General features: G+C 47.1%; 1 protein-coding gene across 6 annotated transcripts; it reads left to right on the top strand.

Moving 5' to 3' along the window:
- The first annotated feature begins 35,781 nt into the window (after positions 1-35,781).
- On the top strand, positions 35,782-120,069 carry LOC307218479 (maestro heat-like repeat-containing protein family member 2B). 6 transcript variants are annotated; one of them, XR_013839987.1, is made up of 44 exons: positions 35,782-36,008; positions 39,880-40,007; positions 41,979-42,144; positions 43,924-44,022; positions 46,166-46,317; positions 47,378-47,518; positions 50,311-50,403; positions 51,189-51,299; positions 55,908-55,977; positions 58,070-58,186; positions 59,066-59,139; positions 60,266-60,388; positions 61,506-61,643; positions 64,184-64,322; positions 64,497-64,537; positions 65,647-65,800; positions 67,216-67,262; positions 69,563-69,670; positions 72,061-72,180; positions 73,613-73,738; positions 76,743-76,895; positions 77,325-77,351; positions 77,962-78,084; positions 79,334-79,413; positions 79,753-79,879; positions 82,384-82,479; positions 84,457-84,558; positions 86,771-86,894; positions 90,461-90,570; positions 91,440-91,592; positions 93,769-93,923; positions 94,072-94,234; positions 96,188-96,378; positions 96,876-97,013; positions 99,389-99,500; positions 100,557-100,703; positions 103,042-103,215; positions 105,604-105,759; positions 107,453-107,584; positions 110,062-110,164; positions 113,213-113,278; positions 116,810-117,022; positions 119,157-119,215; positions 119,925-120,069. XR_013839987.1 is itself a non-coding variant. In XM_079980751.1 (43 exons), exons 1-42 carry the CDS (start codon positions 35,975-35,977, stop codon positions 117,019-117,021), a joined length of 4,995 nt encoding a protein of 1,664 aa, XP_079836877.1. In that variant the 5' UTR covers positions 35,782-35,974; the 3' UTR covers position 117,022; positions 119,925-120,069. The 6 variants fall into 6 exon arrangements, 4 of the variants coding, with proteins under 4 accessions (XP_079836877.1, XP_079836875.1, XP_079836876.1 ...); XR_013839988.1 differs by having other exon boundaries at positions 116,810-117,031; XM_079980751.1 differs by lacking the exon at positions 119,157-119,215 and having other exon boundaries at positions 61,536-61,643.
- Positions 120,070-143,798: the final 23,729 nt, after the last annotated feature.

Genomic DNA, 143,798 nt, shown 5'->3' with positions numbered 1-143,798 from the left:
GCTCAGGCCCCTGACTCGGCCCAGCTGGTGTTTGTTGCAGGGGAACCTGTGCAAACTGGGGCTCTTCAGGATCAGGCCCCAGACTTGGTTCAGGTGATGCCTGAGGCAAAGGATCCGGTGCAGACTGTGTCTCCTCTGGTTCCGAGTCTGAGCCCAAGTCCCAGGCCATCACAACAGGACAGGGGCCACTTTTGTCCAAAAACATTGGTGTCGTGAGAGTGCATGTGACCCCCCACTCCCCACCCCCCTGACCTATCCTGCATTTTGCCCTGACCAAAGGTGGCAACCCTAGAGGGAACACCTCCGCTGTTCAAAACAGGCCTCATCCATGTGTCACGTCCTACACGAACAACATCCACACACCTCACCCAAATGGCCCGCTGGAGACTTAGAGTCACTTCCTGGTGTCACATCTGAAAAAAGATAATCTTGGGATCTGCCCCCCCCCCTTTAAGGTACGTAGAGCGTTTAAATCTTCCAGCACCTCACAGTCCTCTAATCCTTTCTGCCAGGCACATCAATAAATATCCCCGAGATGCATGGCAAAACATTTCTTCTTTTAATAACTCCAGCAGCATGGCAGGGCTTTTCCTCCCCACTCCATTACATCATCATTATCAAAGTCGAAAGGAAATTAATTTTGTTTTCCGAAGGCTTGGCAACGAGTCGGCTTCGCCCGACATCTGCTGTTTTCCTACCTAGGTCATTCTCCGAAGCGCAGTTTCCCCCCCTTCTTATTTCTCATAACAGTTTATCATGCGCTGCTCTTTGCCAGGGAAATAAAACGTGCGGCGAGATTTCTCACCGGCCCCGTAAAAACGTGTAAAGCTAACCCTAAAGCCGATAGTCATCGTCTATATTTCACTTTCAAAATAGGTTGGGGGGGGGGGTTGCTGGTTTCGAAAGAGAGAGGCGGAAAGAAAAGAGAGCGGTTTGGCCGGGGGCAGGGAGAGCTGGGGACGGACATTGGAGGAACTTCTCACCAAAGACTGTCAAGCAAAAAAATAACCTCTCTTGGTCTCTGCCTGAAATTTATTACTCTCCGTGCTGCATTTTGTTTTAACAGATGGGCCTTTATCAGCAGGGCAGCCTACCAGTTGCTTTCAGGAATGGGGGACTGTCTCTATTGACTTGGGCTCTTATCTCGGCACTTAGAGCTATATTCGGACCAAAACATTCTAGCGGTTTTATTTTCATTTATTGATGCAGAAGATAAAGCACAGAGAATCTTATGTTCTCCCGAGTGCAGCCAGGCTACCTCTCATAAGCCTTCCCTGGCCCCGTGTGTTGTCGACAGATATCGAGGGTGGCTGTCATGTACATAGCCTCCAAGTGTCCCGATTTCCCAGGGACAGTCCCAGAATTACAAAAGCCACCCTGGCTTCAGATTTGATCCCAGAATGAATGAATGAATGAATCTTTATTTGCATCAGCCACCGGCCCTAACAATAAAACAACAATACGATATACAAAGAACAAAGGTTGTTTTTTTTTTTTTAAAAAAAGTCAATTATATAAAATGCATCTTAAGGTTTTGAATCAATAGTTTTAGTATGTGTGAAATAGTGGATCAAGATCAAATAGTGGGTCTTATTCTGATTGCCCCAGCTAAAAACCTTGCCACCTTTGCAGTCGCCTGCTCATCTTGATCTGCCAAGAGAAGGGACGCTGTGGCAGTGGTTGGGTGACCAGGAATGGACAATGAAAGAGGGGTGATAACCTCATTCCTCAAGTCTTTATAAAGAGTGCAAGCCAGAAGGGCGTACGCCACCAATTCGGTACTGCCATCTCCACAGGGACATAAGCGCTTTTCGTGTGGAATTTGTTGGAATGGTCCCAGAATGTCCCTATTTCACCTGCCACTACTGAACTCAGGCAAGAGGATGAACTGGTGTCTGTCCTGACTGACTGCGGTTGCGAATGCCTGCGGCTGTGAAGGAGAAGCCTGTTTCCTCTCTGTGGCCTCTTGGTTGTTGTTTTTTAAATGCTTTCTTACATGCTCTGTTACTTCCGGGTCGCTGAGGAGCGCAACCAGAAAATATTTAAGCTGAAGCGTATTCATCCTGAGGTATGACTGTAAATATTATTTTTTTAAAAAGAGAGAGAGATGCATTATAAGTAAAAGCACACATTCTACTCATGCAAAAACACCAGGCAGGCCCCACAAATAACCCAGAGATGAATTTTAAATAAAGGGACACATTCTACTCATGTCAAAACATGCTGATTTCCAGACCGTCCATGGGCCGGATTGAGAAGGCGATTGGGCCGGATCTGGCCCCCGGGCCTTAGGTTGCCTACCCTTGCTCTAGACGGTCCAGAAGGATGTTATGGTTGGCAGATGAAGGTGATGGATTATATGGAACTGGCGGAAATGACTGGCAGAATCCGAGACCAGGGAGAAGAGTCGGTAGAAGAAGACTGGAAGAAATTTAAAGTCTATCTACAGAAACATTGTAAAATTAAGGAATGTTAGAAGGATGCTGGAATGAAGCTATGTGGTTTTAGCAGTAATGTTATAAAGGATTAAGTAAAAATGGATTGTTAACAGGTCAGAATGTAAAGTTACAATATATTAAGATAAATTAGTAAGATAAAAACAAAGAAGGAAAGGATTTGCTGAAACAACTAATGAAGTAGAATACAAAAAAGGGAGGTGTGAGGAGGTCAAGGAAACAAGCAAATGATAGATAAGATATGGAAAGATGGATTTGTTTTTATTTTTCCCCCTGTATTTTGTATTTTCTGTTTTTCTTTTTCTTTCTTTTTTATTCTTGTAACTTTTTGAAACACCAATAAATATTTTATATATATATAAAAACAAAACAGAAGGATGTTATGGTCGATGGTATCAAAGGCCGCTGAGAGATCCAGCAGAACTTATACTGTAAATCTATATTGTCTTCCTCTTCTCTAGAAGGTTGGGGGCGGGGATGGTCTCCACCATACCTCCTCAGCCCAGTCCCTGACACCTTGTTTTCAGGAACAACTGATTTTAATGAAAGGGCTGGTACCATGCTGTTTTTATCATAATGGTGGCTTTAATAGATTTTATATCTGTATATCGTTTCGATCCTATCAATGCCCAATTGTTTTCTAATTATTGCTTTATTGTGATTTTAGCTGCTCTTGTTTTTATCGGTAAGCCGTCAAGGGACAATGTGGGGTATAAATTAATCTACAACAACAACAACTTTTTGCCATTTCCACAAACTCACAGAGTTTACTTTGCAAAAGTGACGGCAACTATTAGAGGCCATTCATATCAGAGAATAATTAAAGAGTGGGAGGGAGTGAAGGAATATATGAAAAAATATGGTTCCGGAACTCGAATATTAATAGATAACGTGTAAAACATTCAGGGGTAAGCAAGGAAATAATAAAAGAATCAGCTGAACAATGATTAAATTATAACAACACAACAAGGTGGAAGAAGTAAAAATAAAATAAAATAAATCACGCATGGGTGAAGGGGAACGGGGGGTATAGGGGAATTTGAAATGTTATTTATAATATAAAAGCTTTAATATAAAATTTCTAACTGTGTTGTATTTGTAAACAGCAAAGAGAAGTTTAGAGTAATTAGGTATATTTTAATTTAGTTAATTATGTAATAGGTTTAAGTTAGAAAATGAATATGGATGTTGAATATGATGTTTGTAATTTTTCTTTTTTCGGTTTTGGAAATAAAAAAATAATAAATAATAAAACAACAACAACACAATTCTAAGCAAACCAAAGTTTTCCCCAAGACTAGCTGCCCCCCTGTGGTATTTATCAGGGCACCGACTTCCTTCTTCAGCCTCGAACCCCAGATGCTCACAGCAGGGCTGGCAGAGTTAACCTGCCTCTGCTGTTTCCTGCTGCCCTTTTTAGCTCATGAGCTTTATTCAGCAACAGTCCTTGCTTTTGCAGCTCTGGCCCTGAGACATGGGGGAGTTGCTATCTCTTATCCCCAGTCCAGGGGTCTGTTTCAAACGCAGCTACATTGATAAACGGTGCTCTAATTTTGCTCCATAGGAGGTGCGAGATTAAGCAACAGGCTGAGAGCTGCTGCTGCCTGGCTGCCTTGGAGCTGGAGTTATAGTCCTGAGGACTTTTCTAAAAGAATTCTGAATGGGTGCAATAGCATCCCTGCACAGGTGGGACAAAGGGAGGGGGGGTCGTGAGAGAGAACTGTGCAGCAACCAGCTCCCAGGGACTAAAATGGCAATAAGGATACAAGAATAGAAGAAGGATGTCCAACTAGGTAAAGGTAAAGGGACCACTGACCATTAGGTCCAGTCGTGGCCGACTCTGGGGTTGCGGCGCTCATCTCGCTTTATTGGCTGAGCGAGCCGGCATACAGCTTTCGGGTCATGTGGCCAGCAGGACTAAGCCGCTTCTGGCAAACCAGAGCAGCGCACGGAAACGCTGTTTACCTTCCCGCCGGAGCGGTACCTATTTATCTATTTGCACTTTGATGTGCTTTTGAACTGCTAGGTTGGCAGGAGCAGGGACTGAGCAATGGGAGCTCACCCTGTCGAACCACCAACCTTCTGATTGGCAAGTCCTAGGCTCTGTGGTTTAACCCACAGCTCATGTCCAACTAGCCATTTGCAAAAAACAACAACACCGTTGTCCAAAAAGGTCCACAACTCTTGTGTCTGGATTATTCCTTTTTAAAAGCCATCTGCTCTGCATGAAGCAGGTGTCTTTCTTGGGAGAAAAGCAATGACAAACCTAGACAGCATCTTAAAAAGCAGAGACATCACCTTGCCAACAAAAGTCCGTATAGTTAAAGCTATGGTTTTCCCGGTCATGATGTATGGAAGTGAGAGCTGGACCATAAAGAAGGCTGATCGCTGAATAATTGACGTTTTTGAATTCTGGTGCTGGAGGAGACTCTTGAGAGGCCCATGGACTGCAAGAAGATCAAACCTCTCCATTCTGAAGGAAATCAGCCCTGAGTGCTCACTGGAAGGACAGATCCTGAAGCTGAGGCTCCAATACTTTGGCCACCTCATGAGAAGAGAATCATAGAATCATAGAATCATAGAATCATAGAATCATAGAGTTGGAAGAGACCACAAGGGCCATCGAGTCCAACCCCCTGCCAAGCAGGAAACACCATCAGAGCACTCCTGACATATGGTTGTCAAGCCTCTGCTTAAAGACCTCCAAAGAAGGAGACTCCACCACACTCCTTGGCAGCAAATTCCACTGTCAAACAGCTCTTACTGTCAGGAAGTTCTTCCTAATGTTTAGGTGGAATCTTCTTTCTTGTAGTTTGGATCCATTGCTCCGTGTCTGCTTCTCTGGAGCAGCAGAAAACAACCTTTCTCCCTCCTCTAGAAGACTCCCTGGAAAAGACCCTGATGTTGGGAAAGATGGAGGGCACAAGGAGAAGGGGACGGCAGAGGACGAGATGGTTGTACAGTGTTCTCAAGGCTACCAGCATGAGTTTGACCAAACTGCAGGAGGCAGTAGAAGACAGGAGTGCCTGGCGTGGTCTGGTCCAGGGGGTCACGAAGAGTCGGACACGACTAAATGACTAAACAACAAAGCTCTGCATGAAGATGTACAAATGTTCCTCGCTGCCTAACCTGCCTGTAAACAAAACACAGCAAATACTGAATAAACATCCATCCTCGTCAAATCTCCTTGCAGTATTTGTGCAGACAAGTCAACATGAATGTATCAAGAAAGCAAACAATTTGGAAAGCACCTGCATTTTAAAACTGAATGTGTGTGTGGGGTTAGCTAAACCCCTCCCCATTTTTCCTGCCTGTGCCCTGATGCTTGGAGCACTTTCTTCCCAGCCCAGTTCTGATACCAGAAGGGAAGGTGGCTCAGAGGAGAAAAGTTATTCATGCTGCAAGTTGCAGGAAATGGAGAGCTCAGTTCCTCTCCCCAATAGGCACCATTGCTCCACTGGGTTAGACTGGAGAAACATGGTTTCCCCCAGTCTTTGCGGTCAAGGTACAACTAAGGGTAGGGGTGGAATTCAATTCAGCTCACATTCAAAGGGCAATACATGAATCGAAACACAGCCATTCTTCCCAATTTGCACGTCCCTGAATTTTGCAGTGCCCTTCTCCAGACCTCTGATAGGTACAAAAATGGAATTGCTAGGGTAAATTGTGCATAGAAATGTGAATATTAATAATAATAATTTATTGTTTATACCATGCCCATCTGGCTGGGCTTCCCCAGCCACTCTGGGCAGCTTCCAACAAAATATTAAAATACAGTAATGCATCAAACATTAAAAGCTTCCCTAAACAGGGCTGCCTTCAGATGTCTTCTAAAAGTCTGGTAGTTGTTGTCTTTGACATCTGGTGGGAGGGCGTTCCACAGGGCAGGTGCCACTACCGAGAAGGCCCTCTGCCTGGTTCCCTGTAGCTTTGCTTCTCACAATGAGGGAACCGCCAGAAGGCCCTCGGCGCTGGACCTCAGTGTACGGGTAGAACGGTGGTTAGTGAAAATAACCAAAATAATTAGTGAAAATAACACGCAGAAATGCATTCTATAAGGAGAAGTAGCTTTGCAAAAATGTGCATATCAAGTGGAATTGCGTATATTAGCAGACATTCACACTAAAATGCTAATGAATTCTCATTCGGGTTTTTTTTTAAATAAAGGTAATTGCAAATCACTGCAGAAACATAAGGAACCAACGTTACAAGTGGGAAAATGAGACAATGAAACCAAAACTGACAGATTTGCCCCTCTTTAAATACAGCCAAATGGTAGTCTAAGGCCAGGCCTGTCACTTCCCCACATCAGAGCCACCAGAGAACAAGGCAGACACATGAATAAATGAATATTTAGGTCCTACGTTGAAAACACATGGCTTCATACAATGAATCCTGGAAACTGTGGTTTGCTCAGCACACTGGGAATTGTAGCCCTATGTGAATAAACTGCATTTCCCAGCAGGGGCCTTCTTAAGCATATCCGGTGCTGTGGTGCAAAGATCCCTCCGGCAGCCCCCCCCCCCTTTCCCAGAGTTATCAACCTTTTTTAGGGCTGGAGGAGGCGGGCAGTGGCTGGAGGGCAGCTCCTACGGCAGGGAAGAGGCGGAGGCTGGATGCAGTGCCTCCCAGCTCAGCTGGACGCTTCGTGCTAAAGTGGCCATGGCAGGCAGCACACCGAGTGAGCGAACCTGCGCCAAGTGAGCGAGGGTGTGTGCACTGCTCCCGCTGAGCACCGGCTCGTTTTTTTCCCTTTTAGTCTTCTGGCGCTCCGCAGAATTCGGTGCCTGCAGACTAAAAGGGGGAAAACTGAGCTGATGCTCAGCGGGAGCAGCACACGCACCCTCGCTCACTCAGCGCGCCCGTTCGGTGTTCCCTGGCGCCCTGCGCCACTAGCCTCTATGTGTAAGACGGGCCTGTATCTGTGCCTTAAATGCATGGTCTGAATGCGACCCCAGTTGCATCTGCTTTGGTCCTCAGCCTTACTAGCGAAGGAGAGAGAAAAGGAAATCTGGGTGCATGAGCAACAACTGTTTCTAGGCTGGGTTTTGAATCATAATGAAAGCATATCGGGCTTCTTGTGAGTGTCACCCAGCTGCAAGAAATTCCTCCCCTCCAGCCCCCTTTGATGGGTCCCCTGCCTTCTTTGTGTTACACTCGGCTAAGGACCACATGCCCTTCTGAAGTGCGGCCATGCTTGAATTACTTCATCTGCGTATAAATTTCATAGTTATTTGAAACACATGCAAAACGCAGATACCAATGTACTCTAAAATTGATTAAATATCTGCCTCATTAAAGTATCAAACCTGCAGCGTAAGAGGCCCCTCTGGAGTCTTCATTTTGCATTAAGGCTGCTAACCTTTGCCAGCAAAATACTATTCTCATTTTGGCCGGGGTTTAAGGGTGCCACATCCGCACTGTAACAGCTGCCTCTTTCCATGAGAAACGGGCGCACAAAAAGCTCGCAGAGAGAGGCCACGACAATACTTTGGCTCGCCTTTGAGTACAGGAGGGGGTGAGGGAGGTTTCTTCAATCCTAGGGCCATGTTACCTTCTGGGCAGCATCCCGAGAACCATGTGCCTAGGAGAGGCAGGATTAGAGGCAAAAGTGGGCAGAGGGTATTTTAGGGACGTGAGTGGTGCTGCGGTCTAAACCACTGAGCCTCTTGGGCTTGCCGATTGGAAGGTCGGCAGTTCGAATCCCTGCGACGGGGTGAGCTCCCATTGCTCTGTCCCAGCTCCTGCCAACCTAGCAGTTCAAAAGCACACCAGCACAAGTAGATAAATAGGTACCACTGCGGTGGGAAGGTAAATGGCGTTTCTGTGCGCTGCTCTCATTTCGGTGTTCCGTTGCGCCAGAAGCGGTTAGGTCCTGCTGGCCACATGACCCGGAAAACTGTCTGCAAACAAACGCCGACTCCCTCGGCCTGAAAATGAAATGAGCACCACAACCCCATAGTTGCCCTGGAGTGGACTTAACCGTCCAGGGGTCCTTTACCTTTACCTTTTTACCTATTTTATGAACGAAGACATTACCTTTGGCAAGTCCCTTCCAACTTTACAATTCTAGGATTCTGTGATTAGATATTCATAAGTTCTAATGCCTCAAGGTCCATAAATAGCAACACCCTAGTGGTCCGGGCCCTAAGGAAGTTAGATTGGCTTCAACCAGAGCCAGGGCCTTTTCAACACTGGCTCCAGCCTGGTGGAATGCTCTGCCTCATGAGACCAGGGCCCTGCAGGATCTGATTTCTTTCCGCAGGGCCTGTAAGACAGAGTTGTTCCGCCTGGCCTTTGGCTTGGAGCCAATTTGATTCCCTCCCCCTCTTTCTTTTTTCTTTTTCCTTTCTCCTCCTGTGATGTGGCTGCATTTTAATATTTTAATGTTTCAATATTTTAATGTTGTATTTTAATCTTGTTTGTAAGTTGTATTCATTCAACTTGTTTTTATTATTGCTGAGCCCGGCCTTGGCTGGGGAGGGCGGGGTATAAATAAAAATTGTTGTTGTTGTTGTTGTTGTTGTTGTTGTTGTTGTTGTTGTTGTTAATGTTACAGGAGAGGGAGAAGAAACTTTTCTCTATCCACTTTTTTCGAGCCGTGCGTAATTGTATAAATTATCATGCTACCTCTTACTAATCTTTTCTCTAAATTAAAAAACCCTGAATGCACCAACCGCTCTTGCCTGTTGCTGCACAACTTTGCTAAACGCTACCTCAGCTGGAACCCACTTTCCTGGTTGCTTGGAGCCCAAACAAGGCAGAGCAGGATGAATACTGGGATCCTGGCCGTCTACTCTCTTCCGTATTTTTTTACCTGTTGCCCTTGCAGCTGTGGCTGAACCTAGAGCACGAACTCTGGTTCCAGAGCAAGCAGCTCTCTCTTTCAGAAACAGGACTCAAGGATCCTCAATTAGGGTTCGGTACACCAATCCATAGCTTCTTCCTGGCCCTGACGTAAACAATGCCACGGTTTTATTTTGCTTTCATGATTCTTATTAATCTAATCTTGTTATTGGCATACCATGATGGTCCGTGAGAAATTTAGAGATGTGGTCAGTGGCCCCCCCAAATCTTTGGGGTGGTGTGAAAACGGAACTGACATGAAAATATCTGGCAAACCCCCAATCTGAGTGTACCTAAACTCTTCTCTGGAAACTGAAATGAGTTCTAAATTAACTTCCCCCGGTCAAATGCCAATTTTCCTGGAGCCTGATTCCCCCAATAAAGCAAAGCAAAGCAGTCAGGAAGTAAAGATGGAGAGCAAAAGGAAAGCTGCAAAATTAAACGGCTATTCCTTTGCATGTGGAATTTGGTGCAAAATACTTCCCTATAAATAGTTGTCCATAAACACAACTGCAGCAAACGTATTTGGTAAATGCCGGGGTCAAAGGTCTTCGATGTTTATAGCCTTGTAAACTCAAAGGCAAGTAAATTTATTGCTGGAATGAGTTTCTGAGTATTGGCCACCATAAAAACCCTCCACTCCAGGTACGAGAGGCCTCATCAGTTCTCTCTGCAGCTATTGCAGGCTTGGGGAGCCACCATTTGCTCAGAAATTCAAGCAGATATCTCATAGAATCATAGAATCATAGAGTTGGAAGAGACCACAAGGGCCATCGAGTCCAACCCCCTGCCAAGCAGGAAACACCATCAGAGCACTCCTGACATATGGTTGTCAAGCCTCTGCTTAAAGACCTCCAAAGAAGGAGACTCCACCAGACTCCTTGGCAGCAAATTCCACTGTCAAACAGCTCTTACTGTCAGGAAGTTCTTCCTAATGTTTAGGTGGAATCTTCTTTCTTGTAGTTTGGAGCCATTGCTCCGTGTCCGCTTCTCTGGAGCAGCAGAAAACAACCTTTCTCCCTCCTCTATGTGACATCCTTTTATATATTTGAACATGGCTATCATATCACCCCTTAACCTCCTCTTCTCCAGGCTAAACATGCCCAGCTCCCTTAGCCGTTCCTCATAAGGCATCGTTTCCAGGCCTTTGACCATTTTGGTTGCCCTCCTCTGGACACGTTCCAGTTTGTCAGTGTCCTTCTTGAACTGTGGTGGCCAGAACTGGATACAGTACTCCAGGTGAGGTCTGACCAGAGCAGAATACAGTGGCACTATTACTTCCCTTGATCTAGATGCTATACTCCTATTGAGTATAGCCAGGTTTGCCATTTTGAATCCATCCTGGGCTGCCTGCTCAGTCATTGGCCATTTCCTGGGTAGAGATGCATCACTAGGTGAGCAGCTATAGGGTTTCCCTTGGATCTGGTCCTATAGTTACAAACCCACAAAGAACCTTCCGTCAGCCATGGCTGATACAATCACAGCTGTGACTCCTCCAAGAGAGAGATAGATTGACCTCAGTTCTTCATGCCCTGACAACATCTGGTTTGGACTACTGTAATGTGACGGACATGGGGCTGTCCTTGGAGACCACTCAAAAGTTCAACAAGTACAAAACACAATGTCCAGATGCCCAGGGTCAGCAGAAGACCTTTTGCTGCTAGAAGTTAAGGAGAAGGAGATGTCTTCTCCCCATTTCACACACAGAAGCCAACAGCAGTGGCAGCTGAATCTTGTTCCAAACCACAGGAACCAACTCCTAGGAGCTGAGGTCCCTGCAGCCCCCCTCCAATAAATTATTTGAGGGGCTCAGGGGCCCACAAAGTTGGTGAGCATTGCCATTCAAATGGTTTGCATGAGCCACATCTTGCAATTGATTATACAGGCTGGGGCTTATCCTCCAATATTTTACTCAAGTGGGTACCCCTGTTCTAAGCAAGCAATTGAGTAGCATCTTTCCCTGCACCTGAGAGAGCAGACCAGGTTAGGGGGCCCAAGATAGTCTATGTAGTATACAAGGTAAGGGATGTTGGTGGCACTGTGGTCTAAACCACTGAGCCTTGCCGATCAGAAGTTCGGCGGTTTGAATCCCTCAACGGAGTGAGCTCCCATTGTTCTGTCCCAGCTTCTGCCAACCTAGCAGTTTGAAAGCATGCCAGTGCAAGTAGATAAATAGGTACCACTGTGGCAGGAAGGTAAATGACGTTTCCATGCACTCTGGTTTCTGTCAAAGTGTCCCATTGTGCCAGAAGCGGTTTAGTCCTGCTGGTCACATGACCCGGAAAGCTGTCTGTGGACAAACACCGGCTCCCTTGGCCTGAAAGTGAGGTGAGCACCACAACCCCACAGTCGCATATGACTGGATTTAACCATCCAGGGGTCCTTTACCTTTTTTCTTTTTTCTTTACCTAGTATACACAGCTCTGTCCTCCAACAAGGGGGAACAGCTGAGGTAGAGCTCAGGAGAAACCACGGGCATCATCCGTCAAAGAAGGGCAGGACATACTGGTAAATGTGGATGTCAAAGTTATGATGGGCATGCTTTTAATTCAACGGGCGGAGAGAAGAGAAAGGACCAACTTTCCCATTCCATTCAGTCATTTGCTTTCTATGATCAACTGAAGTTTCTGCATCCATTTTTACAGAATCTTCTCACTGGGTTCTGAGGCTACCTTCAAGCAATTTATTTGGTTATTTCTTGAGAATGTCTCAAGATTCTACTTCTGAGGAGGACCATATTGCTCAAAATGCATAAGGTATTCCTTTTTTGCTTTTACCAGCACCTCAGACACCCTCTGTGTGTGTTGTTCCATAAATTTTTGGACATTTTTTCATTGTTGTAACCCATCTTGGGACCTTGGGGTGAAGGGAAGGGAAGAACATGTGATGATGAAACCTTTTCCTGATGTTTAGTCAGAATCTCCTTTCTTGTTCAAAACATTTGGAAAGCATCAGGCTGGGGAACGCTGTTCTAGAACACTGGTACATGCGCAGCACTCCACTTGCCATCAAACACTGGAACTATTGGGATTTACTTTCCAGTAAAACCATCACTGAGCATAACCCAGCTACTGGGAATCATAGCAGGGCCTGCTCAGTGATGGCACCTTGTGCTCCCACAATAAGGTAGGTTGTAAACTGCCCTGTGATCGCTGGATGAAGGGTGGTACATAGATTTAATTAATAAATATTAATAATAAGCTCAACTGGGTAGCAGGGGTCAACAAACTTTTTCAGCAGGGGGCCAGTCCACTGTCCCTCAGAACTTGTGGGGGACTGGACTATATTTTTTGGGGGGGAATGAACCAATTCCTATGCCCCACAAATAACCCAGAGATGCGTTTTAAATAAAAGGACACATTCTACTTGTGTAAAAACACGCTGATTTCCGGACCGTCTGCGGGCTGGATTTAGAAGGTGATTGAGCCGCATCCGGCCCCCGGGCCCTAGTTTGCCTACCCTTGGGCTAGAACATGGTGCTGATAGCGCCAAAGTTGCAGGTTCGATCCCCATAATGGACAGCTGTATATTCCTGGACTGCAAGGGATTGGACTAGATGATCCTTAGGGTCTTTTCCAATTCTATGATTCTCTGGATAAGGCAAGCTCTGATTTAGGCTGGTTATCCATTCCGGCTAAAAACATTCCTCTTCTGCCAGGCTTTTTGAGTCAGGATTATTGCCACATCCACGGAAGCGGGGCAGATACATGCTTTTCCTTTGTGAAATTGTGCATGTTGTGATTCTGTACGGTTTTTGCGATTGTTTCTAATTGTTTTTTACCCATTCTGTGTGCCGCGGCCCATGCTGGAATTGTTTTTACAGCATAGGAAGGGATATAAATCTGGGAAATAAATATAGGCTGTTTTGACACGGATCAGGAATGTGGTTCACAGGGAGTTTTTCGGCTATTTTATGGGCAGACTCCCACCTCGCCTGCCCTTCTGCATGTGCTGGGCTGCATGCTTGATTGAACTGAAATCAGGTATTCCACAGGCGACGGCAGCCAACATCTCAAAACATTTTAGGACTTTTTTTCCTTTTTTTTTTTTTAAGGGCATGAAAAATCAACCTTATAAATCAAATTCACAACAGTGCAGATTTCAGGCGGCTTTGTGACACCTCCTGGATAATATCGGAACTGCAAACGGACATCTACGATCTCACCTCCCCACAAAGAAACGTTTGAGACCTACTGGAGCAAAATCTAATCTTTCCTCCGGTATTTTAATAGGAGGGCAAAGAATGCGTTTCCTGCTTTAATCCAGACAGAATTTTGAATAAGTCTCTGTGTGGAGAAATTAATCCCTGTCACTTTTGGTTGTCTTTGCATTTTAAATCGCCGCTGATAATGCACCGAGTTCCAAAGCGCACCAGATAATAGAACTTTAAGGTGGATTCCAAACTCCCCCTTCCCCCCCTCCGAATCACCCCCCCCAATTGCGTCAACACGGCATGTTGCGAAGGATTATCAGTGGGGTGGGGTGCACTCACAGTTTGCAAAAGATGCCAGCAGGCTTAGTGCCCTGCGCAAAATAATGGTTTATTCCAATACGGGGATGGCGAACCCATGGCTTTGGCAAATCCCATCATCCCTGACCATTATCCATGATGGCCAAGGTTGATAGGAAATGGAGTCCACCTTCTGAAGGGCCAGAGCTCCCCCGTGCCAGCTCTAATGGACAGCAGACTGGGTGCAGCCTCGCCCCAGCCTATTGGGAAGAGGAACTCAGTGAGGAAGAGAAGACATTGCCGCTACTTACTTAAACTAGGGCCGGTCTTGTAGGAGACCGTAGTGCCCACAGTCTTGGAGGGTTTCAAAAGAAGATTAGGCAGTTCATGGAGGAGAAGGCTATCAATTGCCATGATGGCTCTGCCTCCACAGTCAGAGGCAGCAATAGTAATAATAATAATAATAATAATAATAATAATAATAATAATAATAATAATAATTTATTATTTATACACAGCCCATCTGGCTGGGCTTCCCCATCCACTCTGAGCGGCTTCCAACAAAATATTAAAATACAGTACAGTGGTACCTCAGGTTACAGGTGCTTCAGGTTACAGACGCTTCAGGTTACAGACTCCGCTAACCCAGAAATAGTACCTCAGGTTAAGAACTTTGCTTCAGGATGAGAACAGAAATTGCATGTGGCAGCGGGAGGCCCCATTAGCTAAAGTGGTACCTCAGGTTAAGAATGGTTTCAAGTTAAGATCAGACCTCTGGAACGAATTACTGGTAAGTTCTTAACCTGAGGTACCACTGTAATGCATCAAACATTAAAAGCTTCCCTAAACAGGGCTGCCTTCAGATGTCTTCTAAAAGTCTGGGAGTTGTTGTTCTCTTTGACATCTGGTGGGAAGGAGTTCCACAGGGCAGGTGCCACTACTGAGAAGGCCCTCTGCCTGGTTCTCCGTAATCTCACTTCTCACAGTGAGAGAACCACCAGAAGGCCCTCGGCTTCAGGGTCCGGGAAGAACGATGGGGGTGGAGAAGCTCCTTCAGATATAATGGACCGAGGTTTCTGAATCCTAGTTGCTGGAAACCTCATGAGGGGAGAGATGCCCTTGTGCTTGGATCCTGCTTGCTGGCTTCCCAAAGGCATCTGGTCGGCTACTGCGAGAACAGGATGCTGGACCAGATTGGCCCCTGACCTGATCCAGAAGGCCATCCCCCTGTCCCACCAGGATCTAAAGCGCAACTGGCAGGAACTTCTCTGTGGTGGCTCCTCGTCTTGTCTCTAATGACCCTTCTCTGTCAGAAGGATGCTTTCTTTTATTTAGCCAGGGCTATGGTCCACAAGTAGTAGTTTCCCAGTAGTGATGTATGGAAGTGAAAGCTGGACCATAAAGAAGGCTGATCGCCGAAGAATGGATGCTTTTGAATTCTGGTGCTGGAGGAGACTCTTGAGAGTCCCATGGACTGCAAGAAGATCCAACCTCTCCATTCTGCAGGAAATCAGCCCTGAGTGCTCACTGGAAGGACAGATCCTGAAGCTGAGGCTCCAAGACTTTGGCCACCTCATGAGAAGAGAAGACTCCCTGGAAAAGACCCTGATGTTGGGAAAGATGGAGGGCACAAGAAGAAGGGGATGACAGAGGACGAGATGGTGGGACAGTGTTCTCAAAGCTACCAGCATGAGTTTGACCAAACAGTGGGAGGCAGTGGGAGACAGGAGTGCCTGGCGTGCTCTGGTCCAGGGGGACACGAAGAGTTGGACACGACTAAACGACTAAACAACAACAACATGGTCCACAAATTGACTTGTAAATATGTAGACGTGGTTTTAGCTGGCTATCATACAGTAGCAACTCACCACTGGGGCAGAGCTTCCTGGCAGGTGATTCGCTGTTGCTTACAGAGCAAGGCAAGTGGGCAGGTTGGCGTGGTTCAAACGCATCAGCGGAACCAATCTGGCTCTTCTGCTGTTGTGTTTGCACCACACTAACCTCTTCCCACCTCCCAAGCAGTTACTGTTGCAGCTCCACCTCACCTGGTGAGCCATTTCTGAGTTTATAGTGAAATATACTCAGAGTCGAGAGTGGATTTCATGCTCTTCATTCCGCTCATAGTGGTGAGGAGGAATGAAAGTTTCCCCAAAATATCTGCTTTATATACATTATTTACACAATGTGCTGCACGTGATTGGCTAATTCCGGGATTCTCCTGTAGGCCAATCAGGTTGTGGATTCACTTCCACCTGGAGCTGGATTGGGTGGCTCCTGCGGACCAATCAGACAGCTGCATTGTTCTAGGGCCAATCAGACTGCTGCATTCTGAATCCTATTGTTCTAGGACCAATTGGACTGCTGCATTTTGGATCTTATTCAACTCAGTACATAACAATAGGATGTTTTAGCTGCATTATAATTAATTATAATTATAATTGTTATGCAGCAAAAAAAATGCTAGCACATTTGCAAAGCTAAGCAGGGTCTGGTATGGTTTACAACTGGATGGGGGACCACGTGTTGAGATTCCTGCATTGCAGGGGGCTGGAAGAGATGACCTTCAGACTCTACGATTCTATTATTATTACCTGTCCTTCACCAGTAGGCCCCAGGGCAGGTCCCAACATATTAAAATCAGTTTAAACTTGATTACAGTCTCATCTCAGGTGTCAAAGACCAGGGCGAAAAGGTGCGTCTTCTGCAAAAGTTACTTAGGAGCTGCTACCAAGGAGACCCTGTCCTGGGCCACCACCCCTGGACTTCTCTCTGCAGACCTGGGAGGGGCTGTAACTAACCTGAGCACTTTTAATTGGGCCTGGAAATGGACTGGCAACTGATATGTGCTTTCTTGCTATACCATTTGGTGGGGAAGTGGGGTACAAATTTAAGTACGCAAATCTATGACCCCACCAGGCCAAATTCTTTGCGACTGCCATAAAACTTTGAGAACAAGCCGTGCTACCTTAATGACTGTGACGCGGGTGGCGCTGTGGGTTAAACCACAGAGCCTAGGGCTTGCCGATCAGAAGGTCGGCGGGTCGAATCCCTGTGACGGGGTGAGCTTCCGTTGCTCGGTCCCTGCTCCTGCCAACCTAGCAGTTCGAAAGCACGTCAAAATGCAAGTAGATAAATAAGTACAACTCTGGCGGGAAGGTAAACGGCGTTTCCGTGTGCTGCTCTGGTTCACCAGAAGCGTCTGAGTCATGCTGGCCACATCACCCAGAAGCTGTATGCCGGCTCGCTCAACCAATAAAGCGAGATGAGCACCGCAACCCCAGAGTCGGCCACGACTGGACCTAATGGTCAGCGGTCCCTTTACCTTTACCATCATGACTAAAGCTTTAAATTACAATTTTAGGTTATATTTTATTGATTAAGATTTAACTGATATGTTTTAAACTGCTGTTATATCTGTATCATCCCTGTTATGCCCTATTGCAAATTTAAATGTATTCCTATTGTGTGTTATGACTTCCCTGATATCGTATGTGAGCTGGAACTTGTCTGTGACCAAAGTAATAAATCGGCGGCGACGACCCCACCAGCGCCCCCTCTCATGCGCTGTTTGAACCGGGACGGTTCCAAACGGTGCCACCAATTGCGGCCGCCATCGTCTCTGCTAGCCATTAAAGCTGGTGCAGCCTCAACAAAACGAAACATGCAATATTGCCTTGTTAGTAGATCTTCTATTATTCCTCTGGTCAGTGCATCTCTCTCCGCAGGTCTGAGCATTCCCTCTGGATGCAAGCAAAGAGGTAATAAACATATTTGTTTCATTACAACGTCTTTTAAAATTATATATATATATATATATATATATATATATGCCAGAAAAACACCACTCAACCAACTGTAAGCTGACCTCCAGCCAAAGTACACATTAATTATCCAGCTTAAGTCAGGCGGATGCTCAAGGGAAGGGGAGATAAAGTTACCCCCAGCTGAATACTTTGTAGTTAGCACAAATGTAATATAAAGCGAACCAGAGTTTGTCAAGTGTCTGTCTGGATTTTCAGTTTTCATTAGTGCCCTAATTAAAACCACATTTCTCGACTATATTACCTATAACAAGAAAGGAATGAGAAATGAGGTTGTCAAGGTCAGCCTCTCCCTGCTCTTAACGCTGAGGATCTGCAGGCCACGGGGCTGGATTTTGGTGTAAACCAGAGCAAGAGGGGTGGAATGTCACGTCGCAGCCGAAACCTTTTTGCGGGCGAAGAGGCAAGCCCATGAGATCACTTCCTCCTAACCGCCAACAGAACGCGCTTATCGGGACGGCGCTTCTGAGACAGGGAGGTGGGCAAGGGTGGTGGCAGGCAGAAATGACAGGCATCCTGGGCCTGTGTCTCGTGACCCCCATAAGCTCAAAAACGGGGAGCAGGCGAGGTGTAATTTGGGCTGTGCCTCACTATGGGTTAGTCCTAGGACCAGGGTCGGATTTAGGTTTGATGAGGCCCTAAGCTACTGAATGGGATGTGGGTGGCGCTGTGGGTTAAACCACAGAGCCTAGGACTTGCCGATCAGAAGGTCAGCGGTTTGAATCCCCGCGACGGGGTGAGCTCCTGTTGCTCAGTCCCTGCTCCTGCCCACCTAGCAGTTCGAAAGCACACCAGTGCGAGTAGATAAATAGGTACCACTCCAGCGGGAAGGAAAACAGCATTTCCGTGCACTGCTCTGGTTCGCCAGAAGCAGCTTAGTCATGCTGGCCACATGACCCGGAAGCTGTACGCCGGCTCCCTCGGCCAATAAAGCGAGATGAGCGCCACAACCCCAGAGTCGGTCACGACTGGACCTAATGGTCAGGGGTCCCTTTACCTTTAAGCTACTGAATGTAATGGGGCCCTTGATATGTCCAGCTGTCAACAACAATTTTTTGTGGGTTTAATATATGCTATACGGTAATTTTTTGGGACGCAGGTGGCGCTGTGGGTTAAAGCCTCAGTGCCTAGGACTTGCCGATCGAAAGGTCGGCGGTTCGAATCCCTGCGGCGGGGTGCGCTCCCGCTGCTCGGTCCCAGCGCCTGCCAACCTAGCAGTTCGAAAGCACCTCCGGGTGCAAGTAGATAAATAGGGACCGCTTACCAGCGGGAAGGTAAACGGCGTTTCCGTGTGCGGCTCTGGCTCGCCAGAGCAGCGATGTCACGCTGGCCACGTGACCCGGAAGTGTCTCCGGACAGCGCTGGCCCCTGGCCTCTTGAGTGAGATGGGCGCACAACCCCAGAGTCTGTCAAGACTGGCCCGTACGGGCAGGGGTACCTTTACCTTTTTATACGGTAATTTATGGACCTAATAGGTATCTATAGCCATTTGCACATAACAGTCCGTGCAGAATGTAGGCACCCTGTATATAGAAAGGAGCAAACCAGTGATATTTTAGGGAGCAGGCTAGCGGGCGGGGCCCATGACTTACATCATAGGAGCCTACACAACATAAAACACCGTTGCTATGTGTAGGTTTTATTTTATTTGTTGTTTATCTTATATTTTGGAAATGTACATCCAGGGTTTTTCCCCCTTTAATTTTCTTGGGGGCCCCCAAGAGAGTGGGGCCCTAAGCTATAGCTTGTTTAGCTTATACGCAAATCCGGCACAGGTATTATGGCAGGGTGCCAGACAGATACAATGAGAGAGAGAGACAGAGAGAGAGAGAGAGAGAGAGAGAGAGAGAGAGAGAGAGCTGCCATTTGGGTGCTAACCTCAGGCGTCAGAAGTGCTCAGCAAAGACTCTCTGGTGAAGATCTTCATTGTTTTCACTCAGGTCCACATATGCAAATAAGGGATTGAAAGTGACGTTCAGTGATTGGATAGTTACAGAAAGTGGTTACAGTTGCGTTGTACTGGAGCTCTATATAAGCAGACTGGCTGAACCCTTCAGTTCAGTTCTGTTCTGGCCTGTGAATAAATAAGAGCTGTTTGAAGAATCGCTGTGTCGTCTGATATGTTCACCCACAACTTAACAAGATGCAAGGACCCTGCTTTGCACATAGAACCACAGGTATACAGAATTGGAAGGGACACAAAGCACCATTTGGTCCAACCCCTTGGAATGCAAGAATCATATGACTGGGGAAGGGTAAGCCATCCCATCTACTTAGGTATGGTCCCAGTAGACCTGAAGGAGCATCTCCACCCCCCATCGTCCAGCCCAGACACTGAGGTCCAGCTCTGAGGGCCTTCTGGCAGTTCCCTCCTTGCGAGAAGCCAAGTTACAGGGAACCAGGCAGAGGGCCTTCTCGGTGGTGGCGCCTGCCCTGTAGAACGCCATCCCATCCAATGTCAAGGAGATAAAGAACTGCAAAACTTTTAGAAGACATATGAAGGTAGCCCTGTTTAGGGAAATTTTTAATGCTTAATGTTTTTTTTATTTTTATTTTTTGTTTTTTTTATTTTTATTTTTATTTTTATTTATTTTTATTTTTATTTTTATTTTTATTTTTATTTATTTTTATTTTTATTTTTATTTTTATTTTTATTTTTATTTTTATTTTTATCATCATTCTATTGGAAGCTGCCCAGAGTGGCTGGGAAACCTAGCCAGATGGGTGGGGTATAAATAATATATTATTATTATTATTATTATTATTATTATTATTATTATTATTATTATTAAAACAGACTCTAGAATGAGGGTGTGGTGTTGTGTGTGATTCATCTCTTTTACATTTTCATTCTTAGCAGGTACAGCAAATTATCCCAACCCGCAGACATCTGTATGTGTTGCAAAGCACTAGAATTTGATGCTTTTTTTTTTTTTTAAAAAAAAGGACAATGTTTTGTTTGCAAAAAAAAAAAAAAAAGCCATGAAATGGGAACCATCAAAAAAAAAAAAAAAGGATTCCTTTTTTAAAAAGAAAAGAAACCCAGGCAAATGTTTCTTTTTAGAAATGGTGGCTTGCTTTTAGAAAGGGTCAAGGGCCAGGTAGGAAGAGAACGTCCCTGTCTGCTTGAACCTCCTGGACGCTGGTTGTTGCCAGCTCTCGGGCGAAGGGGATGCTGGGCTGGGGAAGCGGCATTCTCTCCCAAATGTCCTTTTGGCAGGCAAGAGGCCCTCCGTCCCAGCCGGCTCCAAGACCACCTCAAGAGACAGCCGTGTGGCCTCAGGTGCCAGCAGGAAGCTCTCGGGGGCCCAGATGTTCTTCCTGGGGGGGAGGGAGAAAGAGCAGGAGGCTGTGGCATCTGGAAGCGCCAGCTGCCAAGTGGGGGCTCATCATCTGCCGCTCGCAGGTGCTGCCGTTGCTGCTGGCACGCGAGGAGAGCGGAGCGAACCTGACACCGCGGGAGGATGTGTTTTCGGCTTAGCACAGCACAGGCCGCTCAGAGGCAGGGGCTGCTTCGAAGCATCCCAGATGTTCCTGCAGGCCCTTCGGTCCAGGGTCTGCTGAATGCATTAGGGCTGTGGAAATGCCCCAGTCTCTCTCTCTGTGTGTGTGTGTCTGTTTCTCTGTCTCTCTCTCTGGCACAGGGGCTCCTGAGATCCCTTTGCCTCACAGATCTTAGGGTTTGATGAGGCCCTAAGCTCCTGAAGGTCATGGAGCCCTTGATATGTCCAGCTGTCCTTTGCCAACAACAAATTCTCACAGTTTTTTGTGTTGAATATATGCAATATGGTAAAACCTAAAGGGACCCCTGACCATTAGGTCCAGTCGTGGCCGACTCTGGGGTTGCGGCGCTCATCTCACTTTATTGGCCGAGGGAGCCGGCGTACAGCTTCCGGGTCATGTGGCCAGCATGACTAAGCCGCTTCTGGCGAACCAGAGCAGTGCACAGAAACGCCGTTTACCTTCCCTCCGGAGCGGTACCTATTTACCTGCTTGCACTTTTGACGTGCTTTCGAACTGCTAGATTGGCAGGAGCAGGGACCAAGCAACGGGAGCTCACCCCGTAGCAGGGATTCGAACCACCAACCTTCTGATCGGCAAGTCCTAGGCTCTGTGGTTTAACCCACAGCGCCACCTGTGTCCCTTTAGATACCTATTAGGTATCTAAAGCCAATTGCACATGTTGCCATGCAACCAGTCCATGCAGAATGTAGGCACCCTATATATAGAAGGCTTTATAGGTCAAAACCAGCACTTTGAATTGGACCTGGAAGCTAACTGGTAGCCAGTGCAATCGGACCAGGATCAGTGTAATATGCTCAAACCGTCCTGCTCCGACGAGCAATCTGGCCACTGATTTCTGCTCTATCTATCATCTATCTGTCTGTCTATCTGACCAAAGTGGCTGAGGCAACCCAGCCAGATGGGTGGGGTATAAATATTATTATTATTATTATTATTATTATTATTATTATTATTATTATTATTGAATGAATTTATTAATATGGTCACAGACCAGCATCACACACACAATATCACAGATCATAAAAATATCAGAAATACAAGGGACAATATGAATATAACAAGGCTCTAAATATAAAAATTAAAATTAATTGTTAGCGTGTCCCCAGTAATTAACATTTAGGGGTTTGAACATTATGGGATACCACTTGCTTCCTGCGGTTGACTGCAGACGCACAGAATTTAGCTACATTTAATGTAGTCTTGGGATTCTTGTCCTGTAACAGTAGTTTTAAACTATGGTATTCCAATTCTTTCCTGGACTTTTGCAAAACAGGTGTAATAAAAGTCAAACGTAAATCCTCATAAAGACGACAACGTAATAGTACATGTGAGGCAGTTTCAACTTCCAACGAACCACAAGGACAGACCCGTACTGTGTAAGGTTTACCCTCAAATTATTATTATAATTATTACTTCCCCACCAGTCATCTGGCTGGGTTATCCCAGCCACGCAACAGGGACTCATGGCAACTTGCAGCCAAATTTTAATTTCATTCCGTTTATCTGTGGAAGGTGCTGTACACTTCACTTGCACGTTTTTCCTTTACAGCCATTCTGTGAGGCAGGATCAGTGGAAAGGTTGCCATTGGCTCAAGGTGACAGGTGTCAACGTGTATATAATCTTGATGTGCTTCGAGATCCAACGAGGGAGAAACTTCGTGATGTAGAACGGGATGAACCTTTTTAATCAGAGAAATATTGGAGGGTTTGGAATGCTGTCTGCACAGGCCTCGATGCCCGCTAGGGCAAAGGGGCTGCAACCTATAGCTCTGGGTTGGGCAGCCCTCTGGATCTGACAGGCTTGGTGCAAATAGTAAGCGAATTGCCTTCTTCGGCTCAGCTAATTCTGGCCCAGACTCCCATGGGTGCCCTGATGAACGTTCAGAGGGTGCAGCCTTTGGGTCTAGATTACAGTACTGCCACCCACAGCCCTGGCACAGCCTGGTCACATCATACATGCATGGAGGAGACACATACAGTGTTTTCTGTGACGTGGACCCAAAATTCTGCCTTCTTCTGCCATCCGGAAAGCAAATTTGGGATGAGTATTGAAAGCCAACAGCTCCCCCTGCTGGCTATTTTCAATATTATTGAATATTACTGTATTTGTGATAGGTAAAGGTAAAGGGACCCCTGACCATTAGGTCCAGTCGTGACCGACTCTGGGGTTGCGGCGCTCATCTCGCTTTATTAGCCGAGAGAGCTGGCATACAGCTTCCGGGTCGTGTGGCCAGCATGACTAAGCCGCTTCTGGCGAACAAGAGCAGCGCACGGAAATGCCGTTTACCTTCCCACTGGAGCGGTACCTATTTATCTACTTGCACCTTGACCTGCTTTGAACTGCTAGGTTGGCAGGAGCAGGGACTGAGCAATGGGAGCTCACCCCATCGCGGGGATTCGAACCGCCAACCTTCTGATTGGCAAGTCCTAGGCTCTGTGGTTTAACCCACAGCGCCACCCGCGTTCCCTATTTGTGATAAGTTGTCTATTTTCAAGTTATGTTTTTGTGATGACATGTTTGTGTTGGATCAGATTGTTATAAGGTCTACGGTCTTCATTGTTTCTGCAGCTTGTAAACTGCCCTGTTTATGGTAATATAGAAAGGCAACGTACAAATTAAAAGTGAAATGAAATGAGGATGAATCACAATTAATCTATGATTCTATGAGAGTTTAGTATTCCTCCCCTACACAGCTTTTTAATGGTCTGCCTTGCACTCACCCAGCTAATTTAGACCAGTGATCCCAGTTTCTTAACAGCAAATTTGCATTCCAAAGGGCCTGAGCAGATCACCCAGCAAAGAGCATTTCGTTACGGAACTGCAATATTTGTGGATGAAGCCGCTTCCTCCAACATCCTTCGTCCTCTAGCTTACAGGAAGAGGAAAGCGCACGATGCGGATGATGCGAGGTGCGTCGACCGAGGAAATCCCCATGTCTAAACATGGATCGTTAAACTGTAACATCTGGAAGGCAGGCAAGCTGTCCGCTGCAGAAGATCTCATCAAAGGACCTCGGATAACGTGCAAATGCGTCCCTGAGGGCCCTCTGGCCTTCCAGCTCCTGCGCCGTGAGACGCGTGATTTAGAGAGATGATAGCGCAGCCTCCCTCCATCTGCGGGGCTGACAAGGAGGCCTTGGGAGAGCATTAACGCAGAATTAACACACAGAGGCAAATGCAAAGTGAAGGGTTTGTCCCGGCCAGCGCGTGTGAGGCCGGTGATGTATCAGTTTGGGAAGTTACAATCCAAGTGGGGCCATGCATCAAATCCTGGGAACAATTTAACATAGTGTTTCTCAAACTCAGGTCTCCAGCTGTTTTGGGACTACAACTCCCATCATCCCTAGCTAGCAGGTCCTGTGGTCAGCGGTGATAGGAACTGTAGTCCCAAAACAGCTGGAGACCCAAGTTTGGGAAAACCTATGCAGTTTCGATGCAATGCATCCATTCTTCCTCCTCTCTAAAGTAGACCCATTCAAATTGATGGCCAACTTGTTGTTGTTGTTTAGTCATTTAGTCGTGTCCGACTCTTCGTGACCCCCTGGACCAGAGCACGCCAGGCACTCCTGTCTTCCACTGCCTCCCACAGCTTGGTCAAACTCATGCTGGTAGCTTCGAGAACACTGTCCCACCATCTCTTCCTCTGTCGTCCCCTTCTCCTTGTGGCCTCCATCTTTCCCAACATCAGAGTCTTTTCCAGGGAGTCTTCTCATCTCATGAGGTGGCCAAAGTCTTGGAGCCTCAGCTTCAGGATCTGTCCTTCCAGTGAGCACTCAGGGCTGATTTCCTTCAGAATGGAGAGGTTGAATCTTCTTGCAGTCCATGGGACTCTCAAGAGTCTCCTCCAGCACCATGATTCAAAAATATCAATTCTTTGGCGATCAGCCTTCTTTATGGTCCAGCTCTCACTTCCATACATCACTACTGGGAAAACCATAGCTTTTACTATACAGACCTTGTTGGCAAGGTGATGTCTCTGCTTTTTAAGATGCTGTCTAGGTTTGTCCCTCTGCAAAGTAGACCCATTCAAATTGATGGACAACTTAGTTCCATTAATTTCAGTGGGTCTACTTTAAGGACAAATGTAGTACTCTGAATAAAAAGGTAAACGTAAAGGTACCCTGCCCGTACGGGCCAGTCTTGACAGACTCTGGGGTTGTGCGCCCATCTCACTTAAGAGGCCAGGGGCCAGCGCTGTCCGGAGACACTTCCGGGTCACGTGGCCAGCGTGACATCGCTGCTCTGGCCAGAGCCAGAGCCAGAGCCAGAGCCGCACACGGAAACGCCGTTTACCTTCCCGCTGGTAAGCGGTCCCTATTTATCTACTTGCACCCGGGGGTGCTTTCGAACTGCTAGGTTGGCAGGCGCTGGGACCGAGCAGCGGGAGCGCACCCCGCTGCAGCGATTCGAACCGCTGACCTTTCGATCAGCAAGTCCTAGGCGCTGAGGCTTTAACCCACAGCGCCACCTGCGTCCCTGTAGTACTCTGAATACAACCCACTAAATATGCATTGACAAATAGCAATGACTAATGTCTGACATTGGCATTTTCCGTGGAGGGCACTGACTGTTACAGAATGTGTGGCTACAGAGAAAAATGGTTGTCTGGTTCCTCCTCAACAATAAACATTTGAATTTGGGCTGCAGAAAGGGGGCCTTCCAATAAGTTCAAATCTCCCGCTTCTTTTTGAAATCCACATATTGGCATAAACTCTAAGAAATTGTCTTCTGTTTCTGGTGCCTTTGCAAAAGACAATGGAATTCCTCCACCCCCCTTTTTTTTTGTTATAAATCTGTTAAATAAAGAAAATAAAAGCACACAGGGGTGGGTTCCGTTCAATCAGGAATCACATGGTGACTGGTATGATGTCCCAATGCCACAACTGACATGCTGATGTCACAGGAGGTCAGAGAACAGAAGCGTGAGAGTCAACACAAGTGACCAGATCCTGGACTCAGCTACGCTAGTGAAGAAAAAGCGTTTTATATGTGTTATAACAATGAGTCACCAGAGGGCGCTGTGGAGTTCCATCTTTTGCCAACGTGATTTCCCACTGAGGTTTATAACACGTTTTCCTGAAACGCTTTTTGGATGTGTCTAGATCCATCCTTGACTGAGGATGCTGTCATCGAAGGCAACCGAGGGCATGTGGAAAGAATAACAATCTTTTTTTCTTGAGTGCACAAAAATGAACCTACTAAGAGTTTTCCTGGATCAGGCCAATGGCCCATCTAGTCCACCATTCTGTTCTCACAGTGGCCAACCAGATGCCTGGGGAATACCCATAAGCGGGATTCGAACACAAGAGCATCTCTCCCTTCTGTGGTTTCCAGCATCTGGTATTCAGAAGCATTGTTGCCTCCAACCGTGGAAGCAGAGGGTAGCAATCGTGGCTGGTAGCCATCAATAGCCCTCTCCTCCATGACTTTTTCTAATCCTTTAAAGACATCCAAGCTGGTGGCTGTCACTGCCATGTCCTCCAACATTTCTCAGTAAAAAATTGGGACATGTGTCAGCCTCCCCTGCTGCAGCCCCTAGCTGGCAGCTGCGCACTCTCTTCCAGTGCCGGATTTATGTATAAGCTAAACAAGCTATAATAATAATAATAATATATTATTTATACCCCGCCCATCTGGCTGGGTTTCCCTAGCCACTCTGGGCGGCTTCCAACAGAATATTAAAATACAATAATGTATTAAACATTAAAAGCTTCCCTAAACAGGGCTGCCTTCAGATGTCCTCTAAAAGTCTGGTAGTTGTTTTTCTCTTTGACATCTGTAGCTTAGGTCCCCACTCTCTTGGGCCCCCCCAAAAAAAATTAATGGGGAAAAACCCTGGATGTACATTTCCAAAATATAAGATTAAAAACAAATAAAATGAAACCTACATACAGCAAGAGTGTTTTGTGTTGTGTAGGCTCCTGTGATGTAAGTCGTGGGCCCCGCCTGCTAGCCTGCTCCCTAAAATATCACTGGTTTGCTCCTTTCTATATATAGGGTGCCTACATTCTGCATGGACTGGTCGCATGGCCACATGTGCAAATGGCTTGAGATACCTATGAGGTCCATAAATTACCACACTGCATATATTCAACACAAAAAACAGCGACAATTTGTGACAGCTGGACATATAAAGGGCCCCATGATTTTCAGGAGCCTTAGGGCCTCATCAAACCTAAATCCGGCCCTGGCTCTCTCCCCTCCTTGCGCCCTTCTTGGCCTACAACACACCTCATGCCGCCATGACGGAGGTGGCAGCTTTGGTAGCATAGCTCTCAACTTTCAGATTTGAAAATAAGGGATCAGCAGCCTCGAAAATAAGGGATCAGCAGCCTCACCTGTCCCAGGGACAGTCTATGGGATATCTAACAATCCGGGATAGCAGTGGGAAGCAGCGGGAAATGGCGCAGGAATAAGGGAATTTCCCGCAAAAAAGGGGAAGGTTGACAGCTATGTTTGGTGGCAGTTGAGGGGGCGGCAAGAGCGTTACTCATGTCCGCTGCCCCTGCTCCGGCGGGGAAATGTCTTCCCTGCGCACAAGAGTTCCACTTTGCGCAAGTGCTGGCTCATCCTCCTCTCATGTCTGGTGGCGGCGGCGCTGGATGTGGGAATGTTCAGGGGTGCAGGAGAGGATATATTGACTAATTATATCCTTATCCAACTTGTGCTAACAAGTTCCCAAAATATCAGCAGAGTTTATGACATTCCCTTTTAAGTTCGCAACGGTAACGCTTGCACAGGTTCGCTAGAACCTCTATAATAATTACTCTGGTAATTTCCCCTTTTGTTCCCTCTTAAAATACAAGACACGACAGTCTTTATAAAAGTATAAAAGAGTTTACTCACGTTCTGTTCACAATATGATCCCAGAAGGCAGACAGCTTAAAAAAGGTTACATACACTTAGAATCTATCTTATTGGAAGATAGTACTGTCCTCTCTTGGCTGAGAGCCAAGAGGGCATATTGCTCCTTCAGAAGATGAAGATGAGAGAGAGATATGGCTGCCTGCCCTGTGCTTTTATCATTTACCTGCACAGGTGAGGCCACACCCACCTCTGGTCACATGCGGAGGAAGTCTGTCCCCAGGAAGTTTACCTGCTTGCTAGACAGACATCCCTCCCCATGTTCTAACATGTACACTCGAGGAATGTTGTCATTGACTGCTCCTGTGTTTACATCCCACACTGGAGGGGGAGAACGGGACATTCCCGCGTGAAATCAGAAGACGGGGGAAGCTTGTCTCGCAGTTTGTATGTCAATTTCTCCAATTCTGCAGAGTCCATCAATTTCTCTTGCCACTGTTCTTTTGTCGGGGGTTTCCTCATTCTTCCATCCTTGTGCCATTAAGAATCTTGCCACCGTTGTCACATACATAAACAGATTCTTTATTTTCCTTGGCAGGTCTTTTCCTACGATCCCTAACAAAAATGCTTCTGGTTATTTTTACAAATGTTAATTTAAACATTTTCTTCAACTCATTATATATCATTTCCCCCCAAAATTAAATTTCTCTACATTCCCACCATATATGGTAAAAAGTCCCTTCTTTTTCTTTACACTTCCAGCATTTGACCCGGTTTTGTACATTCTTGCAATCTGTACTGGTGTTATATATGTTATATACCATCTATACATCATTTTCATATAATTTCCTTTCGAAAGAGAACAGTCTGTAAATTTTAAATCTATTCTCCACAATTTCCCCCAGTCTTCAAATTGTATATTATGTCCTGAATTGGACTCCTTGGCAGGTTTTGAATAGACATACACAAATTTATTGTTTGTTAACATAATAGGCAGATAATTTAAGGATCCTTACAATTTTACAATATGCAGAGAATAACATGTGTTGGAAAACCAGAGAGAGGAGCTGAAGGAAGTCTTGGGGGAGGGAGGGAGGGAGGAGGGTTCTTCTTGGAGAGGGGGGAGGGGAAAATGGGGTGTGTGTGAAGATGATAGTTTTTGATAATTTGTTATGTTGAAATTCTTAATTTTGTTGTTGTTGTTTAGTCATTTAGTCATGTCCAACTCTTCATGACCCCCTGGACCAGAGCACGCCAGGCACTCCTGTCTTCCACTGCCTCCCACAGTTTGCTCAAACTCATGCTGGTAGCTTCGATGACACTGTCCCACCATCTCGTCCTCTGTCGTCTCCTTCTCCTTGGGCCCTCCATCTTTCCCAACATCAGGGTCTTTTCCAGGGAGTCTTCTCTTCTCATGAGGTGGCCAAAGTCTTGGAGCCTCAGCTTCAGGATATGTCCTTCCAGTGAGCACTCAGGGCTGATTTCCTTCAGAATGGAGAGGTTGGATCTTCTTGCTGTCCATGGGACTCTCATTCTTAATAAAATAATTCTTAATAAAAACTATTTTTAAAAAAAAAAAAGAAGCCAGGGAAAGCTTCTGTAATTCCACGAATGTCCCGGGAAAACAGGGACACTTGACGGCTATGCACTGCCTCCTGGAAGAGCAAGGTGTTTTTAGGCCCTGTCAGAAAAGCTCACAGCAATCATCCTTTTAATTCCGCCTCCCTCCTGGCACTCAGGAGAACTCCCTACCCTGAAGATGCAGCCTCTGCGTCTTATTTGCATTTCTCCATCTGCTTTCTCTCTCTTTGTGTGTGAGTGCACGTTCAGCGGCCCCCCAACTGCGCTCTTGAACCTTGGCGACCGGCCAACGCAGGCCCCCCTCCACTTTTTCACGTCTCGCTTCCAATTTCCATCTTATTAAAGACATGTCCTAACTTCAATGTGTGTAACATAAACAGTATCGCAAAGAGGAAGAATTAAAGCAGGCTGTCCCTGAGTGTAGCTGCGAGGGCTGGCGGAGGACGGGGGAGAGAGAGGAATTTCACCGCATGCTTATTTCATCTTGAGGGGGCGAGGGAAGGGGGGCTGCTTGATGCTCAGGCACAAGATGAACCCCATGTTGCTTTTTCCACAACACATTTTGGACCCCTTAGCTCGAGCCCCTCAGGAGTTTCCGCCCGTGTTGTTCTTCTCGGCGAGTTGGTGATACTGTACCCCACTCCCGCCTATCTCCCGTAATCCTCTCTGTCAAGCCCGCCGCGTCCATCACGAGAGAAATTTGGAGCGCTGCTGTGGTGGACATCTGGAGAAGGTTCATTTGCTTGAAACCGTGAGCCTCTCTCTCCTTAATGCACCCCTGAGAAAGGGCCTGACGGGCCGCATACTTCTGCAAACCGTTCCCAGAAAGACCTAATTTCCTGGCGTCCCATGTGGTGTCAATAACAGAGCCCTGAGATGGAGCAGGCACTTATGAAATATTAAATCTCCGTTTGGGCTTTGCCCAAATTCAGACCACCTGTGAGCAAGTGGTTCGCTGCAAGGAGGACTCCAAACGTCGGAAACTTGGGGCATATGTGACCGATAAGGCATAATCAATATCTTTTGGAGAGTTTGGCACAAGAAAGGTCTTGACAGTAGTGTGTCGGGAATCTGGGGTAGGGGAGTGGCTGTGGAGCATACAATTTGGTAGGGGGAGGTTTCAGACACATTGCTCCATTATTATAAATCTTTTAAGGATTCAAACAGTATCGGGTCACGGAGATTATTAAATTTACTGTCCTTGGCTGAGAAGAGGTCTTTATTATTCATCCATCCGTCGAGGAGGAGACCAGGCATGGCTGACGTTTCGTGACATTTGAATTAGATCATGTTGGCCCACGCCAATGAAAACAGCCTCTCAGTGTTTTAATGTCATGATTTAATTCCTTCATTGATACTGGGAGGCAAAGGCGACGAACCCAGTGGAAAGGCTTCAGTCAGGGCTGGGGGGGTACCTTAAATCACTCAGCTCCACACCCACCCGCACCCCGTCGGAGGGCAATATTACAGGACCGTCACGTCTCAAGTAGGGGGTGTGTGTTTTACATGCAGAAATGCTTTTACGTTGCCAGATCTCCCGTTTTTCTTTCTTTCTTTTAATGAAGTACAATAAATTTGGGAGCCTGCCTAAGCAAACAGAGAAACATCTGGGATCTTTTCTGCCGGCAAATGCTGGTGGACGTTTGACCTCAGAGTGGATTCCAAGATCCGAGTGTTAATTAGCAGCGCTGTTTTACGGCTTGCCAATGTTTGGACATTTGGGGAAGGGCACTTCCTGGAAGATGGAGGAGTTGATGCCGCAGTTGGGGAAAAGCTTAAGTACCTGAGAAATGCTAGGGTGGAACTCTGGTTAGCTGCAAAGCTCACAAACGATTAAGAGACGTTGTTTCCCAGCCAGCTTTGCAACGAAAGAGATCAGACCAAGCTCATATCAGCATTCTGCAAGCATTCTGGGCTGCCTTTCTTTTAATATGCCGTATTTTTCGCTGCATAAGACACACTTTTTTCCTCCTATAAAGTAAGGGGAAATGTCTGTGTGTCTTATGGAGCGAATGCGTGGGTCCCTGGAGCCAAATTGCCCGGGGGCAAAAAGCAAATAATGCTTTTTTTATATTTAGAAAGAGGGAAGGGGGTGTTGAAATGAAGCTGCTGAGCAGCTGATTGGCAAGCGATCAGGAGGGAGATAAGGGACGCTAGCAATAAAGGAGGCTGCCTGGGAGGGGGGAGGTAAAGACAGCGAGGAGAGGAGAGGAGACAGGAATACTAAAACAAGCAATGAGGAGAGAAATTAGAAGGAGCAAAAAACTGCTCCAGCGAAGGAAAAGACGCTATTTTTTCAAACATGTTCCCTAACCTAATGCATTTTTCATGTTGTGTTCATGCTGTTGTTGTTTAGTCATTTAGTAGTGTCTGACCCTTCGTGACCCCCTGGACCAGAGCACACCAGGCACTCCTGTCTTCCACTGTTTCCCGCAGTTTGGTCAAACTCATGCTGGTAGCTTCGAGAACACTGTCCCACCATCTCGTCCTTTGTCGTCCCCTTCTCCTTGTGCCCTCCATCTTTCCCAACATCAGGGTCTTTTCCAGGGAGTCTTCTCTTCTCCTGAGATGGCCAAAATATTGGAGCCTCAGTTTCAGGATCTGTCCTTCCAGTGAGCACTCAGGGCTGATTTCCTTCAGAAAGGAGAGGTTGGATCTTGCAGTCCATGGGACTCTCTGTTGAATGGTTTCTTTAAATGTAAAGGTTCATCATTGTTCCACCCGATGTGTGTCTCTTTAAGGGACCAGAGCAAGGGCCAGAGCAAACAATGAGACCCAGCTTTTACAGCTGTGAAACATAGCAGGTGCTGCTGAGTTGTATTGATTAAGCTGTGTCAGCAATTGGGTGTAGTATATAAGGAGCAGCACCTAGCTCTCCCATTACCCTGGGGGATGGGTTGGTGGTTGGGTCTGGTTTGTTGTTGATGTATTTAGTGTAAATGGAGTTTTTGTTTTTATTATTAAAAACCTTGTTTAAGTTATTTTTGAGTCCCTTTTTAATGCATGGTCTCCCCAGCAAGCTCTATGCAGCACAAAGGTAAAGGTAAAGGTAAAGGTACCCCTGCCCATACGGGCCAGTCTTGCCAGAGTCTAGGGTTGTGTGCTCATCTCACTCTAGAGGCCGGGAGCCAGCGCTGTCCGCAGACACTTCCGGGTCACGTGGCCAGCGTGACAAGCTGCATCTGGCAAGCCAGCGCAGCACACAGTACGCCGTTTACCTTCCCGCTGGTAAGCGGTCCCTATTTATCTACTTGCACCCGGAGGTGCTTTCGAACTGCTAGGTTGGCAGGCGCTGGGACCGAACGACGAGAGCGCACCCCACCGCAGGGATTTGAACCGCTGACCATGCAATCGGCAAGTCCTAGGCGCTGAGGTTTTAGCCACAGAGCCACCCGCGTCCCAGCATCTGCAGCGCTACCATACTGCAAATAGCCAACACTCTCAAGAGTCTCCTCCAGCACCATAAATCAAAAGCATCAATTCTTCGGCGATCAGTGTCGTAGCATGCGTGTGGGTACAGGGCGGTTGTTCCGGGCACAATTTTCTTAGAGGCGCAAAATTTCAACACCAGGGTGCCTCTGTCACTGGGCTTCACTGAAAACGGCTTCTCCGTGTGAACCAGGAAGTGACCTCTCTGGAAAACGGAATGGCTCTTCTTTATCTTATCTCTGCTGCTGAGATCTCCTGGCTGTTGTGGATGCCATTAGGCAGTTGAATGCGCATGTGTACTCTGTTTCTGTCCCTACCCCCTACCCTCTGAGCAACCCTGGGTGCTGGCAACCCATACTATGCCACTGGTTCATGCTGCAAAAATTACTTTATACTTGTTTTTGCACATTTTTTGGTTGGAGGATGTATCCTGAAATCTGGGAACGATGTTCCCGCTGTCAACGTGGGGCAAATTTGTGTCAAGCCCACCCTGAACCCCTCCACCAACCCCACTTGAACTGGGAAGACACTCAAGGGGCAAGGGAACCCTGTTTGTCATAATCCCAAATATTCCTGGTTTTGTTTTTGCACAGCTTTGTTGCACTGTGTTCGGGAAGAACAGCATCCCCAACATCACCATGCAGCAGAACAACATGTGTGGACTCTCCAGTAGAAATCCATCGCCTGTTCAGTATTACAGTGGTACCTCGGGTTACATATGCTTCAGGTTAGACTCCGCTAACCTAGAAATAGTACCTTGGGTTAATAACTTTGCTTCACGATGAGAACAGAAATCGTGCTCCGGTGGCACGGCAGCAGCAGGAGGCCCCATTAGCTAAAGTGGTGCTTCAGGTTAAGAACAGTTTCAGGTTAAGTACGGACCTCCAGAACGAATTAAGTACCGTATTTTTCGTCCCATAGGACGCTCCATCCCGTAGGACGCACCTAGTTTTTTGGGGGGGAAATAAAGGAATTTTTTCCCCCTTTATTTCCCCCCCAAAAGCAGGTCGGGGAAACCGAACCAGGTCGGGGAACAGCGGGATGGCGGCGCTGCGCCTCCCTGCTGTCCCCCGAGCTTGTGGGGCTGGCTGATGTCTGCCTGGCGCGTGGGGCGCTCTGCTTCAGGGCGCTCTGCCCGCCGGGCGGCAGGCTGCTATCCGCAGCATGGGGAGCCCTGCGGGGAATTCCTGCAGGGGTCCCCACGCTGCGGATATCTGTCCGGCGCGCGGGGCGCTCTGCTTCAGGGCGCCCCGCCCACCGGGCGGCAGGCTGCTATCCACAGCGTGGGGAGCCCTGTGGGGAACTCCCGCAGGGCTCCCCACGCTGCGGATGTGTTCCTGAAGCACCGGGCACTCTGCTTTCAGGGCGCCCGACGCTCCGGGAAGCAGGCTGCGGATGTCTTCTTGAAGCCTGGAGAGCGAGAGGGCTCTCCAAGCTTCAGCGAAAGCCTGTATTCGCCCCATAGGACGCACCCAGATTTCCCCTTCATTTCTGGAGGGGAAAAAGTGCGTCCTATTATTATTATTATTATTATTATTATTATTATTATTAATTATTTGTACCCCGCCCATCTGGCTGGGTTTCCCCAGCCACTCTGGGCGGCTTCCAACAAAGATGAAAAGTACACTAAAATGTCACATATTAAAAACTTCCCTGAACAGGGCTGCCTTCAGATTTCTTCTGAATGTCAGGTAGTTGTTTATCGCTTTGATATCTGATGGGAGGGCGTTCCACAGGGCGGGCGCCACCACCGAGAAGGCCCTCTGCCTGGTTCCCTGTAACTTGGCCTCTCACAGTGAGGGAACCGCCAGAAGGCCCTCGGAGCTGGACCTCAATGTCCGGGCTGAACGATGGGGGAGGAGACACTCCTTCAGATATACTGGACCGAGGCCGTTTAGGGCTTTAAAGTTCAGCACCAACACTTTAAAGGTCAGCGCCAACACTTTTTCGTCCTATAGGGCAAAAAATATGGTACTTCACCCGAGGTATCACTGTATTACAGGGACGCGGGTGGCACTGTGATCTAAACCACAGAGCCTAGGACTTGCTGATCAGAAGGTCGGTGGTTCGACGACGGGGTTTATTCATACCCCGCCCATCTGGCTGGGCTTCCCCAGCCACTCTGGGCGGCTTCTAAAAAAATAGTAAAATACTGTAATACATCAAACATTAAAAGCTTCCCTAAACAGGGCTGCCTTCAGATGTCTTCTAAAAGTCTGCTAGTTGTTCTCTTTGACATCTGGTGGGAGAGCGTTCCTCAGGGAGGGCGCCACTACCAAGAAGGCCCTCTGCCTGGTTCCCTGTAACTTGGCTTCTCGCAGTGAGGGAACCGCCAGAAGGCCCTTGATGCTGGGCATCAGTGTCCGGGTAAAATGATGGGGGTGGAGACGCTGCTTCAGATATACTGGACCAAGGCCGTTTAGGGCTTTAAAGGTCAGCACCAACACTTTACCAGAGCTTGTAAACAGCTGCCCTGGACATGGATTTGACCTGCGCCTCCATGGACAGCTGTGGGTCCAAAATGACTCCCAGGCTGCGCACCTAGTCCTTCAGTGGTACAGTTACCCCATTCAGGACCAGGGAATCCTCCACACCTGCCCACCTCCTGTCCCCCAAAAACAGTACTTCTGTCTTGTCAGGATTCAACCTCAATCTGTTAGCCGCCATCCATAACTTCGCCATAACTTTCCTGCTAGAGGCACTGGTGTGTATATCCAAGGACACAGGGCTGATGTGCAGGTCTGAGGCAATAATCTCCAGGTCTTAATGGTGTCAACAATCCCCCATCGATTCCAGGGCCGTCATTGGTCAGGTTGCTTTAGTAAAGTATGACACCATCACCACCCAGATCACAATGGAATCGCCGGCTGTGTTTGCTTTCCACTCGGGCTGCAGTCCAGTGCACGTTTACTTGGGAGCAAGCCCCCTTCCACTCAGTGGGACTTACTTCCGAGTAAACATGCATGGGCTTGCCCTGTTACTTGGCTCCGAGTTCCTGGAAAAGCTGCGAGGCAGCCCTTTGGCCTGTGAACTGGTGTGATAGTTGACTGACGGCGTCTGTCATGGATGTATCTGGTGACTTAAAGACAATGAGAGGTAGGTGAGGCAGTCATTCTGAATTGATGTTGTTGTTGTTGTTTAGTCATTTAGTCGTGTCCGACTCTTCGTGACCCCCTGGACCAGAGCACGCCAGGCACTCCTGTCTTCCACTGCCTCCCGCAATTTGGTCAACTTCATGTTTGTAGCTTCGAGAACGCTGTCCCACCATCTCGTCCTCTGTCGTCCCCTTCTCCTTGTGCCCTCCATCTTTCCCAACACCAGGGTCTTTTCCAGGGAGTCTTCTCTTCTCATGAAGTGGCCAAAGTCTTGGAGCCTCAGCTTCATGATCTGTCCTTCCAGTGAGCACTCAGGGCTGATTTCCTTCAGAATGGAGAGGTTGGATCTTCTTGCAGTCCATGGGACTCTCAAGAGTCTCCTCCAGCACCAGAATTCAAAAGCATCAATTCTTCTGCAATCAGCCTTCTTTATGGTCCAGCTCTCACTTCCATACATCACTACTGGGAAAACCATAGCTTTTACTATACGGACCTTTGTTGGCAAGGTGATGTCTCTACTTTTGAATTAAGGTAAAGGTAGAGGTAAAGGTACCCCTGCCCGTACGGGCCAGTCTTGACAGACTCTGGGGTTGTGCGCCCATCTCACTTAAGAGGCCAGGGGCCAGCGCTGTCCGGAGACACTTCCGGGTCACGTGGCCAGCGTGACATCGCTGCTCTGGCGAGCCAGAGCCGCACACGGAAACGCCGTTTACCTTCCCGCTGGTAAGCGGTCCCTATTTATCTACTTGCACCCGGAGGTGCTTTCGAACTGCTAGGTTGGCAGGCGCTGGGACCGAGCAGCGGGAGCGCACCCCGCCGCAGGGATTCGAACCGCCGACCTTTCGATCGGCAAGTCCTAGGCGCTGAGGCTTTAACCCACAGCGCCACCTGCGTCCCTACTTTTGAATTAGCCTCCCCCAATTGGCCTACAATTCCCATCATCCCTACTTAGCACATCTTGATCCTTGAGGAATAGCTATGTCCATTTTGACAATCAGAATTATTTTCTCTTTTTTTAAAAAAAACACCACACTTTACTTAATTCTTGCAAGAACAAAACAAGCAAGAACTTGTTATCACTGTAGAGCTTTCACCTGGAGAATGGCCCAGATTGTTACCTACTCTCCATTTTACAAACCTTCCCCGACAAGAACTTTTAAAGCTATAAGTATCTGAGAAGGAAGGAGACATGTGGGGAGAGAGGAGGAATGAGCGAAACTGTCCATTTCAATTTCACTCAGTTCCTCATTTCCCCTGTCTTCAGTTCTCTGCATTGCAGTCTCAGTTTGCAATTTATAAAGACCTTGTCAAACTGAATAGCTCAGCTGGTTAGAGTGAGGTGCTGATAATGACAAGGTTGCAAGTTTGACAGCTGCATATCCCTGCATTGCTGGTGGTTGAATGATATGATCCTGAGTATCCCTCCTAATCCTACAATTCTATGATTCTATGAAAGCTCATCGTTCGTTTGTTGTTGTTGCAAATTTCTCCTAACATGCGCATTTTGCGTGCAGTTTTGCAAAGCAATTTCCCCTAATATAATGCAATTTTTGATGTGGAGACACTTTACCGTAGAATAATATTACCATACACGTTTCTTGTTTGGAGAACTCCACTGCGGATTTCGGAGAAGTGCAAATTCTGCAGAACAGTTGTGCATTGGTTCACATATAGTTTTGAACAAGTGAAAATTTGGTAGGTTCGTCTTTAAATGCAAAATAAATAGAACATTTCCCCCACTCCCAGGAGAGGACTGAAGACTGGGTGCGCAGGATGACGTCAAACTAAATGTAACACTTGCAAACAGCTACATCTTGTTACAGCTTGGAGGGGGCATATTATTGTTTGGCGAGAGAGAAGTTTTTCATTCTCATAACGCTGACAGGCTTACTGGGAAATGATATAGAATGAAATGAAAAGGGTGTTTAAAATAACGTTCGTAAAAAAAAAAAAAAAAAAAAAACCAGAAGCTTTTCTCTTGAGAATTATAGGGACAGAACGACCTAAACTGTATAGAAACTTATTCATGAATGTGACTACAGCAGCAAGAATGCTACTTGCCCAAAAATAGAAAGAAGCAGAAGTCCCAGCAAAGGAAGAATGGATACAAAAACTTATGGAATATGCAGAAATGGCAAAACTTACCAGAAGAATAAGAAATCAAGATAACAAACTTTTTATGCAAGAATGGAAATGGTTTATTGAATATTTACAGATAAATTGTAAACAGATAAGAACATTGGCAGGATTATTGTAATCACCTGCAGTTTCACAAGAGCATATATTTAAAGAAGATGAATAAATGAGCAAATTAAGTTAATTAGGACAAAAAGGAGCAGTGGCGTAGCAAGGTCAGGTGGAACCCCATGCGGAAAATTTATTGTCCCCCCCCCCCCATTGAATATTTTTATTTTTGCCTGCAAAAATGGTTTGACTTTATTTCATATTTTTGGGGAGGGGAGCCAGAGTTGGTGAGCTTTATTGAGCTTATTTTGCAGAGATTGCATGCCTTGCGACAAGGAGTCTGCCTGCTGCCCTACAGCTGAGGTTGAGCCAGCAGGTGGACTGTTTTGGAAGCCTGCGCTGTTAGTTTCTGTTCTTATCACTAAGCAGCTGCGTGGAGTCACAGGAGTCTGTTTACATTCCTGGGATTCCATACCATTGGAGTCTCATGGGAAAGGAGACGGGATGTGACGTTAGTGGTTTCCTGTTTCCTTTGTTCCTTTGTTCAGTTGCTCTCTGCTTTCATAGAGAGAGGATGTATTTTCTGTTCTGCATAGTTTAGAAATAAAACTCTTTACAATGTGTGCTGGGAACCCTGCTGGATAGAATGTGCTTGAGGCCTTATCAAAGGCTCAGGCCATTAAACATGGCGGAGGCAATTTCATTTTTTTTATATATAATATTTATTAAGGTTTTGCATAATAAAACAAATATCACAATCAGAAAAAACAAAAAAGAAAGACAATCAAAAACAGCACAGTCCAAAAATATAAAAAAGTAGAGATAATCAGAAAAAAACAAAAAACAGAGAAAAAATTATTTCTTGCTTACTATCTTTATAACCCTCTTTCCTGACTTCCTCACATCTCCCTTTTCTGTGTTCCCCTTTACACAATCACGTTCAGCAATTCCCTACCCTCTTTCCAGTCTTATTCAATATTATACATTTCAGCCTATTATGCATTTGGTTTCCTTTCCTTTTAAAACCATTTATCACATGTTCTTTATAACTTAATCCTTTATATCATTTGTTTAGTCTCGACATAATAATACTCTGGTCTTACCCCTTTTTTCTTCAAAACATTTTTACATATTTCTTTTTACCATGTCACTGATGCCCTATTCTCTTTATATCCAACATCATTTTAACATTCAAACATTTTACAGTGTTTTTGGAGATATTCTTTGAACTTCTTCCAGTCCTCTTCCACCGACTCTTCTCCCAGGTCTTGGATTCTGCCAGTCATTTCTGCCAGTTCCATATAGTCAATCACTTGCATCTGCCATTCTTCCAGGGTGGGCAAGTCTTGTGTCTTCCAATACTTTGCGATGAGTATTCTTGCTCCAGTAAACATGGCGGAGGCGATTTCAAAGGCTCAGCTCAGAGGAAGGTGAGGCCTTATCGGCTTGGCAGAGCAGAGATTCCAAAGCATCTCTCACAGGCGTTGAGTGCCACACAGCATTTTGTCACCCCCCTCAGAGGTGACACCTGGGGCGAACCACACCCACCTTGCTTTGCCCTCAAAGCGGGAGGCCTGTGGCAGCTTGAGGAAGAGGCGCTTGTTGCATTCGTGGTTCTTCATAACCAGCAGATCAGATACGCACACCCATCAGTGACAACCAGTACAATGACCTGTGTTGCCTTTCAGAAATTTACAACTACATCTGCTGCAGTGCTGAGCAAAATGCTGACCTGGCTGCCCAAAGTCTCATCCAATGGGCCGGACCACCGAACATTGATGCCGCCATCCATGTGTTGGTGGAGATGCTGAAGGAGGTAGGAAGAGAATTGACATCATGTTTGGGTTGTATCAAAGCCCTACTCAGAGCAGATGAGCCAAAGGGAGCAGGGCGTGTCGAATTTTTAAACTTTCAAATTCCAAAAATGAGTGGTACTTATAACACGACATGGGAATTCAAAATATATTTTTAGTTACATTAATATAATTTAGTTTTGCTTGGTAAGTAAAACGTGTAAAATTGCATAGCATCATTTAAATGATTGCCAAGTACTTGCAGTTATTATTGATATTATTATTTAGCATAACCTGACATTATTATTTAGCATATTATTATTTAGCATAACCTTCCAGTAGGCAAAATTAAAATTCTTTGGTTATCCGAAAGCAGTTTTTTGCTTCTTCATCAAACGTAGACTCACCAAGCTAAATATTGTCCAGTCACAAAAATAATAGGTAAAGGTAAAGGTACCCCTGCCCGTACGGGCCAGTCTTGACAGACTCTGGGGTTGTGCGCCCATCTCACTCAAGAGGCCGGGGGCCAGCGCTGTCCGGAGACACTTCCGGGTCACGTGGCCAGCGTGACAAAGCTGCATCTGGCGAGCCAGCGCAGCACACGGAAACGCCGTTTACCTTCCCACCAGTAAGCGGTCCCTATTTATCTACTTGCACCCAGAGGTGCTTTCGAACTGCTAGGTTGGCAGGCGCTGGGACCGAGCAGCGGGAGCGCACCCCGCCGCAGGGATTCGAACCGCCGACCTTTCGATCGGCAAGCCCTAGGCGCTGAGGCTTTAACCCACAGCGCCACCTGCGTCCCCACACACGCACACAAAATTATTTTTAAGACCCCTCACATATGAAATTTGCAAAAATTATGTTTCGCCGCCTTAAATGACATGCTCTACTAAGGCAGTCAATTCCAATAATGTCAATGAGAACATTTGAAGTAAGATGAATGTTGACTGTAACTCTTTAATCTGAATATCCCCACAAGAATTTTCAGGGACCTTTCTGGTTAGTTAAGAGTGACTGTTGTACAAAATCCTGTTTCTTAGAGTAGGATTGCACATCTCAAAGAAGAGAGAGTTGCCTTTGAAAATGGCAGCCTTGTGTCTGATTCTCTATCCCATCTAGTTAGGGCTACATTTGAGACCTTTTAGTTTCTTCTTCTTCTTCTTCTTTGGCGATCCCTCGTAGCCGAGTAAGATTGTCTTCCATGAACACGGTCTTAGCAGTGAGTCCGTAAGTGACTGTAGAGGCCAATTCTGGATCCACACGTCCTTCCACAGTGGGGACATTGGTTTCCAGGCGGGAGTTGATCACGGTGTGGATTTGCCAAGCATGCCTTCCTCTTGGCACGTTTCTCCCTTGCGTCCTGAGTTCAAGTGTCTTCAAAGCCCATGACACCTTTAGTCAAGGCTGTTCTCCAACTGGAGCTCTCGCAGGCCAGTGTTTCCCAATTGTCGGCGTTTATACTACATTTTTTTTAGATTTGCCATGAGAGAGCCTTTGAACCTCTTTGGTTGACCACCAGCACTACACTTTCCATTCTGAAGTTTGGAACAGAGTAGTTGCTTTGGAAGACGATCATCAGGCATCCACAAAACATGACCAGTCCAACGAAGTTGATACTGGAGAATCCTTGCTTCAACACTGGTGATCTTTGCTTCTTCCAGTACACTGGTATTAGTTCGCCTGTCTTCCCAAGTGATGTGTAAAAATTTTCAGGGACACCGTTGATGGAATCTTTCGAGAAAAGGTGACTAAGGCAATGGAAGAAAGGCCAGCCATGACTTAGTTGTAGTTCTTCAAACCTAGATTGTTCTTTGGGGGTGTTGAAGAAAAAAATTACGTGGCCAGCTCAGGTCATTGTCTTACACAGAAGCTTGTCTGAGAAGTTCAACAAGCTCCCCCATTAGATCCCAACCCTCACTGGGACAGAAGGCCAAGAACTGGGCAGCATAATCTAGACTGACCACCACAACCCACAAGACCTTCTGCTTTCTTAGAAAGATGCGTCTGGGAGAATCGTCCAGCAAGCCAATGATGTCCTCCTATCTCTGGCAAGCTCTCTCTTCAATGATGTAATGTACAGACTTCAAAAGAATGTCAAGGCTGGGATCCTCCCTCACCACATGGTCTTCAGGACCCTGGGGAACCTGGCCTCTCGCTACGGTAAGGCTCCCTCCAGTTCTTCACTGTTGCATGTTCTCCCATTGAAGGAAAAAAGGGCTTGATTCCCATCTCAGATAGGATGCAAATTACATATGGGGTGTGGGGGGAAACACTGAGGACTAGTGATTTATTTATTTTTTTGTAATAATATTACAGGGACGCAGGTGGCGCTGTGGGTTAAAGCCTCAGCGCCTAGGACTTGCCGATCGAAAGGTCGGCGGTTCAAATCCCTGCGGCGGGGTGCGCTCCCGCTGCTCGGTCCCAGCGCCTGCCAACCTAGCAGTTCGAAAGCACCTCCAGGTGCAAGTAGATAAATAGGGACCGCTTACCAGCGGGAAGGTAAACGGCGTTTCCGTGTGCGGCTCTGGCTCGCCAGAGCAGCGATGTCACGCTGGCCACGTGACCCGGAAGTGTCTCCGGACAGCGCTGGCCCCTGGCCTCTTAAGTGAGATGGGCGCACAACCCCAGAGTCTGTCAAGACTGGCCCGTACGGGCAGGGGTACCTTTACCTTTACCTTAATAATATTACAATACAATATAATATTGTAATAATCTTCTTTCCGTATAGTAAATTGCATTTGTTACTCAACAATTATATTCCAATTCAACAAAACTAGTGACTTCCCACTTGCCCGTCATCGCTGTTTATAACTCAAAATACATACAATTGCATTTTAGGGTTCCGTCTTAATTTTTTTCTTCTGTTTTCTTACACTTTAAACCCTGCTGTAGTCTTCGCATATGGGAAATAACTTTTTATACAGACAAGAAAAGAGTTTCCAGTCTTCTTTTAAAAGATTCTAAATTTGATAATACAAAAACCGAAAAATATAATCCAGAAACAATGGAAATGTTTAAATGATTATTTATGTAGACAAAGATTAAATGTGAGGTATTGGTTGTGTTTAGAATAAATTTATGAAAGATTTAGAAAACTTATTGATTAGAATATTTGTGTGAGATAGTATGGGAAAAATACGGAATAACAGATACAATCTTGTATATAGGAAGTGCAGTGTAAGCGATGGAAGTCAATCAATAAATTTTATTATTATTTTCATATTGAGATATTTGTAGAATAAATTTGGAAGAAATTCTTCCAACTTTACTTCTTCTTTTCTCTTTTTTTTTTCTTCTTCTTTTTTCTTTTGTTCTTTTGTTCTTTTTTATATATGTGTGTGCTTATCCGAAATATGTATGTATTTGCAATATTTTGAGTATATTTTGTAATAATTATGTTAAATAAATTAAATTAAAAAATAATAAATAAATTTGTATCTTCTATCAGCGCCGTCTATTTCACCCTCTCTGCATCTTCCAAGATTTCCATCAACCATTCTTCCTTTGGAAAGAGGGTTTTTCTCTCCCCCTTCCATAGGTGCTGGTTTCCTGGGCCCCCAGGTTCCCGAGCACCCACAAAATTCCCCATTAAGGAGCCAGGCACCTTCAAATTTCAGCGTAAAGACCGTTAAGGAAAAGTCACTTTAAATATTTTTTAAATTTTCTAAATTGTCAAAAGGATTTTTTTTTTTTTACTGAGGACTAGTGACTTGACAAAGCTGGTTCTGTTTAATTTCACCCAGGCCACGCTAGGGGATCTAACCTCAGGAAGGGCCACACTGCAACAGAAGATTGTGTGTTTTTAATACCAAAACCAGCTGAAGTTCAGTCCCATATAGAAGCATCTCGAACAGAAGGGCTGCCCAGAGTTTGTGATCCTAAATTGTAATAAATCATTACCATCCTCTAATGAAAGGTTGCTTGTGTCTCTTCACTCAGCACTCAGGTGTATTCCGTTTTTGTCACTGACCTGTGTGTATTTAAGGGTGATGATTAAGTGGCCCATGACTAGCCACATGAAAGAAGCAATATGTTACGGTGAGTGATTCTTTTTCTTTTTTAGGCGGGGGGGGGGAATGGAATATCATCATCTTCCTTCCATTCCAGTATAGCCCCTACAACTGCTAACTGTTCCTTAAAGACCATCATCTGTGCCATTCTCTGTGCGCCCCTTCCAAGAGAAGTTTGGAAGGCAATGAGACAACAGGGCCTATTTGGTGGTGGCCCCGATTGTAGAATGCTCTTTACAGGGCGGTTCGCCTGGCACCATTGTTGTGCTCCTTCCAGTGCCAGACTGTGGGGAAAATTCCCCTTCGTTCAAGACAGAAGCACTGTTTTGGGGGGAAAGGAGGCAAGTGGGTGTGGAGGACTCCCTGGTCCTGAATGGGGTAACTGTGCCCCTGAAGGACCAGGTGCGTAGCCAGGGAGTCATTTTGGACTCACAGCTGTCCATGGAGGCACAGGTCCATTCTGTGTCCAGGGCAGCTGTTTACCAGCTCCATCTGGTACGCAGGATGAGACCCTCCTTGCCCGTGGACTGTCTTGCCAGAGTGCTGCATGCTCTGGTTATCTCCCGCTTGGACTACTGCAAAGCGCTCTATGTAGGGCTACCTTTATAGGTGACCTGGAAACTGCAATTAATCCAGAATGTGGCAGCTAGACTGGTGACTGGGAGCGGCCGCCGGGACCACATAACACCAGTCCTGAGAGATCTGCACTGGCTCCCAGTACGTTTCCGAGCACAATTCAAGGTGTTGGTGCTGAACTTTAAAGCCCTAAATGGCCTCAGCTCAGTATTCCTGAAGGAGCGTCTCCACCCCCATCGTTCAGCCCAGACACTGAGGTCCAGCTCCAAGGGCCTTCTGGCGGTTCCCTCACTGCAAGAAGCCAAGTTACCAGGCAGAGGGCCTTCTCAGTGGTGGCACCCGCCCTGTGGAACACCCTCCCACCACATGTCAAAGAGAACAACAACTACCAGTCTCTTAGAAGACATCTGAAGGCAGCCCTGTTTAGGGAAGCTTTAAATGTTTGATGCATTACTGTATTTTAATATTTGTTGGAAGCCGCCCAGAGTGGGCGGGGTATAGATAATAAATTGTTGTTGTTGTTGTTTGCCCTAGAATCATAGAATCCTAGAGTTGGAAGAGACCACAAGGGCCATCGAGTCCAACCCCCTGCCAAGCAGGAAACACCATCAGAGCACTCCTGACATATGGTTGTCAAGCCTCTGCTTAAAGACCTCCAAAGAAGGAGACTCCACCACACTCCTTGGCAGCAAATTCCACTGTCAAACAGCTCTTACTGTCAGGAAGTTCTTCCTAATGTTTAGGTGGAATCTTCTTTCTTGTAATGTGGAACCATTGCTCCGTGTCCGCTTCTCTGGAGCAGCAGAAAACAACCTTTCTCCCTCCTCTATGTGACATCCTTTTATATATTTGAGCATGGCTATCATATCACCCCTTAACCTCCTCTTCTCCAGGCTAAACATGCCCAGCTCCCTTAGCCGTTCTTCATAAGGCATCGTTTCCAAGCCTTTGACCATTTTGGTTGCCCTCTCCCCAACCACCTTTGACCTTTCATCCAACTACAGCCCATGAAATACAACTGACTCAACACCTTTTTCTTTTTGCTGTACATGTCAGAGTTGCTTTTCCCTGTAACAGTCAGCCATTAGTTTCCCATTTGACTGGTTCTTGCCAATCTTGTGATCAGGTCCCACTGTTGTGCCCGTGACACGGGTCTGAGTAATAACAGGCCTAACAGTATTTCCACCTCAAGACAAATACAGTGGTACCTCAGGTTACATACGCTTCAGGTTACATACGCTTCAGGTTACAGACTCCGCTAACCCAGAAATAGTGCTTCAGGTTAAGAACTTTGCTTCAGGATAAGAACAGAAATTGTGCTCCGGCAGTGTGGCAGCAGCAGGAGGCCCCATTAGCTAAAGTGGTGCTTCGGGTTAAGAACAGTTTCAGGTTAAGAACGGACCTCCGGAACGAATTAAGTACTTAACCCGAGGCACCACTGTATTTTTTTAACCCCACTCCTAGGAATTGGGACAGAGCGAAGGGTCAGTCTTCCATTGTGGCCAAGTGTGGAACCACAACCCCCGACTTTCAATTGCTTCAGTGCCAAGCAACTGCTTCTTAGACGCTTTCTCTCTCTTTTTCAACTCATTCAGTTATGGAACATTTCTGTGCGGCAATCAACTATTACTACAAAAACTGGAGAGCGTGTTCATTCCCAAGAGAGACAGAAGCTCAGCTTTGCAGCCCCGTCATTCCCATCTATCAACGCTTGGCTGGCGATTGGCTGAATGACGAGGAACCGAAGGTGAGAACCAAGAAAGTTTCATTTTATCACAGCCGTGCCCAAAGCAGGGAGTAGCTCCCCTTCCGGGCCGATGGGATTAGCTTGGAGGGGGGGCACTAAGCAGCTAGGGGGCAGCAGGGGGCGCTGGAGGTATAAATGAACTGTCAGACTTTGCAAAGCTGGTACCCCTGGCTCAAGTTCATCAGTTCTGTTGAATGAATTGCTTTTAATACTCGATTGGGAGCCGCCCAGAGTGGCTGTGGAAACTCAGCCAGATGGGCAGAGTATAAATAATAAAAAAGGTAAAGGTAAAGGGACCCCTGACCGTTAGGTCCAGTCATGACTGACTCTGGGGTTACGGCGCTCATCTCACTTTACTGGCCGAGGGAGCCGTCATTTGTCCGCAAACAGTTTTTCCAGGTCATGTGGCCAGCATGACTAAGCCGCTTCTGGCGAACCAGAGCAGCGCACGGAAACGCCGTTTACCTTCCCGCCAGAGTGGTACCTATTTATCTACTTACACTTTAACGTGTTTTCGAACTGCTAGGTTGGCAGGAGCAGGAACCGAGCAACGGGAGCTCACCCCATCGCAGGGATTCAAACCGCAGACCTTCTGATCAGCAAGCCCTAGGCTCTGTGGTTTAACCCACAGCGCCACCCGTGTCCCGCATACATAAATTATTATTATTAATTAAACTAAATCGTCGCCATTGGGTTTTGAATAAATGTGTACATCGCCCTTCATGCATGGATCTCAGGGTGGTTCGCAACATTGCAATACAAGACAGCTGCTCCAGACAGACCCTGTGGTCAATGGTTATCAAAAACCACTGAGAAGTCGAGGAAAATTAACAGGGACACATTGCCCCTATGTCTCTCCTGGAAAAGGTTGTCATACGCAGTGAAAGCAGTTTCTGTGCCAAAATTGGGCCCAAACCCCCATACGATATGGATTTAGAAAATCAATTTCCTCAAAGAGCACCTCATTCTGGTCTGTAACCACCCACTGGAGAACCTTTGCACTGGTTTGAAAGCAGCACTCAGCTCCACGGAAAATCTTTCCGTGTGTGTCCTTTCGCAGGTGAAGGAAGCCTTGATGAAAGCTCAGTGGCCCATGCTAGGAGCTCTGGTCCGCTGCAGAGCGCAGCAAGAAGAGATCATCAAGAAGATCCCACAAGTCCTCCGAGACAGCAAGATTTTGGATTCTTTCCTCATTGCCAAAGTAAAGGGATATTTTTATATATATATATATAAAAACACAACCAATTTAATAAGTTGTGCATCTTTGCTTTTCAATTTGTGTTATTTTCTGCACTGTGACTTGCTGTTATTTTTATCAGTTACATTTTAGGAAATATTTATTGTAATCGCTAAGAGTGAATTTCTGTTTAAGTATTATTATTTGCTGATATGTAATTTTATTGCGCACTATTGTATCCCAATGGATTATTGAGTATTACATTATTTGATATAAGTCATTTATTTTAAAGTTAAGTTTTTATTATGACATGTTTGTATTGGATCAGATTGTTATAAGGTGTGTGATCTTTTTTGTTTCTTCAGCTTGTATTTTTTAAAAAATAATTTTTTATTGGTTTTACATAAAGGTTGTACACAGCAAACACAACAATTCCAAAAATAAATAAGGTTCCTTTGAACATTCAGACCTCCTTCCTTCCTTCCATGGATTCCATTTCTTAAAAAAATAAATAAATCTGCATCTTATACGGTAATCTATCTATTATGTGGACGCAGGTGGCGCTGTGGGTTAAAGCCTCAGCGCCTAGGGCTTGCCGATCGAAAGGTCGGCGGTTCGAATCCCTGCGGCGGGGTGCGCTCCCGCTGCTCGGTCCCAGCGCCTGCCAACCTAGCAGTTCGAAAGCACCCCCGGGTGCAAGTAGATAAATAGGGACCGCTTACCAGCGGGAAGGTAAACGGCGTTTCCGTGTGCGGCTCTGGCTCGCCAGAGCAGCGATGTCACGCTGGCCACGTGACCCGGAAGTGTCTCCGGACAGCGCTGGCCCCCGGCCTCTTGAGTGAGATGGGCGCACAACCCCAGAGTCTGTCAAGACTGGCCCGTACGGGCAGGGGTACCTTTACCTTTATCTATTATGTAATCATAGAATCCAAAATTCATGTTACGTTACAAGTGTCCTTGTACTGCTGCCAATGATTTCAACAGTGGTCTCTCAAATATATTAAAAAGTTATTCCAGTCTTTTAAAAAATACTTGGTCTTCCTTGTTGCTGATATTTCCCGTCAGTCTCGCCATTTCTGCGTACTCCATCAGCTTGGTCTGCCCCTCTTCTCTGATTCATACTTCATCTTTTTCCCATCTCTGGGCTAGAAGCATCCTTGCTGTTGTCATGGCATACATAAACAGTCTTTTGTTTTCTTTTGTTTGTTCAGTGCCTATAGGTAAAGGTAAAGGGACCCCTGACCATTAAGTCTAGTCATGAGTGACTCTGGGGTTGTGGCGCTCATCTCGCTTTATTGGCCGAGGGAGCTGGCATACAGCTTCCGGGTCATGTGGCCAGCAGGACTAAGCCGCTTCTGGCGAACCAGCGCAGTTCACGGAAATGCCGTTTACCTTCCCGCCGGAGTGGTACCTATTTATCTACTTGCACTTTGACGTGCTTTCAAACTGCTAGGTTGGCAGGAGCAGGGACCGAGCAACGGGAGCTCACCCCATCACAGGGTTTCGAACCGCCGACCTTCTGATCGGCAAGTCCTAGGCTCTGTAATTTAACCCATAGCGCCTAACAAAAAAGCCTCTGGGTTTTTTTTTAAATGAAAGCTATCTTAAACATTTTTTCCTAACTCTAATAATAATAATAATAATAATAATAATAATAATAATAATAATATATTTATTTATACCCCGCCCTCCCCGGTCACAGCCGGGCTCAGGGCAGCTAACAATAGTAAAATTACAATAAAAACATAATGGAGGGGGACAAATTTAAAACACAGGTTAAAATGCAATTTAAAATGCAGCCTCATTTTAATAATAGCCCTTAGATCAAAACCATAAGGGGAGGGAAACATAAGGGTCAGACTGAGTCCAAACCAAAGGCCAGGCGGAACAGCTCTGTCTTGCAGGCCCTGCGGAAAGATGTCAAGTCCCACAAGGCCCTGGTCTCTTGTGACAGAGCGTTCCACCAAGTCGGAGCCAGTGCTGAAAAGGCCCTGGCCCTAGTTGAGACCAAACTAACCACCTTAAGACTTGCATTTTAACCTGTATTTTAAATGGGGATTTTTTCACCTATTATGTTTTTACTGTGATTTTACTGGTGTTAGCCGCGCTGAGCCTGGCTCTGGCCCGGGAGGGTGGGGTATAAATTATTATTATTATTATTATTATTATTATTAATAATAATAATAATAGAAAGATGGCTGTGTGACTCGGCTCTTTTATGGAGTGAGCCACAGTCATGCCCATGTCCCTGGTCACACGCAGGGGGAGGACGCTCCAGACCAGTGGAACAGGAAGCTATACTGGCTGGAGTAACTTCCCGCTGCCTGTGTCCAATTTAGGGAAACAAGGAATGTTGTATTTGACTGTGCCAATGGATAGGTAAAGGTAAAGGGACCCCTGACCATTAAGTCCAGTCATGGCCAACTCTGGGGTTGCGGCGCTCATCTCGCTTTACTGGCCGAGGGAGCCGGCATACAGCTTCCGGGTCATGTGGCCAGCATGACTAAGCCGCTTCTGGCGAACCAGAGCAGCACACGGAAACGCCGTTTACCTTCCCGCCGGAGCGGTACCTATTTATCTATTTGTACTTTGACGTGCTTTCAAACTGCTAGGTTGTCAGGAGCAGGGACCGAACAATGGGAACTCACCCTGTTGCGGGGATTCGAACCAATCACCTTCTGATCGGCAAGTCCTAGGCTCTGTGGTTTAACCCACAGCGCCACCCACAGTGGATAACATCCCACAATTACAAATGTGGCCATGTCATAGATGTTTATAAGGGCATGAACCGACTCTTTTTCTATTTCTTTTTTTAGAGGCTTAATATTTTTTTGGATGTCTGTGAGGAGTACAAACCCGCAATCCCAAAGAAGATATCCCAGGCAGTTTGTGACTTTGTATTCAAGCAGGTAAGACATCAGGGAAGCTGATGATTTTTCTGACCCAAGTGACCTTTGTAAACTTTAGCACCGCAGGCCCAAGTCAAGCGAGACATCGCCAATCGTGTCACCTTTGGAAATGACCTGGGTGCTCTGTACACTTGTCGTTTGTGCAAAGGGGTGGTTTGGGCCAATTTTATCCCTACCAGAGAGACCTCAGAAGAGTCAACATGGCCTCCAGTTCCATGGGTTGACAGCCCAAGAGCTGCCTCTACTGGGAACCTCTCAGCCAACATGGTAAAATTAGCACCAGAGTCCAATAAAGCGAGATGAGCGCCTCAACCCCAGAGTCGGCCACGACTGGACCTAATGGTTAGGGGTCCCTTTACCTTTAGGGATGCGGGTGGTGCTGTGGGTTAAACCACAGAGCCTAGGACTTGCCGATCAGAAGGTTGGCGGTTTGAATCCCCACGACGGGGTGAGCTCCCGTTGCTCGGTCCCTGCTCCTGCCAACCTAGCAGTTTGAAAGCACGCCAGTGCAAGTAGATAAATAGGTACCACTCCGGTGGGAAGGTAAATGGCGTTTCCGTGCTCTGCTCTGGTTCGCCAGAAGCAGCTTAGTCCTGCTGGCCACATGACCCGGAAGCTGTACGCCGGCTCCCTCGGCCAATAAAGCGAGATGAGCGCCGCAACCACAGAGTCGGTCACGACTGGACCTAATGGTCAGGGGTCCCTTTACCTTTACCGTGCCGGCAATGCGAGCTGGGGATGGTTTCAAAGCAACCTAGGTACAGACGTTTCTTGATCTCTTCCAGGTTGTCCCTCGCAGTACTTCAGGGCAACAGAAGATAATCGAAAGGTTCAAGCACCAACGGTTCACAGTGGAAAGACAGAGCCAAGAAGGGGAATCATTCCCGTGTCATCTGGTAGCTTTCATAAGAATCTGCCTTATCCTTGAGTCAGCTCACTGGTCCATCTAGCTCAGTATTAGCTGATGGCAGGTCTCCAGGGTTTCAGATAGGGCTTCCCCAACTTGTCTTTACTTTCTTTACGTTCCCCCAATTCTACCTGGAGGTGCTGAGGACTGCAGTGGAGCTGTCCTTGAAACTGACCCAGAAACTCCAGCAGGTGCAGAATGCCGCAGCGAGACTCCTTACGGGGTCCTCGCCGCGGGATCACATTCATCCAGTGCTTTACCCACTGCACTGGTTCCCGGTGGAGTACAGGGTCAGGTTTAAGGTGCTGGTTTTGACCTTTAAAGCCCTATGCGGCCTAGGACCCATGTACCCACGGGACCGCCTCTCCTGGTATGCCCCACGTAGGACCTTACGGTGCACAAATAACAACACTTTGGAGGTGCTGAGCCACAAGGAGGTTAGACTGGTCTCAACTAGGGCCAGGGCCTTTTCAGTACTGGCCCCAACGTGGTGAAATGCTCTGTCACAAGAGACTAGGGCCCTGTGGGACTTGACATCTTTCCGCAGGGCCTGCAAGACAGAGCTGTTCTGCCTGGCCTTTGGCCAAGGCACAGTCTAACCCCCTCTCTCCTTCTGTAATCCTCATAGAACTCTAGCCCAATGGTTGCCATTAATTTGACTCTGAATTGATTTTAGAATGAATTGATTTTAGACTGTATTTCAATTAATTGGTTGTGATTTTATCTAAACTGTGTTATTTTTACTGTTGTTAGCCGCTCTGAGCTCAGCTTCAGCTGGGAGGGCGGGATATAAAAAATATTATTATTATTATTATTATTATTATTATTATTATTATTATTTTGGCCCTCCCCTATTTTGTTCCTATTTATTCATTTTATTATTTAATGTGCTTTTAGACCTTTTTTTTTAAAAAAAAACCCATGCATATTGAAAGGAGCTTTTCCAGGAGATACAAAAGTGATTCAACATTATAAGAACACACACACACACACACACACACACACACACACACACACCACATTTAAATAAAACAGCAACAGCACAGTAACCAAAGGTAACAGGAGCTAATGCTAGTGATCAACTTGAATGATAAGTTTTTAGAAGCACCCCATTTTTGGTGCCTGCCTGATCTCAACATCCCACGTGGCAGGTGCCACAGCGGAGAAGGCCCTGCTCCATGTCTCCACCAAACAGAGCTCTGTACAAATTCTTATTATTTTTATATTCCACCCATCTGGATGGCTTGCCTAGCTACTCTGGGCAGCTTACAGCACATTTAAAAACATAGTAAAAGGTCAAACATTAAAAAAACTTCCCGATACAGGGCTGCCTTCCGATGTCTTCTAGATAATGATAGTAACAATAGTAACAATAGCTGCAGCTGCCAAACCAAACCTAAGGGCATGGGTAGGCAAACTAAGGCCCGGGGGCCAGATCCGGCCCGATTGCCTTCTAAATCCGGCCAGCAGATGGTCTGGGAATCAGCGTATTTTTACATGAGTAGAATAATTTATTATTTATACCCCGCCCATCTGGCTGGGTTTTCCCAGCCACTCTGGGCAGCTTTCAACAAAATATTAAAATACAATAATGCATCAAACATTAAAAGCTTCCCTAAACAGGGCTGCCTTCAGATGTCTTCTAAAAGTCCGGTAGTTGTTTTTCTCTTTGACATCTGGTGGGAGGGAGTTCCACAGGCCGGGCACCACTACTGAGACGGCCCTCTGCCTGGTTCCCTGTAACTTGGCTTCTCGCAGCGGGGGAACAGCTATCTAAAGAACTTTTAACCGAGTTAACATTAAAAAAGGATGTGTACAAAAAATGGAAAAGGGGGGAAACCACCAAAGAGGAATTCAAACAAATAACCATCACGTGTAGACACAAAGTCAGAAAAGCTAAAGCACAGAATGAACTCAGGCTTGCTAGAGAGGTTAAAAGCAACAAAAAAGGCTTTTATGGGTATGTTCGTAGCAAAATGAAGAACAAAGAAACAGTGAGGTCACTCAGAGGAGAAGATGGTGAAATGCAAACAGGGGACACAGAAAGGGCTGAACTCCTCAATGCCTTCTTTGCTTCAGTCTTCTCCGATAAAGAAAACTATGTCCGACCTGAAGAATTTGGAGCAAATGATTCAGCAGAGGAAACACAGCCCAGAATAACTAAGGAGATAGTACAAGAATACTTGGCTAGTTTAGATGTATTCAAGTCTCCAGGGCCAGATGAACTGCATCCAAGAGTATTAAAAGAACTGGCAGATGTGATCTCAGAACCACTGGCAGTCATCTTTGAGAATTCCTGGAGAACAGGCGAAGTCCCAGCAGACTGGAGGAGGGCAAATGTTGTCCCTATTTTCAAAAAGGGGGAAAGAGAGGACCCAAATAATTACTGCCCAGTCAGTCTGACATCAATACCAGGGAAGATTCTGGAGCAGATCATTAAGCAAACAGTTTGTGAGCACCTAGAAAGGAATACTGTGATCACCAATAGTCAGCATGGATTTCTGAAAAATAAGTCATGTCAGACTAACCTGATCTCGTTTTTTGATAGAATTACAACCCTGGTAGATGAAGGGAACGCAGTGGATGTAGCCTACCTTGATTTCAGCAAGGCATTTGACAAGGTGCCCCATGATATTCTTGTAAAGAAGCTGGTAAAATGCGGACTTGACTATGCTACCACTCAGTGGATTTGTAACTGGCTGACTGATCAAACCCAAAGGGTGCTCATCAATGGTTCCTCTTCATCCTGGAGAAGAGTGACTAGTGGGGTGCCACAGGGTTCTGTCTTGGGCCCGGTCTTATTCAACATCTTTATCAACGACTTGGATGATGGACTCAAGGGCATCCTGATCAAATTTGCAGATGACACCAAACTGGGAGGGGTGGCTAACACCCCAGAGGACAGGATCACACTTCAAAATGACCTTGACAGATTAGAGAACTGGGCCAAAACAAACAACATGAATTTTAACAGGGAGAAATGTAAAGTATTGCACTTGGGCAAAAAAAATCAGAGGCACAAATACAAGATGGGTGACACCTGGCTTGAGAGCAGTACATGTGAAAAGGATCTAGGAGTCTTGGTTGACCACAAACTTGACATGAGCCAACAGTGTGACGCGGCAGCTAAAAAAGCCAATGCAATTCTGGGCTGCATCAATAGGAGTATAGCATCTAGATCAAGGGAAGTAATAGTGCCACTGTATTCTGCTCTGGTCAGACCTCACCTGGAGTACTGTGTCCAGTTCTGGGCACCACAGTTCAAGAAGGACACTGACAAACTGGAACGTGTCCAGAGGAGGGCAACCAAAATGGTCAAAGGCCTGGAAACGATGCCTTATGAGGAATGGCTAAGGGAGCTGGGCATGTTTAGCCTGGAGAAGAGGAGGTTAAGGGGTGATATGATAGCCATGTTCAAATATATAAAAGGATGTCACATAGAGGAGGGAGAAAGGTTGTTTTCTGCTGCTCCAGAGAAGCAGACACGGAGCAATGGATCCAAACTACAAGAAAGAAGATCCCACCTAAACATTAGGAAGAACTTCCTGACAGTAAGAGCTGTTCGACAGTGGAATTTGTATTGTATTGTTCGACAGTGGAATTATTTTACTGTATTTTTGGTTTTTATGGAAGCCGCCCAGAGTGGCTGGGGAGGCCCAGCCAGATGGGCGGGGTATAAATAATAATAAATTATTATTATTATTATCATTATTATTATTATTATTATTATTATTATTATTTGCTGCCAAGGAGTGTGGTGGAGTCTCCTTCTTTGGAGGTCTTTAAGCAGAGGCTTGACAACCATATGTCAGGAGTGCTCTGATGGTGTTTCCTGCTTGGCAGGGGGTTGGACTCGATGGCCCTTGTGGTCTCTTCCAACTCTATGATTCTATGATTCTATGAACCGCCAGGAGGCCCTCGGCGCTGGACCTCAGTTTCTGGGCAGAACAATGAGGGTGGAGACGCTTCTTCAGTTATACTGGGCCGAGGCTGTTTAGGGCTTTAAAGGTCAGCACCAACACTTTGAATTGTGCTCAGAAACATACTGGGAGCCAATGTAGGTCTCTCAGGACCGGTGTTATGTGGTCTTGGCGGCTGCTCCCAGTCACCAGTCTAGCTGCCGCATTCTGGATTAGTTGTAGTTTCCGGGTCACCTTCAAAGGTCGCCCCACATAGAGCGCATTGCAGTAGTCCAAGCGGAGATAACCAGAGCATGCACCACTCTGGTGAGACAGTCTGCGGGCAGGTAGGGTCTCAGCCTGCGTACCAGGTGGAGCTGATAAACAGCTGCCCTGGACACAGAATTGACCTGCGCCTCCATGGACAGCCTCCATGAGTCCAAAATGACTCCCAGGCTAGTATCCTTCAGGTCCTTCAGGGGCACAGTTACCCCATTCAGGATCAGGGAGTCTTCCACCCCCGCCCGCCCCCTATCCCCCAAGAACAGTACTTCTATCTTGTCAGGATTCAACCTCAATCCATTAGTCGCCATCCATCCTCCAACCAGGCTGGGGGCCTTCTTCCATGACTGGCCCTTTCCTGATCTGAAAAGATGGTTTCTTCAAGCCAGCAGCCTTTTTCTTCTTTCTTCTTACAGTCTTCTTCTGAACACCGGGAGCTCTGCATGGATCACCGGAATGTCCTTATGGAAGCCTTTGCACACTTGGGTAAGAGCCGGAGCAGGAATAGAGAACCTGTGCCCACCCCCCACAAATGCACCCACCAAGTGTTGCCTGACTCCAGCTCCCATCACCCCTAAATATCCTTCCTTCCTTCCTTCCTTCCTTCCTTCCTTCCTTCCTTCCTTCCTTCCTTCCTTCCTTCCTTCCTTCCTTTTCCTTCCTTCCTTCCTTCCTTCCTTCCTTCCTTCCTTTTGTATGCCTTTGTTCCACAGTTGAAGCCATGCTCAACGAAGCTTGCAGCATGAAAAAAAAAATACATTGCAACAAAACAATAAATAAAACATTAAAAAACACACAACCAAACTGAGCAATTTCCACACAAAGCACACAAGGTCTAAAATAAAGATACAAAAATACAACAGCAAATCCAGATATTCACTAGGCCATGTTGGGCTGATGGGAGTTGGAGTCCTACAAGAAGAGAGGGGTCCGGCTGCTCCAACCCCAGACCAGAGACCTGAAAATATCATTTCCTTCTTGGTTTTCCTCAGAAATGTCAAGTCTTGAATCTGTTAGTTGTAGTTTCTGTCAGTTTCTCATTTTCCAGTTTTCATTTCTCCACATTTCCACATCAGACCTATCATCTATCTATATCTATCTATATCTATCTATATCTATCTATCTATCTATCTATCTATCTATCTATCTATCTATCATCATCTATCATCTATCTATTCATCTATTCTAGTGCTCACATAAATTCACCATTTTTGTTCAAATTTCTCCTAATGGACACATTTTTGCATTCACAATTTGACCTAGTAACACACCTTGACAAAGCTATGTCCCCAAATACATTTGTGTATCTAATTTTCATCAAAATAATAATAATAATAATAATAATAATAATAATAATATATCTATACCCCGCCCATCTGGCTGGGTTTCCCCAGCCACTCTGGGCGGCTTCCAACAAAATATTAAAATGCACAAATGTGTGCATTTTGAAGCACACTTCCCTGTGGTAGATACATTTTTGTACACACTGCTTGGCCAGAGAACTACATCGCAAAATTCAGAAAAGGGCAGGGGCTCCGACTTATAAAAAATATTGGGGGGGCGGGGCCCATACCGACTTATAAAAAATATTGGGGGGGCCCAAGACCTCCAAACCGCTGCTGCTGGGGGAACGAAAGGGGCGAGCCCCGGGCTGCCCCGACCTTAAGTGAACCTGTGAGGGTTCGCTCTTTGCGGCAGCCGATTGGCTGCCGCCGTGGGCAGTGAATATTAATGAGCTAGGGGGAATCCCCGCTTCTCGCGGGGCTGACGCCAGCCCCGCGAGATTGTTGATGGGTTGAGAGCCCGCAACCCCACCCCCTCTCTAGATCGGGAGTGGCTTTGTTTTTCTTAAATTATTGGGGGGGCAGAGCCCCCCCAAACGAATTTTTGAGGGGGCTCGGGCCCCCTCAGGCCCCATGGAGTCGGCGCCTATGGAAAAGGGCGAAGGGCAAAAGATTGCTACGTCTTGGTGTTCTCTTTTTTTTTATAATAATTTTTATTATTGTACATTTTATAAATTTCCATCCAATTCTTCATTCAATCCCGCATACAACAAATCATAGTTATTTTTTGACTTCCTTCAACGTCTCTGACAATCATCCGTAGTTACACCTTTAATACACATTCCCTTCTTTCGTATTGCCATTTTTCCTCCTTACTCCTATTATTTCTCATAAACAATACTTATTTTATTTTTTTACAGTGCCTCTTTAAATCCCGCTAGCGTTGTATTCACATCACATATATTTTTCAGATAATCCACAAATTTCCCCCAGTCTTCGATGAACTTTTGATCTTTAGTATATCTAATTTTCCCAGTTAATTTATCCAGCTCTGCATAGTCTATCATTTTTACTCTCCATTCTTCTATCGTCGGTATTTCCTCTTGTTTCCACTTGCTACGTCTTGGTGTTCTCATCTTGTTTCGGAAATGGTGAATTAGGTTGGCTAGCTTTTAAATGTGAGCTGAATCAAACCCACACATACACACTTGCAAAATAATGATTATGATGGTCTGTAAGATGATGGGATGATGGGAAGTCTGACTTGCTGAAATTTGCCATTCCTTTCCTTGCAGTCGGCTGCTGTCCCGTTGATGCTCTGGACTTCTTGCAGGCTCAGATGAAGGAGGACTCTGAATATATCCGTGTGGGGTTCTTAATGCATCTGAAAATGATTGTTGGCAATGACGGCCGTAAGTAGCAGCGTCCACGATCCATATAACCGGCTTAGGTGCATAGAAGAGTAACATTATCATTTACAGAGAGTTTTTAGGTAGGGTTGGTCAGGCTTCAGCTTTGCATGATTTGCTTTGTATTTTTTTAACGCCACCTACCAGGGCTACTGTAAGTAGCCCATAGCCTGAACCAGGAAGAGGTTGGGTACCCCTTGAGATGCCTTCAAACTTGATGATCCAATGCTCCTAGCTCCAGTTCAGCATGTGGTTTGGGACCATTGAGATGGGCAGATAGAGCTGGGAATGGGCTGGGCGGGTTTTGCAAGGAAGGGCGTGTCATTTTTTGCAAGGAAGGGCACATCTTGAAAGACCTACATCAGCTCCCAGTACGTTTCTGAGCACAATTCAAAGTGTTGGTGCTAAAGCCCTAAACAGCCTCGGCCCAGTATACCTGAAGGAGCGTCTCCACCCCCATCGTTCTGCCCTGACACTGAGTTCCAGTGCCGAGGGCCTTCTGGAAGTTTCCTCACTGCGAGAAGCCAAGTTACAGGGAACCAGGAAGAGGGCCTTCTTGGTAGTGGCGCCCTCCCTGTGGAACGCCCTCCCACCAGATGTCAAAGAGATAAACAACTACCAGACTTTTAGAAGCCATCTGAAGGCAGCCCTGTTTAGGGAAGCTTTTAATGTGTGATGCATTACTGTATTTTAATATTTTTTTGGAAGCTGCCCAGAGTGGCTGGGGAAGCCCAGCCAAATGGGTGGGGTATAAATTATTATTATTATTATTATTATTATTATTATTATTACTATTTCACGGATGCTTTTATGAGATGCAGCTGACAAATGTCCATGTTGGAGCCCCACTGAAATCCTCTCTGCATCTTCTACCTCTTCTAGCGTGTGAGAGCAGAAATAAGAAACAGCCAATTGTGGAAGCCGTGAAATGTCTTCTGGACGACCACCGTGAAGGGGTAAGACCAGGGAAGGGGCTCTTTTTGAGTTGCTGAAATGCTGGAAGATTCGGAACAGATACGGTAAATGTTACAGCTTTCTTCTCCCTTCACTGTTTGAGGTAGAATTTCTCTGAATATTAGTTGCTGTGGTTTCCATGACAAAGTTCCATAAGTTAACTCTCTGCTGCATGAAGAAGCTCTTTCTATTACCTTTCCTGAATTTTCCATCATTCCATTTCATTGCATGTCCACTAGTGTTATGAGAGAGGAAGAAAAACTTTCTTTTTTTAAAAAAAAACAATATTTATTGGTGTTTCAAGAAGTTACAAGAGTAAAAAAGAGAGAAAAAGAAAAACAGAAAATACAAAATACAGAAAAAAAATTAAAAAACAATTAAGAACAAATCCATCTTTCCATATCTTATCTATCATTTGCTTGTTTCCTTGACCTCCTCACACCTCCCTTTTTTGTATTCTAGTTCGAGGAAGAAAAACTTTCCTCTATCCTCCTTCTCCATGCATAATTCTTACAAACGCCCCTCATGTCTACTTTTACATGCCTTTTCACTAAAATGTCCCAAACACTGCAAACTTTCATCATAGGGGCGTCAACTTCCATCCCCTTGATCATTTTGGTGGCCCTAACATTTTCCAACTCCTTTGGGAGCTCAGGCGACCAGAACCGCACACACAGGATTCCAAATGCCGTCGTGCCCTAGATTTGTAGAATGGCAGGTGGCGCTGTGGGTTAAAGCCTCAGTGCCTAGGGCTTGCCGATCGAAAGGTCGGCGGTTCGAATCCCTGCGGCGGGGTGCGCTCCCGCTGCTCGGTCCCAGCGCCTGCCAACCTAGCAGTTCGAAAGCACCTCCGGGTGCAAGTAGATAAATAGGGACCGCTTACCAGCGGGAAGGTAAACGGCGTTTCCGTGTGCGGCTCTGGCTCGCCAGAGCAGCGATGTCACGCTGGCCACGTGACCCGGAAGTGTCTCCGGACAGCGCTGGCCCCTGGCCTCTTAAGTGAGATGGGCGCACAACCCCAGAGTCTGTCAAGACTGGCCCGTACGGGCAGGGGTACCTTTACCTTTACCTTTATTGCAGTATCGCCTTTCTAAAGGTGAGATGACTTTGCTTTCCCCACTGCCACAGGTGAGAAAAGCACTCCTGCATTTCATCAAAGAGCTTCTTTGCTCTCAAAACGTCGAGGGCTGTCCCGTGTGGGAGATGGTTGTCTATATCTTCAGCCAGTTCACGGTACACATCAGCCATCAAGTAAGTCGGGAAACATGCCACTAAAATGCTCTGACAATATAGGAGACTAAGGAAGTCAGATTATCCTCCACCAGGGCCAGGGCCTTCTCAGTGATGGCTCCGACCTGGTGGAATGCTCTGTCCCAGGAGACCAGAGCCCTGCAGGATTTAACTTCCTTCCGCAGCGCCTGTAAGACAGAGCTATTCCGCCTGGCTTTCAATTTGAACTTAGCCTGATCTTTTATTCCCCTTCCTTCCCTTCCTCTCCCCCTTTTATGAAGATTACTCACTCTGGGATCCCACAGCTAATTCTCCCCTGGTCTCCTCACTGGCCCAAACAGGACTAATTTAGCCAGCTAGCCCTGATGATTATCTAATGTTTATTTCCCCCCTAAATTGATTTTTTTAATTCTGAATTTATTGTTATTCACGTTTTATACTGTATTTTATACTGTTTTTTGTTGCATCAATTAAGTGTTTTAAATTTGTTGTTAGCCGCCCTGAGCCCGGTTTTCTGAACAACATTAGGAGGACCACAAGTTCCCATTTCCCTCTTCCAAAAGTCGAGCCTCTTACAGTGGTACCTTGGTTTACGAACTTAATCCATTCCGGAAGTCCGTTCTTAAACCAAAGCGTTCTTAAACCAAGGTGTGCTTTCCCGTAGCAGCGGGCGACTCAGTTTAAAAATGGAACACACAAAATTAATGGACTATGCAGAATTGGACAAAATGACAGGAAGGATTCGAAACCTGCGGGACCAGAGATTTACAGAAGATTGGAAGAAGTATATGAATTATTTGAAGAGCAACTGTAATCAACAAATTACTCTAGTAGGACTACAAGAAGTTTTGTAAGGAGAAATATACGAAGTGTTACAAAGTAGAAAAAGATAGAGATATTGGTTATGATTTTGAAATGTAATAGGGAAGATAAGAAATGCATACTGAGAGATTAGATTGGAAAATTTTCAGACAGGATTGATGGGGAAAAATTGAATAAGATGTAAAAGTATGTTTAATTACTGTTGAAAATGATATGTTAAAAAAACTAATATAAAATTATATTTAAAAAACAACAACAAATGGAACACACTCAACATGTTCTTATTGTTCATAAACTAAGCTGTTCTTAAACCAAGGTACCACTGTATTTGCCTCTCTTGCCAAAGCACGGGAAAGACCCTGCAGTCGAGCAGAAGGAGAAAGAAGAACGGATTCAGGAGATCTGCATTGACGTCTTGGAGAATTTGAACACCTCTGCGGAAGGGATGAGCAAAGTGAGTGATTCGTATGAGTTTTTCATGGGAGAAGACCCCTCCTGGGTCACAGCACAGATCTGTGAGAGCTCTGTTACAGAAATTACGGGGGGGGGGCACATCTTTAAAGTTAAATATTACAAATATTATGCCTGAATGTATCCTTTCAACTTGACAGCTCTGGGAAGTTGCCTAGCTGTAAAAATAATATAAAATCATCTCCTTTCCCAGTTTCCTCCATTCCAAAGCTATTTTCCCCTTGAAAAGGGACTCCAGGAAGTTCTCAGAGGTGACAATTGCAGGGCTCATTGTTAGCCAAAGGAAGCCAAATCTCATCACCTGACTCGCCTCAGGCTCCAGACATGCAAAGGAACTTCTATTGTACTTTTGGGTGGTGGGTACTTAAGACATATTTGTCTATGCTAATCTTATACCTGAGTCTTGCCTTCCATGTCTGCTTATGCTAATCTGGTACCAAGGACTTGTCTGGACACGTCTGCCAAGGTGAACCCCTCCCCTTTTGTGACATGTCAGTGATGTAGCAATGATGCTGTACGAATACGGTGGGAAAGTTTTAAAAGTCTTTGTCACCCCATCCTCGGGGTTCAAATTTGCTCTTTGAACCTATTGCGCAATAAACTTTGGTCTACAGCTATTTGCTCTGGTTGGCTGGAATCCTTCCTTTATTCCGCAGGAACCTGCAGGCTCTGCCCGATGGGCTGGGTGACTGAGCAGCCTTGCGACTAGATTTTTCCATAACAACTCCTTGCCACATACCGCAGAGGAGAGATTCAGTTCAGCTTGCATGTAAAGGCTAACCCATGGGTAGGCAAACTAAGGCCCCGGGGCCGGATCCGGCCCAATCGCCTTCTCAATCTGGCCCACGGACGGTCTGGGAATCAGCGTGTTTTTACATGAGTAGAATGTGTCCTCTTATTTAAAATGCATCTCTGAGTTATTTGTGGGGCCTGCCTGGTGTTTTCACATGAGTAGAATGTGAGTTTTTATTTAGAATTCATCTCTGGGTTATTTGTGGGGCATAGGAATTCGTTCATTTTTTTATCTCCAAAATATAGTCCGGCCCCCCACAAGGTCTGGGGGGACAGTGGACCGGCCCCCTGCTTTAAAAGTTTGCTGGCCCCTGGGCTAAGAGATCAAATTAGCTATTTCTGATGCAAGGTGTAAACCGAAACTCACATATCCTTTGAAAATGCTCGTGTTAGGGTGAAGTTTGCCAAAGGACAGTTAGGTGTTAGTGAAAATACCATTTAAAAATGCATTGTGTTCGGGGAAATTGCTTGCAAATATGAGCACGTTTGTGAAAACTGCATACGAAATGGGTTCATTAGGAGAAATTCGCACCCAAACGCTGATGAATTTTCATGAGGTCTTTAAAAGAAATTGCAAAATGTGGAGAACTGAATTTGAGTCTGGAAAAAATGAGAAACCCCTCAGGTGTTTCTATTTAGATTAGTTTCTTTTATCTTTGATTTTAAAAAAGGTATTGGATACTTAAAATCAACCTTTGCATACTTTCTTTCAAACTTTAATAAAATCTATTGAAAAAAGAAAGGAACAATGAGAAATGGAGAAAAGCGAAATTGACAGATGCAGTCTGAGAGCCAGATTCCCTTACGGGGATCCTACTGGGGGCCGCACGTCGGTGGTGGGCGGGGCCCAAGGCATAAGTGGGTGGAGCATTGCACAGAGGCATCCACGAACGCTCAACATCTCTCCATCCTCTTTTGGGGCAAACAATAATTCATTTTGGTACTCACTGGGCCTAACTTTGAGTAGCTACCCGAATAAATATCGGTACAGTGGTCCCTCGGGTTACGTACTTAAATCGTTCCGGAGGTCGATTCTTAACCTGAAACTGTTCTTAACCTGAAGCACCACTTTAGCTAATGGGGCCTCCTGCGGAAGCCAAATGATTCGGAACCCGAACGCCAAAAACCTGGAAGTAATTGCTTCCATTTTCGAACGCTTCTTGGAAGTTGAACAGCTTCTGATGTGCGTTTTTCTCCCCCCTCTCCATTGACTTTGCAGCCAGCCCATTGATCCTCAGTTTTTGAACATTTCAGAAGTCAAATGGTCTTCCGGGACGGATTACGTTGGAAAACCAAGGTTCCACTGTGTTGTTGTTGTTGTTGTTGTTGTTGTTATTTGCCCCCTGTGCAGGGGAACCACCCGAAATCTGGCATTGACCCCAGCTGATGAGTACAGTGGTACCTCGGGTTAAGAACTTAATTTGTTCTGGCGGTCTGCTCTTAACCTGAAACTGTTCTTAACCTGAAGCACCACTTTAGCTAATGGGGCCTCCCACTGCCACCACACGATTTCTGTTCTTATCCTGAAGCAAAGTTCTTAACCCGAGGTAATATTTCTGGGTTAGCGGAGTCTGTAACCTGAAGCATATGTAACCTGAAGCTTATGTAACCTGAGGTACTACTGTATTGATCTCAGCCCTAGCTGAGCCTATCATCACAGTGGTTCCAGAAAAACAGAACCCAGCTCCAACTGGAGCAAAAAAACAAATCGCATCTCTCTCCTCTTTGCAGGCTCTGTGGCCACGGCTCCTCTTCTTCGTTGTACCAGCTCCATACACCCCGACGCTGACCCCGCTCTGTAGATGCCTGAAAGAAATGGCCCTGGGCCGAGAGGACGACGCGACACTATTCCTCGGCTCTTGCAAAGGAGGTTTGTGGAAGGAGGTTGTCAAAGGCTTGAATGAGGGCAATGCGCTGAGAGGCACCCTCCACTCTCTTCCTATTAATGGGCCAGTGTGGGAGCAATATATGAAGCCAACGGCCGAAAACCACACCGACTTTCCAAGCCCGGCATACTGAATCTTCTTCTTGTTTTTCTTTTTAGTAGGCCTTCCAAGCGCCCACGGATTGGTAGCAAGGCTTCTGGTGAGGAATGAGTAAAAAAAGCAGGGGTTTTCCCCCCTTGAAAAATAAAATAAGCAAATGTGATGCATTTCAATATATCTGATCCCCTTCCCCTGGGTATTTATTGATCATCAATATAGGAACTTCAATTTAAGTGTACTGCCAGGGCCGGATTTAGGTTTGATGAGGCCTTAAGCCAGTGTTTCCCAACCTTGGGCCTCCAGCTGTTTTTGAACTACAATTCCCATCATCCCTGACCACTGGTCTTGCTAGCTAGGGATGATGGGAGTTGTAGTCCAAAAAGAGCTGGAGGCCCAAGGTTGGGAAACACTGCCCTAAGCTACTGGGACGCGGGTGGCGCTGTGGGTTAAACCACAGAGCCTAGGACCTGCTGATCAGAAGGTCAGCGGTTTGAATCCCCACGACGGGGTGAGCTCCCGTTGCTCGGTCCCTGCTCCTGCAAACCTAACAGTTCAAAAGCATGTCAAAGTGCAAGTAGATAAATAGATACTGCTCTGGCGGGAAGGTAAATGGCGTTTCCGTGCGCTGCTCTGGTTCGTCAGAAGCAGCTTAGTCATGCTGGCCACATGACCCGGAAGCTGTACGCCGGCTCCCTCAGGCAGTAAAGCGAGATGACCCCAGAGTCGGCCACGACTGTACCTAATGGTCAGGGGCCCCTTTACCTTTAAGCTACAAATAAACCAGTGATAGGCAACCTAAGGCCGATGGGCCACAGGCGGCCCACGGGGGTCGTTTAACTGACCTATGAGCTGCCCTCGAACCGAGTCGCCCGCTCAGTGAGTCCCCATGCGCGCTGCACTAAACCAGTGTGGCACAGCACAGGGACTCGCTTCTGTGGTGCCAGAAATCATGTCTGCACAGACACAGATGCTGGAATTTGCAGCCCAAGGAGGGATCTCCGCTGGAGTGAACTGGCCCAGGAGAGGTAAATCTTGCCGACCCTGAAATAAACCATATTCCAGCAGCAAGCTGCTTTATTTATGGGCATTCTAACCGCAAGCTTGTTCTAGCCAGGAGCACAAGCAAGTCTGGGCTGCCTGGGGTTGTCTAGCAGTTGCAGCATTGTGGAGAAAACAACATCCTCATTCCTCCTGCTCTCCTGCCGACAGGTCTTGGCTTCCAATCCGAACCAAAGAGGGAGCTGGGCGCTACAACTCTTACACGCCCTGCACTGCAACATCCACACGGCCATCACCAAGCTGTGGGCCAAACAAATCCCATTCCTTTGGGAATCCTTCCTAAGTAAGGCGATGATACAAACAGGTAAGCCTCCTTTGCGCATGGCCACCCAGAAACACTTTCGTCCTGGCCAGATAGACAGAACCACAACCACCAGTGACGGAGCTTCATGCTCCGGCACCGGGGGGCAGAGAGCAGGTGGGGGCAGGGCTGGCACCTGTCCTGGGGGCACAGCCAGGGGAACAGCCATGGTGGCACCCCACTGGGATCGTACTGCCGGGGGCGGTGCGCTCCCCCTGCACTCCTCTTTCTCCGCCAGTAACAACCACCCTTTTCTTTTTTACCTGAGAGTAAAGTTGAATATCTGGCTGTCAGGTGGTCATATTTGCCGATCTAATGTGTTTATAGGGATGCGGGTGGCGCTGTGGTATAAACCACTGAGCCTAGGGCTTGCCGATCAGAAGGTCGCAGTTCGAATCCCCACGACGGACTGAGCTCCCGTTGCTCTGTCCCAGCTCCTGCCCACCTAGCAGTTTGAGAGCACGTCAAAGTGCAAGTAGATAAATAGGTACTGCTGTGGCGGGAAGGTAAACGGCTTTTCCATGCGCTGCTCTGGTTCTCCAGAAGTGGCTTAGTCATGTTGGCCACATGACCAGGAAGCTGTCTGCGGACAAACACTGGCTCCCTCGGCCTATAGAGCGAGATGAGCGTGCAACCCCAGAGTATTCCGTGACTGGACCTAACGGTCAGGGGTACCTTTAAGTAAAGGTAAAGGGACCCCTGACCATTAGGTCCAGTCGTGGCAGACTCTGGGGTTGCGGCGCTCATCTCGCTTTATTGGCTGAGGGAGCCAGCGTACAGCCTCCAGGTCATGTGACCAGCATGACTAAGCTGCTTCTGGCGAACCAGAGCAGCGCACGGAAACGCCGTTTACCTTTCCGCTGGAGCGGTACCTATTGATCTACTTGCACTTTGATGTGCTTTTGAACTGCTAGGTTGGCAGGAGCAGGGACCGAGTAACGGGAGCTCACCCCATTGTGGGGATTCAAACCGCCGACCTTCTGATCGGCAAGTCCTACGCTCTGTGGCTTAACCCATAGCGCCACCCACGTCCCTGGGGGGGGGGGTACCTTTACCTTTACTTTAATGTGTTTATAAACCACCTTCTTCTCAAGGTGGTATACATGGTTCTCTGCTCCCCATTTTACCCTCTCAACAGCCCTGTGAGGTAGGTTTGGCTGAGAGGCAGTGACTGCCCCAAGGTCAGCCAGTGACTTGTAAGATCAAGTCCTTACAATAGCGGAATGGGTTTTACGTGACACTTGCAACAGATGCTGGTATTAATCTTTGAAGCCTGAAATGGCCTGGAAAGTTGAGACCCGAAGGACATTTTAGAAAACAAGCAGATTGCCATGTTGCAGATTGCAATAATTCACTATTAATTCAGTGGTTTCATGTTTCAGCTCAAGTGGCACAATTTCCTCCTCTTTTTCTCATAGAAAGTACTGAGATCAGGAGCCAGGAATGGGAGAAACAGCTGCTGCAGGTAAGGAAGTGCTGAGATTTCACCTGCAACAGGTGGGGATGTGGTAGGGCAGGTCTGAAGATTTAACAGGCCTGGATACCGGCTGGTTATCCCTTCATTTAAGCCAGTGATGGCCAAACCTGGCCCTCCAGCTGTTGTTGAACCACACATCCCATCATCCCATTTCCCATCATCCCTGACCACTGGTCCTGTTAGCTAGGGATGATGGGAGTTGTAGTCCCCAAACAGCTGGAGGGCCAAGCTTGGCCATCACTGATTTAAGCTCTTGAGTCAACCCATTGGTCCAACCAGCTCAGTTTGTTGCTGGGCTCCCAGCAGTTCGAGCAAGTATGGCCAATGTTAGGTAATGATGGAAAGTATAGTCCTAAAGACTTGGGGTAGAAATTCTTCAGTATCCATTTGCAAGGACACAGCCTTCACTACAAAACCTATATAATTTGGGTTGAGTAACTGTAACTCTCCTAAGGCTCCAAGACTTTGGCCACCTCATGAGAAGAGAAGACTCCCTGGAAAAGACCCTGATGTGAGAAGGGGACGACAGAGGACGAGATGGTTGGACAGTGTTCTCGAAGCTACCAGCATGAGTCTGACCAAACTGCGGGAGGCAGTGGAAGACAGGAGTGCCTGGCATGCTCTGGTCCAGGGGGTCACGAAGAGTCAGACACGACTAAACGACTAAACAATAACAACAACATGTAAAGAAAAGAGGGAACATTTTATCACATGTGGTGAGAATGTAAAAAGGTGAAATTGTTACGATATGGATGCAATGCGACCGCGAGCAGCAGGTGGCTTGGAAGCAAAACATAATGGGAATGTTGGAACTGTTCCGTGGGAACAGAGGGAAGGTCTATTTTCAGTGCAAAGCACCGAAATTAGCTCAGAGTGTAATATGACCTGTACAGGAAGTACAGGAGGTAGAGTTTTGTCTCTCTTCTGGTGGACTCTGATGAGAGCAGACGTGTTTTCTCTGTAATGCTGAAAAGACAGAAATAAAGGCATGTAAATACATTTCTGTCTCCCTCTCTTTCCCCCTACCTGGGAGGGGGGGAAAGAGCGGTGTGTTCATCTCACATTGAGGAGGATCGCCGATCGTGACCTAACCTGCATCTGCCGGGGAATGCAGACAGGGAGGTCAAAAGGAGATCGTGCCGGGTGCCTGGAGAGTGGCCAGTTTCTCCTGATATGGCAGATCTCATAACAGAAATGCTTCTGGGAGATGATATATAATGAGTTGAAAAAAATGTTGAAATATACATTTATAAAGAAACCAGAAGCATTTCTATTGGGCATTGTGTGGAGTGACATAAATAGAAAGGAATGTAAGCTCTTTTTATAGCAGCAGCAAGAATATTATTGGCCCAAAAATGGAAGCAAGAAGAGTTACCGACGATTGAAGAATGGAGGATGAAGGTAATGGACTATGCAGAATTAGATAAACTAACAGGAAGGATTCGAAACCGGCGAGACCAGAAATTCACGGAAGACTGGAGTAAATTTACGGACTATTTGAAAAGGAATTGTGAAGAACAGACGGCGTTTGTAGGTTTGCAATAAGTTTTGTGAGGAGTATTATTGGAAGTATTGTAAAAAAGGAGAAGGGGAAGGATGATTTGTTGAGAGATGTAAAGGCAATATAAAGTTAAGAAATGCATAAGAAGTGGTTAAAATGGTGGATCATCAGAAGGGCTGATGGAAGTCTAAAAAGATTGTATAAGTGATAAGTTTTGTGGTACATTTTATAATTTATATGTTAAAATTAATTTAAAAATATTATGAAGAGAGGGTCAAAAAAACAAAACAACAACAACTGTTTTCAAGGACTATGGTTGGAGGAAGGGAAGGTGAAGTGCTGGAGAAGCAGAAGGTGGTTGGTTGGAGAATAAACAGCCGAATGCTTGGCAGGGGGTTGGACTCGATGGCCCTTGTGGTCTCTTCCAACTCTATGATTCTATGAATGATGTGTTTTTCCTACATTAGGTGGTTTGCATTCCTGAATTAAAAGCCTGACTAATCTGGTGTGCACCCCCAAATATTGAACCCCCAAAGGGAATTTTCTCCCACAAGGGTCTGGGGTTCCTCATCCCTGTTTTTCAAAAGGGCATCTCCCTTCTTTGCAAATGTACGGTTACCATTCCGGACAGAAAGGTTGTTGAGCTTTTTTTTGCAAACTGTATGTTTTGGAGCTATTTTTGAGTAAAATTGGCAAAAACAGCACTGCCTACATCGGATTTTCCTGGCTATTTGAGAAGTGATGGTAGACAACATATTTTGTTCCTGCTTTTGCTTTTTGTCCATAGTTCCTGAGAAGAACCCTGGAAACCATTGATGACAACACTTGGACCCAGAATCTGAGCAGAGAACTGGAAAGTCAGATGACGAGCTACGCCCAGCAGTCTCCCGAAAGGGTGTGTATCTCTCCGAAGGCATTTGTCCTTGTTCCTTTGCTAATTAGTTAACAAAAGGCATGAAGTCTGGATTAGGGTTGGGCAATATCCGGTTTTCAGCATCATGATATATCACCAACTATAACGTCTGAAATATGGATGGAGTTATTTAGAGACATTGATAGGCTTCACAATTTCCCCCGAATTGTGACTTTTGCTGGCACCAGGCTCTTGCAATTCGCTGGGAGATTACAGAGCCAGCAAAATTAGCAGGGGCTGCAGGAATCGAGAGAAGCATTGACTGGTTTCACTGGCTTCACATCATGATTCATTATATATTACCAGGTCAAAAATTAGGAAACCAATATCACAATATGGACTTCAAACCAGTTTTGGAAGATAGTTCGATATATCACCCAACCCAACCCTCCTTAGCCAGGACAAAGCTGCATACAGAAAAATTTATTAGGAGAAATTCACACTAAAATGTTGAGAAATTTTCACGAGGATTTCTTTTTTTTAATGCAAACTGATGTGGAAATGCCAAGAGCTGAAGCTAAGATTGGAAATATGTCATCCCTTTTTTTAATAATAATTTTTATTAAGTTTTCCATTTTAACAATCCAATCAAATCACACTAATTATTCCAAATTATACAAATACATATCATAAAGTCCAAATATTTTGCCAATGGGGGTGGGGTTCCCATGCTTCGAGTTCAGTAGGGTCCAATCATCTCATATTTCTGCTGCTTTTAGTGTTCACCAGTCCCATCTTTCAATCTTCTTGTTCCTATCCTTTCTTTAATAGCCTCTGAGTTGTTTCCACAGGCGAGTTAAGGTAAATGATATTACGCTTCTGTGTGAACTTTGTATGACTCTCCCTTTTTTTAATAGCTGGTAAGTCTTTGGAAACATGTCATCCCTAGTGGGGAAGATGAGGGTTCTCAGATGGTCCTCTCTCTAGCTCCCTTAGTAGAGAATCTTCTTTGCATGTTAAAGGTCCCATGTTCAATTCTCAGCCTCTCCAGTTAGGAGTGAGAGAGCACCCACTCTGAGACCTTGGAGAGCCTCTGTCAGTCAGTGTAGCATAGGTGCCAACTCCCCAGGGCCCTGGGTGCCTGAGCACCCACAAAATTCCCCATGAAGGGGCCGGGCACTCACAAATTTCAGGGCCATGCACACTGTGTGGCACCAACAGTCCTGGGCACCCACAGTCACGGGGCCAAGTTGGCACTCCTGCAATGTAGACAATACTAAGCTAGATGGACCAATGGTATGACCCAACTTCCTTTGTTCTTCTCCCAGTGTGGTATAGTGGTTAAGAGCGGTGGACTCGCAATCTGGTGAACTGGGTTCGCTTCCCTGCTCCTCCACATGCAGCTGCTGGGTGACCTTGGGCTAGTCACACTTCTCTGAAGTCTCTCAGCCTTACTCGCCTCACAGAGTGTTTGTTGTGGGGGAGGAAGAAAAATGAGATTGTGAGCCGCTTTGAGACTCCTTTGGGTAGTGATAAAGCGGGATATCAAATCCAAACTCTTCTTCTCTTCTCCCACAATGCACTTACTATGATTGGTGGCATCAACATCTAGCCCAGGGGGCATCAAGGTTTACCTCGCCTGGGCCAGTTCACTCCAACAGAGATCCCTTTGTGGGCCGGATCGCATGTGCTCCCATGATTTCTGGTGTCTGCACATGTGCAGGTGCGATTTCCAGCACTGCAGAAGGGAGTTCCCGCACCATGCTGTGCTGGTTTAGCAGAGCATGCAGGGACTCGCCGAGCAGGTGTGTGATGGCCTGGGATTCAGACATGGCCTGGGATTCAGGGCATGAGCCTGAAGGGTCCTCACCTGTGCTGGATCCTCAGGTGCAGGCACCAGCTGAGTCTGCTCTGGCTCCTGAGGTAATGGAGGACCCATTGCCTGCAGGTGCTCCACTCTCAGCCCAGTCAGGGGAAGGTGAGGTTGCCTCTGGGTCCGGTAACCCTCCAGCCTCTCCAGAGCTGCAGAGGCTCAGGGCAGAGAGGCGGAGGGAACTAAGTTCCCACAGGAGGAGTGCTCGCCTCCAGGCCAAGAGAGGCGAGTCACCTGAGGATCGGGGCCGCCCTATGCCTCGGGGCAGATAAAAGGCAGCCAGCCCCAGTCCCAGGTTGCGGGAGCAACATTGTTGGTAGCCTGTTCCTGCCTGAGCTCCTGACCTCACCCGACTCCCTGCCTTAGACCCCGCTTCAGCTTTGACGGACTGCCTGCATACTGCACCTTCAACCATGGACTGGACTTGGACCTCGCCTCACAGTTAAGCCATGGGACCACCACAGGGTGGCTCAGTTGGGGGCGGCTCGTGGGCCAGTTTAATGACCTTAGGTTGCTGACCCCTGACCTAGCCTGTCCTTTCCTTATTCTTCCTTTTCAGAGGTTCCTCTATAAATCTCTGGGAATTGCCCTGACCTGTTGTGAAGACCCAGCCTTTGTTCAGAGTCGGATGAAGCACTTGATAGAAAATGCGAACTATATGGAACAGCTCGAGAGGGAGGTGCGATGCTGGTGGGAGCACTCCTGAACCCTTCAAATGTGATTTCTTTGCTTTGTCTCTTTGCTACATACCCTGCTTCTCAGACCCTGCTCCACAAACCGTCTGCAATTAACATCCACACAAAAGTACAATATTACTAGTGGCAGTTTCTTCCAACGCCCCCTCCCACCCAAAATGCCGTGGATGGTATAATACAAGATCCAGGCTATCAGTTTGCATTTCTTAGTGCAGAACGTATTGCTCTGATGTGCAGAGATCTTTCCTATTCTAATTCATTCAAGAGGGTTCTGGAAGTTTCTCTGTGTGAAAGAAACAAGCAGAAGGTTCGTGATGTTTGGGTTATTTCTTACGAGAAGCTGAGTACAGCTGGCTTAATCTGGTTCTCTTATCTCTTCTTTCAAGGCCATGAAAGTAAGGCTAGAAGGAGCCTGGGTTTCACTTTCTGTCTCTCTTTCTTTCTGGTGTGGTGTTCTGTATATAGTGTTAAGGTTTATAGACTTACTATAAGTTATTGTAAGTTTAAATTAAGTCTGCTGCAACTGGATTTCTTATGGACAGCGCCAACCCTGAATGTATTGGATCTGTGACCATTATGCTCATTTGCCTTCGGTAGCAGTAGCAAACTCTGCTGGATGAAATACAATTGCCTCTGGTCTATTTTTGGGGAATCCTGCAACATGTTAACACTGAGTTGAATTTCATGACCCAGCCAACTCCCATTTTTGGCGCAACCGACATGTGCGCGATCATGCACAGACACACAGCGTCAAACCAGGAAGTGATCTGGAAAAGCCATAAAGACATCATCAAAATGTTTGAGCTCAAACTCATGGCATCCATTTTTGTCTCTGGGATTAGTATGTATTTCTTTTTAAAAAAATTTCAGATATTTCTATATTCTCTTCCTCACCCAAGCTCCTCAGCAGAATACATAACAATTGCAAAAAATAAAATAAAAATTACAGTGTATAAAAATCACTTAAAACATAAAGGTAAAGGTAAAGGGACCCCTGACCATTAGGTCCAGTCATGACCGACTTTGGGGTTGCGGCGCTCATCTCGCTTTATTGGCCGAGGGAGCCGGCGTACAGCTTCCGGGTCATGTGGCCAGCATGACTAAGCCGCTTCTGGCGAACCAGAGCAGCGCACGGAAATGCTGTTTACCTTCCCGCCAGAGCAGTACCTACTTATCTACTTGCACTTTGACGTGCTTTCGAACTGCTAGGTTGGCAGGAGCAGGGACCAAGCAACGGGAGCTCACCCCATCGTGGGGATTCGAACCGCCAACCTTCTGATTGGCAGTCCTAGACTCTGTGGTTTAACCCACAGCGCCACCCGCGTCCCAAACGTAACTTAAACATAAAAACAGAAAGCACTGAGACCTGACAAGGCTGGCTAGCTGATCCTTTTCTATTTCTATTCCACTTTACAGAAGATCATCCAGATCCTTTCTTTCTCGGCCGTGGGACATTTAGATCTGACCTTAGCCACGCTGCAGGAATTTGGAGCTGGGATGGGTCTGAAAATTAAGATGTCCTCTATCATCAGCCGCTACAAGGTAACGGAAGAGAGACTGCTCTCCTGGGTTAAACGTCGCGGGTTTAAGAACCGCCTTACAAGAAAGGAGATTCCGGTTAAACACCAGGAAGAACTTTCTGACAGTAATTGCGGTTCAACGGGGGAACGGTCTCCCTTGGGAGCTGGTGGACTCTCCTTCCTTAGAGGTTTTTAAGCAGAGATTGGATGGCCATCTGTCAGGGATGCTTTCGCTGAGATTCCTGCATTGTAGGGGGTTGGACTAGATCAGGCAAACTTGGCCCTCCAGATGTTTTGGGACTACAACTCCCATCATCCCTGACCACTGGTCCTGTTAGCTAGGGATAATAGTGGTACCTCGGGTGTAATGGTTCTAGGGGGTTGCTCGTGCGTAAGTTGGCGCCACACCTGGCTGGGTTACCTGGGTGAACCCTTTCTGTCCGGAAAGCCACCCATCCGTGGCTGTCTCAATTGCTGGCAGAATCCGTCAGTGGGCGTTTCTTGAACTTCTTCCAGCAAAGAAGCTCTTTGACGCCTAGTCTCCTCCTACTCTCCCTGCGCGGAAGCCTTCTGCGCAGGGAGGGTGTGGGCAGCGGAGGACCCGTGCTCCCGCCGCTGGTCTCCGGCGAGGAGTCCTGGAGCCTTCTCTCCGCTTCCCCCATCTGCCCCCCTTCTCCACTGGTGCTACGCTGATTTCCTTCCCCACCAGATGGGCTGCCTCTCTCCCTACTGGGACCCTCTACGGCATCCCTCTGGAGCCTTCCCTCCGCCTCTGGCTCCGATGGCAGTTCCCTGACATCGGGTTAAGTACTTAATTCGTTCCAGAGGTCCATTCTTAGCCTGAAACTATTCTTAACCTGAAGCACCACTTTAGCTAATGGGGCCTCCTGCTGCCGCCGCGCCGCCGGAGCACGATTTCTGTTCTCATCCTGAAGCAAAGTTCTTAACCCGAGGTACTATTTCTGGGTTAGCGGAGTCTGTAACCTGAAGCGTATGTAACCCGGGGTAACACTGTAATAATAAAATTTTATTTATATCCTGCCCTCCCCAGCCGAAGCCGGGCTCAGAGCGGCTGACAACAATAAAAGTAACACAGTTTACATAAAATCACAATCAATTGAAATGCATTCTAAAATCAATTCATTCTAAAATCAATTCAAAATCAAATTAATGGCAACCATTGGACTAGAGTTCTGTAAGGATTACCAAAGGAGGGGTCAGACTGTGCCTTGGCCAAAGGCCTGGGGGAACAGCTCCATCTTGCAGGCCCTGTGGAAAGATGTCAAGTCCCGCAGGGCCCTAGTCTCTTGGGACAGCATGTTCCACCAGATCGGGGCCACAGCCGAAAAAGCCCTGGCTCTGGTTTAGGCTAGCCTAACCTCCCTGTGGCCTGGGACCTCCAAGATGTTTTTGTTTGAAGACCGTAAGGTCCTCTGTGGGACATACCAGGAGAGGCAGTCCCGTGGGTACGAGGGTCCTAGGGCTTTAAAGGTTAAAACCAGCACCTTAAACCTGACCCTGTACTCCACCGGGAGCCAGTGCAGCTAGAATAGCACCGGGCGAATGTGATCCTGCAACGACGACCCCCTAAGGAGCCTTGCCACGGCATTCTGCACCCGCTGGAGTTTCTGGGTCAGTCTCAAGGGCAGTTCCACGTAGTTGTAGTCCCAAAACATCTGGAGGGCCGAGTTTGCCTATGCCTGGACTAGATGAGCCTTGGTGGTCCCTTCCCTTCTATGATTCTGACTCCAATCTCTCTATTTCTTGTTCCTTTACTATTATTCTAGGTTTGAGGGCTTTCTCTGCACTGCAAATCCCTTTTCTCATCTGACATTTCTTTCCGGGCTGCCTTAGAAGGCACCACCTTCTTATCTCTGTTCCTGTAAACTGCTTACTCTGCAAGCAGAGTGGAACGCCTCCCAAGAACTCCTCTCTCCCCTGCTGCTTCTTTCAGCTTTCCTCTTTTTAATTCCTCCTCAAGCCCATGGCCTTCCTGTCAGCATTTCTGCTTTATCTCTGCACAGCGCCAGGAGAGACATGAGCTCCCACTAGCCCAGACCTGGTTTGCTGCCCGTGGAGCATCCTGCATGGACTTACAAGGGCACGACACCCTCTCTGTTTCCTCCTCACACTTCCTTTTTGAAAAACCTCCTTTGGGGTATCATTTGGGACTTGCTGAGGGAGAGGATAAAGTTGCTGTGATGTGTTTACAAGCTCATTTTAGTGAAGGACATTGCAGGTTTTGCAGAGATTCATGAGGTCCTTTACGCCTCCCAAATTCAGATGAGTGAGCTTGTGAAAATAATCCTTAAAATAAATTTGTGGGGGTTTTTTTTAAGAAAAGAGGAGATCAGTTATTGTGTGTGTGTGTGTGTGTGTGTGTGTGTGAGAGAGAGAGAGAGAGAGAGAGAGAGAGAGAGAGCGCTCCCAAATTCAGATGAGTGAGCTTGCGGAAATAATCCTTAAAATAAATTCATGGTGTTGTTGTTGTTTTTTAAAAAGAGATCAGTTATTCTCCCTCTCTCTCTCTCTCTCTCTCTCTCTCTCTCTCTCTCTCTGTGTGTGTGTGTGTGTGTGAGAGAGAGAGAGAGAGAGAGAGAGAGGGAGGGAGAGAGGGAGGGAGAGAACAAACGGAATAAGTAATTAAAGGTTGATAAAGTGGCTCTTTGTCAGTATTACTGCTACCGTGCCAAACAGGAAGCAATAGGATCTGTAAGGAGGAAGCTACTAATTAAAGGTACAATAGCTCGGGGGGGGGGGGGGGACATTTGCCAGTTTGCATCGAGAAAGCTGGTGCTTCAGTTCTTTGTTGGCTGGAAGACCAATAGCCGCAAATCAGGTTGGCAAAAAATAAAGGAGGACAGGGCTGAAAACACTGGGTGGCAAGAATCTGGCAACGGTCTAGATTCTCTGCAAAAAGTGAAAACAAGGCTGGTGATTTCAGGTTTAAAGTTAAACAGCTCATGCAGAGGCAGCCAAAATGGAACAAGAAGCACCCATGCCCTGTAACTTTTTCTGTTGCTCAGGACTACCAGCAAGGCAGACGGGGTCACGTCCACCAAACGCTGATGCTCACCTACGGCAAGGTGGCTCTCCAAGCCCCCAAGGAGCTCCTCCTGCCCAGGGTGGAGGCCGACATAATGAAGAATGTCCTCTGCTATTACAGGAAGAGCTGCCAGGCAAGTGCTTTAAAAGAGAGGGTGGTCTTTGCCACAGAGCTGGTTCCAGAGGGTGGCAAAGTTCAATGGGCCTTAGTCAAGGACCTATCATCCCTGCCAGCAGTAAGAGGTCCTTTGAAAACCTTCGCTGTAGGTCCTTGTGGAGGGCAGGATGGAAAGCTCACCCAAAAACCTATGTCCTTTTAAATGTGTTTGTGAGAAGGGGTTTATTGGTTTATTTGTGCATATTATTGTTTTCGTTCTGTGTTTTGGCTTCTCGTTTTGTATTTTTATGTTGTGAAGTGCCCCGTGAACTTCAGGTGAAGGAGGGTATACAAATTTTAATAATAGTAATAGTAATAATAGAAGAAGATGATAATGGGCTGACTGTTGTGCTGTGTTTGTTATTTGGCAATTTGTCCAGGCAATTTGTCCATTTCATTTGTCCAGGTTTTGGGCGTCAGCATTGAGAACAAGGTGAGCAATGAATTATCTGACTTGGAGTCTTGAACAGGTAAAGGGCCCCTGGACAGTTAAGTTCAATCAAAGGCTACTATGGGGTTGCGGCACTCATCTCGCTTTCAGGCCGAGGGAGCTGGCATTTGCCCACAAACAGCAGGACTAAACTGCTTCTGGTGCAACGGGACACTGTGACGGAAATCAGAACACATGGAAACGCTGTTTACCTTCCCACTACAGCGGTACCTATTTATCTACTTGCACTGGCGTGCTTCGAACTGCTAGTTTGGTAGGAGCAGGGACAGAGCAACGGGAGCTCACCCCGTCGCGGGGATTCAAACTGCCAACCTTCTGATCAGCAAGCCCAAGAGGCTTAGTGGTTTAGACCACAGCGCCACCCACGCCACCTAGCCCAACACCCCGTTCTCACTGTGGCCAACCAGCTGCCCCCAATGGAAAACTTAAAAGCATTACTAGAGCTCTCTCCCCTTTGTGCAAATTCACCCAAATTTTATTGAAAATTCCTCCATATATAAACATTTTTGCATACTATATCCGTTTCTGCAGAGCAATGTTTCCTAATATAATAGTTTGGGGGTTTTTTGCATCTTTTCTTTTGGCAACGCAGGACTCCAATCTCAAGCTGGCCTTTGTTGAGAGCACAACAGACATCTGCCAGGCTATCTGTGAGACCCAGGACTTCCAGAACTTCACCTTAACTTGCAAAAAGGAGCTCCTGGACATCTTGTTGGTGAGGAACCTCACATTCTGCCTGAGGCTATGGCAGTCCCGATCGCTCAGAGAGGCCTTTGCATGAAACTTTTTAACAAAGGTGCAGAACCTCTCCTAGGATTGTAAGGGGGTAGGTTTCCTGATGACATCATGGGCTCCTAGCCAATCAGCACTGTGCACAGCCAGCTCCTGCTCCAAATTTGCAGAACGGTGTTATTTTCCCAGAGGTCAGCCCCGTAGTGCAAATGTACTTTTGTGGCTAAATGCAGCGGCGGCCGTTCAAGATCCACCTTGGTGCTCCTAAAATGTTGCCTCTGTATCCTTCCCTCATGGATTGATTGCCCCTTAGCCTTTCAGGTAAGTTACCGTATTTTTCGCTCAGTAAGACACACTTTTTTCCTCCTAAAAAGTAAGAGGAAATGTCTGTGTGTCTTATGGAGCGAAAGCATGGTCCCTGGAGCTGAATTGCCCAGGGGAGAAAAGCAGATCGTGCATTCTTTTTTAGAAAGAGGGAAGGGGGTGTTGAAACAAAGCCGCTGAGCAGCTGGTCAGCAAGCGATCGGGGAGGGAGATAAGGGACTAGCAATAAAGGAGGCTATGGCCACAGCTAGTCCCTTATCTCCCTCCCCGATCGCTTGCTGATCGCTTGCTGATCGCTTGCTGATCCATCAAACGTATCCATTCTTAAGGAAATCAGCCCTGAGTGCTCACTGGAAGGACAGATCGTGAAGCTGAGGCTTCAATACTTTGGCCACCTCATGAGAAGAGAAGACTCCCTGGAAAAGACCCTGATGTTGGGAAAGATGGAGGGCACAAGGAGAAGGGGACGACAGAGGACAAGATGGTTGGACAGTGTTGTCGAAGCTACAAACATGAGTCTGACCAAACTGCGGGAGGCAGTGGAAGACAGGAGTGCCTGGCGTGCTCTGGTCCATGGGGTCACAAAGAGTCGGACACGACTAAACGACTAAACAACAACAACAATGGCCACAGCACGAACCACAAAAAACATACATCCACTGTTTCATTCAGAATATTTTTTTTCTTGTTTTCCTCCTCTAAAAACTAGATGCGTCTTATGGTCAGGTGCGTCTTATGGAGTGAAAAATATGGTAATCACTGGCTTAGCAAAGAGTGCTTGAGCCTTTATTGGTATCCTTTGGAAACCATAGAGGCCATGGCACGTCAGTGGAGGAAATCTCTCTGCCCCCAAGGGTTTTTTCCCCACCCTCAATTCCTTTTGCCCTTTGCCCATCTTGTGTTCACAGGATTTCATCAAGGAGGAACCACTGGACTCTCTGAATACTGCACTTCGCCCCCAAGCCATCACTGCCCTGGCATTCCTGAGGTAGGTGTGTTTCTTAGCAGTTTTCCACATAATTACTTTTCACAGAATCATAGAGTATAAAGGGACCACAAGGGTCCTCTAGTCCAACCCCTTGGAATGTAGGAATCTTTTGCTCGATGCTCGAACCCATGACCCATGAGATTAAAGAGTCTCACGTTCTATCAGTTGAGCTATTCCTCTTTGGATTCTGTCTGGGTTGTTTAAGAGACTTTGGTAACAGCCATCGCTACCTCTTGTGGGAGCAAATGTTCCACAACCAAACTGAGGTCCAGCCTACTATTCTTCAGATGTCCACAAGTCTCTCCTGTGTGACTTATCAGTCCACCTTCCTCCTGCCAGCAAACTGAAGCCATGTTTGGCCATGGAGGAAATTCGCAATCTCCTCGATCAGAGCATCAAAAGTTTGTTTCCTCTTCCTTCCCTGGAGCAGCTGAAAGAGACGGCAGGGGATGCTCTAAAGATCGAGGTAGGTGGCAAAAGTTTATTTCCAGATCCTCTTTTCTCATCCACATGGGGGTTTCCTGGATGCATCTGATTGGCCAAAGCGCAGGACTAGGGCCAGATTTAGGTTTGATGAGGCCCTAAGCTACGGAAGGTAATGGGTCCCTTGATATGTCCAGCTGTCCTGTGTCAACAAGAAATTGTCGCTGTTTATTGTGTTGAATATATGCTATATGGTAATTTATGAACCTAACAGGTATCTAAAGCCATTTGCACAGGTTTCCATGCGACCAGTCCATGCAGAATGTCGGCACCCTATATATAGAAAGGAGCAAACTAGTGATATTTTAGGGAGCAGGCTAGCAGGCAGGGCCCATGACTTACATCATGGGAGCCGACACAAAACAAAACACTGTTGCAGTATGTAGGTTTTATTTTATATGTTTTTTATCTTATGGAAATGTACATCCAATGTTTTTTTCCTTTAATTTTTTTGGGGGGCCCCAAAAGACTGGGGCTCTGAGCTATGGCTTGTTTAGCTTATATGTAAATCTGGCACTGGGTGGGAGTTCAATTTAGCTCACCTTTTAATACAAGCTTCCCCCAGAGAGAGAGAGAGAGAGAGTCATTCTCATCTCTCCAAATTTCATGGTGCAGTTATTCAACCGAGAATTCACACAAAAATTCGCATACTGTGTATACTGAATGTGGGAAAATGCATTAGATGCGGAAAATCCTCTTCTGCTCGTGTCCTGCTTGCAGACTTCCAAGAGGCATCTAGCTGGCCACTATGAGAACAGAATGCTCGACTAAATCTGCTCCCTTTGGTCTGATCCAGCAGCCACGTGATCCAGGTGCAATCTCTAGCACCGCCAAGTAGGAATGCAGACCTAGGCTGGATCTACACCGATTGTAAAAACGCTGTAAAAACACACACATAATAATAGCTGTCAATGCAATTTCCCATTGACGACGGATCGCTGCACTACAGCACCCTCTGGTGTCACATTTTTATAACGCACTTTTAACGTTAGAACTGACCAGTGTAGACCTACCCCTGCTTGAGATCGCACAACTCTGGGACATGATGTTAATGGGCAACTGACAAGCCCTGTCCACAACAGCCGAACAGGCAAGAAAATCACTGCTTTTCAATCAACCTGGCATAGTTATATTACGTATGTGGCATTGGTTGAACATGGTTATAGGCAGTGCTTTTTTCCTGGCCCACAGCACAGTTTGGAGCACATGAAGCACATATTTTAAATATTATTATTTCCTCCTCCCCGCTTCTGCTTTTGTATAAACCTTGCAGACCAGCACTGCTGCATATACAATATATCTTTTGAGCTGCGGACAACAGTTCAAGCCATGGAGATTGTTATGTCTTATTTTTATGTTTGTTAAGTTTGTGGTGATAAAGCACTGTGGAGTATTCGGAGATGATTCTCTGACTGTGTGCAATCGTTTTGTCTTTGATAGTTTTTTTCATTTAAAATTAAAAAATAAAAGTGTGCCACTTACCTCTGCAGCTGCTTATTAGAGCATTTAAAAAAAAAAACACTGCTGGCAATCCAGTCATGGATCTCCAGACGTCCCATCTAGCTTGGCCCTCCAAGCTCCCTACTTGCATTATAAGGGTGGATGGCGGCTAACAGATTGAGGTTGAATCCTGACAAGACAGAAGTACTGTTTTGGGGGGACAGAGGGCAGGCAGGTGTGGAGGACTCCCTGGTCCTGAAGAGGGTAACTGTGCCCCCGAAGGACCAGGTGCGCAGCCTGGGAGTCATTCTGGACTCACAGCTGTCCATGGAGGCACAGGTCAATTCTGTGTCCAGGGCGGCTGTCTACCAGCTCTATCTGGTACGCAGGATGAGACCCTACCTGCCCGCAGACTGTCTCGCCAGAGTGGTACATGCTCTGGTTATCTCCCGCTTGGACTACTGCAATGCACTGTATGTGGGGCTACCTTTGAAGGTGACCTGGAAACTGCAGTTAATCCAGAATGCGGCAGCTAGACTGGTGACTGGGAGTGGCCGCCAGGACCACATAACACCGGTCCTGAGAGATCTTCATTGGCTCCCAGTACATTTCTGAGCACAATAAAAAGTGTTGGTGCTGACCTTTAAAGCCCTAAACGGCCTCGATCCAGTATACCTGAAGGAGTGTCTCCACCCCCATTGTTCTGCCCGGACTCTGAGGTCCAGCTCCGAGGGCCTTCTGGCGGTTCCCTCATTGCGAGAAGTGAGGTTACAGGAACCAGACAGAGGGCCTTCTCGGTAGTGGTGCCCGCCTTGTGGAATGCCCTCCCTTCAGATGTGAAGGAAAGAAGCAGCTATCTTCTTTTTAAAAGACATCTGAAGGCAGCCCTGTTTAGGGAAGTTTTTAATATTTAATGCTGTATTGTTTTTAACACTTGATTGGAAGCTGCCCAGAGTGGCTGGGGAAACTCAGCCAGATGGGTGGGGTATAAATAATATATTATTATTATTATTATTATTATTATTATTATTATTATTATGCTTTCAGTCCCTGTACTCTTGCTCCATGGACGCCCTTAGGAAACTCGTGACAAGCATCGTAGAGGACCACCCAACACCTGAGCTGATGGTCGAGATGTTCCAGGTGAGCCGAAGGAGAAACTCTCCCTATTGGCGTTCATTGCTTTGGATTAGGCAACCAATTCAGAGACCTTTTCAGGCAGCTGGAGGTGCTTCAAAGGCCTCCCCCACGACTTCCCTGCCTTCACAGGTGCCCCTGGTCTGCTAAATCCACTCGGGAATAAATTGACTTTTTTATTTTAGCTTCCAGACTGTCTTCCAGGGGAGACTCACCTAGAGAACCTTGCAGTCGTCTTTCTGCTAGGATACCAACGCATAAACCTGTCAGTTTGCATTTCTTAGTGCAGAAAGTCTTAATCTGATGTGTAGAGATCTTTCCTATTCTGCTTAATTCAAGAGGGTTCTTGAAGCTTCTATGTGTGAAAGAAACTTCATGATGTTTGGGTTATTTCTTCAGAGAAGCTGAGTACAGCTGGTTTAAACTGGTTCTCTTATCTCTTTCTGTCGAGGTTATGCTGACTATAAAAGTCAGGCCAGAAGGAGCCTGGGTTTCACTTTCTCTTTCTATCTCTTTTCCTTCTGGTGTGGCGTTCTGTACATACTATGTTTAGCGTTAAGGTTTTAGACTTACAGTGGTACCTCGTGTTACGGACGCGATCTGCTCCGGAGGCCCGTCCGTCATGTGAAATGCCCACAACTTGAAACACTGCATCTGCACAGGTGTGCGGTGTTATTTGGTGCTCCTGCACATGCGGGAAGCACAATTTAGCACTTCTGCGCATGCGCGAGTGGCAAAACCTGGAAGTAACCCATTCCAGTAGTTCCAGGTTGCCACGGGAAGTAATGCAAAAAGACGCAACATGAAGTGGACACAACACGAGGTATGACTGTATTATACGTTATTGTAAGTTTAAATTAAGTCTGCTGCAACTGGATTTCTTATGGTCAGAGCCAATCCTGAATGTACTGGATTTGTGACCATTATGCTCATTTGCCTTCAGTAGCAGTAAAGCTCTGCTGGTAAAGGTAAAGGGACCCCTGACCATTAGGTCCAGTCGTGGCCAACTCTGGGGTTGCGGCGCTCATCTCGCTTTTTTGGCCAAGGGAGCCGGCGTACAGCTTCCGGGTCCTGGCGAACCAGAACAGCGCAAGGAAACACCATTTACCTTCCCGCCGGAGCGGTACCTATTTATCTACTTGCACTTTGACGTGAGGGACACGGGTGGCGCTGTGGGTAAAAGCCTCAGCGCCTAGGGCTTGCCGATCGAAAGGTCGGCGGTTCGAATCCCCGTGGCGGGGTGCGCTCCCGCTGCTCGGTCCCAGCGCCTGCCAACCTAGCAGTTCAAAAGCACCCCCGGGTGCAAGTAGATAAATAGGGACCGCTTACCAGCGGGAAGGTAAACGGTGTTTCCGTGTGCAGCTCTGGCTCGCCAGAGCAGTGATGTCACGCTGGTCACGTGACCTGGAAGTGTCTCCGGACAGCGCTGGCCCCCGGCCTCTTGAGTGAGATGGGCGCACAACCCCAGAGTCTGTCAAGACAGGCCCGTACAGGCAGGGGTACCTTTACCTTTACCTTTACTTTGACGTGCTTTTGAACTGCTAGGTTGGCAGGAGCAGGGACTGAGCAAGAGGAGCTCACCCTGTCACAGGGATTCGAACCGCTGATCTTGTGATCAGCAAGTCCCAGGCTCTGTGGTTTAACCCACAGCACCACCCGTGTCCCAGTAGCAGTAAAGCTCTGCTGGATGAAATACAATTGCTTCTGATCTATTTTGGGGGGAACCCTGCAACGTGTTTAAGTTTTTACTCTGCTAACTATATGTTGGAATCTGCTCTGGATCAATATTGAGTAGAATTCCAACAACACCACGGTGGCAAGGCCCTGTGTGAGAATAGTCATAGCTGATGTGGTGGACAAAACTGGCACTGTGTTTTTATATTGCAAACTGCCCTGTGATTGTCAGACGAAGGGCAGGATAGGAATTTAACAAAAATAGATTTTCTAATATCAGTTGCATTTGCCTTCCTGCTCCGCCAACAGCTCATAGACCCCTGGTTCACCGTATCAGACTGTAGCAGGGAGAGGGCACTGCAGGCAAGCTCCCAGACCCTCGCTGCCTTCCAGGAGAACTTTCAGCTCCCCGTGAGTTTCCTTCTCTTCACCTGCTTGCCAGCTGCTCAGTCTGTACATCTCTGCCCACTATCCCAGAAACTCCAGCGGGTGCAGAATGCTGCAGCGAGGCTCCTCACAGGGTCCCTGCCATGGGAGCATATTCACCCAGTGCTTTTCCAGCTGCACCGGCTCCCGGTGGAGTACAGGGTCAGATTGAAGGTGCTGCTTTTGACCTTTAAAGCCCTTCACGGCCTAGGACCCTTGTACCTATGGGACCGCCTCTCCTGGTATGCCCCACGGAGAGCCTCCATAAATAGCAACACCCTAGAGGTCCCGGGCCCTAAGGAACTTAGATTAGCTTCAACCAGAGCCAGGGCCTTTTCAACACTGGCCCCGGCCTGGTGGAATGCTCTGCCTCATGAGACCAGGGCCCTGCAGGATCCGATTTCTTTCCGCGGGGCCTATAAGACAGAGTTGTTCCGCCTGGCCTTTGGCTTGGAGCCAATTTGATTCCTTCCCCTCTTTCTTTTTTATTTTTATTTTCTCCTCCTGTGATGAGGCTGCATTTTAATATTTTAATATTTCAGTATTTTAATTGTTGCATTTTAATCTTGTTTTTTAAGTTGTATTCATTCAACTTGTTTTTATTATGGCTTGTTAGCCGCCCTGAGCCCGGCCTTGACTGGGGAGGGCGGGGTATAAATAAATTTTATTATTATTATTATTATTATTATTATTATTATTATTATTTGTAAGCAACACCATTAAAATGCAATCTTAAAAATTACTTAAAACTTACGCTCGCAGAAACAAATTGCGAACAGCTCTGAATGTACACATTTTTGCAAGGATTTCTATCCCTCCCCACAAAAAATATAATTTCCCTCTTACTTTGACTGATATGTCCATGTTTGTACACACTCCCCCCTAATGTTTCCATGCTTGTACACGTTATTTGGGCAGAGAACTTCAGTGCAAAATTCAGAGAAGGGTGACTTTTGAAAGTTCACGCATTGGTTCGAGAGGGGCAAATCACGTAGCTTCTCATTGAAAGTCAATCAGAATCAGATTTCTCCCCAGCCCTGGTCACCATCCATCTCACAAGTGGCGTGTAGGGGGGAGCCCCTGTCAGGAGGTCCTACACAGGAGTAGGCGTCCGGCAGAGACACATGCTCAACTGGCATGTTCTCTCCCACCTGGTCGGTCGTTCGGGAGCTTCAAAATCTTTCTCCAGGCCAAACATCACAGCAACTGATACCAAGAGGCATCCACACACTTTGGATCAGCAGAGTATAGGCCGTCAGCGTTCAGACTCAGTAGCGCAGCTTTTCGGCTAAACTACGTTTATTTACATATACCGTATGTTTCGCTCTATAAGACACACTTTCCCCTCCTAAAAAGTAAGGAGAAATGTGTGTGCATGTTATGGAGTGAATGCAGGATTCGCGGGCTATCCCAGAAGCCAGAACAGCGAGAGGGAGGGCTGTGCAGTGCTCCCTCTCGCTGTTCTAGCTTTTGGCTTCGCCGCGTGAAGTCTTCGCGGGGGAGCGGGGAGCCTTCATCCCGCTCCCCTGCGCCGGCTTCGCACGGCAATCCATGGCTTTTGTGGGAGGTGGGGGAAGGGACAGAGCGCGCGGTTCTGTCCCTTCCCCCACTTCCCAGAAAAGCCCCCAAGAGCCGTGCTCCCTTTAAAGAGCACGCGGCTCTTGCGGGAGGTGGAAGGAAAGCCAAGAGGCTTGCTATCGCTGGAGCCAGGAGGGCAAAAGGGATCGGTGCGCATCGATCCTGGCTTCAGGGATAGCCCTGCAGAGCCTCCTGAGCGAAGAGGGAGCAGCGCTCCCTCTTCGCTCAGGAGGCTTCTTATTTCTTGTTTTCCTCCCCTAAAAACTAGGTGCGTCTTATGGTTGGGTGCGTTTTATAGAGCAAAAAATACGGTACACACTCGGAGCCTCTTGACTCAGCTCCTTCCTCTTCAGCATCAGATAGCAAAGAGGGAGAACAAAGGGACAAATGTCCTACAACCCAGTAATAAAAACATCCGGTCTCCTTCACTTCCCACAATGTGGAATGAAAACATACACCGTCATGTGATATAAACAATCCCATGACTGCAACACGGGGAAAGAATCCTAACAGACACCCCCCCAACCCCAACCCCCCCGCCGCCGCCTCTGTTGCAGGTCAATAAAGATCAGGCAGGCTCAAATGAACAGATTTTTTTAAAATCTTTCTTTTTCTGTAGGATGGAGAAAATTTCCAGCAGTTTGGGTCGCTGGTTGCATTCCTTGCCCCCTACACCTGTGATGGTTCTGTCAGATGCCGGCAGTGGGCTGCCCAGTGCATTAGTTGCCTTTTGCACATACAAGGTGAGGATGTTTTGAACGGGGGCTGTGTGAACCCCCAGCCTTCACTCCCCTTTCTGATTGATTGGTTGGTTGGTTAGATGACTGGTTGAGTGATCAATTTACAGTGGTGCCTCGCAAGACGAAATTAATTCGTTCCGCGAGTCTCTTCGTCTTGCGGTTTTTTCGTCTTGCAAAGCACGGCTATTAGCGGCTATTAGCGGCTTAGCGGCTATTAACGGCTTAGCGGCTTAGCAGCTTTAAGAAAAAGGGAAAAAAACTTGCAAGAACTCGCAAGACGTTTCGTCTTGCGAAGGAAGCCCATAGGGAAATTCGTCTTGCGAAGCACCTTAAAAAATGGAAAACTCTTTCGTCTAGCGAGTTTTTCGTCTTGCGAGGCATTCGTCTTGCGGGGCACCACTGTAGTTTTATGGAGGAGAGAGCTATCATTGACTACTAGCAGTCCTTTTTTTTTCTGGGGGGACGCATACCCCTAAACATTTTGTGAATCTTTGTACTTTTTTAAAAATAGTATTTTTAATAAATTTTACAAATTTGTATTCAACAGTCATCAACAATAAACACAAAGTGTGAAAAAATCCCTTTCCCCCTCCCCCCAACGACTTCCCTCAACTCCCCCCCTGTTGTTTTCCAAAAAATTTACTACTTCTATATCTTGATTTCATAGCCTTCTACATAAGTGCTCTTAGAAATTCTTTTATATATATATATATATCTTTTTTATTGAGTTTCATTTACAATACAACACAAAAAAGCAGTTAAAGAAGAAAATACATCCATTCAGATAAGATTAAGAGGGAAAAAAAAAGAAAAAAAGAAAAAAAAGAACAAAGAGAAAAATGCCTAAAGCGAAAAGAAAAAACACACTAATACATACAATTAAGATACACCAATTGACTTCCTTCCCTGCTGATTTCGGGTTTCTGATTTTAAATAAAACTTCATTTTTAACAGCTGGTGTTGGTAATTGGTTTATGCATTGCAAGTTTTATAACAGACCTGCTATAGTTGGTAGGTTTCTATAGTTGCCTTCAATATAAATCATGAATTTATTCCAATCGTTCTTTAACTTTGTATTTTTCTGGTTTCTAATTCTCTGTGTCATTTTTGCTAATTCAACAAATTCAAATAGTTTGGATTGCCAATCCCTCACTGTTGGTATATTTGTACTTTTCCAGTTTTGTGCGAGTAACATTCTGGCCGCTGCTGTCGAGTATTGAAATAGAGTTTTGTCTTCTTTCTTAATTTCTTCTTAATTCTTAATTTTATACAATACCGTTCATCCCCTATATTATACTAGTATATTTTCATATCATTGTTCCAACTTTTTTACATTCATTTTGCTTAGTTTCATTCATTTTGCTTTAGCCAAACCTTGCGAGTGAGTCTAGTTCTTTACAATATTGCTGTAAGTACAACATGAACGGATTCCAGTCCTTTTTAAAGTCTCTGTTATTGTTATCTCTTAATCTTCCTGCAAGTTTTGCCGTTTCTGCATATTCCATCTGTGAATCTTTGTACTTTTGTCCATTTACTGTTTTGATTTGCCCCTGATTTGAACTATAAAATGATGGTTTCCTTGAGTCAAAACGAGGAGCACTGGCTACCAGCCATGACAGCTGTGTTCTTTTTGCACAGCTGGAGGCAGCAGTGCTTCTTAAGACCTGTTGCTGGAAACCAGAGGAAGGGACCTGCTTCTGGGTTAACAACAACAACAACAACAACAACATATTATTCTTTGAAGGAGAACTAATTGAAAATGATTTACGGGTGGTAATTAACTCTGAGTAGGGACGCAGGTGGCACCATGGTTTAAACCACTGAGTCTTGGGCTTGCCAAAGAGAAGGTTGGTGGTTCGAATCCCCGCTACGGGGTGAGCTCCCGTTGCTCGGTCCCTGCTCCTGCCAACCTAGCAGTCCGAAAGCACGTCAAAAGTGCAAGTAGATAAATAGGTACCGCTCTGGCGGAAAGGTAAACGGCGTTTCTGTGCACTGCTCTGGTTCACCAGAAGCAGCTTTGTCATCCTGGCCACATGACCCGGAAGCTGTACACTGGCTCCCTTGGCCAATAAAGCGAGATGAGCGCCACAACCCCAGAGTTGGCCCCTAATAGTCAGGGGTTCCTTGGCTTGCTTACTAGGCTTGCTAAGATGTATAAGACTGAATCAGATAAGTGCTGGAGATGCAAAGAAGTTGAGGAAACATTCTTTCATATGTGGTGGACTTGCAAAAGTGTAAAAGAGTATTGGGAAATGATCCATAATGAATTGGGGGGGGGGGGATGTTTAAAAGTACCGAATTTTTCGCTCTATAGGACGCACCCGGCCATAAGACGCACCTTGTTTTAGAGGGGGAGAACAAGGGAAAAAATTCTCCCCCTCTCTGCTCAGCGCCCCTTCAGCGAAGCAGCAGGAGAAACGGAGCCCCTTCCATTTCTCCTCCCACTTGGCTGAAGAGGCGCTGCCTCTCTCCCTCTCTGCTGAAGCCAGGAGAGTCTTGCTCCCCCAGCTTCAGCAAAAGGAAACCGAAGCCTCCGGAGCACAGTGGGAACTTGCACTGTGCTCCGAAGGCTTCAGGCGGCTATCCCTGAAGCCTGGAGAGCGAGAGGGGTCAGTGCACACCGACCCCTCTCGCTCTTCAGGCTTCAGCGAAAGCAACGTGTAGCCTCCGGAGAGTGGAGGGAGCGCTCCCTCTGCGCTTCGGAGGCTTCGCGTTGCTATTGCTGAAGCCAAAGAGCCTGCACACACATTTCCCCTTAATTTTTGGAGGGGAAAAAGTGCGTCCTATAGAGCAAAAAATACGGTACTTTGCCCAAAAAACCAGAGTCCTTTCTGTTGGGGATAATTCAGACTGAGATTCCCAGATGTCAAAAAAGGTTATTTATGTATTTCACTACTGCGGCCCGTGTCTTGTTAGCCCCAAAATGGAAAACAAGCAAGGTCCCAACTAAAGAAGAGTGGCAACTTAAGTTGATAGAATATGTGCAGCTTGCAGACTTAACATATAAAAGAACAAGAAGAATAAAAGAACAAGAAGAACATACGTTTAGAGAAGATTGGAAAACGTTTATTGAAAATATGGGAAATAACTGTGTACAGCTGAAAATGTTGGCAGCATTAAGATAAATTCAACAGTGTAAATAGGTTTTGATGGATGCAATAATGGAATACTGAATGGTATAGTTTTTGTAAAATACGCAGGGATTTATGATATGTAAAACGAACCATGGAAAGAGAAGAAGGGAAGTCATTGATATCTTAAGGATGTAAAAATGAGTACTTTGAATTGTGAGTAACTTCCCACAACGGAAGTGGCGGACAGAGACATGTGTAAGCATTATTTACGGGCGTTTATTCAGCATTCCGTAGTTCAGGAACAAAGGAAAAACATGTCTGCTTCCCTTCGTGTCCAAGCACACAGCAGTATAGCAAAAGCAATATACAAACGGAAGTTCCCAGCAGACTGTGCTGGAAGTAAACAGGCATGTGACACACAATAATCATGCCTGTTCCTTTGAAGGTGGAACGGAACTATATCCTAACACTCCCTTCTTGCCTTTTCTTTCCCAGCTCAGTCAAAAGTCACAGCAGAGGAGGAAGAAGAAATGCTGGCTGCCTGTCATAACCTGAAGGCAGAGGTCCCCAGCGCTCTATTCGAAGCTTCATGCAGAATGGCCAAGGTGAATTTCCCAATCATTTGGGTAACATCTGTGGACCAGATTTCATTAAATCACAGAACTACAGAGCTGGAGGGGACCCCAAGGGCCATCTTAAGGTCCATAAATAGCAACACCCTAGAGGTCCTGGGCCATAAGGAAGTCAGATTAGCCTCGACCAGAGCAAGGGCCTTTTCAACACTGGCTCCAGCCTGGTGGAACGCTCTGCCTCATGAGACCAGGGCCCTGCAGGATCTGATTTCTTTCCGCAGGGCCTGTAAGATGGAGTTGTTCCGCCTGGCCTTTGGCTTGGAATCAACTTGATCCACTCCCCTCTTTCCTTTTTCCTTTCTCCTTCTGTGATGGAACTCCTATTTGGGGACTTCCCTGGCTTTTTTCTGGCCCATGTAGGACCAGTCTGGATAGTTAGCCTTGGTGAAGACTTGACATTTTCATCCCCCCAAAAAGTTTTTGATTTGAGTTTCTACTGAAATTGAGGCTGCAATTTAATGTTTTAATGTTGTATTTTAATCTAGTTTTTAAGTTGTATTTCAATCAATTGTTTTTATACCTGGTGTTAGCCACCCTGAACCTGGTCTTGGCTGGGGAGGGCGGGGTATAAATTATTATTATTATTATTATTATTATTATTATTATTATTATTATGTCCAACCCTGAGAAATGCAGGAATCAGAGATGAAGAGTCCACAACACATGTCCATCCAAGCTCTGTTTTAAAATCTCCAGCAAAGGAAAACCCACCACCTTCGAGGGAGTACATGCCACTTTCATTTCTTTGACGATTTCCCCCTCAAGGGTCAGAATGAACTGCAGTTGCATTTCAGTGCAATTGTTATTGTGATCATAGATTCACAATCCTGGCATTTTCACAGGTGGTCAGCATGCATTTCCCACCAGATCAAGCCCTGGGTTTCATCGAGGTCATCCTGGAAGACCTGGTGTCCGGAAATGAAATGTGCGCCATTTCTGCTGGCCGCTGGCTGCTAACCATCCTTTGGGACTCCGGAGATGCTATGGGAGCACAGGTGACCACTTGCCACAATGGGGGTGTAGCCTTATTGGAGTTCACCGATTGGGTCTGTGTTGCTCCGGGACAGGAGGAAGGAAGTCAAATGACACCGAGGTTGATTCCAAGAAAGAGTTTATTCTGCTGTCCGGATAGCAGAAGGCACTTACGTGGTCAGTCCACAGCAAGTCCCAAGAAATGAGAAATTTCATGCAGTATATATATCCTCCAGGCACCCTCTCCCCCCTTCCCCAGGAATCCAACCACTTCAGCCTATGTACGCAGGCTGACATCACATATGTTCTTGCTCTGGTATTCTTAACCATGAAGGGGTATTCCTTCCTGTACTTCTGACCATAAAAGGATCTTCCTCTTCTTACTCTTATCTTGGAGGAAGAGGTCGTCATCTCTGAGAACACGCTCTGGCGCTGTTCCCGGACTTAGGTCTGTGCGTCTTTTGTGGTCAGCACAGACGCCTCATCCCTGCTCTACTGGAACTTGGCAAGGTCACTCATTGCCACCACGGACTGATAAGGGAGAGAGCTTCGAGCACAGCCGGGTTTTTGTTTATATATTGACTCAGAGCTCAAGTTAATGGATTTTAGCTAAGGAAAAATAGGGATTTTGGTGCAGTTTCAAACTGCCTGCAGAGTCAGTTTTGGGTTTGGGAAACCCATTCCTTCAGGGGGGCTTTTATAAGCTTTGTTTGATATGTGTCGGACAAGTCTCCAAAGGCACCAATCTATAGTTGGTTGTTGGAGCAGGCTTTGGCTGGTGTGGAAACTTGGCTTTAGGTTTTGAGCAGAGGCAGGGATCATGTTTCATAGTCTTCCTTGGGTGAGGGGCACATGCCAGTTGTGGGTGGGGCTGGATGGGCAAGTTGGCTGAGTGATGGGTGCGACTCACACCTTCGCACATTCTGCCCATGGGTAAGCTCTTCCTACACGTACCCATCACTCCAAAAGATCCAGCCAGGTAAAAGCTCTTGCAGAGGACACAGAGCAGGGCCAGGGAGGGGTGTGGCCTTGTAGAAGGGAGTGTGGCCAAAGAGAGCCCCGGGAGCCAGGTAGAGAGGCTTGGGGGTGCATGTGGCCCCCATGGCTGAAGTTCCTCACCCTTGTTTTCGAGCAACCAACGAACATAAACTGAAATTAAATTTTGACCTAACCAGCTTAGAGCAGCAGAGCGCCACTGGGTCCTGAATGAAGTACAGTCATACCTTGGTTTTCAAACGGAATCCGTTCCGGAAGTCCGTTCGACTTCCAAAACATTCAGAAACCAAAGCGTGGCTCCTGCAGCCAATTGGAAGCCGCGGAAGCCACGCCGGATGTTTGTCTTCCAAAAATCGTTCAAAAACACTCACTTCCGGTTTTTGATCGTTCAAGAGCCGAAATGTATGAGTTCCAAAGCATTTGGCAACCAAGGTACAGCTGAACTTGGTTTTACTTCTTCAAAAACAAAGCAGGTACTCTTCCATTGAGCTACAGCCTTTCCCCCAAATAAGATTGCAATGTTAATCTGTTCGTGGTGTGCACATTCCTTGGACCAACCCACTCGCTTGGGCTGTATAAGAGTATAGAAATATGTTGTTGTTGTTGTTTAGTCACTTAGTCGTGCCTGACTCTTTGTGACCCCCTGGACCAGAGCACGCCAGGCACTCCTGTCTTCCACTGCCTCCCGCAGTTTGGTCAAACTCATGCTGGTAGCTTCGAGAACACTGTCCAACCATCTCGTCCTCTGTCATCCCCTTCTCCTTGTGCCCTCCATCTTTCCCAACATCAGGGTCTTTTCCAGGGAGTCTTCTCTTCTCCTGAGGTGGCCAAAGTCTTGGAGCCTCAGCTTCAGGATCTGTCCTTCCAGTGAGCACTCAGGGCTGATTTCATTCAGAATGGAGAGGTTGGATCTTCTTGCAGTCCATGGGACTCTCAAGAGTCTCCTCCAGCACCATAATTCAAAAGCATCAGGGCTGGGGAAATGCCTCTCTCTGAAACCCTGGAGAGCCATTGTGAGTATGATAGAGAGCCAGCAGGCCTAGTGGCCTGGCTCAGGACAAAGCAGGTTCTTATGCTCCTTGTTTCAGAGAAAGCAGAGTAGCGCTAAATTTCTAAGAAGGTATTTGGAATTTCTAGAATGCAATTGACTCATACGAGTGGGACTGCTGATAGCAATGCATGCACCTGAATTGCTCCTGTCAGGTTTCAGAGATCCTGGACATTTTCTACAGCCGCTTGCCCACCATCAAGCAGGAAGATCTGCGGCAGGTCCTTGTGGAAGCTGTGGCTGCTGTCTCCCATTTTCACCTGGACACCGTGATCGAGAGCCTATTCTGCCGCCGTCTCCCGATGGACAGGTGCATGCCAGCATTAAGCTGAGGCTTTTATACATTTGGGGGGAGACTGCATCTGCATTTCAGCCCACAAATTGGACCCACTGGGTTTAAGTGAGCGGTGCTTCTGAGGAAACAAATCCTCTTCAACTTATGTGTTGTTGCATTGCAGTGAAACGGGTGAACTCTGGAGGTCCCTAGGCAAAGACCCTTCCCAGGCCTTACTGATTTTATGCAAGTTAGCGGCCAGGGTGGCAGAGCCTTCAAGTCTGGAAGCCCCTTTCTCCTCAGGCAGCAACGAGAGCATGGAATGTGCAGATGAAGGACCTCTCAAGGTGAGCGAGAAGAAGGGAGGAGCAGTTGGGAAACAGGGAGGGATTCTTAGAGGGGAGAGATTTCAGCTCACTTAATGTAAACAACATAAGAGTATCAGGAGAGCCTGGCTACTGGGGTAGCCTCACACGCACCAGAAATCTGATGGGGGTTTTTTGTTCTTGGTTGAAGAGGAAAATACAGGTATATATGAAAAAGAGAATTCCTGGATGCCTAAGATCCAGGTTTGGGGCAAGTACTCTTTGGTGAGAGAACTCCAGCAAAAATTTTTCTCTCCTATGTTGTTTCCAGAGTCCCTCTCTTCCCTCTTAACATAGAAAGAGACCACACATTTTGTAAGTTAAAAATGCTTTACTTACAGACTCTTCCAAGGTCACATTCATGTGCTTTTCCATACAGCAGTCAGAAAATCAGGACTCTCCTTCATCAGAGGTTTTTCAGCAGAGGCTGGATAGCTGCCTGGCAGCGATTCTTTAGCTATGATTCCTGCATTGCAAGAATTTGGACTAGATGTCAGGGACTGGGTAGAGGAGGAATGGTGGAGACCGCCTCCCCGGCCTGAAGAAGACAGTTCAGAATTACAACGGGTTTGAGGGAGGTCACAGCTCAGAGGCAGATGAGGGGGAAAGCTGGGAAAGAAAGGGAGAGGAGGAAGAGGAACCACCAGGAGGGCAACAGCTGACGGACACAGTGCCCTTAGAAAGCATTCCAGACCCGACCCTCCCAGAACCCGGCGAGCCTTGAAAGTAGGAGAGCAAAGAGCTCAGAAGCAAAGGGCCCTCAGCACCACCCATAGAGGAGATGATGAATGAGGAAGTGGGAGAAAAAGGGGGTGGAGAATCACTCGGGACAACGCCATTACTCCAAGAGGCTGAGTTCCAAGCCTCTCTGTAAATATTGAATAAAATGAAGATGGTAAGGACTTTTCCTTGTCTTATCCATTCCTCGCAACCTGCTGTGGGGTTGTTTCCTCTGCCGCTTGATACTAGATGTTGTTGTTGTTGTTGTTTTATTTATACCCCGTTCATCTGGCTGGGTTTCCCCAGCCACTCTGGGCGGCTACCAACAGAACACTAAAATACAATAACCTATTAAACATTAAAAGCTTCCCTAAACAGGGCTGCCTTCAGATGTCTTCTAAAAGTTTGGTAGTTATTTTTCTCTTTGACATCTGGTGGGAGAGCATTCCACAGGGCGGGTGCCACTACCGAGAAGACCCTCTGCCTGGTTCCATGTAACTTGGCTTCTTGCAGTGAGGGAACTGCCAGAAGGCCCTTGGTGCTGGACCTCAGTGTCCGGGCAGAACGATGGAGGTGGAGACGCTCCTTCAGGTATACTGGGCCAAGGCCGTTTAGAGCTTTCAAGGTCAGCACCGACACTTTGGATTGTGCTCGGAAACGTACTGGGAGCCAACGTAGGTCTTTCAAGACCGGTGTTATGTGGTCTCGGCGGCCGCTCCCAGTCACCAGTCTAGCTGCCGCATTCTGGATTAGTTGCAGTTTCTGGGTCACCTTCAAGGGTAGCCCCACGTAGAGCACATTGCAGTAGTCCAAGCGGGAGATAACCAGAGCATGCACCACTCCGGTGAGACAGTCCACGGGCAGGGAGGGTCTCAGCCTGCATACCAGATGGAGCTGGTAGAAAGCTGCCCTGGATACAGAATTGACCTTCACTTCCATGGACAGCTGTGAGTCCAGAATGACTCCCAGGCTGCGCACCTGGTCCTTCAGGGGCACAGTTACCCCATTCAGGACCAGGGAGTCCTCCACACCCGCCCGTATCCTGTCCCCCAAAAACAGTACTTCTGTCTTGTCAGGATTCAACCTCAATCTGACCACTGGAACTCCTTCTGACTCTACAATTCCATGATTCAGTTCTTTGATGGCCGTTTTACTGGAAGACGTCCTCTCACACACCGAGGTGTGCTTTCATTCTCTTGCTGTTTCTCTGTTCAGGCCACTTGCGCTATCTATGAGGTCCTGTCTGTGCTACACACCGAAGAGGGCATCCAGGAGCTGTTCCCGGAGCTGTTCTGCACTCTCCTAAAGCAGGTCAGCAAAACCCTGGAGAAGAGGATGCCCTTTTACGAGGGTCGCCGGAGGCTGTTTCTGAGAGAGCAGCATTTGTCTGAAGGCAACCCTTGCAGGTCAGTCTCCCACTTTGCCCACCTCTTTCTGCATGGGCCTCCTCTGGAAAATTATAGATCTTGGGTCTGGGCTTTGAGTTAGAAAAAATGTTAAGAATCTCATTCATTAGGAAACCAGAGGCATACCTGTTAGGCATTACTGATTCAGATATTCCTAAAAAAATTAAAGATCTTTTTTCGTATGCAACAGTGGCAGTCACCAAGAAGACCCTGTTGCAGAGGGTGGCACAATCAAAAAGCCCTCCCTGCCCAAAATGGTTGGTATTGGGAAAGGCAGCTTTAGGTAGTTGGATCTCAAGCCATTTATGGCTTTGCACGTTAATCCTAACCCCTTGAAATATGCCCAATAAGTCACCCGCAGCTTCTGGCTCAGTGCTTTTAGGACCAGAGGTGACCAGAAGTGGCAGACCATTTTCAGTCTGTATTGGCCTGTTCTGCTTCAAGTATCTGACCTTCTTCTGATTCAGATGTCCTTTCTGTGCCCTTTTGCTCCACAGACTTTCTGTGGCAAGTCTGAAGGCTCTCGTGTTGAAGCTTACTACTGATCCATCACTGGCAGAGTTTGGAGAGGTGAACATCTGGACTTCACTTGGTGATCCTAGAACCCACCAGGAGGGGGCTTCTCTGCTGGCCAGGTGAGGGACTTGGGATTTCTTAGTGAACTAAGTCCTTCATTTGATGTTTGCCACACTTCCCCTTGTATTCAGGAGCAGTGGACTATGGAGCTGAGGAACTGCCACATTCCTTTGTTATCCTATACAGAGTTCAGCAAGCCATCAATGAAACATTTCAGGTTATCTGCTATATATTTGGGGAAATCGTTTGCCTGTTGGCTATGCATTTGGTCACCTTCTAAGAGATTGCAATCAAATTATGCAGGATGCTTCCTGAGATCAAGGAGCAGATTTTTGGACAATGGCCCGCCATTTAGAATCAATAATAACAACAACAACAACAACAATAATACCTTTATTGTCATTGTGCAACCTGTGTACAATGAAATTAAACGAGCCTCCCCCCGCCCAAACAATCAAGATGGTGGACTTAACCTTTAGGAATGACACTTGAAGGAATGGGTTTCCCAAATCCAAAACTGACTGTGCAGGCAGTTTGAAACTGCACCAAAAACCCTATTTTTCCTTAGCTAAAATCCATTAACTTGAGCTCTGAGTCAGTGTATAAACAAAAACCCGGCTGTGCTCGAAGCTCTCTCCCTTATCAGTCCGTGGCGGCAATGAGTGACCTTGCCAAGTTCCAGTAGAGCAGGGATGATGCGTCTGTGCCTTATCTTATGTGCTGACCACAAAAGACGCACAGACCTAAGTCCGGGAACAGCGCCAGAGCGTGTTCTCGGAGATGACGACCTCTTCCTCCAAGATAAGAGTAAGAAGAGGAAGATCCTTTTATGGTCAGAAGTACAGGAAGGAATACCCCTTTATGGTTAAGAATACCAGAGCAGGAACATATGTGATGTCAACCTGCGTACATAGGCTGACATGGTTGGATTCCTGGGGAAGGAGGGAGAGGGTGCCTGGAGGATATATATACTGCATGAAACTTGTCATTTCTTTGGACTTGCTGTGGACTTGATCACACAAGTGCCTTCTGCTATCCGGAGAGCAGAATAAACTCTTTCTTTGAACCAACCTCTGTGTCATTTGACTTCCTTCCTCCTGTCCCGGAGCAACGCAGACCCAATCGGTGAACTCCAATAAGGCTACACACTGATTTTAACCAAATGGTGTACAATCCTCCCCAAGTTCAAGAAGTCTGTTTGGAAATAATTGGAATCCGTAGACTGATGGTTTTAAAGTTGCACTGATTTTAACCACTGATTTCAAACTGCACTGGTTATTTGGGTTCTTAGAATTCCCAGGCAGTGCCAGTTATGGGGATGATTATGGCAATAACAATAATAACAGCAATAATTTATTAGTAATACAGTGGTACCTTGGTTTCCAAACTTAATCCATTCCGGAAGTCCGTTCCAAAACCAGAGCGTTCCAAAACCAAGGTGCGCTTTACCATCGAAAGTAATGCAGACTTTTAAAAACAACCCCTAAAACAGCAATTTAACATGAATTTTACTATCTAACGAGAGCAGTGATCCATAAAATGAAAGCAATAAGCAATGTACTGCAGTCACACAATCAATCAATCAATCAATCAATCAGTAGCTGAACTGGGTTCCACACAGTAACATAAAAAAGTGCCGCGAAAACAAAAACACAAAATAAATAGCAAAAACAGTCAGACCTCGGCATAGCACTCAAAACGGTGTTTCCATATGCTGCTCTGGTTTGCCAGAAGCGGCTTAGTCATGCTGGCCACATGACCCGGAAGCTGTGCGCCGGCTCCCTTGGCCAATAAAGCAAGATGAGCGCCGCAACCCCAGAGTCGTCCGCGACTGGACCTAAGGTCAGGGGTCCCTTTACCTTTTAAGATCGTCTCTATGAGAGTATATTGTATTTAATTATGGGGTATTGGAGTTTTTAGGGGGCTAACCTGGTTGGGATAGCAGGGATAGCAGGCTTGTTGGTTTCTGAATATCTGATGTAGATTTTCAATTTCTTTGTTCTGTTTGGGACAATGATAATAAAGATTATCGTATCGTATTGTATTGGGATGAAGCTGCTCTGACATAGGGGAGCTCGTATTTTGAATTACCCCAATTCAGAGTCCCTCACTCACCCACACAGGTGTGGAGGTGAGTATTGTTAAATTGTGGGTGAACATATCAGATGACACAGCGATTCTTCAAACAGCTCTTGTTTATTCACAGGCCAGAACTGAACTGAACTGAAGGGTTCAGCCAGCCTGCTTATATAGAGCTCCAGTAGAACGCAACAGTAACCATTTTCTGTAACTATCCAATCACTGAACGTTACTTTCAATCCCTTATTTGCATATGTGGACCTGAGTGAAAACTATCTATAGTATCCCCCTGCTGGCCCAGGGTGAGAACTTCAGTACATAACAAGTATCTTGTAATGTTTCTTTTCTCTTCTAGACATCTGTTTCAGAATCGACTTCTGGACCACAAGATCATTGAGAATGCAATCCCCTGGATGACTTCCGAGTCCGAAAAGCTTCGGCTGACAGGAACTGCCTTCTTTTCAGAGGTAAGACCTGGGCATCTCAGGTGTTGCTTTCAAAAGGTGCCGTGGTGTTTGAGCATAAGAACGGAGGGCTCTGGCTTGGGTCCAATGCTAGTCCTAATCTGTGTAGACCCATTGAAATTAATGAACTTAAGTTTGCAATTCCCACGAATTTCAGGGGTTCTACTCTGAGTAGGACTAGCACTGGATGTGGTCCACTGTTTCCAGGAATGGCTCTTTGTTGTCATTGCGTAGGGCAGTAGCAGAGAGAAAACAATAGCAATGAACATTTCTTATTTGGCAAGAGGAATCGAAAGGACTTCCATAATCGAAAGTATATCTCTCTTCCTGAGAATGAGGAAATCCCAACGAAAGAAAAACTGATGAGCTATGCAGGATTGGTCAAGTTGACATATAAACTGCGTGACAAGGACAATCGTGACTTCAAGGAAGAATGGGAACTTTTTACAGATTATCTAAAAAGACAACAAAATGATTTGGACTCCTTGGCAGCTTTTGAATAAACACCCACAAATTTATTAGTTGAATAAATGATAGATAAGGCAATGATGTATACAATTTTACAATATGCAGAGAACAATATGCGCAAAGAAACTAGAGAGGGGAGCTGAGGGAAGTCCTTGGGGGGGGGAGAGGGGGGGAATAAAAAAGGGGGGCAAATGTAAATCGATATATTGATTGATAATATGTTTGTTAAAATTGTTTATACAAACACACACAGACACACACTGGTATCTCAGATTAAGAACTCAGTTTGTTCTTGAGGTCCATTCTTAACCTGAAACCGTTCTTAACCTGAGGTACACTTTAGCTAATCGGGCTTCCCGCTGCCGCCATCACCGCACAATTTCTGTTCTCATCCTGAAGCAAAGTTCTTAACCCAAGGTACTATTTCTGGGTTAGCCGAGTCTGTAACCTGAAGCGTCTGTAACCCAAGGTACCACTCTCTCTCTCTCTCAATAATAATATTAATAATAATAATAATAATAATAATTAATAGGTATATAAATGCAACGAAATACGGTAAATAACTAAACGAAATTATCTGTTTATTTGCAGGCGATTCGGGACCCCATGCTAGGAGAAAGGGTGCGTTTGAAATCCATTCTTCCCCTCCTGATGAAGAGGGCAGGGGACCAGCACCTGGGCACCCGCCAGATGGCAATCAAGGCCCTGGCAAATGTTCTCCTCGTGGCTGCAGACAAGGTGAGGCTTTGCTTTTTAAAGGTGGCATTATTGCAGGACGCCCGTCCGTCAAAGGCATCAGCTGAAGGTGGCAACATGAGACAGGGCCTTTTCTGCAGTGGCTTCCTGCTCGTGGAATTCTTTCCCCAAGGAGGCCCCCCTGGTGCCTAAAGACAGACAACGAAGATGCCAGATGAAAATGTTCCTCTCTAGCTAGGCATTCGGCTGATTAACATCCTATGGCTTTTTTTAATGTGCTTGTAGAAGGGGGGTTATTGGTTTGCTTATTGTTTTGCTGTGTATTTTGTGGAATTCAACATCCTGGTCTTCTGATCGTTCTATCTGTGCAAGCTGGATAGTTCCGTTGGTTAGATTGTGGTGCTGATTTCACCAAGGTCGCAGGTTCAAGCCCCATATGGAACATATTTCTGCATTGCAAGGGGTTGTACTAGACCTAAGGCCCGGGGGCCGGATGTGGCCCAATCGCCTTCTCAATCCGGCCCGCGGATGGTCCAGGAATCGGCATGTTTTTACATGAGTAGAATTTGTGCTTTTATTTAAAACGCATCTCTGGGTTATTTGTGGGACAGAGGAATGTGTTCATTTCGCCCCCCCCCCCCCCCCCCGGCTGCTGGGCAATCACCGGTCTCCTTTGGAACAGCATCAAACAACAACAGAAGCCTCGGATACATTTAGAGACTCGGCACGCTCTATCAGCAAGAGTTAATAAATCTTCTCGCAGCAGAAGTGGCGGACAGAGCCATGTGTAAGCATATTTACAGCATTTATTCAGCATAGTTCAGGGACAAAGGAAAAAAACATGTCTGCTTCCCTTCGTCTCCAGCAAACAGCTAAAAGCAAAAGCAATATACAAACAGAAGTTCCCAGCAAGTACGACACACAACAGTCATGCCTGTTCCCTTTTAAGGTGGAATGGAACTATATCCTAACAGGTGGACCAGCCCACAGCTGAAAAATGTTGCTGAACCAGCAGCGTAGCGTGGGTTGTCAGCACCCGGGGCAAGGCAAGTAATTTGCACCCCCTAACCCGGGGCAAGGCAAGTAATTTGCGCCCCCTAACCCGGGGCAAGGCAAGTAATTTGCGCCCCCTAACCCGGGGCAAGGCAAGTAATTTGCACCCCTAATCCCTAACCTGCCGCTGCTGCCAGCTTCTTCTTGCTGCTGCCTGGGCTGGTCGGGTGTAGTTCTCTCCCGCGCTCAGCGCTGCGCTGGGCGGCCGCTGCACTGTCCCTCCCCCAGATAGTCCCTCCCTCGCTCTCTCTCCGCACCACAACGCACGCCTGGCACCCTCCCCCTCCACAGTGGGCGGCGACCCGGCAGCTCGGATCGGATTCGGACAGCCAGCACTGCAGTGAGAGAGAGAGTGAGTGAGCCAGGTAGGGGCAGAGAGCTGCGAGTGCGAGCACCCCCCCAATGTTGCGCCCGGTGCGGCTGGCCCCCCCTGCACCCCCCACGCTACGCCACTGTGCTGAACCCCTGTCCTTGACCATCCTCTGAGTCCCTTCCAGTTCTACAATTCTATGATTCTAATATTTCAGCTTGCCAGACAGAACAATCCTCTTTCTCCCCCTGCTCCTAGCACTATACTGGGGTTTCTCCAGACACCCCCCAAGCCAATTTGTGGGGTGCATGTGGGAAGAAGGGGGGGGAGTCCCATTATGCAAATGGAAGTCCTTGCTGAGGGCTTCAGCTGACATGGGGAACCCTGCCCTGTATTTCAAACTCTTTATGGAATGACCAAATGATTCATTAGAGCAGTGGGAGAATTTTATTCAATACAGTGGTACCTCGGGTTAAGAACTTAATTTGTTCTGGAGGTCTGTTCTTAACCTGAAACTGTTCTTAACCTGAAGCACCACTTTAGCTAATGGGGCCTCCCACTGCCGCCACACGATTTCTGTTCTCATCCTGAAGCAAAGTTCTTAACCCGAGGCACTATTTCTGGGTTAGCGGAGACTGTAACCTGAAGCGTATATAACCCGAGGTACCACTGTACTGCAGGCAAAATCACAGCCGCTCTAAACTAAGCCAAGAGGCAGTTGAGGTTATTTGAGAAGCCACATATGTATTGACTTAGACTTAATTAGACTTCATTTTTTCCCCCAGGCGTATTTACTAAGAATAAATGCTAAAGTGTATCTGTGTGTTTGCTGGTCGATATATTTAATTTGGCCTCGTAAATTATTTCACATAAGGGATTATGGATTTTATAGTCCCCCCTCCCCGTTTTTGTTCTGTATATCATTGCATCCGTCATGAAGATAAAATGAGTATTTTGAAAAAGGACTCTTGCCTCTCTGCCATATAATGGGTGCTCATCTAATGTCCTCCCTTCCAGGTGAAACAGCAGAAGAGGACCATTGTGGCTATTTTCCTGGGAACGTTGTACGACACAAATGTGGTGCTGGAGGGCCTCAGAGCCCTTGCCCTGGTCTTTCCTTACCTGAAAAGGCAGGATGTGGGCTTCATGTTCAAAGACATCTCTACGAAGACCATCACCTACCTGAGTGATGTAAGCCACTGATAGAACCCCAACCCCACCCTTCAAATTTCCCTGAGATCCGACTTTGTGTTTCAAGTTACCTTCCCATGATGAACATAGGAAACTGCCTTGCAAAGAATGAGTCAGACTATGGTTCCATCTACTTCAGTGTTGTTTGCATTGCATCCCAGGCTTTCAAGCCAAAAGGCTCTCCTAGCCCTGCCTGGAGACGCCAGTGGGGAATGAACCTAGGACTTTTTGCATGCGAAGCAGATGTTCTGCCAATGAGCTACAGCCCTTGCCATTGCTTGCTTGCCAGCTCATCTCTGCTATAAAAAAGGGATGCTCTGCAGTGATGTTGTGCAATGGACCCTCCAGGAAGCTGTGGATTGGTCTTGGGTGGTAGTTAAGGGACGCAAGTGGCGCTGTGGTCTAAACCACTGAGCCTCTTGGGCATGCCGATCAGAAGGTCAGTGGTTTAAATCCCCGTGATGGAGTGAGCTCCCGTTCCTCTGTCCCAGCTCCTGCCAACCTAGCAGTTCAAAAGCACACCAGTGCAAGTAGATAAATAGGTACCATTGTAGCGGGAAGGTAAATGGAGTTTCCGTGTGCTCTGGTTTCCGTCACGGTGTCCCATTGCACCAGAAGCAGTTTAGTCCTGCTAACCACATGACCCGGAAAGCTGACTGTGGACAAACGCCAGCTCCCCTGGCCTGAAAGCAAGATGAGTGCCGCAACCCCATAGTCACCTTTGACTGGACTTAACTGGCCAGGGGTCCTTTACCTTTAAGCATGTGAGCAAATTCACTCAATGCTCTTAAGCCCGTGGTGGCCAAACTCAGCCCTCCAGATGTTTTGGGACTACAATTCCCATCATCCCTGACCACTGGTTCTGTTAGCTAGGGATGCTGGGAGTTGTAGTTCCAAAACATCTGGAGGGCCGAATTTGGCCACCACTGTAAGCAAACCAGTCTCTCAACCTCCTCTCTCCCACCATCTTCAATATACAGGAAAGAATAACACTGGCCTGCTTTACAGGGTTGTCGTAAAGGTTACTGAGAACTTTAAAAAAAGTGGTTTGAACCGTCAAAAAGTTTGTTTCAGAAATACGAAGGTCTCTGGAGGATTTTTGTCTTTCTTTTCCAAACTTTCCCACTACACCACGGATAGCTAATTTTCTGCAAGCTACTGGAATTAAGAGGTTGAGGATCCTGTCTCCCCAACCATCACTTCCAGATTAAGAGTTTCACATTCTTCCTACTGAGATATGGTTGCCAGTTTGCTAGGGTTACCCCCTAGTTGCCTACTCAACCACTTTGATTGGAAAAATTAGCACTGATACAGGTGACACGTAACACCTATTCCACATTTGTAAGAACTCGATAGTTTAGCACCCACACTTTGGAACTCCCTGCCTCTAGATATAAAGTAGGCATCTTCAGTACAGTTTGCAATTTTTGTTCACAAGCATGAAAATTCACCAGTGGCTTAGTGTACATTTCTCCAATATGCACATTTTTGTATGCATTTCCTCCCCAGTACGTATCCCCTGCCCTTATATTCTTATAGGTACACTTTTTGGTGCCTGGCTGCTAAAAACATTATTATTTAGACAAGCCTACCCAGATGCTTGGATGCGGGTGGCGCTGTGGTCTAAATCACAGAGCCTAGGACTTGCCGATCAGAAGGTCGGCGGTTCAAATCCCCGCAACGGGGTGAGCTCCCGTTGCTCGGTCCCAGCTCCTGCCAACCTAGCAGTTCGAAAGCACGTCAAAGTGCAAGTAGATAAATAGGTACCACTCCGGCGGGGAAGGTAAACGGCGTTTCCATGTGCTGCTCTGGTTCACCAGAAGCAGCTTAGTCATGCTGGCCACATGACCCGGAAGCTGTACGCCGGCTCCCTCGGCCAATTAAAGTGAGATGAGCACCACAACCCCAGAGTCGGCCACGACTGGACCTTATGGTCAGGGGTCCCTTTACCTTTACCTTTTACCCAGATGCTTAAGAAGAGTTTGGATTTGATATCCCGCTTTATCACTACCCGAAGGAGTCTCAAAGCGGCTAACATTCTCCTTTCCCTTCCTGCCCCACAACAAACACTCTGTGAGGTGAGTGGGGCTGAGAGACTTCAAGGAAGTGTGACTGGCCCAAGGTCACCCAGCAGCTGCATGTGGAGGAGCGGAGACGAGAACCCGGTTCACCAGATTATGAATCTACCGCTCTTAACCACTACACCACACTGGCATGAATTTTAACCTGTTTCAGCAGTTTATTTTTGTCTTGATTTTATTGTTTCATCGTTTTGTGAATTGCTTTGCAGTTGCTGATTTCTTTTACAATCATGCAGTGTATACATTTTATGAAATTATAAATAAAGAATGATAATAGGTTGCGGGTTGTTTCTTTTCCCACCTGCAGGTTGATGCAGAGATTCGCGAGGCATCATTCCATCTCTTTGGCATCCTGGCTGACTTGCCCAAATTCAGATACAGAACCTTTTTTGCCGAGCAAGCGAGGAAGAGTTTGGTGCCTCTTCTGATTCACCAGTGGGACCCCAATCCCAAGGTGTCTGAGGTAAGATAGTTCCTTAGCCATTGCCTCCTGGCAAAGTCACATTACGATGGCACAGGGTGAGGCCCAAAATAGAGGTTCCTGCATAATTTGATCTCTGAGAGATCTCTCATAATAACTGTCTAGACTGGCACCTCCTAGATCAGTGCAATCCTAAATGTGTCTACGCAGAAGTAAATCTGTCATGCTCAATGTTTATGTTATAGGAGTTCTGAGGTCTCATATATATAAATCATGTGTCCATAAATTTACAAGGCAAACACATACATAAGTGTGTCTGAAATAGTACAGGAGAGCAATCCTGAAACCATTTTGACTCTCCCAAATTGACCTCAAATGTTTCTCTGCAAGGAGGAAGGAAATGGGAAAATGTCCTCCCCTTTGTCTCTTTGCTCACAAATCCTGTCTTATCTGTGTATGGATAAGGTGAGCCTGTAACCTGGATTCAGGAACTGAGTATTTAACATCACAAAAGGATGCCCAGGTAAAAGCAATCAGTGACCGTTATCGGGTATCCTGGCAGACAGGTTTTCTGCTGTAGACTGCATGTATGATGTTTTGGGGGGTGGTCTTGAGCTACAGGGGAGGCAATTTTCTAATGTCTATATAAATGCTTGCACACCATTGTTCTAGGTTCCTCTCCTCCCTCCCTGCATGGGGTGAGCGGGGGACCCTGTTGCAACAGTTTAATAAAGATCAGGCTTACTAGCTGCTTTGCTTCTCAATATTCTCTGGTTGGCCTCTGTTCACAGCTGTCAACCATCCCTTATTTGGCAGGAAAGTCCCTTATCCCAGCGCTGTGTCCCGCTGCTGTCCCTTACTGATGATGTCCCTTAAATTTCCCGGGTTTCAAAGGAAGCAGCTCCTCTCCCTCACTCCCTCCCTCCCTCCCTCCCGGCCAGGGAGGAGGGGGGCTCCAACTGTGTTGCTTGGCTGCATTGCTCACCCAATAAGGAGTCTAAGAACGACTGGGGGGTGGAGCTTGCATGCCTTGTGCTGATCAAATCGGCCGCGTTGCCTGGGGACTCGCCTTTGCTCAGCGCTTCCCAGCGGAGAGGGGACGGTGGTTTTCCTTGCTGCATCCCCTTTGCCGGGTTGCTGCACTGTGGAAACCACCGCTTGAGGCTTCGTTTGGCTGCTGGCTGGGATTTCTGCCGTTGGCTCGGAGGGGCTCAGAAGCTGAACATACCTGTGCTTGGAATCGGATGGTTATGTCACTGACGTCCCACTCATCCTTGCCGGAGAAAAGGTCTGTCTGGAGCGGGGAAAGGAAAGGAGGTGGTTGAGTACAATGGCGGGCGGCGATCTCGTGGGGGGGGGGGGGCTTTTGGATTTGTTTTGGAGGCTCCTTTGATTGACTGTTATGGGGGAAAGGAAAGGAGCTGGTTGTCTGAAATCCCTTATTTTGGCTGCTGATCCCTTATTTTCGAGGCTGCTGGTCCTTTATTTTCAAATCTGTAAGTTGACAGCTATGCCTCTGTTATTTTTCTCCTTCCGATTGAGAACCTACTTAAGGACTCTATACGGGCTCTTAGATACCCCATTAGGGAAAGAGTGCAGTATTTTCCTTCCAACAGTTTGGTTTCTGTAAATTATTATTATTATTTTCCTGCAGTGCATTCACATCTTTGAAGGAGCCTACTGATAATTCTGGAACTGCACAGTTCTGCTTTCCCCTCTCTCTTCTTTCTTTCAGGCCTGCAGAGCTGCATTTCTACATTCGGTGCCATTTTTGGCCAAAGGGAAGTTGAGAGTCCATCTGGAAGAACTGTACACCACCAGCAGTTTGGGCCTCCCAAATTTACGCATGCACATGTGCAAGCAGCTGGTGAGAGACAAAGAGATCCCTGAATGAGGAGGCTATCAGTCAGGCACAGGCAAACGTTTTTTAAAAATAATATTTATTCCAGTTTTAAAGGTTACAAAAAGGAAACACTAAGCAAGAAAAAACAAAGCAATGCATCACAATAGATGCAAACAGACAAAAAAAGAAAAAAACAACACAGAAAAATACAAACAAAAAACAAATCAAACCTTCCCATAACTTATTTTTCATCTGCTTGTTTCCTTGACCTCCTCACACCTCCCTTTTTTGTATTCTAGTTCAATTAGATATTTCAGCAAATCCTTTCCATCTTTGTTTTTATCCTAATAATTTATCTTAACATACTGTAATTTTACATTCTCTTCTTTCACCAACTAACAATCCATTTTTACTTAATCCTTTATATCATTTCTGCTAAAACCACATAACTTCATTCCAACATCCTTCTAACATTCCTTAATTTTACAGTGTTTCTGTAAATAAACTTTAAATTTCTTCCAATCTTCTTCCACCGACTCTTCTCCTTGGTCTCGGATTCTGCCAGTCATTTCCGCCAGCTCCATATAGTCCATCACCTTCATCTGCCATTCTTCCCGGGTGGGTAAATCTTGTGTCTTCCAATACTTTGCAATAAGTATTCTTGCTGCTGTTGTGGCATACATAAAGAAATTTCTGTCCTTCTTTGACACCAATTGGCCGACCATGCCCAGGAGAAAGGCCTCTGGTTTCTTCTGAAAGGTATATTTAAATACCTTTTTCATTTTGTTATAAATCATCTCCCAGACAGGCACAGGCAAACTTGGCCCTCCAGATGTTTTGGGACTACAACTCCCATCAGTGGTCAGGGAGTTGTAGTCCCAAAACATCTGGAGGGCCGAGTTTTCATAATATTATGAAAATGATCTACCGGTGGTACATGACCCCAGTCAAGCTTGCAAAAATTTATCATTTGCCTAATAATAAGTGTTGGAAATGTAATGAGACTGAAGGCACTTTCTACCACCTTTGGTGGACCTGCCCAAAGGTTAAAGCTTTCTGGGAAATGATCTATAATGAAATTAAGAAGGTCCTTAAGTGGACTTTTCCTAAGAAACCAGAGGCTTTCCTCTTGGGCATGGTGGGCCAAGTGGTGCCAAGGAAGGATAGGACTTTCTTTATGTATGCCACTACAGCAGCAAGAATTCTACTGGCAAAGTATTGGAAGACGCAAGAACTACCTACTCTGGAAGAATGGCAAACAAAGGTGATTGACTTTATGGGACTGGCCGAGATGACGGGCAGAATCCGGGACCAGGGGAAAGAGACAGTGGAAGAGGACTGGAAGAAATTCAAAATATATCTTAAAAATAATTGCAAAATTGAGGAATGTTAAGATGTCAGGGGGTAAGAAGTAAAGAATTGCAGCAGTAAACAAAAAAACTTAAGAAATTTTTATGAAAGGGAATTAAGACAATGGACCTAAGGGTTGCTAAAGAATTATTAAACAAGGATGCAGGGATGGGGAGGTATGGGGGAGTCAAAGAAAGAAGGATATGAACTGATGAGCTTGAAGTTATACTGTTCTATACTGTTCTTATTATTTGTTTGGAAAATTAATAAAAATTATTATAAAAAATAAATAAATGGAGGGCCGAGTTTTCCTAGGCCTGCTATAAGTGCGGTGTCCTTGTGGCAGGGTGGCAGGAAGGCGGCAGTGAAGGAGAAATCATAGAAGAGTTGCCAAGTTGGAAGGGACCCCGCGGGGTCATCTAGCTCAACCCCCCTGCGATGCATGAATCCTGCTCACAGCTGTCCCTGGGTGGGCTCGAACCCCCAACCGTATGGTTAAAAGCCTTAGTGCTGAGTTGTCACAGCTTTATTCTGCAATAAAGCCCCCCGCGAGGGGACATGCTTCTCTAGTTCCTAAGAGGAGGCCTCAAGAATTCAGAAACTGGCCACTCCACACCCAATATTCCGGAAGGGGGGGGGGCAGGGAAGAGACAGGAAATGCCTGTTGATTTTGTTTGTATATTTCATTTCTATAAAATGCACAGCACGGTGTTGGGTCATAAAACTCACAAAAGGAAAATTTGTCACAAAAGGCACTACAGCAATTAAAATTAAAATTAAAATTAAAATTAAAATTAAAATTAAAATTAAAATTAAAATTAAAATTAAAATTAAAATTAAAATTAAAATTATTTATTATTTATACCCCCCCCCCATCTGGCTGGGCTTCCCCAGCCACTCTGGGCTGCTTCCAACAAAATATTAAAATACCATCATACATCAAACATTAAAAACTTCCCTAAACAAGAAACTAAAACTAAAACTAAAACTAAAACTAAAACTAAAACTAAAACTAAAACTAAAACTAAAACTAAAACTAAATAAAAAAAGAGAGTCATTTTGTCGTATCACTATTGCCTCTTTATATTTTATTTATCTTTTTTTGGGCAGCCAAGGAAGCTAATGAGAATGTTGTGTTTGATCAATGTCAGGTAAACAGCCAGCCAGGGATGAGGAGGGAGCTCTTGAAAAAGACCAAAGCCTACTTCCAAAGCAGGTGGGAAGAGATCCAGATCAGAGCCCTGGAGTTGTCAGGTGAGAGGCCAGGCCGCCAGGGGCTGATGGGAGACGTAGTTTTCTCTGTCCGCCTGCGAACATGAGTTGTAGGTCTTTGCATGAGAACGGCAGTGTTTCATGTGAATGGTCCATGGTGTAATGTAATTATGTTTAAGTTTTTAAATGCAAATCACTTGGAGACCTTTCAGATAGCCAGCTACTAATAAGTCTAATAATTGATTGATTGATTGATTGATTGATTGATTTTGATTGATTAATTGATTAAAACATCTGCAAGCCACCAGGTTAGATATTATTGTTCTAGTCCAGGGGTCTGCAACCTTTAAGACAAAAAGAGCCACTTGGACCCGTTTCCGGAAAAAAAAAACTGGGAGCCGCAAAACTTGTCATTATAAAAATAACTCTTTTGTCACTTTTTTATTATTTCTTTGTTTGACCCCTCAGAATTACTCCTCCTCATAGAAATAAACATTAAACTAACAAGTTACCTTTTTGTGTGTGTGTGTTCTTCACTCCCCTTCAAAACAGTGACCATCGTACATGCCCCTTTTCAATGCAGTGACCAGCGTACATGCCCCTTACAATGTAGCGGGCGGGCGGGAAGGTGATGTCAGGACGGTGCGTGACTAACGCACGCACCGCCCCCATGCGATGTCACAGCCAGTACAGCGCCCGCCACAGTGGGGAGTGTCGGGGCACACAATGCGCCTCCTCCCGTCGCTAGTATCCGCCCCAGAGCTGTGGCAAAGGTGTAAAAGAGCCACATGCGGCTCCGGAGCCGCGGGTTGCAGACCCCTGTTCTAGTCATATTGATGTATGCACACAGAGACACACACACATGGGAGAGAGAGGAAATAAGTTTCAGCAGACATGAAATCTTCATGAAAATTGGTGGTTATTGTTAAATATTTAAAGTACTTCATTTGCACCTTCCCCCTTAGACGGAGTTTACAGGAGGGCCCTCATCAGATTTACAGTATGACAAGTCCAGAAATCTCACACTCATGTTACACTATTATACCACTTCGTGTGTTTTTAAGAATATTTTATTTATGATTTTCAGTTACATACATTTCAGTCACTTTACTATCATTTTAACAGTTCAAAACTTCATTTTCTTCCGCCTCTTTCTGCAGTTCCTTAAATTTATTTTTAATATTTTCTGCATATCCAAATTAAATCAATTTGCTCATATTCATCTCCTTTAAATACATTTATAAAATTGCAGGTTATTACAATTATGCTGCCAGTGTTATTATCTGTCTACAGTTTGTTTGTAAATATTCAGTCAACCATTCCCATTCTTTTATAAAAAGTTTGTTATCTTGATTTCTTATTTCCCAGTAAGTTTCACTATTATACCACTTTGGGCTCCCCAACCCTAAAGAATTCTGGGAAGTGTAGTTTGGCCGTGAGTTTTTGGACGACCCCTGCTGCCCTTCCGGAACTACAATTCCCAGAGTTCCATGGAAAGGGCTATTGATTGTTAAACCACTCTCAATTTTACCTGTGGACTGCCATCTGTGTGTTGAATTTGCAGTGTCCCGTGCACAGCGGAATGATGAGGAGTACGTGCCACATACTCTATATTACTTTATTTACACTTCAAAGCTGGTAGGTTACAGAAAAACATCTTGCCTCTGCCGGAGCAGAGAAAGCATCCTCTCTCCTCTAAAGTACGGAGAGAAACACTGTGAAAAACAGGAAACCAGTGTACGTCACATCCAGTCTCCTTTCCCGTGAGAAACTCCAACAGCAACTCTGACTGGAATGTAAACATTGCCTCATGACAAGCACTTCGCTGCACAGTGAAGAGAGCAGAAACCAACACTGTGCAGATTTTAATTTGCTCTGAACTAATTTTAAGATGTATTTTAATTAACTGATTGCTTGTTTTCATGTTCTTATGTTCTTTGTACAGTGGATGCTCGGGTTGCGAATGTGATCCGTGTGGGAGGCACGTTCACAACCCACAGCGTACGCAACCTGCAGTGCCGCATCTGCGCATGCGCAGGTTGCAATTTGGCACTTCTGCGCATGCGCAAAGCGCGATTTAGTGCTTCTGCGCATGCACAAGCGCTGAAACCCAGAAGTAACCCATTCTGGTACTTCCAGGTTTCGGCGCGTCCGTAACCCAAATCATGCAACTTGAAGCGTCTGTAACCCGAGGTATGACTGTATACTGTGTTAGTTTTATGATGTTAGTGTGATAGGAATTTTGAGGTCTTAGATATATGGAAATGTTCATAAATGTACTAACCAAGTACGTACATAGATCAGCACAGGAAGACCGACCTGAAGCCATTTTGATTCCTAAACTGACCAAATGTTTTCTCTGCAAGGTCAAAGTGGAAAAGCCTCCCCATTGTCTTTTCCTTCACAAATCCTGTCTTAAGGGTATGTCTGTGTTTGAATAGGCTGTGAGCCTGTGACTTGGCCCAGGAACTAAGTATTTATCATTACAAAAGACTGGCCAGGCTCCCCAGGCAATCCAATCAAGTAACCTGCCAGACAGGAGATAAACAAGGACAGGAGAAAAACATTCAAATTTCTGTTTTAGACCGCCTTTTCTGTGATGTAGGTGTGATGTATCTGAGGGGTGGTCTTAGGTTACACCCCTTCTGTGATGTATGTATGATGTTTCTGGGGGTGGTCTTGATCTACAGGGTGGCAATTTCAAAAGTCTTGATAAGGCCTTGCACACTATTTTTCTGGGTTCCTCCTCCTCTCCTGCGGGTGAGGGGAGCACCCTGTTGCAACAGATCAATAAAGATCAGGCTTACAAGCTGCTTTGCTTCTCAATATTCTCTGGTTGGCCTCTGTTATTCTCTCATACCATAGGGAACCTACGTAAGGACTCTATATGGGCTCTTGGATACCCCATAAGGGAAAAGGGCAATTTTTGTTTACAACATTAGCCTCCCTGAACCCGGATCTGGCCTGGGGAGGGTGGGGTACAAATAAAAATTTATTATTATTTTTATTATTATTAAACCGCTCGGGGGATTTTATAGCTAAGAGGGCATCAGATACCTGACCTGTCCTTGTTTGACTTCTTTCCTCCAGGAGTCATTCTGGACTGCATGCTGCTCACAGAGCTAGACGAAACTTTGCGGCTGCTTCTGTTGGCCTGTAAGTCACCCAAAAGTCACCTCCGCAGGGTTTCCAATGAGGGCAGCAGCAACTCTGCTTGCGAGACCTGCTCAAGAATGCTTCTCCTGTTTCTCCCTTCCATTGTAGGGGTTTTCTAACAATGCAAGTAGCGAATTGCACAGAAAATATGTGGATGGTCAGAGAGGATATATTGATTCAATATTATCCTTCCTTCCTTCCTTCATCATCATTTTTTTTATTTGTATACCGTCTTTCTTACAATAATATCTTACAATACTCAAGGCAGTTTACAAGCTGAAGAAACAAAAAATGTACAACAATCTAAAAATGTGTTAATAAAACAAAACTTTAAAATAAGCAACCTACATCAAAAAGTAACATTCTACAATTATTACAGTAGTATAAAATAATAATATCAACTTTAAAAAGTTAAACAGGAATCCACTCAACAGTTACAATGAATAATTTCTAAACTATAATCAATAAAACAATGGAAAGCCACAGTACATAAAATAATACAATCAAATTGAGAAGCAGAGACTAGAGGGTGGAGCAAGGCAGGTGGAAGGGGGCTAGTGAGTCGTGTAGCAGAGCACATTTTCCTCTCCCCCCCCCCTTTTTGGGATAACAGTTTATTAATTTCCCAAAAATAACAAAAATAAAAAACAATAATAATATTCACATCCAGAAATTTAAACGATAAATCTTAATTGACTTCCCTCGACTCCCCTTCCTGTTTCCATTATTTTACTCCTATTCATGCACGTCCTTAAAAAAACACATTCCCCTCGATACAGAAGGGAGCTAGTTTGCAGATTCGTTTGAACTTCTTTAGTTAAGCAATCCAGTCTGGCTTGATCAGACTGGATTCTTCCTGGTGTCCCCTTTGATACCTCTTAAAAGAATATAGAAGCAAGAGCCTTTCAATTCACAGTATGATCCCTGAAGGCAGGCATCAGCTTGTAGTTACATAGTGTGGGTTTATCCCATATGGGGACTGAGCCCATGTGCTGCTGGCTGAGAGCCAGCAGACAGCAAAATACATTAAGAGAACAGCATCGAGAGAACAAAAATGGCTGCAGAAGAGCAGCATGGCATCAAGAGAGAGAAATGGCTGCGTGACTCGGCTGTTTTATGGAGTCAGCCATAGTCACGCCCATCTCCCTGGTGACACGCAGGGGGAGGATGCTCCAGACCAGTGGAACAGGAAGCTATACTGGCTGGAGTAACATCCCCCTGCCTGTGTCCACTCTAGGAAAACAAGGAATGTTGTGTTTGACTGCTCCAACAGATAACATCCAACAAAATACTGTATCTTTCTGTGTATAACACGCCCCCGTATATAAGACGCCACCTACTTTTGGGGACTCCAATTTAAGAAAATGGGGAGGATTGCCCAAAGTTGTTGAGCCGAAAATCACTTACCCGACTGACAAACGCTGCCCATCGCATGCATCACAAAAGAAAACAAGCGTCTGACTGCTCGCCGCCTCCCGCCGCCAATCGCACACACAATTGCTGCAGCCGCAGCGAATCCACAGCAGCCCTTGCCGCAGTCGCCAATCATCCACCCAATTGTTGACATGCAGAGGGCCAGGAGGCTAGCTGATAAGCCGTCTCCTTTCATCGGCCCATGTTCCAACGTACATCAGCAACCCAAGCTTCAAAAGCCAGGGCACGCTATTAGCAGAGTGTACTGCACACACAGAATAGGCGTGAGGCTTATGAAGTCATACTATACCTACAGATTTATTAATCATAAATCAGAACAAAGAAACATGTCGTCTCTCTCTCTCATGTCATCTCAGAGAGAACAGCAAAAGCTATACACAAACGGAAGTTCCCAGCATACTGTGCTGGAATGTAAACAGACATGTGACATACAGCAATCTCATGCCTATTCCTTAAGGTGAAATGGAAATGTCAACAGCAGCCAAGCCTAAGCAGCCACCAATCACCCACCCAATCGCCGCTGAAAAGCTCCTGCTCGCGGCTGCAACCAATCGCCTGTCCCGCATATGCACTATCCGTGTATAAGACGCCCCCATATTTTAAACATTATTTTAGAGTAAAAAAACCCCATCATTTTATATATGGAAAAGTACAGTAGGTACAGATTTGAGAACAAGTTGGGCGTCTTCGCACACAAGACTTGCCACAAAAAACACAAAAAACTTACATTCAGCCAGAATGTTTCCTTCGCCTGGCAAATGCCTCTCCTGCGTTGTTAGTCGTGAATGACAGCTGCATGTTAGAATCAAAGAATTACAGAGTTGGGAAGGGGTCCCAGGGCTCATCTAGCACAACCCCTGCAATGCAAGAATCTCAGCATGTGGTCCTCCATCCAGTTTGACCCCCAAGGGTGCTGAAATTGGCAGAGGGGTCCCTTTTGGAAGATCCACCTCCCTTAGAAGTCCAAGGGTGGTGGCCCAGGCGAGGGTCTTCTCTGCAGCAGCACCTAAAGTGTGGACTTCCCTGCTCACAGACAGGCCCGTCTTACCCATAGATGCTAGTGGCGCAGGGTGCTGGGGTGCCAAGTTCTGGAGGGCGCCAGATGAGAGCTTGGGGAACACCGAACGAGCATGCTGAGTGAGCAAGGGCGCATGCGCCACTCCCATTTTGGCTCGGTTTTTTCCCTTTTAGCCTGCAGGTGCCGAATTCTGTGGGGCACCAGAAGGCTAAAAGGGAAAAAAACCGAGCCAAGGCAGCAGCAGTATATAGTAGTGGTAAAAGGTAAAGGGTAAAGGGACCCCTGACCATTAGGTCCAGTCATGACCGACTCTGGGGTTGTGGCGCTCATCTCTCTTTACTGGCCGAGGGAGCCGGCGTACAGCTTCCGTGTCATGTGGCCAGCATGACTAAGCCGCTTCTGGCGAACCAGAGCAGTGCATGGAAACGCCGTTTACCTTCCCGCCAGAGCGGTACCTATTTATCTACTTGCACTTTGGCGTGCTTTTGAACTGCTAGGTTTGCAGGAGCAGGGACCGAGCAATGGGAGCTCACCCCGTCGTGGGGATTCGAACCGCCGACCTTCTGATCGGCAAGTCCTAAGCTCTGTGGTTTAACCCACAGCGCCACCTGCGTCCCTCCTTAATAACTTAAAGGTAAAGGGACCCCTGACCATTAGGTCCAGTAGTGACCAACTCTGGGGGTGCGGCCTCATCTCGCTTTATTGGCCAAGGGAGCCGGCGTACAGCTTCTGGGTCATGTGGCCAGCATGACTAAGCCGCTTCTGGCGAACCAGAGCAGCGCACGGAAACGCTGTTTACCTTCCCACCAGAGTGGTACCTATTTATCTACTTGCACTTTGGCATGCTTTTGAACTGCTAGGTTGGGTAGGTTGGCAGGAGCTGGGACCGAGCAACGGGAGCTCACCTCGTCGCGGGGATTCAAACCACCGACCTTCTGATTGGCAAGTCTTAGGCTCTGTGGTTTAACCCACAGCGCCACCCACGTCCCTTATAGTAGTGGTAGTCAGGTTCTATTGGCATATCTGCTCTTGTTACTTGAAGAGTTGGTCCCCTGACACATCTGCCCCTCCTGTTTCAGCGCTCGATAAGCTTGAGGAGGCACCCAGCCATGACGTTCAAGTGGCAGCTTCTGAGGTGACTGCCTGCCTGCTCAAGAAGTGGGGCGGAGATCTGCTGAGGAGGAAAGTTGCCGGCCGAAGCAGGAGCAGCATCACCCAAAGGTCTGCCCCCATGTGGGTGCAACCGAGCACCATCATGGAAGTCGCTTCTGTCCAAGAACTCTACGAGTGAGGTTGGTCCCGTAAGTACCTCTCGCAGCGGTTGGAGAACAACCTTTCAATTCACGCATGGGAAGTTTGCACTGGGATTCAGAATTTGCAGAGATCAAATTCCTTGAGCACCCACTTCGGAAGCAAGAAAGCAGGGGAGAGAGGAAGGGGCAATGCAATTGTTGTTTCAAGATTGGTTTGATAGTTTTAAAAATCGTCTAGAATCATCCTTTAGATACCATTAAGTTGTTGTTGTTGATGATGATTTAGTTATACCCCACCCATCTGGCTGCGTTTCCCCAGCCGCTGTAGGGATGCGGGTGGCGCTGTGGTCTAAACCACTGAGCCTCTTGGGAGCCTCAGAAGGTCGGCGGTTCAAATCCTTGCGACAGGGTGAGCTCCCGTTGCTCTGCCCCAGCTCCTGCCAACCTAGCAGTTCTAAGCATGCCAGTGCAAGTAGATAAATAGGTACTACTGTGGCGGGAATGGTGTTTCCATGCGCTCTGGTTTCCATCACGGTGTTCCGTTGCGCCAGAAGCAGTTTAGTCCTGCTGGCCACATGACCCGGAAAGCTGTCTGTGGCAAACGCCAGTTCCCTCAGCTTGAATAGCGAGATGAGCGCTGCAACCCCATAGTTGCCTTTGACTGGACTTAACCATCCAGGGATCCTTTACCTCTAGCCCAGCCACTCTTGATCCAGAAGGGATAGGCTATACCAAGCATAGCCATTGTGCATGCTCTTCAACATCTCTCCAATGAAAATAGGGACGTCCTGTTGTTGTTGTTGTTGTTGTTGTTGTTGTTGTTGTTGTTGTTTATACCCTGCTCATCTTACTGGGTTGCCCCAGCCACTCTGGGCAGCTTCCAAGATATATAAAAACATAGCAAAACATTAAACATTAGAAAAACTATACAAGGCTGCCTTCAGATGGCTCGGGGGTCAGTTAACTCCATACCCTCCCAACTTTTCTCTAGTGAAAACAGGGACATCCTTAGGAAAAGCAGGACATTCCAGGTTGAAATCCGAAACCAGGACGGTAAATCCAGAACTGTCACGGGGAAAATAAGAAACCCTGAAGGGTCTGAATGTGGTGTCATCCATTTATAGAGCTCCCTTTGCCCCTTACTGTTTGCCATGCTGTCTGAGACTGACGGAGTCTTATCATTTGGCATCAGATGTGGGAGAGAGAAAGAGAGACTGGGGTGGTGGGTAGGGAGGACTTTTAAGGGAGAATCAATGGGTTTGTGGGAGGGTGCATAACCTTGCCACCTGAACATATAATTTTATTTATTTATTTATACATACATACATACATACATACCCCGCCCATCTGGCTGAGTTTCCCCAGCCACTCTGGGCGGCTCCCAATCAAATGTTAAAAACAATACAGCATTAAATATTAAAAACTTCCCTAAACAGGGCTGCCTTCAGATGTCCTTTAAAGATAGGATAGCTGCTTATTTCCTTCACATCTGAAGGGAGGGCGTTCCACAGAACGGGCGCCACTACCGAGAAGGCCCTCTGTCTGGTTCCCTGTAACCTCCTTCTTGCAATGAGGGAACCGCCAGAAGGCCCTCAGAGCCGGACCTCAGTGTCCGGGCAGAACGATGGGGGTGGAGACGCTCCTTCAGGTATACAGGACCGAGGCCATTTAGGGCTTTCAAGGTCAGCACCAACACTTTGAATTGTGCTCGGAAACGTACTGGGAGCCAATGCAGATCTCTCAGAACCGGTGTTATGTGGTCCCGGCGGCCACTCCCACTCACCAGTCTAGCTGCCGCCTTAGTTGCAGTTTCCGGGTAACCTTCCAAGGTAGCCCCACGTAGAGCACATTGCAGTAGTCCAAGCGGGAGATAACTAGAGCATGCACCACTCTGGAGAGACAGTCCGCGGGCAGGTAGGATCTCAGCCTGTGTACCAGGTGGAGCTGGTAGGCAGCCGCCCTGGACACAGAATTCCCCTGCACCTCCATGGACAGCTGTAAGTCCAAAATGACTCCCAGGCTGCGCACCTGGTCCTTCATAAATGATAAGTTGCATGTTCTTCGTTTGCATTCTGTGTCAATACATGAGCTTTGTATCAAATCAAAGTGTCTCATAAACACCAAGGAAGTGTTGTTTTAAAACGCTGGGGAATGATTTTATTTATTTATTTAGGCACATAACATGCTGTTCTGCTCTAAGAAGGCCTGGGCAAAATGAAGCTCTAGACTGAAGTAAGAATGGGGAAGAAAAGCGATTTGATTCACAATGATAAGCTAATATTCCCAATTTGCACTTTCTGAAACAAGACGCGAACCGAATCTCAGCCATCTTTTGAAATTCAAACCTCCATGGATTTTGCTATGTGGTTCTCTTGCCAAGTGATGTGTACCAAAATGTTCATAGGAGATAACAGTGCGCAGGGGGGGAAATGCATTTCATGCTCGCAGAAAGGTTTTGAATCATAGCTTCTCTGTGGATTAGTGATGGCTAACCTGTAGACAGGTGGCGCTGTGGGTTAAACCACTGAGCCTAGGGCTTGCTGATCAGAAGGTTGGCGGTTCCAATCCCCGCGACGGGATGAGCTCCTGTTGCTCGGTCCCAGCTCCTGATAACCTAGCAGTTCAAAAGCACGTCAAAGTGCAAGTAGATAAACAGGTTCTGCTCCGGTGGGAAGGTAAACGGCGTTTCTGTGTGCTGCTCTGGTTCGCCAGAAGCGGCTTAGTCATGCTGGCCACATGACCTGGAAGCTGTACGCCGGCTCCCTCGGCCAATAAAGCGAGATGAGCGCCCCAACCCCAGAGTCGGTCACGACTGGACCTAATGGTCAGGGGTCCCTTTACCTTTAACCTGTAGACACAGTTGGCTTGTCATCTTGAGATTTTAAGAAAACGACAACCCGTTGGTCTCTGTGCAATAATATTCCTTTCTCTCTGCTCCCAGGACATCTGGAGTGACAAAAGCCCCTGCCACTCACAAGAGAAGGACCAGATTTGGCCCACAGCAGGAGAAGAGACCTCATCACCCCTCCAAGAGCGAATGGCTCTCAGCATTATTTGGATCAATATATTCCTCACTGTTGTGGTTCTGTTGCCTCTCTGCCTTACTCCTTTCTCAAAACAAACAAGCAAAAGTACTTCTAGAAATTTCCCACTCTGCGTGTCGGCAAATGAGCTGTGGACAGGTTCGAAGACATGAGTGTCAAGATATGCCAGTAGCAATATCTGTGGAGAGGTGAGTTTTGCTGAAGAGTCTGTTCAAAAATTGAGTGCTGTGTTGAAAGGGCAAACCACCCTTTCAGGCCAGAAATTGCCACCCAATCTTCTTTCGGAGGTGATGGGAGATGGAGGGGCTGAAGATGATATTGTAGAGCAGACATGAGAGACCTCTTCCAGTCCACAGGCCACATGCGAGTCCCAATTTAGCCCTTGTGGCTGTTTCCCCCAAGCCACCTGCCCCACACCTGACACCATATGTTCCCCCTTTGGCTGGGATCATATGACGTCAGGTGTGGTACAAATGAGAGCACAGCTACTGTAGCCTTATTGGAGTTCACCGACTGGGTCTGCATTGCTCCCGGGTGGGAGGAAGGAAGTCAAATGACACCAAGGTTGATTCAAAGAAAGAGTTTATTCTGCTCTCCAGATAGCAGAAGGCACTTGTGTGGTCAGTCCACAGCAAGTCCAAAGAAATGAGAAATTTCATGCAGTATATATATCCTCCAGGCACCCTCTCCCCCTTCCCCAGGAATCCAAGCACGTCAGCTTATACACACAGGTTGACATCACAGATGTTCCTGCTCCAGCACTCTTAACCATAAAAGGATTTTCCTTCCTGTACTCCTGACCATAAAAGGGTATTCCTGTTCCTATATTCTTATCTTGGAGTAAGAAGGTCTCCCGGCGCTGTTCCCAGACTAGGTCTGTGCATCAGAGTGTGTTCAGGACGTAAGATAAGACCTAGACGTGTCATCCCTGTGCTACTGGAACAGCCAAGGTCATCCTTGCCGTCACGAACTGATAAAGGAGAGGGCTCTGAGCACTTGTTTATACAGCCAGGGTTTTTGTTTATACATTGACTCAGAGCTCAAGTTAATGGATTTTAGCTAAGGAAAAATAGGGATTTTGGTGCCCGTTTCAAACTGCCTGCACAGTCAGTTTTGGGTTTGGGAAACCCATTCCTTCACTACAGAATAAAAAATTGCCAGGCAGAAAGTACCGTATTTTTTGCCCCATAGGACGCACCGGCCCATAGGACGCACCAAGTTTTTTTGGGGGGAAATAAAGGGGAAAAAAATTATTTCCCCCCCCCCAGGCGCTTGTGGGGCTGGCAGCGGGGAGAAGCGCTCTTCTCCCCGCCGCCCGCCTTCAGACCAGGTCCGGGACAGCGGGAAGACGCGCTGCGCCTCCCAGCTGTCCCCGGAGCTTGCGTTTTTTTGGGGGGGGGAAATGAATAAAAAAAATTTATTCCCCCACCCAGCCGCGGCTGCCGCCCCAAGCCTTGCGCACACCTGCCCGAAGCACGGGGCACCCTCCGGAGGGCTCCCCGTGCTTCGGGCGGCAGGCTGCCGCCCCAAGCCTCACGCGCCCGGCAGTACCTCCCGCCGGGCGCGCGAGGCTTGTGGACACTCGCCGGGGCTGCAGGCTGCTGCCCGCAAGCCTTGTGAGCCCGCGGCAACTCCCGCCGGGCTTGCAAGGCTTGCGGATAGCTTCCTGAAGCCTGGAGAGCGAGAGGGGTTGGTGCGCACCGATGCCTCTCGCTCTCCAGGCTTCAGCGAAAGCCTGCATTCGCCCCATAGGACGCACACACGTTTCCCCTTCATTTTTGAAGGGGAAAAAGTGCGTCCTATGGGGCGAAAAATACGGTACATTACTGGTTTTTCCTTGACAATCGAGGCTTGTGTTTGGTGCCTTTTAAATTTGAAGGCTCTGCTGGGATTGGATCCATTCTGGAGGTTCTCCCCCGTCGGATCCAGTCTCTGCAGAACGTGGGCCCTCGTTCCACACAAGCCTTCTGAGAAGAGCAAAGCACCCACAAGACGTAACACGATAATATTACCTGTAACACAATTTAGAATGTTACCATGGTCATGCTGTGATCCCTCATTGGCTGGGAAAGAGGAAGGAGATCCCACCCAGGAAATAAAAGCAGGGCAAAAAGCTGCAGGTAAAACAATAGTTGACAGCAAGACATAGTCTTGAAGGAATGTGGCTGTTAAGGGATTCCCTTCCACGCACACCAGGAAATATCCCACCACCACCCCCCCAAAAAAAGCTCTAATTGCTACTCTAATTAAACTAGGCAAACGTTAGTAGACTACTGCCTATTAATGGTCTTCTTCTGCATGCAAAGACACGCTCCCGTGAATTGAAGATACAATACCAATAGGGAGTTCAGTGATCAATAAGGTGGTTTCTGCATTGAAATATACTCAGAGTCGAGAGTGGATTTCATGCTCTTTATTCAGCTCATAGTGGTGAGGAGGAATGGAAGTTCCCCCAGATTGTCTCCTTTATATACATTATTTACACAATGGGCACCATGTGATTGGCTAATTCCAGGATTCTCCTGTAGGCCAATCAGGTTGCGGATTCACTTCCAACTGGAGTTGGATTGGGTGGCTCCTGTGGACTGCTGCATTCTGGATCCTATTGTTCTAGGACCAATCAGACTCCTGCATTCTGGATCCTATTGTTCTAGGACCAATCAGACTGCTGCATTCTGGATCCTATTGTTCTAGGACCAATCAGACTGCTGCATTTTGGATCCTATTCAACTCAGTACATAACACGCATGTTTTGTAGACGGAAGTGAGGGGCAGATGGGGCTTGTCAACCTGGGAAGGGAGCTGGCTTAGGAGAAGGAAAACTCTTATCCTAAACCTCCACTGCCTTGAGGGATATCTTCAGGAGAAGAAAAGGTGTTGGAGTAAACCATACCCAAATCCAGAGTGGAGTTCCAAAGACCGTGGGATGGCTCCTTGTACGCTTCCTTCCAGCAACTCCTGAAGCCCAGCTAGTGCCAAGCGTCTTGCCCTGCTTTCCTTTGGACCCCATCAGCGAGGCCGAGAGGGGGTCTTGTTATCTGGGCAGCCCCGAGGTTTGTGCCCCAAGGAGGTTACTTCAGTGCTGCTAAACACATCAGTTTGCCTGCACTCCATTGCCTCTTGTGACAGGCGGTTGCCAGCCTGTTAATGTGTCACAAGAGCCAGGAGAGGGCAGCAGTGCTCTTACTATCCTGGAAGGAATCCCTTGCTTGCCTTCTGTTCCCTTGAAAGGGGCCTATCTGTGCCAAGAAGTTTTCACAGAGCTGCCATTTAAAATTTCTTGCAGTTTGTAAGTGGAATGTGGCCTGCACAGCTTTAGCAAAAGTTGCTAAGGGGCTAAGCGCCATTAAACTCCAAAGGTCTTACCTTTGAGTAGACTGTGCAGCATTGCACTGTTAGACCTTTGCCTCCAAGTAAGTCCACGAGGGACGCTGGTGGCGCTGTGGGTTAAACCACAGAGCCTAGGACTTGCCGATCAGAAGGTCGGCAGTTCGAATCCCCGCGACGGGGTGAGCTCCCGTTGCTCGGTCCCTGCTGCTGCCAACCTAGCAGTTCGAAAGCACGTCAAAGTGCAAGTACAGAAATAGGTACCGCTCCGGCAGGAAGGTAAACTGCGTTTCCGTGCGCTGCTCTGGTTCGCCAGAAGTGGCTTACTCATGCTGGCCACATGACCCGGAAGCTGTACGCCGGCTCCCTCGGCCAATAAAGCGAGACGAGCGCCGCAACCCCAGAGTCGGCCACGACTGGACCTAATGGTCAGGGGTCCCTTTACCTTTAAGTCCAGGAGTGCAGGGAATCCATTATCCTAAATATACCACTAGTCAGTTCCCTTCTCCAAGGGCCGACGCTTGTATGGTCAAAACTGCACCATTCACCCGCAAGAGAGAAATGATAGAAAACTCAGCCATTCAGAGAGAAATGATAGAGAAACCCAGCCATTCACAGTAGTACACAAAATATTTGGGAGCCGGGAAAACCCACCAAAGAGCAAGCAAACCCCCAACAGCCCAACCAGGAATGAGCATGCTCAGTGGCCAACGATTGCTGAAAAGATAGTTGGAAAACCACAGAGGAGAGGGAACGGAATGGAGTCGCCTGGAAATGGGCATAGCTGAGTGGCTGGCTGGAGCCAGAACCCTCCATGCTGTATTCATTTGAGTTCAGGTCCCACTTTTCTGTCTCTGAATCCATTTTTCAGGCAGAGAATGTCATTGCTTATGAAACCAAGACACCACCACTCAGGCAGGCTGGTGAAACGCCAGTGTTTGTGCTGATTGACAGTTGGGTGGGGAACAAAAAACCAGGGGGAATGGAACGGAGTGTCCTGGAAGGGTTACAGGGTGCCAGCCAGCCACACAATATTGTTCTGCTCTCATACAAAATTGATATTTTACTGAGGCAGCGCCTACCCCCGGAACTCCCTGCTAATTGACACAAGGAAGGTGCCTTTGCTATATTCTTTTCAGCACCTGCTTAAAACACTTTTGTGTAGGCAAGGCTATCCAGGCATGCAGGATGCGGGTGGCGCTGTGGTCTAAACCACCGAGCCTAGGACTTGCCGATCAGAAGGTCAGCAGTTCGAATCCCCGCGACGGGATGAGCTCCTGTTGCTCGGTCCCTGCTCCTGCCAACCTAGCAGTTTGAAAGCACGTCAAAGTGCAAGTAGATAAATAGGTACCACTCTGGTGGGAAGGTAAAATGTTTCCATGCACTGCTGTGGTTCGCCAGAAGCAGCTTAGTCATGCTGGCCACATGACCCAGAAAAACTCTCTGCAGACAAACGCCGGCTCCCTCGGCCAATAAAGCAAGATGAGCGCCACAACCCCAAAGTCGTCCGCGACTGGACTTAATGGTCAGGGGTCCCTTTACCTTTACCTTTATCCAGGCATGCAGATGTTGGTGTGTTTTAATCTCTCTTTAGTTTTAATTGTTTTTACTTGGGTGTGTTTTTATTTATTTATTAAAGATTTATTGGTTTATAAAAGTATGTGCAGTGTCTCTTTTTTCGAGTTACATTTTCTACAGATCAGTTTCATTTGTTGAGACATGAGGGTTACATTAGGGAAAAAAGGGGGAAGAGGTGGAGGGGGCCATGGTGGGTGGGGGTGGGGGTGGATGGCGATGTTTCTATTTCACTTAATGTATGTGTTGGGTTTTGTGTCAGCATCATTTGTGCAGGTTCTCTTTGCTATTCGCTTGTGTTCCTTTGGTGGCAGCGGCGTAGCGTGGGTTGTCAGCACCCGGGGCAAGGCAAGTAATTTGCGCCCCTAACCCCTAACCTGCCTCCGCTGCCAGCTTCTTCTTGCTGCTGCCTGGGCTGGGGTATTTACGGTAAGGTAGCCGCGGCGGCGGCGGCAGGTCAGTGTCAGGTGATCTGAGGCGAGTTGCTGCTGGCGCTGCCACCCAAACGACGCCGCTTGCCCAGAGGAGGAGGGCAGAGAAGCGAGGAAAATGCAACATGGCCCAGCAGCTGCAGCAGCAGCGGCGGTGGCGGGGCTGTGAGGAGGGGCTGCCTGGCGCGCCCTCCACGGCCCTGACGCGCAGGGACCGCGGCGAGCACTGAGAGCCGCTGCCTGCCGGACGCCTTCAGCCCGGACGCGCGCACAGCTCGTCGGTTCTGCGAGACATGGGGCTCTGCTACAGCCTGCGCCCGAGGCTCTTCGGCGACTCTGGAGGCGGCGAGCGCCCCCCCCCCGAGATGTTGCGCCCGGTGTGGCTGGCCCCCCCTGCACCCCCACGCTACGCCACTGTTTGGTGGTGAGAGAGGTTGGGGTTGGCCTAAGGTGTGGCTGTTCATTTGTGGTTGGCTGTGGTGATCTTTGTTTTCATGTGTGAGTGGGGTGGGTGGGTGTTTTGGATCAGGTTAGCCATATTGATTTGTATGCTGTTGGTGGATTATTGTCCTTGTCTTGTTGGGCTGTGTATGTGATAAAGGGGAGCCATACCGGGGTGAAGGTGTCTTCTATTTGTCCCCGTGTCGGTTTCAGTTTATTGGTTAATTTTTCTAGTAAGGCTGTTTCCCATACTATTTGGTACCATTGGTCCATGCTTACTCCTGACAGGTCTCTCCAGTGTCTGGTTATCGTGTTTCTGGCTGCTGAAAGTAGGTGGGTTATGAATTCTTTGTGGTGTAAACGGGCATTATTGTCTTGGAAGATGTTTAGTAGGGCCAGTTCTGGGTTGATTTCTAATCCTTGGACATTCTTAACCATTTTTATTGGCCATTGTAAATCACTTAGAGGCATGTGCATTTTGTTCAACCAACCAACCAGTGAACAGGACAACTCAGTGATACAAGGTCTTGAGACAGACCCACTTATAAGAATAATAATAATAATAATAATAGTAATTTGTTATTTATACCCTGCCCATCTGGCTGGGTTTCCCCAGCCGCTCTGGGCAACTCCCAACAGTATATTAAAACCACGATAAAACATCAAACTTCCCATTAAAAACTTGAACGTGGCCTGGGCGAGGATCTTCTCTGTGGTGGCCCCAAAGTTGCGGAACTCCTTCCCCATAGATATGTGTCTGCCACCCTCATTGCGCAGCTTTTGGAGAATGTTGAAGATGCCTCTCTTTCCCTGGCTTTTGACACTTGAGGTGGATATTTTTGGGACTCACCTTTTTTAAAAAAAAAAATTTAATTAAATTGCTATTTAATTTAAAATTCATTGGAGAAGTTTTAAAAAATAGTAGCTGAATGGGAGCCCTGCTGGATCAGACCCAGGGTCCATCTTGTCCAGAGTCCTTCCCACGGAGTGGTCAGCCAAATCTTTCAGGGAAGTTAACATGCAGGCCATGGAAGACAACAGCTCTTTTCGCTCAGAAACTAAGCGGATCCTCCGGGCTGACATTGTTCAAAATATTGCACCATCCCTATATGTAAATGGTCTTGTAATAAGTCTTGTCGAACACCGCCGTCGATGACTCGGTTAACGGAGAGGCGATATATTTCCGTTCCAGCTGGCAGTGTCTTCAAAACAAGCAAATGAAATACAGATTTGCAAAACGGAGAGGAAACTTTGGGGATTGTTTGGAGGGAAGAATGGAAATCTCTCCAATTCATGTATCTTATACAAGTTCATAAATTTGGGTTTCCAGTGCCAAAAGCTGATAGCTCTGCTCAAACCTACACATTTGTCTGTACAGTGGGCTTGCATTTTACATGATGGTTCAGTTCCGGGGGTCCGCGTGCAAATCGTGCAACGTCAGGGACCTCCAGGAACCCCCAGCCCACCTCGTGCCATGAGACAGAGGGCTGCTTACCAGGGTCTGGGAAGGTCAGGCTAACCAGAGATGCTTCCAAAGTCCTTGGCCCCAGTAAGTGAGTAAAAGCTCCTGAATGAGGTGAGATGGGATTTATTTATTTCCCCCCACCCCCGTATAAACTGTCTTCTCTTTGGCGATCCCTCTTAGCCGAGTAAGATTGTCTTCCATAAACACAGTCTTAAAAGTGAATCCGTAAGTGACTGTGGAGGCCAATTCTGGATCCACACGTCCTTCCACAGTGGGGACATTGGTTTCCGGACGGGAGTTGATCACGGTGTGGATTTGCCAAGCGTGCCTTCCTCTTAGCACGTTTCTCCCTTGCGTCCTGAGTTCTAGTGTCTTCAAAGTCCATGACACCTTTGGAAAAGGCTATTCTCCAATTAGAGTGCTCGCAGGCCAGTGTTTCCCAGTTGTCAGTGTTTATGCTACATTTTTTTTTATTTGCCTTGAGATTCTTTAAACCTCTTTTGTTGACCACCAGCATTACGCTTTCCATTCTTAAGTTTGGAATAGAGTAGTTGCTTTGGAAGACGATCATCAGACATCCACACAACATGACCAGTCCAACAAAGTTGATGTTGAAGAACCATTGCTTCGACACTGGTGATCTTTGCTTCTTCCAGTACACTGGTATTTGTTCGCCTGTCTTCCCAAGTGATGTGTAAAAATTTTCAGAGACACCGTTAATGGAATTTTTCAAGGAGTTGGAAAGGGCGTTTATAAGTGGTCCATGTTTCACAAGCATACAGTAAGGTTTGCAGTACAATAGCTTTGCAAACAAGCATTTTGGTTTGGTCCCGGTCCTCAAACACTCTCCACTTCTGTCAGGAGAAAGCTGCACTCGCAGAGCTCAGGTGATGCTGGCTTTCACATAAATTGTGACCAGTAAGTGAAAGTGGAAGGAGAGGGAATGTTTCATTGCACATGTAGAAGGCCTCACATCAATGGGATAATTTGTTAGCTGCAACTCCAAGGGAATTATTTTCTTTTTAGTTTTTATTTTAAAGATTTGTTTATTTGGTTTTATGTAAGGCAACAGACATCAACAAGACTGGGTCCCCCCCCCCTCTTCCTTTCCCCTCCTGGCAGAACCCAAACATAACCCATCAAAATAAACGCATGCATTAGAAAAGGAAAATCACTTCCAAACGATATTTTGTATGGCTGGAAAGAAAAATGGTGGAATGTTTGAAAAATTATTGTAAGCAGCTCAAAACATTAGAAGGATTAGAAAATAAATTTAGTAGTAGAATTAAAAACTGAGGGGGGAAATTGTAAAAGAAATAATAAGGAATAATTAGAATAGGCAGCAGTAAAAGAAAACTGAAAAGAACCATGGAAGGGGGGAATTCAGTGTTAAGTGTGGGGGTTGCTTTCTTTGATGTGTGTGAATGTTGTAAAATTGAAAATTATAAATAAAATTTATTTTTTAAAGAATCGTTCCATGCATTCCTAGGAATTATTTTCTAAAACCTCCTTTCAGTCCCAGAACACAAATTAATGCCGGGCCACCTTCTGTAACCGTGACCAGAAGTGACTGGTCCCATCTGACATTTTTTCACATGTGGTGGGATTGTAAAATTATAAAGAAATATTGGGAAATGATCTATAATGAAATGAAGAAGATGTCTAAAATAACCTACCAAGATCCAAATATATGCAACGATGACCGCACAACATTGGAAAGAAGAAAGTGTCACAGCTAAAGAAGATTGGCAAATCAAATTAATGGAATATGCTGAAATGGCAAAAATGACAATGAAACTAAGAGAAAGAGACGAAAATGAATTTAAGGAGGAATAGAAGATGTTTTGTTGCTGTCAGGGACTCAGTGGGAGCGCAGGGAGATGGAAAGCGAGGGGGAGCAATCCGAGGGCAGCGTAGGAGAATATGACAGCAGCCCGATAGATTCCATGAGCCTCTCCAGCGAATCGGAAGATTCACAGAAGGGGGCGCCGATGGGCAGGGCAAGGAGCGACCCAAGGGGGACACCCCAGAAGCAAGGGGCCAGCGGGGACTCCCAGAGCAGCAGTTGGAAATCAGGACCAGCTTCCCCACCAGAGCGTAGTGGGGGGGAGGAGTCCCAGGTGTCAGAGCCCACATATGCACCACCAGCGAGAGAAGATGAGTCAGGGTTGACCACGCCTCCATCGGAGAGCGAGTTAACGGTCAAGAGGAAAGTTGCAGGCTGGGAGTGCGCGCCAAGTTCAAAGGTACAGGCGAGCGGCACAGAAGGTAGCCCGGATAGGGAACCAGGTCCTAAAGCCCGCCGGAAGGAGGGGGAAGAATCAGGGGGGTCAGCGTCAGAGGAGTCCAGAAAGGATGAAACCCTAGCGGGCAGGAGGGCCCAGAGGAGAAAGGAACTTAGGAAGAGGTGGAGCAAAGCGAGAGTCTTAAATTGGTGTGGAAGGGGAGGAGACTCAGACGGGACTTCGCCAGTCTAAGGTCGAGACGTAGAGCTGCACGCTGCGGCTTTAAAATGGAAACTGAATCGCAATAAAGACTTTTGTACATAACTACAGCCTAGCGTTGGTCCTCTGTGAGCTGGGACCTGGAGGCAGCTCTGACAGTAAGTCCCGTCTCTACTCAAAGAACCTCGCAACGTGAGAGGACGCAGCGAGGGGCGAAGATTGGTGCTTCGCGAGCTCACAAAAGCAGCACAAGATGACTACAGAAGAACGACTGGCAGCTTTGCAAGATGCCGTGGTACAACTTAACGCAGAAATACGAGCGGCAAAGAGGAGAGAAGAGGAATCAGATGCTGTCTGCAAGGATCTGCAAACCAGGTTGGAAATGTTGACTAAACAGGGGCCACCGGCAGCCAAATCAGAAGGGATCGGGCTCGGGAAGAGAGGGGGGAGCCTGGTGTCGCATTTCGATGGGAGTCTGCAGCAATATCCTAACTTCAGAGCAGACGTAGTTTTTGCGCTAAAGTTGCTGGAGAAGGACTTTAGAGATGAGCAGGAGAAAGTAGGCTTCATACTAACGCATCTCCATGGAGAAGCTAAAGCGTGGTTGCGCAATCTGTGGAGAGATAATGATCCAGCCCTCCAAAACGCAAAAGCCTTCATTAAGGCAATGGACGATTGTTTTTTATCGGAGATAGATGTGGATGTCGCTAGAAAAGAGATTCACGGTTTGAAACAAGGCAGAGCCACTGTAAGGCAATATCATTCCCGCTTTTTTGCATTGGTCAACGCGCTGGGATGGGAAAAAGACTCAGCGTCCGTCAAGGACCTGTTTTGGGAGGGGCTGAACGGGGCTGTGAAAGATGAAATCGCAAGGGGGGAGAGACCACGAAGCACTCAAGAAGTGGTCCAGAAGGCGCTGACGATTGGTGTGCGGCTAGAAGAATGTCCCTGGAGCAAAGATGAAGGGCGTTGGGGACGCACGCCAGCAAGGGCACCTCCTTTCTTTCCCAGAGACTCAGCGCGCGCTCAATCCACGCCTCCACTGGGAGGGGGAGAGGAGCCGATGGAGATAGGTGGTGCCAAGGCTCAGTCAGCAACCAGAGCCCTAGCACCAAGAGCAGCCAAAGTGAAGCCTCCTAGAGGGAACAGGAAGTGTTACATCTGCGAAAGTGCTCAGCATATGGCAAAAGAGTGCCCCCAGAGGCTCCGCAAGCACAATGCAGCCTCAGCAAAAGTAACAGAAGCAGCTCAGCAGAGGGAACCGCAGCAGGGAAACGACGAAGTCTGGCTGGAAGCAGAGCCACTGGGGCCCAGCCAGACGAATCAGTGAAGCAGTCCCCAGGAATCTTACAGCCCACAGACCCCCTCCCGCCCAAACCAGTGGTGCAGCTCACCGCAACACTCTAGCTTCCCAATGGGCTCACCATGGAAGTCCCTATTACCATTGACTCTGGTAGCAATGCAGACTTTATAGGAGTGGATTTCATCAAGCAACATAGCATAGCGCTCCTGCCTGCCGCGATGCCCCTGAAGGTAGTGACAGTCGATGGAAGAGAATTGCTGGGGGGACAGGTGGTACAGCAAACGCCGCCAATGGTGATGCGAATTGGAAATCACCGCGAAGTCATCAGCTTCAACGTCACCCAACTGTCAGACACGCCCATAGTGTTGGGCATGAGCTGGTTGGACAGGCACAGCCCGGCATTGGCATGGTACCAGCGTAAATTGACCTTCTGCTCCTCCTACTGCGCAGAACATTGCATCATGACTAACCAGGAGGATGAGGGGCAAGAGGATGACCCACAGCTACAACTGGGCATGCTGCAAGCGGTACCCGACAAGTACAAGGCGTTTTTGGAGGTCTTCTGCGAGAAGGAAGCGGACAAGCTGCCTCCCCACAGACCCTACGACTGCAAGATTGACCTCCTGCCGGGGGCAACGCTGCCGACCGGAAAACTGTACTCCATGTCTGAAGACGAACTGCAAGAGCTCAGGGAGTTCATAGATCACAATTTGAAGCGGGGCTTCATCCGAGAATCCAAAGCAGTGGGGGGCAGTCCTGTGTTCTTTGTGAAGAAAAAAGACACGCCCCAGAAGAGGCTAGTAGTTGATTTCAGAATTTTAAATTCGAAAACCAAGCCCACGGCTTTCCCGATGCCCAAGATCGACGACTTGCTCGCGACGGTGAGGAAGGGACGCATCTTCACCAAGTTGGATCTACGAGGGGCGTACAATCTTATACGCATGCGGGAGGGCGACGAGTGGAAGACGGCCATGTTCACGCCCTTGGGCACCTATGAGTATAGGGTTATGCCCTTCGGTTTACAAAATGGCTCCCACTGCTTCCAAGCCTTCATGCATCACGTGTTAGCGGGGCTCCTCTACAAGAAGTGCGTCTGCTTCCTGGACGACATTCTGATCTTCTCGGAATCGCAGGAGGCTCACGAGAGAGATGTCAAGGAAGTCCTGCAAAGACTACGGGAGCACAGGCTTTACGCCAAACTGGAGAAATGCCAGTTCGACATGACGGAGGTGGATTTCCTGGGCTACAAGCTGTCCGACAAGGGAATCGCCATGGACAGCGCCAAGGTACGATCAGTACTGGACTGGAAGAGCCCGCGCAATCGGAAGGAGGTCCAGAGGTTTGTCGGCTTTGCTAACTTTTATCGCAAGTTCATCAAGGGTTTCGCTATGCAGACGGCGGCCATCACGGACACCCTCAGCTCCAAGAAGAAGAAGTTCATCTGGACGGAGCAGGCGGAGCAGTCTTTTCAGAAACTCAAGCGTTTTTTCGCTTCCGAGGAACAACTGCTGCATGTGAACCCCAGCAAACCCATGAGGGTGGAGACGGATGCCTCCGACAGAGCCGTGGGGGCAGTCCTGTTGCAGCAAGACCCGCAAGGGGATTGGAGGCCGTGTGCTTTCTACTCCAGGAAACTCAGCAAGTCGGAGCAGAACTACACCATCTGGGACAGGGAGTTGCTGGCCATTCATGCAGCATTCAAGGCGTGGCGGCACTTCCTCATCGGAGCCAAACACACGGTGCAAGTTCGCACGGACCATAAGAACCTGGAGTACTGGCGCACGGCACGGTTCCTGAACCAGAGACACATCCGCTGGGCGGAGTTCTTTGCGGATTTCGACTTCAGGATAGAATATATCCCCGGAGACAACAACATCATGGCTGATGCGCTATCCAGGAAGCCGCAGTATCTGGAGGAAGCAGCACCGGTAGCGGCCAAACACATTTTCGCACCCAAGGCGTGGGCATGCGCTTCAGCCACCGTAGACCTGGAAGCGATACGGCGCGAGCTGCGAACAGATTCCTTCGCGCGCTCCAAGATGGAGGAGGTGCGCAGCGGCACGGCAAAGGACGACGAGTTCCAGATACGCGACGGACTGCTCCTCCGCAAGGGGGCCATCTACGTACCGGGAGATGAACTCCGCGCGACAGTACTGCAACAGCTACACGACGCACCCAGCGCCGGACATTTCGGCAAGGAAAAGACGGTGGAATTAGTAGCCAGAGACTTTTGGTGGCCCAAGATGCGGGGAGAAGTCGCGGATTACGTCACGAGGTGCGACACCTGCCAAAGGGCCAAACCAGTACACAGACCGCCGGCGGGACTGTTAGAACCGCTACAGACCCCGTCCGAACCGTGGGAGAGGGTGGCCTTGGACTTTGTCACTGACCTGCCCAGCTCGAGGGGCAAAACAGCAGTACTCGTGGTAGCTGACATGTTCACCAAGATGGCGCACTTCATTCCTTGCGCGAAGGTGGCCACAGCGGAACAGACAGCCAAGCTGTTCATAGACCACGTGTTCAAGGTACACGGCCTGCCACGGTCTATCCTGTCCGACCGGGGGCGCCAGTTCATCTCGAGTTTCTGGCAGAAGCTGATGGGAATCCTGAACGTCAAGGTCAACCTAGCGTCGGCAAGACACCCGCAGACCAACGGACAAGCGGAGAGGGTCAACGCCGTCATGCAGCAGTACCTGAGATGCTACGCCAACCAGCAGCCCTCGACCTGGGTGGACTACCTGCCCCTGGCCGAGTTTGCCTACAACAACACACAACACGTGTCCACGGGGGTGACACCGTTTTTTGCCAACCACGGGCGACATCCCAGGACCTTCCCGGGCTTAGAGAAAGAGGGGGAGGGGGAGCCACAGGGAGCAGAGGCATTGGCAGAGGAGTTACAGGAGGTCCATGAACAGCTCCGTAGACAGTTAGACCTAGCAAAACACGTATACAAGATGCAAGCAAACACAGAAGAGTGGGGGAGGACATACGGGTAGGGGACTGGGTCTGGTTAGCGGCCCAGGCAGTGCCGGCCAGATCGTTAGCTAAGAAGAAGCTAGGACACAAGCAGCTGGGCCCTTACCTAGTCGAGGCACAGATCAACCCAGTGGCTTTCCGTTTGACACTACCGGAGGGTTCCAGAATGCACCCGGTCTTTCATAGATCGGTGCTAACGCCCTACAAGGCACCTCACAGGTTTCAGGAGCCAGGGACAGCTCCCAGTCCGCTTAGAGACGCACCCGTGACAGGGGGGTCGCCGAGGGCGGGGCCACTCAACGAGGTGACGGAGATTTTGGACTCGAGATGGGGGGAAGAGGGAGTCGAATATCTCATCGCAAGGGAAGGTGCCCCGGCCAGCGCCAACAGCTGGGTGCCGTACTATGCGGTGGAGGAGCACTACCTCAAAGACGAGTTCCACGCACTCTTCCCACACAGGCCCATGCCGGAGGATTATTTTGACGAATATCTTTTCACCCCCACACTCTCAGCCAGTACGTTTCAGGGGTTCTCCTCGGCTGAGGAGACGGTTCCAGAGACTACCTCGCCGGAGGGGTCGGTCTCAGACTTGGGTGCGGAACGCTCTTATTGGTGGGACACTCAACCCGAGGAGGAGTGGCGCAGGAGACTGCTCAGAGGGCCCTGGCACGCAGACTACCCAGAGGAAATGGGGGAACAAGGGGGCATGGACGGGTTGGGGGAGGATCCTGGGTTCGAGCACGCCGGCAACGAGATGGAAGCGGAGGAGAGCGACGTTGATGTACCCGTCACGGACTGGCAGCATGCCAGGGGGGAAGACCTGTATCCGGCATGCACCCCCACAGCATTGGAGCACCCGGAACCCACGCCAGAAGAGGGGGAGGGGGGAAGGGGGGGCTTCGAGGGGGGGATGGATGTCAGGGACTCAGCGGGAGCGCAGGGAGGAGAGGAGATGGAAAGCGAGGGGGAGCAATCCGAGGGCAGCGTAGGAGAATATGACAGCAGCCCGATAGATTCCATGAGCCTCTCCAGCGAATCGGAAGATTCACAGAAGGGGGCGCCGATGGGCAGGGCAAGGGGCGACCCAAGGGGGACACCCCAGAAGCAAGGGGCCAGCGGGGACTCCCAGAGCAGCAGCTGGAAATCAGGACCAGCTTCCCCACCAGAGCGTAGTGGGGGGGAGGAGTCCCAGGTGTCAGAGCCCACATATGCACCACCAGCGAGAGAAGATGAGTCAGGGTTGACCACGCCTCCATCGGAGAGCGAGTTAACGGTCAAGAGGAAAGTTGCAGGCTGGGCGCGCGCGCCAAGTTCAAAGGTACAGGCGAGCAGCACAGAAGGTAGCCTGGATAGGGAACCAGGTCCTAAAGCCCGCCGGAAGGAGGGGCAAGAATCGTCAGGGTCAGCGTCAGAGGAGTCCAGGAAGGATGAGACCCTAGCGGGCAGGAGGGCCCAGAGGAGAAAGGAACTTAGGAAGAGGTGGAGCAAAGCGAGAGTCTTAAACTGGTGTGGAAGGGGAGGAGACTCAGACGGGACTTCGCCGGTCTAAGGTCGAGACGTAGAGCTGCACGCTGCGGCTTTAAAATGGAAACTGAATCGCAATAAAGACTTTTGTACATAACTACAGCCTAGCGTTGGTCCTCTGTGAGCTGGGACCTGGAGGCAGCTCTGACAGTTGCGTATACAGTGGTACCTTGGGTTACAGACACTTCAGGTTACAGACGCTTCAGGTTACAGACTCCACTAACCCAGAAATATTACCTCGGGTTAAGAACTTTGCTTCAGGATGAGAACAGAAATTGCGCGGCTGCAGCGGGAGGCCCCATTAGCTAAAGTGGTGCTTCAGGTTAAGAACAGTTTCAGGTTAAGAACGGACCTCCAGAACGAATTAAGTTCTTAACCCGAGGTACCACTGTATACAGAAACATCGTACAGAGGTTAACACATTAGCAGGATTTTAGGACTACTTGTAATTTTGTTATGAATAGGTAATTTAAATGGTTTTCAAACTTAACAATGGACATGCGATATGTTGATAAATAATGAAACCAAGGAAGGGACTAGGGGGAAGTCAATTTGTTTTGTTTTGTTTTGATTGTGTATTTTTGTTGTTTTTATTTTTGTCGTTCTTGGAAAATTAATAAAATGTTATTTAAAAAAACGAAACAGAAGTGACTGGTCCCTTCAGTCCGTGCTCCCTTTATAGCCTCATCTCAACATCTTCATCATTTTGGACTCACAGCTGTCCATGGAGGCGCAGGTCAAATCTATATCCAGGGCAGCCGTTTACCAGCTCCATCTGGTATGCAGGATGAGACCCTATTTGCCTGTGGACTGTCTCGCCAGAGTGGTGCATGCTCTGGTTATCTCCCGCTTGGACTACTGCAATGCGCTCTACGTGGGGCTACCTTTGAAGGTGACCCGGAAACTACAACTAATCCAGAATGCGGCAGCTAGACTGGTGACTGGGAGCAGCCGCCGAGACCATATAACACCAGTCTTGAAAGACCTACATTGGCTCCCAGTACGTTTCCGAGCACAATTCAAAGTGTTGGTACTGACCTTGAAAGCCCTAAGCGGCCTCGGTCCAGTATACCTGAAGGAGCGTCTCCACCCTCATCGTTCTGCTCGGACACTGAGGTCCAGCACCGAGGGCCTTGTGGTGGTTCCCTCACTGCGAGAAGCCAAGTTACAGGGAACCAGGCAGAGGGCCTTCTCGGTAGTGGCGCCCTCCCTGTGGAACGCCCTCCCACCAGATGTCAAAGAGAACAACAACTACCAGACATTTAGAAGACATCTGAAGGCAGCCCTGTTTAGGGAAGCTTTTAATGTTTGATGTATTATAGTATTTTAATATTTTTTTGGAAGCCGCCCAGAGTGGCTGGGAGGGCCCAGCCAGATGGGCGGGGTATAAATAATAAATTATTATTATTATTATTATTATTATTATTATTATTATTCGTGTGATTGTGGCTTTGCTCCCGGTCACGATAATCCGCCCTTTGCTTTAACTCATCCGGGATCTATCCGAACTTGATCGACTGCCCTGTCACTTCCTTGCCGGTGCACTTTTCACACTTCCACTCCCTCCATCTGTCTGAATCGAAGCTCTTATCTCCTTGAGGAAACAATGAGAATCTGCAATGGGACTTGTCAGCAGGCGCCAAAGTACAGCTATAATTGCCATTAGCAGACCTGGGCAGAGATCCAGGGGGCTATTTGGGTAAGTCCAGTGGGGTTGCCTGCTCCATCCTCTTAAATGAAGATGTCGGAGATTGAAGTCCAGATCTCCTGCATACAAAATGATTGCTCTATCACGGAGCTGTGCTTGGGGAGAACCTCTTAGCTTCAAAACTGATTTGCCACGTAGTGTAAAGGACTACCATCCGTGGAGCAACAGCTTAAAGCAGCTCTCCACTGCCTGTTGTTCTCCGAGTATTTTTTAATATACAGTGGTGTCTTGGTTTTCAGACTTAATGCGTTCCAGAAGTCCGTTCCAAAACCAAAGCATTCTGAAACCAAAGGCATGCTTTCCCATAGAAAGTCATGCAAAATGGATGAATCCGTTCCAGACTTTTAAAAACAACCCCTAAAACAGCAATTTAACATGAATGCTACTATCTAACGAGACCACCGATCCATAAAATGAAAGCAATAAACAATGTACTGCCGTCACACAATCAGTAGCTGAACTGGGTTCCACACAGTCACAAAAACAAAACAAAAAAGCCACAAAAACAAAAACGCAAAAGAAATAGCAAAAACAGACAGACCTCAGCGTAGCACTCAAATCGGAAGCGTGGCACTCAAAATGGAGCATGTTTGGCTTCCGAAAAAAGTTCTCAAACCGGAACACTCACTTCCGGGTTTGCAGCGTTCTGGTTCCAAGTTCAAGTACCAAGGCATTTGAGAACCAAGGTACCACTGTATACTACAAGTCCCATCATCCCTGACTATTGGCAATGCTGGCTGGGGCTGATGGGAGCTGTGGTTCAAAACATCTAAAAGACAACAGATTGGGCAAGACTGAGCTACAAGCGTGAAGTGACCATGTGTCAAATTCTACAGAGGACAGCTCTCTGTTTGGAAGGCTGTGCACCAATCCAAATCTGGTTTAAAGATGAAGAACTCTAAGAAGGAAGATAAGTTAGGAGGGCTTGAAGTTCCTCAGAAACAGGAAATAGCTGGTCACCATTTTGCTCCGCACTATGGTGAGATAAAGACTTAAACCATGTCAATTTTTAAAAGAATCTTTTAAATATTCTCCTATGTTAACTCAACTGAACGGCCCACTAAACCCCCTGTTCTACAGATAAGCACATGGAGAGGCTTTATTGAGAGATGAATTGACTTGCCTATTTTTCTTTTTAAAAATATATGTGATAGTTAAATGCTGTATTGTATTCTCAGTTATTTCCAATTTTTCCTCCCCATTTTTTCCCGTTTCTGCTTGCATTTGCATTGGTTACGCTTATCACTTTTGCTGTATTTTGTATGTGATTGATATATATATATATATATATATCACTATTGTGGGATTCCATGTACTTCTATAAAAATTATAGCATCCCCCCCTAAACTGTAAACTGCTTTAAGGTTTTATTACATTCAACCGGGGCTATCGGTGGCTACTGGAGGGACGCGGGTGGCGCTGTGGTCTAAACCACTGAGCCTAGGGTTTCCCAATCGGAAGGTCAGCGGTTCGAATCCCCGCGACGGGGTGAGCTCCCATTGCTCTGTCCCTGCTCCTGCCAACCTAGCAGTTCGAAAGCACATCAAAGTACAAGTAGATAAATAGGTACCGCTCCGGCGGGAAGGTAAATGGTGTTTCCGTGTGCTGTTCTGGTTTCGCCAGAAGAAAAACTGTCTGCAGACAAATGGAAAAACTGTCTGCAGACAAATGCCAGTTCCCTCGGCCTTGGCCAATAAAGCGAGATGAGCACCACAACCCCAGAGTCGTTCATGACTGGACTTAACTGTCAGGGGTCCTTTAAAGGTAAAGGGTAAAGGGACCCCTGACCATTAGGTCCAGTCGTGGCCGACTCTGGGGTTGGGGCGCTCATCTCGCTTTATTGGCCCAGGGAGCCGGTGTACAGCTTCCAGGTCATGTGGCCAGTATGACTAAGCCGCTTCTGGCGAACCAGAGCAGCGCACGGAAATGCCATTTACCTTCCCGCCACAGCGGTACCTATTTATCTACTTGCACTTTGACGTGCTTTGAACTGCTAGGTTGGCAGGAGCAGGGACCGAGCAACGGGAGCTCACCCCGTCGCAGGGGTTTGAACCACCAACCTTCTGGTCAGCAAGTCCTAGGCTCTGCAGTTTAACCCACAGCGCCACCCGCTACCTTTTTATCGGTGGCTACTAGCCAGAATGGTTCTGCTCTTCTTCCACAGTTGGAGGCAGTGGTGCTTCTGAATGCCAGTTCCTGGAAACCACGGAAGGAGACAGGACTCTCAGGCTCAAGGCCTCCTTTGCAGGCTTCCAACAGACAGCTGGTTGGCAACACTGACAACAACATGCTGGACTATTTGGGCCACGGGACTGCTCCACCAAGCTCTTAGGTTTTTCGGTGTTGTATCCAAAGGGGTGAGAGGAGCCTCTCAGGTCGGAAACAGCAGTTTCAGCTCTCTGCAAACTTCTGGAGAGGTTTGCAGTTCATCGCCTGCAGTCAAGCACGCCTTCGTTGCAAAGGCAGAAATAGAGCAAATCCCCATATGTTTCCTTGATGAATTGGCATGGTAATTTGCTCGGTGTAGCAGAAAACGCCGCACTTTCCCATTCCTGTCTCCCTTTACGACTTGCACATCCTCCGAGGACGTGGCCAAGGTCAGGTGTGCAATGGTGAGAGACTGGGAGGCTTCGCACGTACAGCACCACGCAGAAACTGGATGGGAAATAAACTGCTTGCAGTCAAGGATGCCACAGATCTTTTAGGAACACAGTGCAGAAGCTGACCTCTTAATTCTGTCAGCATCGCCCTTGAGCCAGTGTCACCAACTGGACTCATGCACTTCAACCCCGACTGGGCTAGGCGAGCTGGGTAGCACTTCCAGAGACCACCAGGTCAAAGTGCTGTGGACTCACAGCTTAGAGCTGAGAGCACCGGATTCACTTGCACAAAATACAGTCGTTGCACAGCAGAGTATAGCAGAGTCTGGCAGTGTATACACGACTCGGAGAGCAGCTCTGTAGAATATCTCCTTTTATTCTATAACTACAACTATACAAAAACTATATACAGAGATAAATAGGTCTAAGCATAAATGAATGCTGCACTGAGTGTCTGCAGCTGCTCTTAGCAGCAACCTTATCTCTACACATGATCTCTAACACTCAGTCTCTCTCTCTCTCTCTCCGACACACTAACTGACTGACTGACTTGGTGCTGGAGCTGAATAAGTAGAAAGCAGAACACTGCTCCTCCTCTCTGGAGAATCAGCAGACTCGTCAGGAGATTATTGGATATGGGAGGGGTGAAATCTCCTCAAATTCAAGGACCAAGTAATCTTCAGATCAGAATATGGAACATTTAGCATTTTGGATTACACCACACACTTCTATGGCTTCTTCATAGAATCATAGAATTGTAGAGCTGGAGGGGATTCCCAAGTGTTATTTACTCCAACCCCTTGCAATCTAATTGTGCTGGGTTCGGGGGTGACCCGTGAAATGCGGTCCAGGACCAGTCCAGAATCCGGAGTTTCCGCTGGGAGTCATTCCGACAGGGCCAAGGCAAGACACAAGGCAGGAAACCAGGCAAGGACAGGTACAGGATCTCAGGCAGGATCTAGCACACAGCAATGTTGCTCCCGCAACCTGGGGCGGGGTCCGACAGCCTTTTATCTTTGTCGGGGTAACGGCTGGTCCTGATCCCTTGATGACTCACCTCCTGTTTCACCTGAAGGCGAGCACTCCTCCTGCGAGTACTCAGGTCTCTCCTTCTCTCAAACCTCAGTCTCTGCAGCTCGGGAGACGTTGGTGGGTTACTAGACCCAGAGGCCGCCTCAGCCTCCCCTGACCCAACCGGTAGTGGAGCAGCTGTAAGTGATGGCCCAGCTGGAGGCAATGAGGTCATCCCCGCATCTGGAGCCAGGGGCTCATCCCCAACTCCTTCAACCATTCCTCATAAGGATTGGTCTCCATCTTGGTCGCCTTCCTCTGCATACGTTCACATTGGGATGTTGTTTAGTCATTTAGTCGTTTAGTCGTGTCCGACTCTTCGTGACCCCCCTGGACCAGAGCACGCCAGGCAATCCTGTCTTCCACTGCCTCCCGCAGTTTGGTCAAACTCATGCTGGTAGCTTCGAGAACACTGTCCAACCATCTCGTCCTCTGTCATCCCCTTCTCCTTGTGCCCTCCATCTTTCCCAACATCAGGGGCTTTTCCAGGGAGTCTTCTCTTCTCATGAGGTGGCCAAAGTATTGGAGCCTCAGCTTCACGATCTGTCCTTCCAGTGAGCACTCACACTTTGGGACACAGTCAAGTAAACCTACTATATCAAGGGGTTACCTCTATAGAATGCTTTGTGTGGCTTAATCCAGCCCTGAATGCCCAGGTGCACCAAGAACGGGCGATGCTCATCTGCCTTGTTGGCAGATGGCAGGGAAATGTCTTGGGTAACCGCCTCCAGAGTTCATCCTTTGTCTTTGCCAGGTGACTGGGTCAAGACAGACAGGTTTGGACTTCGCAAGAGCGCGTGAGTCATGTTGTGTCATCTTCTAACCAGGTGAATGAATGCCTCTTTTTTTTAGGATCACTAAGGCAAGACAGAACCTGCTCTCTAGCAGACAAAACTGACAGCGTGCAGGGTGGTTTTATTGCCCTGGGTAGTAAACTGGCTTGGCTCTCTGAGGATGGTCTTGCAATGGAACCCAACCCATGCAGTCAAGTCCTAGTTGCTATCAGCAGATGCCTCCGGTGACAGCCGTATGCTGTGGCTTTCATCAAGATGACATCTAGCCCATCATCTTGTTCTCACAGGGGCCAAGCGGATACCCCTGGAATGCCAGCAAGTGGGACCAAGTGTCAGGGACTGGACTGAGGAGGAATGGTATTGGTTTAGAACAGTGGTTTGCAGAAGGGCATAGTCCGGAGGAGAAAAGCTGGGAAATACTGGGTGAGGGACAGCTAGAAAAGGAAACGGCAGTAGAGAGACAGCTGGCAGATTCGGTGTTCTTGGCCCACACTCCTGAACCCCCCTCCCTTCGCCGAAGACTAGATGGGCTTGGAAAGTGATAGAACAGAAACTGAAATGGCAACAAGCTCAGATTACCTGATGTAGGAGTGAGATATATTAATGGGGAAGGAGGAGGTAAACCTTTATTAGGAGCAGCGCCATTTTTAGAGAGAGAGAGATGCATTCCTTTGTCTCTCGCCATGATTATTAAAGAACTCATCTGGTAAGAAAGCTCCTTTCATTTGATCTGCTTATTTACTGCCCCCAGGGGAGGGATCTGATCCCCCGAAACCTGACACCAAGTCACGCAAGGATCTTTGCAGAACTCCAAGCCATATTGGATTGTGTGATGACTATCAACCTGAAGGAGAATTAGACAAATTCACAAAGATTAAGGCTCTCAATGGCTATTGACCATGATGTCTATGCGGTGCCTCATAGGCCTCAAGTCCTCGGGGCCGAGGTTGGGGGCTGGGGGGCCACAAAGTTGATGACCATTGCCATTCAAATGGGAAGGGTGTGCTGCATCTTGTGGTTGATTATGTGGCTTGGGGCTTACCTGGGGCTCCCAATGTTTTATTCAAGTTGGCACCCCTGCTGTACCTACACAGTTGGAGGCAGAAACGCTTCTGAATACCAGTTGCCAGAAACCACAGGAGGGGAAAGGGTTCAAATTCTGCTTGCATGCTTCCCAGAGGTATCTGGCTGGCCACTGTGAGAAGGCCTCTCCTCCTCCCAGAGGGGAGGGGTTGTGAGCGGGAGCAGCTTCCAGCAGCAGCAGGGAGGCGTATTCGACTCCCTGCTCCCGATTACTTCTGCTGCCACGGCCAAGCCTTTCAGCCGACCAATAGGGCCGGCTGGTGGGCGGGGCTAGCCACATTTAAACAGCCGTGGCAGCGCTCAGTTCCCAGTCGGTTCCTGTTTGCATTGGATCTCCCGCCCTCCCGCCCTTTTAGGTCAGCTTCCTCTGCATACTGACCTTGCTATGGACTTCGGTTGGTTGCCTTGGTTGCCCAAGGGGCCTGCTAGGACTTTTTTTATCCATTTGGCAAATTGGCACCAGCCTCTTGGTTTTTTTGCCTACCTCGTAGCAATTCGTCACAACTTTCTGGTATTGGTGGTTAGCCATTGGTGTGCTGTGTTGGAGGATTGGGTATGGCCATCATCTACCCCTCCTCTTTTAGGTATTCCATTAAAGGAGTCGAGCTGTCGTGGATCATGTCCAATGCCCTGCTGGTGGCTAGGGCTATGGCACGACCCCCGGTGACATCATGGAGGAGCTTCCAGTTGTATTTGCATCAACAAGCATTAACAACCCACTGGTTGTTAACCCTGATATGACTCCTGGATGTGCAGGGTGGAGTCTGGTATTGCTGTTTCATCCAATGCCTAAGCCAATACTACTCACATGCTGTAACCAATAAAAATTATGGCCTAATTTTGCCCATTAACCTAAAATAATGTATCTGTGTGTCTTATTTATAATCCTATGCAGGTGGCACGAAATTAAAAGACGCCTGCTTCTTAGGAGAAGGGCAATGATAGGCCTAGACAGCATCTTGAGAAGTAGAGACATCACCTTGCCAACAAAGGTTCGTATAGTTAAAGCTATGGTTTTCCCAGTAGTGA

This window comes from Podarcis cretensis, assembly GCF_951804945.1.
Source record: "Podarcis cretensis genome assembly, chromosome: 1".
Lineage (NCBI taxonomy): Eukaryota > Metazoa > Chordata > Lepidosauria > Squamata > Lacertidae > Podarcis > Podarcis cretensis.
The sequence above is the reverse complement of the archived record's forward strand: the minus strand, read 5'-3'. Positions and strand labels throughout refer to the sequence as shown.

Excerpts from the sequence above, each read along its gene's own strand:
- LOC307218479 (XM_079980749.1), top strand. The coding sequence starts at position 35,975 with ATGGATGTATCTGGTGACTTAAAGACAATGAGAG. Across the intron at positions 36,009-39,879 it reads TGACTTAAAGACAATGAGAG|AAATTTACAACTACATCTGC; the intron begins GTAGGTGAGGCA and ends GTTGCCTTTCAG. Across the intron at positions 47,519-50,310 it reads ATTCTTTCCTCATTGCCAAA|AGGCTTAATATTTTTTTGGA; the intron begins GTAAAGGGATAT and ends TTCTTTTTTTAG.